This window comes from Oryza sativa, chromosome 11, assembly GCF_034140825.1.
Source record: "Oryza sativa Japonica Group chromosome 11, ASM3414082v1".
NCBI classification, from domain to species: domain Eukaryota; kingdom Viridiplantae; phylum Streptophyta; class Magnoliopsida; order Poales; family Poaceae; genus Oryza; species Oryza sativa.
The window spans coordinates 10,326,600-10,470,778 of record NC_089045.1 but is presented as its reverse complement, the minus strand read 5'-3'; the positions used below and the strand labels follow the sequence as shown (position 1 = coordinate 10,470,778).

Here is a 144,179-nt window from a genome sequence, read left to right as displayed (position 1 = left end):
CCTGACCCCAAGGGTGGTGATGGTACTTCTTCTTGGCGGCATTTTCTTTGTTTTTGGCCATCATCGCTTGCCCTTGTTGCCCCGTCTTGTAAGCAACGAACTCGTCCCAATGATCCCTTAGCTTTGGGAATACGTCGAAGTTCGGTGTTAGTCCCTTCAGGATGTATTTCTTGTAGAGATCTCCCTTGAAGCTCTGGAACTGTTCTGCCATTTTCTTCAGAGTCCACTATTTCACTATGTTATCCATACCCGCGGGTAGCGTGAACGTCTCGAGCATTGTGGTCCACAACATATCTTTCTCTGAGTTCGGGACAAAGCTGTCATCATACCCGCGTGCCCTTGTTCTGCGCCAGTAAACCATGCTGACAGGCATGTTGTCCCTCACAACCCAACCGCTGTGGTGTACAAAATTCTTGGCTGCTTCTGCTGGGGCACTAGGTCGGCCGTCTTCGTCCACCTCAGTTATGATGTGCCAACCCTCTATCTTCTTCGCGTCACCTCGTTGTCCGCGTGCCCTTTTCTGTCCAGCAGAGGGCTGACTTCCACTAGCCTCCTCCGCATCGTTCCCCTCCTTGTTCCCCTCCGCATCCCTCTCCACGTTCCCCTCCTCGTTCAAGTACTGGTTTGGATCATCGTTCCCCTCTTCTTCATTCCAGTACTGGCTGCTTCCCTCTGTGATTGTATCGTATAGTATCTGTTCCTCATCGCGATCAGCCATCTATGCATACAAAAAATATTTGTTAAGTATGTAGGATGTATTTGCTAACCGTAATATTAAAACTCTGCTAATATTAAAATTGTAATAGTCATATATGCTAAGTCTAATAATCTTATATTAAATGACTACTAATCTCATATTAAAATTGTAATAATCATATATATATATGCTAAGTCTAACAATCTTATAATAAATCTCTAACGATCTTATATTTAATCTCTAATAATCTTATATTAAAATTGTAATAATCATATATGCTAAGTCTAATAATCTTATATTAAATGACTACTAATCTCATATTAAAATTGTAATAATCATATATATATATGCTAAGTCTAACAATCTTATATTAAATCTCTAACGATCTTATATTTAATCTCTAATAATCTTATATTAAAATTGTAATAGTCATATATGCTAAGTGTAACAATCTCATATTAAATCGCTACTAATCTTATATTAAATCAATAATAATCTTATATTAAAAGTGTAATAATCATGTATGCTAAGTGTAACAATCTTATATTAAATATCTAACAATCACTTATTTACATCACTTGCCTGCGCGAATTTCTTCGATGGCTAGCTACCAATTCGGCTTGAGGGACGATGCCGACGTCTTCTCTGCAACATTACCAGGAAAATGTATTAGACTAAACGGACCAAGTTACATATATAATCATATATGTATTACTAGTAAATCGTATTAGTATAAATGCGTTTGTTCTCACAATTTTAGTACAAATGCATTCACGTTCGTAAGCGTTTCGTGCACGTTCGTTCACGTTTCGTAATCGTATCGTTCACGTTCGTTCCCGTTCGTTAACGTTTCGTTACGTTCGTCCGCGTTCGTTAACGTTTCGTGCACGTTCGTTCGCGTTCGTTAACGTTTCGTTCACGTTCGTTCGCGTTCGTTAACGTTTCGTTGCGTTCTTTCGCGTTCATTAACGTTTCGTTCGCGTTCGTTAATGTTTCGTTCACGCCCGTTCGCGTTCGTTAACGTTTCGTGCACGTTCGTTCGCGTTCGTTAACGTTTCGTTAGGTTCGTTCGTGTTCGTTAACGTTTCGTTACGTTCGTTCGCGTTCGTTAACGTTTTTTTCACGTTTGTTCAGCGTTCGTTCAAAGGTCGTCCACGTATTGTTCACGTTCTTCGCGTTCGGTCACGTTTCAATCACGTTCGGCAATGTTCGGGCGTCGGGGCAGTGGCGTGGCGGCGGCGTCGGGCCGCCATGGGCCGGCCCGGCGGCGTGCGGGCGCGGCGGCGGCGGCGGCGTGGGGGCCCGGCGGCGTGGGGGCGCGGCGGCGGCGGCGCGCGGCGGCCACAGTGTGGCGTCAGTGGCGTGCGGGCGCAGCGGCGGCGCGCGGCGGCCGCGGCGGGGCGTAGCGGCGGCGTGGCGAGCTCGAGGCGGTGGCGGCGGAGTGGCAGTGGCGACAGCGTGGCGTGGCGTCGCGGAGGCGTGGCGAGCTTGAGGGGGGGCGGCGGTCGTGGCAGTGGCGACGTCGTCGTCGGCGGCGGCGGCCGCGTCGATCGTCGGCCGTGGAGAGAGAGAGAGAGAGAGGCAGCGGCGGCTCTCACCCAAGAAGTGCGGCGGCAGCGTCTGCGGCAGAGGCGGCGAGGACCACCAAGCGACGGCGAGAGACGACGGTGGTGTCGGCACGTGGTTGCCCTAGGCACGGTAGCGGCGAAGGAGAAGCCGAGATCGAAAAACGGCTAAGTGTTGGTGGAAAAGACGAGGGCGCACCGGGAATATATATACCCCTGGATCTTTAGTCCCGGTTGTTCTGATCAACCGGGAGTAAAGATATCTTTACTCCCGGTTGTTCTCACCAACCGGGACTAAAGATCTTTTCCCGCTATTTCCAAATTCTTTTTAAACCCGGTTAGGGTTAGGAACCAAGAGTAAAGATAATAGCAGTTGTCTTGAATTTCATTCCATATGTGTTTCTAAATTAGTAAATAATGCATTGCAATTATTTAAAGTCGAACAATTAATGATAAAACCTTCGAAAAATTATTGTTATATGTAGTAGAATACGTGGATAATATATAATAAGCACATGAATGATTTAAAATTGTTAAAAATTCTAATTAACATATGTAAATAGCACATGCATGATTTAAAATTAATACAAAATCTAATATCATATATAACTAGCATATCATGATATTAAATTGTTAAAAATTGTAATTAACATATGTAAATACCACATGCATGATTTAAAACCTTTAGAAATTCTAATAATCATATATATGTAGCATATGGATTATTTCAATTTGATTAAAATTCTAATAATCATACATAATTAACAAAATATCTAATAATCATATATAACTAGCATATGGATGATTTCAATTTGATAAAAATTCTAATAATCATACATATTTAACATATGCCATACAACAATTGATTTGTATAGATATTTGGTACATCCAACATAGTTTACATCGTGTACGGAACAATTACGGCAATACATCGGCGGTGACGGTTGACCGGACGTACTTTCTCCTCACTATTGTTCCTTCCTTGTGATCGCTACGTGAGTAAGGGGTGTCTTCATTTGATAGGAGGATGCTAGGGTCAATCGTCACTGTGAAAGGGGGTTGCCCATCAAACTGATCGTAATCCTCGTCAGTCTTGTCCTCTACTCCGACGATTTTTCTTTTTCCTGGGAGAACCACGTGGTGCTTCTGCTCGTCAGGCCCTTTGCCCTTTTTTCCTTTGCTAGACATGTCCTTGACGTAAAAAACTTGGGTTACATCATTGACAAGGACAAAAGGTTCGTCCGAGTATCCAACCTTGTTAAGGTCAACTGTTGTCATCCCACTGTCATTAATCGTTACACCTCCACCAGTTAACCTAACCCATTGGCACTGGAACAGAGGGACCTTGAGAGGTCCATAGTCAAGTTCCCATATGTCCTCGATGGCACCGTAATACGTGCCAGTTGTACCATCATGTCCTATGGCATCGATACGAACAGCACTGTTTTGGTTTGTGCTCTTCATGTCTTGGGCCCTCGTGTAGAATGTGTACCTATTAATTTCATATCCCTGGAATGTCGCGATCGAGCCAGATGGTCCCCTCGCCAAGAAGGCTAGTTGTTGGTTAATCGTCTCGTTACCCATGAGATATTGTCGCAGCCACGTGGAGAAAGTATCAATGTGATGCCTTGTAATCCATGCATCGGACTTACCGATGTTTCTGGCGCGAACTAGAGCCAAGTGCTCCTCGATGTAGGAAGCCACCAATGAAGATTGTTGCAGAACCGTGAAATGGGCTTTACGGAATAAATTGTTGTCTACCGTCATTATTGCTTTCCTTCCTAGAGTCCCCTTTCCCCGTAGTCTCCCTTCATGGCGTGATTCAGGTACCCCGATTGGGCGAAGGGCTTCGATAAATTCTACGCAGAATTCAATGACTTCCTCTGTTCCATACCCCTTGGCGATGCTTGCCTCTGGACGAGCACGGTTACGAACATACTTCTTCAGAATGCCCATGTACCTCTCGAAAGGAAACATGTTGTGTAGGTACACAGGACCGAGAATACCGATCTCATTGACAAGGTGACAAAGTAGATGCGTCATTATATTGAAAAATGAATGTGGAAATATCAACTCAAAGCTGACAAGACATTGCACCACATCATTCTGCAGGGCTTCTAATCTATCAGGATCGATGACCTTTTGCAAAATTACGTTCATGAAAGCACATAGCTTTGTTATTGTTGCCCGGACATTGTCTGGGAGGATACCTCTTATTACAACTGGTAGCAGCTGTGTCATCAACACGTGACAGTCATGAGACTTTAGATTTGTGAACTTCTTCTCCTTCGTGCTTATTATTCGCTTTATATTCGTGGAGTATCCAGACGGTACCTTGATGCTCTCCAAGCATTTAAACATACTTTCCTTCTCTGCCTTGCTAAAAGTGTAGCTGGCTGGACTCAAGTAATGGCTTCCTTTCTCCTTTGGTTCCGGGTGAAGGTCACCGTGTTGTTCCATATGCTTCAGATCATTACATGCTTCCAGTGTATCTTTCGACTTTCCATATAAACCTAGGAAGCCAAGAAGGTTTACGCAAAGATTCTTAGTGAGTTGCATCACGTCGATTGCGTGGCGGACGTCCAAGAATTCCCAATAGGGTAACTCCCAAAATATAGAGTTCTTTTTCCACATCGCCGCGTGACCATCTTCGCTCTCTATAGGCTGGCTGCCAGGCCCCTTTCCAAACACTACTTTAAGATCTTTAACCATAGCAAACATTGTTTTCCCGCTGCGATGTTTAGGCTTCATACGGTGGTCCGCCTTATGTTCAAAGTGCTTGCCTTTCTTCCGTACCGGGTGGTTTGCTGCAAGGAATCGACGATGACCCATGTACACAACCTTCCTACAGTGCTTAAGATACGTACTTTCTGTTTCATCCATACAGTGAGTGCTAGCCTTGTACCCCTTGTTGGACTGCCCGGATAGGTTGCTAAGTGCAGGCCAATCGTTGATGGTTACGAACAGCAGCGCTCGTAGGTTAAACTCCTCCTGTTTGTCCTCATCCCACATGGGGACACCTTCCTTTTTCCACAACAGTTTAAGATCTTCGACCAGTGGTCTTAGGTACACATCGATGTCGTTACCAGGTTGCTTGGGGCCTTGAATTATAATCGGCATCATTATGTACTTCCTCTTCATGCATAGCCACGGGGGGAGGTTGTAGATACACATCGTAACGGGCCAAGTGCTATGGCCGCTGCTCATCTCTCCAAAAGGATTCATGCCATTCGTACTTAAACCAAACCGTATGTTTCGTGCGTCCTTTCCAAAGTCTTTAAATTTTCTGTCGATGTTTCGCCACTGCGAACCATCGGCGGGGTGTCTCAGCATCCCGTCCTGTTGACGCTCTTCAGCATGCCATTGCATCATTCTAGCGTTCCCCTTGTTCCTGAACAAACGCCTTAGCCGTGGTATTATAGGGAAATACCACATCACCTTAGCAGGAATTCTCTTCTTCGTTAGCTGCCCGTCAACTTCTCCTGGATCATCTCGTCTAAACTTTTATCGTAGCGCTTTGCAAACAGGGCATGCTTCTAGGTTCTCGTACTCCTCACCGCGATATAGGATACAATCATTCGGACATGCGTGAATCTTCTGAACTTCCAGTCCTAGAGGGCAGACTATCTTCTTAGCCTCGTACGTTGTCTCGGGCAACTTGTTTCCCTCCGGAAGAATGTTCTTGACGAGTTTCAATAAATCGCCAAATGCCTTGTCACTAACACCATTTTTTGCCTTCCATTACAAGAACTCCAGAGTGGTATCCAACTTTTTGTGCCCCTGCTCGCAACCTGGGTACAACGACGTTCTGTGGCCCTCTAACATCTTGTCCAATTTATGGGCCCCATTTTCACTTTCGCAATCCTCCTTGGCGTCCTGCAACATCTGACCAAGATCATCCGCAACGTTGTTACCATCAGCATCCCTTTCCTCCTCGCCCGTTTGATTTCCTTCAAATCCAGCGTACTGAGTAAAGTCCGGAATATTGTCGTCTTCCACTTCATCTTCTTCCATTTTAACACCTTGCTCTCCGTGGGATGTCCAACAATTATAGCTTGGCATGAACCCCGACTCAAACAAGTGGAAATGAATAGTTCTGGATGCAGAATACTCCTTCTGATTCTTACACTTATTGCATGGACAACAAATAAAACCCTTTTGCCTGTTAGCTTTGGCCACTCTCAAAAAATAATGCACGCCGTCAATAAACTCTTTGGACCACCGGTCAGCGTACATCCATTGCCGATCCATCTACATGACATGAAAAAAAATCATACACACATAATTATTCGTACAATAATGATAGTCATACAATAATTATAAAATAATTACAAACTCTTTCAACAGTCACACAATAATGACATCATTATTCATACAAATATTATGAAATATTACACCATATAAATTATATATTTACTATTTATAAAGTTTTAAACTAATATTAATATGTTGTACTTATTTTAATTTTTCATTATACTTTGTTTTCTATTATTCAAGATTAACTTTCACTATATTTTCCTTCTCAACTTTTTTATAAAACCTTCTTTAGCAAATAAACTAAATTTCTATCTATTCTTTCTTCTCCACACAAATTTTCTCTCTCATCAACTAACAACAAAATTTTGGAGACAAAAAAGTGTGCAAAACATAGCTCCAAATGTAATATGAAAAAAAAAACATTGGAGGATGAAGTTGCTAACCTTTTAGGCACCTCCGATTTGTATATAATCAACACAATAAATTCACTAGAAATTTTGGCATGACCTCCCCTTTTTTTGAAGAAATTTTGAAGCTTGCTCGGGCTGGAGGAGGAAGAAGACATATATATAGGGGTGGGACTTTAGTCCCGGTTGGTGTTATGAACCGGGGCTAAAGATCGCCGGGATCTTTAGTCCCGGTTGGTGTTACTAACCGGGACTAAAGTTACGATATTTAGTCCCGGTTGGAGTTATTAACCGGAACTAAAGATCCCGGGGGGCCTGACAGGCCCTGACAACATTTGAACCGGGACTAAAGATCATCTTTAGTCCCGGTTTTTGTTGCAACCGAGACTATTGTACGAAAGATGGTTTCTCCACCAGTGAACTGCTAAACAGTATTACATTTTGGCTAGTATTGTTGGGATGGTGCCACCTAGTGTGAGCTCGATTAAGGTGTACAATAGCATGGTTTGGAAACATTTATCTCTTCACGTAAAATTGAGCAAAGAATTAGTGCATGACTAATTTAGTTTGAGCTTTAAAAAATAAAAAATAGATTAATATATGTTTATAAAGTAACTTAATTTTAATTAAAAAGTTACTAAAGAAATGTGTGCGAAAAAAATCAGGGAGTAGAAGTTAGAAAAAAGAGATCCAAATGCAGCCTAAAAAAAATTAATGAATTGACTGTAACAATGGTGCCATTGATGTTGTTGGCTTATAAATTTAAAATAGGAAGAATGAGCATGTTGCCGAGTATCTTTCCGGTGAATGAATTATAACTAAGATTCCATGCGTTCAGGCTTTAGCAACTGAGAAACATACTACTAGCTAGCAGGGGTAGATTGGTCTTTTTTCACATTGGTCCATGTTGGCATGCACATGTGGCACTTCACAGTGTAAAAAGTGGCAAAAAATTACAAAACCTTCTCTCTACAATGGCAAATTCTTAAGTACAATCCTAAGAAGGGTATATGGCAAATTCTTAAGTACAATCCTAAGAAGGGTATCTGGTTAATTGACAAATGTAAAAGTGGCAAATAGTTAAATTCCCCCATTTTAACTGCCACCAAAGACCGAGGGCAACAACTAAAATGAAATGCAACGATTGGCCATATGGCAAATTAACTTGATCCCCTGCCTATAACTCAATGAAAGAATGGATCAACTTTCTGGCATAAACTAATAAGAATTTAATCGCCACATCTACCAAATTTGTCACGCTACATGTTCCCCTCTATATATATATATATATATATATATATATATATATATATATATATATATATATATATATATATATATATATATATATATATATATATATATATATATATATATATATATATATATATATATATATATATATATGTCCAATTCGTTCCGTCTGAAATATCTTTCACCATTTAATTTTCCTTCCTAGCTCGAACAAGAAATTCGCCCTCTAATAAGCAATCTCGCTAGTGAACTATGAATGATCGGCATCAGGCATTGATACATCATACTGAACTGAAACAGTTCTGTGTATCTGTTTGCTTTCCCAAGATTATCAAGGAGCTGCCGGAAGGCTGGAAGCTACCAGCAGTTGGAAAACCCAGCCAAAAGGAGATGGATCAACACTGTGATGGGACATAAATCAATAAGACTGTCAGTGATTTTCTTCATCACAACAAACTATCAGGAACTACCTGCAAACATATATTGCTTGTTGGAGAACTATTTTAGGGCTCATTTTCTTGAATTTTTTTTATTTATAATTTTTTTTATTAAAAGTTTTACAAAAATAATTTTTAAAAATCGCCCTCCCAGAGGGCGGCGAAAATGACGTGGCAGACGGCCGTTCGCTCTCGGGCGACGGCCGTCAACGAAATTTGCAGGCGGCCCCCTTGCCGCCCTCCGCGAGGGCGATTTTGTACTGTGCGGGGGGCCGCCTGCAAATGGGCGGCGAGGGGGGGCATGGAATTTTGCAGGCGGCCCCCTTGCCGCCCTCCGCTAGGGCGATTTTGTACTGTGCGGGGGGCCGCCTGCAAATGGGCGGCGAGGAGGCATGGAATTTTGCAGGCGGCCCCCTTGCCGCCCTGGGGGAGGGCGATTTTTGCCCCCCCCCCCCCCCCTATAAAGCCCAGTCCCTCCTCTGTGAAATTTCATTATATTCACTAAAAATCCAAAAAAAAACGAAAGAGAGAGAGGGGAGGGCAGCAAAAGGGGAGCGGCGAAGCCCTGCTGGTTCGCTCACTTCATCACAGGTATGCTCCCATACATCTTTTGCATTTGTACTAATATGTTATGTTTGAGTATATATGTTGCGTTTTAGTTTTAGTTCCATATATTTTAGCACATCTGTAGCACACAGCACATATGTGTAGATCCAGAGCATAGAATATAATAGTATGAATTGAGACATAGACAGTAGTGTTAATTGTAATATTGTAGAGAATGTAACTTAGGGCGTAGTACAGAAATGCGAGGTTAACGCAGTTATTGTTTTCATCAGGCACAATGTCAAGTAAGGTCACATTTCAGATAGTTCACGGTGAAGGAAATATTAGATTTGGTCCAGATGGTGTTGATCTGTCAGATTTTGTAATGACATCTAAGGGCATCGATAGGCCTGCGGAGAGAACATTTCAGTCAATTTATAGTTGGTTGTTGAGAGGATTTAGAATAGACCAAGAAGTCTACACAATGTCAGTATCTGTTGTAGTGAGTCGTGCAATAGAAGGTTATTTTTGGGAACTAATGCCGATGGACAGCACTGCTGCTTGGAGACGGTATGTGAAAATGGCTTTTGAACGGTCATGGCCCCTCGTTATATTTGTGTCGGTACAAGAGAAAGATACAAATGTTTCAATGCAAACCGAAGATGTGGAGGGTCCTAGCAATGAAGGGGATGTTGTTGGACCATCGATGGAAAATGAGGAAAATCAACCAAGGGAGGAGCAGGCCATGGGCATGGCGGATGAGGGGGAGAGAGTCGGTATAATTGTTGATGAAATGGAGAGGAAAGATTCGGATAATGAGCAAGCGGAGGACGACGCATCATCCGATGAGGAAGGTGATGTAATGGCCACTGATTGGGCAAATGAGGACTTCTCTGGACTTGTTATATCAGAGGGTGATCATGTACCCTGGGAGTATAAGGAGAACGAGATAATTGAGGGTGCAAGGTATGCTCATAAGGATGAGATGAAGGAGGCGGTGAAGCATTGGGCAGTTTCCTTGCAGAGAGAGTTTAGGGTGGTCAAGTCAACAAATTATGTGTATGAAGTGAGGTGCATGAAGGAAGATTGTCCGTGGCGTGTCCATGCATATAAGGGTAAATGGAATGATTATTGGAAAGTTAGCATTGTGACCGAGCACAAGTGCTACTTACAAGGGGTGGAGAAGTATCACCGAAACATCACTTCAGCTTTTGTGGCAAGTGAGATGTACAGCAGTGTTGTTGGTAACATTGGCTTTGAACCAAAATCAATTATTAGGCACATCGAGAACAAATTCAAGTACACCATAAGCTATGCAAAGGCCTGGAGAGCCAAACAAAAGATCATTGAGATGAGGTATGGCACATTTGAAGCTTCTTATGATAATTTGCCTCGTTTGTTAGCCACCATTGCCCAGAGGAATAATAATACTTACTATGACCTACATACATTTACATCGGTTGATGATCGAACAAAGAGTGTGCTGCAAAGAGCCTTTTTCTCATTGGGTGCTTGCATCAATGCTTTTGTGCATTGTCGACCTGTTCTATGCATAGATGGAACTTTTATGACAAGTGAATACCGAGGTCAGATATTGACAGCAATTGGGTGTGATGGGAACAACCAGGTTCTACCTATGGCTTTTGCATTTGTAGAGAGTGAGAACACTGAAAGCTGGTACTGGTTCCTAGAGAGAGTGCACATTGCAGTGGTGCGTATGAGGCCCAACGTTTGCCTTATACATGATCGTCATGCGGGTATGTTGCGGGCTATTGACTACTTGCAGAACGGTTGGGATGAGAAGGGACTTCCAGCTAAGTGGCCTGATGTTCGGAGTCGGTGGTGCATGCGTCACATGGGTGCAAATTTCTACAAGCAATTCAAGAACAAGCATCTTATGGAGCTCTTTAAGAGGCTCTGTGCACAGAACCAAGAGAAGAAATTTAATGAGTTGTGGGACAAGTTGGATGAGTTGACTACGAAGCAAACAGATGAGCAATCTCGCAGACCACAAGTTGAAGGTGACGAGCCTCCCATACCTCTTGGTGCATTACATGATGACCCACCAACAATGAGAAGGAGGTCAGGGTCGTCCATCAGAAATTTCACTCAGTGGATTGAGAATGAGCCTAAGGAGAAGTGGTCTCTATTGTTCGACACCGATGGATCTCGGTATGGCATAATGACAACCAATTTGGCAGAGGTGTACAACTGGGTAATGCGAGGTGTTCGGGTACTTCCATTGGTTGCTATTGTTGAATTCATCCTTCACGGCACGCAAGCCTACTTTAGGGATCGATACAAGAAAATTGGTCCGTCCATGGCCGATAACAACATAGTGTTTGGCAACGTAGTGACAAAGTACATGGAAGATAAAATCAAAAAGGCACGGAGACATAGAGTTGTTGCTCAAGGCACACAAGTGCATCGGTATGAAATAATGTTTGTTGATAGGAGCAGGCGTGGTATCTATCGCAAGCAAGCCGTGCAGGAATGTGTCTTGAAGGCGGATGGTGGATGTACCTGCAGTTGTATGAAGCCGAAGCTTCATCACCTTCCTTGCTCACACGTTCTTGCTGCTGCCGGTGATTGTGGCATATCTCCCAATGTGTACGTCTCAAATTATTTCAGGAAAGAAGCAATCTTTCATACATGGAGTGAGGAGATATATGGGTTCGGGATCTCAGGATCTTACACAACGCTGAGTGCCCAAGTTTTTTATATTCCAGATCCATCTAAGTTAAGGGTGAAAAAGGGTCGACGCCAAACTAGACGCATCAGAAATGATATGGATGAGTCAGAATGTCACATCCTGATTTTCGTTTCAGGATTTATAAATTATTTAATAAATTAATAATAGAATTTATATTAAATGTTCATTAATTTACAAGTGAAGTTAAATGTGGGAAATAAAATTTCCTAAATATAAAGCATGGATGGATTTAATTTTTATTAAATTCTCCATGGTTAATTATACTCTCTGGAATTTTCTCGGATTTTTCGGAGCTCAATTCCTAATTTTAATCATACAAAGAGCATTTCAGTAATTACCCACATATTAAATTAATCATTAAATGGTCTAATTATAATTTTGTTAAGTACTTTGAGTGTCCAAGTATTTTCAAGATTTTTCTTGGAATTATTTGAGCATAGGAAGTATTTTTAACAATTCAAAGATCATTTCAGTGATTAATTTAATTGGAAAAGTATTTAAAATTCACCTTTTCCTTTTCGGGCCGAATTAGGAAAAGTCCTCTCACTCTCGGCCCAGTCTCCTCTCAGCCTGCAGCCCTTTTCCTCTCTTTCCCGAAGTCTGCTTTTTGTCCCTCCTTTAATCAGTCTTTGGAAGTAGAAGCCCAGCAGAAAGTCTACTATCCCTCCCTGGCACTGTTCATCTTCCAGCTCTGGACAGAGCCGAGCCGCCCGTGCTGTGCCCTGTGCCGCCGCCTCTTCCTTCCAAATCTCGCCTCCCCGTTGCTCCTTTTTCCAATTTAGTTGAGGGGAAATATTCCTCTTATCCTCCTCTATCTTTACCCCCAAAAATCGGAGCAAATCGTTGAGTATCTTATCCGAATCAAACTCGTTTTCGAGTTTATCTCCAAAACCGAGTTTTTGATTTCCCGGATCGATTTCTTGCGGGAGGAGTCCGATCTCTTCAATCCAAGGCTATAAATAGGACCCCCTAGTCCTCCTCTTTCGTTTGCCCCCTCTCCCGTGGTCTCCCGTGCCTCGTAGCGCCGCCGCCACGTGCTCCACCCCGACGTCGTCGCCGGCCGAGCTCCATCCGCGTCGTGCCGTCGCCTCCGTCGTCGCCGCCGGTCGCTGTCACCGCCGTAAGGTGCGCGGGAGGGTGGAGAAGCCCGGCCGCTCTCTCCCCGCTGTCGCCGGTCACCGGAGCCCCGTCGCCGCCGTCGACCGAAGCCGTGCCGCCGCTAGACCTCGTCGCCGGCCGTCGTCGTTCGTCGTTTGGTTCGAGGGTGAGTACCGTTGGGTTCGTCTCGTCGTCCTCTACGTGTACATGTCCTCCAAAGTCGCAGCCGACCATCCAATCTCCGGCGAGGTCGCCATCTTGGTCCGGCCATTGATGAGGTCATCATGATGTCATCATCGTTTTTCTTTTTCCTGTTTTTCTAATAGATTAAATCTTCGGAAATTCATAACTAAATCATCGTAACTCGGTTTTGAGTGGTTCAAGTTGCTAAATTCATCTAAAATCATGATCTACATGTTTGTTTACTTTATATGTACTGTTTATTTGGTTTCTATTAGTCTTTTTCTTCGTTTTGCGTGTTAGCTTGTCGTTTCCGTCGTTGCGAAGGTTCGTGAGTGCGTCGGAAGTGATCAAGAAGGTTAATTGAAGATCGATTATTGCAAGGCAAGTCACACAGATCCTAAACACAATCCTTTGAGCATGTTGATCCTATATTTAAATTCTCTATTTATTTCAACTGTGCATTTATTTTCGAATGTCACCGGGTGGTGTGAACTTATTCCTTTGTTATGGCCAATTTGCATTGATTACTTTATTCCTTGATACCTTGGGTTATTATAACTTGACTAGTTGGGCTTTATATATTGGTTCAGCTAGATATTAGTTATGATTGCTTAGCCATGCTTAGAAACATTAGCACACTATTAGGATAACTTATGACTCACTATTATTTAAGGATGGCTTAATGATAGTTCACGATGGTCAATCGTGATTGGTTAATTAATTACTTGCCAACTAAAACTTGATAATGGTGGGTTGTGAGCACATGGTTTTGAGAGTCGTGCTCATGACAATTAAGGACCGGTTCGCGAGCTACTGTTGTGAAACATTTATCGTGCCAACCACAAGCCAGCGTGGGCAACGGCTTTATCTTTTGTGTAGCGTGATTCATTATAGTGCGCCAGACTGAGAAGTGGCGAGAAGTCCACGGGGGTCACTGGGGAGTCCATGCCTCTGGTTTTTGAGGGGGTGATTATGATCCAGGAAAGGTGCGCTGTAATGGATTATGTTGTGCAAGGGGTATTGTCACAACTCCTTTCCGAGGTACCGTGGTGGTATTGAGGCACATGGTGACATGATGTGGGGTTGTGTCTTGTGGGTACAGTGGTACACCTCTGGCCAGAGTAAAACTATTCGAATAGCCGTGCCCGCGGTTATGGGCGGGTTGAGCAATGTTTTTCGTGATTAGTCTCACACCTCTCACAATAATTATGGATGTTATACCTGGTAATAATTTGCTTAGCTCCTGGTTTGGAGTTAGATCTGTACAGCCGGGTATGGTTGTTCAGGATGGTTGGGCCTGTGCAGCATGGGTGTGCTGTTCAGTGTTGATTAAAATTTTTAATTAATTACTCTACTGTTTTACTACTCTTAACTATTTGCTAAATGCTGCTTTCGCAAATGAGCCTATATTATGCCATCCTTTGGTATCCTTGTGCACTTGCATATTTGCTGTGTGGCTTGTTGAGTATGTCATATGCTCATTCTTGCAATAATCATCAAACCTCAGTTGAAGATAAAGGATCCAGAAGGAGAAGACGTTTGGCTTATACCCCAGTTGAGCTGCCTGTGGGAGTGGAGCTGAAGCCGTCGCTAGACCGTTAATTCCGCTGCTGTTTTCTTTTCTTTTGTAAGTATGTAACGTCATTATTAAGATGGATTTGTATATTAAATTGTCAGTTTGTGTACCTCGGCTGATTCCTGGACGAGGATTTTATGCACAAATTAGTTCGGAAATTACTAGTGAATTTCCGGGCGTGACACAGAAGCAGGTGGGAGGACTTTACGCTGCAGCAAGTGTGATCTGCGCGGCCATACTTACAAGAAATGCCCGAAGAATGCAGAAGTTCCAAGCAGCGCAGATGCTAGTCCATCTGGACAGGCAAGTGATGGTAGGCGACCACCTGGTGAAGGAACAACAAGCAGGCGCGCAAGGCCAAGGCGTCGTCGCGCAGCAGGCGATTCCATGGTGTAACAATGCTTTCGATTTAGAAAATAAAATGATGTTGTGATGTAATGAGTGTTCGGACTAAATACTTCTATCGTGTAATTTCAATTCAATGTTGTTGTAATGAGTACCTCAGACTATTGTTGTATTAGTAGTATTGCGAACTATTCGGTGTTGTATCATAATGTTATCGTGATGAGTGTTCGGACTAAACACTTTTGTTTGTTTGTACTCTTGTTTAATATGTGTTAGTAATTCGCTTATGAACATTTATTACTTATGTTGAACTAATTATTTATATGTTTCTGATCAACCTATTTGATGCAGGTATGGCGTACGACACACCGGCGCTGTTGAACCGTGGGATTGACAGGAACCACCGCTCGTTCCTGTCAGCAGTCGAGGGTGCACAGCTCGGCACCTTCCGTCCACGCACGTCGCGCGAGTGGTTGCGTGTCGACCCCCATCACGTTCCTTGGTACGCGTATGTTCACATTTCAACTCAACTTTGCTTTGTGTTGTACTTATGTTTGAAGTTTGCTCTATACAGGTTGCGTGCGGCAGGCCTTCTACCACTTTGTAGGCTTGTTGAGGCGGCGGCGGACGACCGTGACCCAGCGAAGCGGTGGGATGCAGACCGGTCACTCCTTGCCGCTCTTGTAGACCGCTGGAGACCTGAGACGCACACGTTCCACCTTCCCTGTGGGGAGATGGCTCCGACACTGCAGGACGTGTCGTACCTGCTCGGGCTACCGCTGGCGGGAGCACCAGTTGGTCCCGTGGACGGTGTTTTTGGGTGGAAGGAGGATATCACTGCGCGCTTCGAGCAGGTGATGCGCCTTCCACACCTAGGACCGGCCAACACCCTTCCTCCGTACTCTACAGTCGGGCCTAGCAAGGCTTGGTTGCTCCAGTTCACTGTAAGTAAATAAGTTGTTATTATCATACATGCTTATTTGCGACCGGATGAGTTTTTTGTACTAACATTTCATTCTTAATTGTAGGCGGACCGTCTGCAACCTGACGCTGATGATTACTCGGTCCGACGCTCCCTTGAGGCGTACCTGTTGTGGTTGTTCGGGTGGGTGATGTTCACTAGAACCCACGGGCACGCTGTGGACTTCCGGCTGGTCCACTACGCACGGTCCATCGCGGATGCTCAGCCACAGGACGTGCCGCAGTGGAGCTGGGGTTCTGCCGTGCTAGCAGCCACGTACCGTGCCCTCTGTGAGGCGTGCACGAAGACTGACGCGGGAGCGATCATCGCTGGCTGCCCTATGTTGCTTCAGCTTTGGGCAGCCGAGAGGTTTGCCATAGGGCGACCAGTGGTGGACAGCGCACCCTACGGGGTTGGTCGCAGCGCGCAGTGGCCAGAGGACGGTCCCACGATGGGGACTTACTGGTGTCGATGTGGGTTAGTGCAACTTCGCTGCGTTATAAGTTTAACAGTCCTCTTCTTTTTTTTTTCTTCACATAACATGTCTAATTCCAATCATGTTTATTGCAGCGTCGTTACGCTCACGTCCAGGTGAGACGTGGTTACCCGGACTTCGTGTTCGAGTTTGACCGTCTCCAGCCGAGCGACGTCATCTGGGAGCCGTACACAGAAGAGGCCGTCGCTGCGAGAGCACCGCTAGGACTTTCGTCCTTGTGCACACGCGACCAGGCTTACTGGCTCACCATCCTGCCGATGGTGTTCGACATTTTCGTTGAGCCTCACTGCCCGCAGCGTGTGATGAGACAGTTCGGACTTAGGCAGGTGTTTCCGGGCAACGTGCAGCCGACCGTCCTCCCTGCCGACCACTCGTGAGTTCGGATTGTTCATTTCTAAATTTTTATGATAATTACATCATCGAGCCATATAATTTACCTCTCTTCACAGGTTGACTCGACGGGGACAGCTAGCAGGCGCACTTTGGGCTCCACGTGTACAGCAGTACGTTGACGACTGGGTGTTAGCTACAGAGGAGGTGATCAACGAGCTCTTCCCACACACGGAGGAGAACTACCGTGACTACCTTCGCTGGTACCTTCCTCGCACTCGTGCGCATGTGACCTTCACTCCAGACGCACCAGAGCCGCACGTTGCCGCTGTCACAGACGCGTATCCCACGCACCGTGACCGAGACTACTTCGTGGCGGTACGTCCAATTTGTATTACTTCCAACAATTATTTCATTTATCTTGCATAATATAGGACAACTACTGAATTTTTTATTTCCATCTTGCATAGGCTGATGCCGCACGGGATATCAGTGCCGATATCACCGCAGTCCAGGTGAGGTTGAACAGAGGTTTGCACTTGACTGACGTTAAGCAGAGGGTGACCTTCGCCCGGATGCAGGAGAAGATGCGTGCGGTCATGCGCGTCTTCTCCTGTCGCAGCGCCGTGGACGTCGTACCTCCAGCTGGTCCGGTACACCCACGGCCTCGCGCGCCTACCGTCGGAGCAGGACCTCATTTGCCTTCGAGCGCCCCTAGCTTCGGAGCAGTGCGACCTACAGCACCGGTTTCGCACGGTACAGTTCAGCCCAGATATTAGTTCATTTTTGTTTCAGCTTTTGCACGAATATGTCACCATGTTTTAACTGCACGTTTCCTCATCGCAGGACCTCGTCTGCCTTCGAGCGCGTTCGCAGGCACGACCGGCGCTTCCGCGAGCTCCGCAGGGGCGTTCGCCACCTCTTCGGGCGCGTTCGCCAGCTCTTCCTCTCACGGAGCGTCGATCCCTCGCCCACACGGTACTTTACTTTTTATTACTACTGTTAAATACTTGTACGAAACTGATGGTCCTTGTCCAGCAGGATATGCAGCCGGGATCTTCGGTACTGGGGCCTCTTCGTCTCACGCCGGTAGGACTGGTCCTACTAGCCAGTTCTACGACGACGACTTGCACGGTGCAGACCACCAGGACGTACTAGGCTCCTCTCAGCTTGGAGGAGCTCCAAAGGCGCACACTCAGGAGCAGCCAGAGGTCACACCTGTACAGGCAGGACGGGTTGGCCGTGCCATACCCCCGGACCGACTCACGTACTCCCAGGGGCACATTAGGGCGCAGGGTAGGAGGGACAGGGGTAAGAGGCCTCGTCAGTAGTGTTCTACCTCTTCAGTCCTTATGTGACCGTTTCTTTTGGCTTACAAACTTGTAAAGCAGTACTACTTTTGCTATTACTACTGCAGTACTACTTGTGTTTGTCTCGTCTACGTAGTTCTTTTCATTCATATGGTGCTTGAACAACTTATGCTCACAACAACACACTTTCGGCGCTTCACGGTAGTGCCATATCCAGTAGCGCGCACAGTCCACAACAGCACACATGAAAAGCGGCAGCTCGAGTTATCACTATCAACTTTCGGCGCTGCCTGTTGACATAATGTGAATCACGCCCACGCGTGATCGTCTTGTCACATCTAATGAATAATGTATCTCATTGAGTTCACATATATTGCAGTGAAAACGACGCTATATAATTAACAATCTGAAGGCAACCTCTTCATATCTTCTTTCCCACTAGCACACCACACACGAAAATGGAAGCCTATTTATTGGTAATACGTAATCTAGATTTGAGATTATGTATAACATTCTTCACTACAATTTTACATTTTGGCAGCAAACCAAATATGATCAAATGCAATTTTACCTTACTAAATATTTGGTAGTGCCAAAACTTGCTTATATTTTGGCACTAACAAAATATTTGTACGGTAACAATCCAAATATGCCCTAAAAAATAATAAAATTGTATTTTACCAGTCTTGGATATTTTAATCTTGTATAGTTTTCAACATAAAAATGATAACTATTGATATTTATACAAAAATATAGAGCACAGTATAAAATCGCCCTCCCCCAGGGCGGCAAGGGGGCCGCCTGCAAAATTCCATGCCCCCTCGCCGCCCATTTGCAGGCGGCCCCCCACACAGTACAAAATCGCCCTAGCGGAGGGCGGCAAGGGGCCCGCCTGCAAAATTCCATGCCCCCCCTCGCCGCCCATTTGCAGGCGGCCCCCTGCACAGTATAAAATCACCCTAGCGGAGGGCGGCAAGGGGGCCGCCTGCAAATTTCGTTGACGGTCGTCGCCCGAGAGCGAACGGCCGTCTGCCACGTCATTTTCGCCGCCCTCTGGGAGGTCCCAGAGGGCGGTAGGCGACTACTTCCGTCAATTTTCAAAATGGAAAATTATTTTTGTAAAACTTTTAATAAAAAAAATTATAAATAAAAAAAATTCCATTTTCTTGGGTAAGATTGAACTAGAAGAAGTAATCAGTGAACCAAACAACCTTTAAGACCATTTTAGTATTGTGTTAGCCTAGTATTAAACATATGTTTAGCGCTGATATTCAAAGACCTCAAGATATATGAAGCAACTAGTTGAATGTGGGTGCGTTGCAACAGAATGTGGTAAGAATCGTCAAAAACCAAAAAACATATGCATGTTTGGGTTTCTCTTGTGTTACAACTTACAAGGCTTCTTTTTGGATTTTTTGAAGTTTGGCCTAATTAGCCTAATTAGCCTTCTCATACACTAGTGTATGTGTAATTAGCCTAATTAAATCCTCATACGCTATGAGAAGTTTAATTAGGCTTCTCATAGTGTATGTTTGAAGGGTTAAATCCTCAAACCTTACTAGCTAAGCATTTCGGTACAGTTCAGTACATCGACGTGAATGAAAAGACTTCAAGGAAAATCACCACACTTTCTCAGTACACATTATATATTGCAAAAATCATTTTTACAGGCGGTAGATCCACACCCCTGTGAAAATATTTTCAGTGAAAAAAAAAAAGCCGCCGGCCTTCCCCTCCCCTCGATGGCTCTCCTCCTCCATCCGCCGCCAATGCCCGAGGGGAGTGCCGTCTCCGCCCCCCTCTTCTGTCCATATCTGGGAGGAGCAGCGAGCTAGCGACGCGGCCGACCGTAGTCGTCGTCGTCATCGCGCGGTAGGGCCGTTGTCGTCGCGCGGTAGTCATCATCATTGTGGCCGGCAGCGCAGGAGAGTAGAGCTGAGGGACATGAGAGAGTGCCACCGCTGACCCCTCCGCCCGTGCCGCCGCTGACGCCCCTCCCCTCCGCCAGATTTGGGAGCTGACGGGAGGGGAGGGGAAGCGATGCGGCCGGCTGTAGTCGTCGTCGTCGTCGCGTGGCCAGCGCCCTCCACCCGAGCAGCTGCCGACGATCCCCTCCGTCCGTGCCGTCGCTGCCGCCCATCCCCTCCACCGGATCTGAGAGGGGAGGGAGCCGGAAATGAGAGAGAGAAGGGTGAGGAAAATGAGTGGTTGTGGAGAGGATAAGGATGGGATAGGGCTTAGATTTTTTCTGTAGGCATTATTTTTGCTGGCGGACCACATAAGATTCCGCCTGCAAAAATCATATTTTTTAGATGGGCTTAGATTTTTGGGTAATTTGGAACCATGCCATTATAATTTTACAAAGTATGAGATATACCATCGGTATCTCAATGACATGTAGGACCCACATGAGTCAATGACATGTGGGCCAGGATGGCATATCTCAAATTTTGCAAAATTATAATGGCATGGTTTCAATTTTCCCTAGATTTTTTCTGTACGCATTATTTTTGCAGGCGGACCACATAAGATTCGCCTGCAAAAATCATATTTTTTAGACGGAGCACTTAAGAGGAGGTTTGCCACTGAAAATAAATGTATTTTCACAGGCGGATTTAACACGGATCTGTATAGTGGTCCGCCTGAAAAAAATGATGTTCGCAGGTGGACGGCGAGCTTCACCCCGGTTTATATTTTTGTAGGCGGTTATTTAGCTCCAAAAGTGATACCCGCCTGAGAAAAAAAATCATTACGTCTACGAAAATGTTTTTTTTAGTATTGTGTGCATGGATGCGTTGTTGTAATTTGGATAACCCAACCTTCTCTTTGGAAAACAGCAAATCTTCTATCTATCTATCTATCTATCTTCTATCTATCTATCTATTATCTATCTTCTATTATTATATACTAAAAGTTCATTAGACTTCCTACAAACGCTCTTAAGTTGCCACGTGAGATTCCTATAAACGTTCCTAAGCCGCCACGTGGCACTCTAATAAATTAGAAAAAAAATAATTTAAACTGATGGGCCAATTAGATTTATCTCATAAAAAAATATCCTTCCTCAATTACTACCGTACGTAAGTTCTCATCTCCTTCTCATTTCTTTCCTTTTTTATGTATGGTAGTTAAGATTTTTCTTTTATTACTTAATAATTAATTTCTTCACTTTTATCTCACGAGAATGGCTGTGGACTCTTGATTGCATGTCCCATGCCTAAATATATAAATGATTAATGATTAGATGCATGCTTTTATAAATAACAAATCTATTTTTAACTAACAATTTAGAAAAAGGATAATAGTTACATAGCAAAATAATCATAATTCTAAAAAGTTACTCCCTCTATTTCATATTATAAGTCCTTTTAACTTTTTTCTTAATTAAAATTATTTAGGTTTGACCAAATATATATAAAAAATTTAACAACATCTATCACACAAAATTGTTTTGTTAGATATAACATTCAATATATATCCATAATATGACTTTTTTTTGTAAAATTTTATTATATTTTTCTAGAGTGAATTGCACCTTGAGCCACCTTTGATTACCATTGTTACAATTTGGACTAGGCTAAAGCCAAACTTTTCACTTTGAATTTGGACTCCCTTATTCTTCCTCCAACTCTCTTCCCCCTCTCTCCCCTTCAATCTGTAAAGTCTTCCAAAGAATTAAAGGGTAGTTTGCATTTTCAATCATCGACTACCTAGTGCTTGTGGCTTAATTTCAAGGACAGCGGAGGGTGCACAACAAGTATTCCTACTGGTAGCAACTAGCATAAAAAGAAGCTGGCCGGCAATGACAGGCAGTTGCTGCTACTTTCTGAACTGACAATAAGAACTAAGTCAAGTAGCAGATAGCCACGCTCAAGCTCATGCTCGACCTCCGCTAGTGCTACATGTTATGCTGCACGCCTGCGCTAAATTTCCACGTGTCGCTCGAGCTTCAACAAGTTTTGCAGCGCTCAAGCTCCGACTTCATAGTGCCACGTGCATTTGAGCTCGAAATCAACTTCGGCGGGTGGCTACCCTGTGAAGAGTTTTGCTTCTTGCCCTTTCATGCACTACACCTGATCGAGAAAGAGACCTTGAGCTGTACAGAGAAAAGAGAGGAAGAAAGGGAGCTGGAGGAAGAAGAAGAGAGTCTAAATTGAAACCTTGTGTAAACATACCCGGTCCAAAGTAAAAAGTTTACTTTTTCACTGGTCCAAGTTACAACACAGGTAAGAAAAAATAGCCCAAGATGCAATTTACTCATTTTTCAACTTGGTCAAATGTAAAAAATTGACTAGAAAAAGTCAAAATGACTTATAATATGAAACGGAGGTAGTATATCCATTTTTGTTTAGTTTATTTGAACAGCTATTTCATAATTAGACAGCTAAATAATTTAAAATCAATATTACCAATATTTTACTATAAAAATAAAATATGTTATTTGAACTGCCACCTATTCTTTACATGATAACCCAAATAACATCCGATTTTTAATTTATTTACACTGTTGATTATATTGCTCATATTTTACTATGTAAAATTTAAAATACGTAATTTGAACATAGACCAAGAAGCAAAGAACACTGAAACATTAAAAAAGTGACAACATGTATTATGTATTATGTATTATGTTATCTTAATCATTCTACATAATAAAAATTAGAAAAATATAAAGTCACCATGTATGACCTTTTAGAGCCAAGTTAAACTACCAAGTATCACATTTTAAAAATTAGTAAAACTTATAAATTCAGAGAAAAAATAAAACATCTACCCAACGGTTTTTGCTTAGATCGATGAACTATTAATATTATTTTCAACTATCAAATCTACTTTTAGAAAAAAAAATCTATCAAATCAGTGACATGTCACATCTTGAAAAAAAAACTTGCAAATCTTAGGAAATTAACATATGATAATCTGCTTTTACTTAAATTACTTAGAAAAAATACAAAAAAAAAGCCGCTCCATATGCGCCCATCACTACACACCCACTCCTTCCCCTCTCTGGCTCAAGCTCTACGCTTTTCATTCCTCTCACGTTCCTATTTAACTAAAAGATAAATAATCTATAATTATAAGTTTCACGTCTGATTTCTAATCTGACTATTGCTCTGTTTATAATCAAACCAACGATATAAGATCCATATGCCTATATATAGTTTGCTATATAACAAATACGACATTTTAACATAATCAGCCTATTACTTACAGGTATCTCAAATGCAGCCTACGGTACATGCCCGCGTGAATGCGCGGGCTACCTTCCTAGTTAATAATTAACAGATCAAGCAAGAAATCCAGAAATAATGCAATAGCTTTCACATGCATGCATCTGTGTGAGATCCGGGGAAAATAGGTGATTAATCCGGAAAATACAAAGGAAATTTTTTTTATTATATACCGTTTTTTCCCAAATCGCCCCCTCCACCAATTCTACTACCTATACTACTAGTTCTATGGTATAATTGATTATGGTGCGTTACATCAGATGAAATGGATGGTCCAGAAGCTAAGGTATACCTTAGAAAAAAATATATCCGTGAAGGAAGCCACTAAATTGAACTGCAATAATTGCCCCTCGTAACTTCAATCGATCTCGGGATACATCGTTAGCAAATAAAAGAACCGGTCGAGTTTGAGGGAAAATAAGGTTTATTTGATTTATGCTCATATCTACTATTGCTCACTCGTTGTATATATCGTTCTAAGGTCTACAGGGTTCTCCCCTATATCAACGTCCAATCAATTCTGTGCCAGATTATCTCTTCCATTGTCCAACTTAGCTTGATAAAACAATTCGTCAAGATGTAAACAAAAGTGAACTATTTGAAGTAGGAATGATTAGCATCAGGTATTGATACAACTGGTCAACCTCAAACAGATGCCCATGTATGTTTATTTCCTCAACTGTATATCCCAATCAGAGACGAAGCTTCTATATAGTTGCCGGGGTCTAATGACCCGATAAAAGTTTCTAAACACCACAGCAATCACGAATTATCATCAGAAGAGAGTAATACATGGTGCAATGAGCTACCCTAGTGGTTTTCTCCTGTAGGACGCCCCTGATCCCAATCAGTGTGGGAAGCACCAGCAACGGGAGAACATGTGATCTAAGGGAAGACGAATCAACATTGTAATGGGAAACAGATCAATGCGTATCCATGTTTTGTTTTTGTGTCCTCGTTTTCTTAGTCGAATTCAGTAGGGAATAATGACAGATTTAGCTGTACACATTTGATCTGCTAAAGCATAGCAGGTAGGGGAACTATTTTGGGACATATTTGTGTTAGGGAAATAGATACACGACAAGACATGAGTTTTTACATGCAAAACCTTTTCGAGAAAATACAAGGGACACGTACCGGCAATGATCAATATTGAGATGTTAGTTGTAATGAAGGAAACGACAATAAGCTAACTATCAGATATTTCCCATGTAGTTTACAAGAAGATATATAAAGGAAAAATCTAGAAGTAGGAGTTCTAATATAGAAAGACCAGAAGTTCTAGGAAACTATAATCAAATACATTGCACGATGAAATTCGGATCATATATTTTATTCTTTGGAAGATCACATAAGTGATTACACGAGTGTTGTATCTACACAAGAGGTTACCTATTTTTCTGTCTTGTGTTCCAAATTAAAGCTTCTTTTCGGAGCTTTGGCCCATTAGTACAGATCCTTCCATCTGTGGCAGCCTCTAACATGTCTAAAAATAGCGGGCCGTCACAAGGAAGTCATCTCAATCGGGCCGAAAATGTGTCCGATTGAGATATGGTCGCACAGACATGTTAGATGGGCATAAAACTCAGGCCTGTCACAGATGACACCTATCACACCTATCAGTGACGGGTCGTAGTTTAGGCCCGATTGAGATAACATTCCATATCTCAAACGGATCTCAAGTTAGAGCCCGACACTGATGACCATCATCCGTGAAGGGCATCAACTTGAGGCCCGATTGAGATAACAATTAGGCCCATCACAGATGACTCATCAGTGACGGACTCGTACTAATGCCCGATTGAGATGACTTAATCTCTATCGGGCATTAACTAAAGCCCATCACCGATGAGTATTTTTTCTATCTTTATATGAAATGTTTATATTTGTAAATTGACCTGTAGCAAAATAATTAACTGAAGTATAACAATTCTTTTTATGAGTCAAAATAATTTTATGGGTAGCAAATGATTTCAAATGAAAAAATTGTCAACAACAAAATTGTATAACTTATCAAGATTTACAACTTTTAGTTTGGCCATTTTTCTATATAACTTTTTTTTGAATAGTTTGAATTTAAATTTAAAAATATGACAAATTCAAACAACATATTTTCAAATACTAAATGATTTCAAATGGAAAAATTTTCAACAACAAAGTTGTATAACTTATCAAGATTTACAACTTTTAGTTTTGTCATTTTTCTATATAACATTTTTTGAACAGATTGAATTTGAATTTGAAAATATGAAAACTTCAAACAACATTTTCAAATAATAAATGATTTCAACTAAAAAAGTCATCAACAACAAAGTTGTATATATCATCAAGATCTATAACTTTTATTTTGGTCATTTTTCTATATAACATTTTTTTTGAACAGTTTGAATTTGAATTTGAAAATATGACAACTTCAAACAATATTTTCAAATACTAAATGATTTCAACTGAAAAAGTCATCAACAAAAAAATTGTATAACTCATCAAGATCTACAACTTTTATTTTTTTCTTTTCTTCATCTGACAAAGTGTTAGTAACATTGTTCACAAAATTTACATATCAATGTTACTATCACTTTGTCAGATGAAGAAATGACCAAAATAAAAGTTTCAGATCGTGATGAGTTATTCAACTTTGTTGTTGATAACTTTTTCAGTTGAAATCATTTAGTATTTGAAAATGTTGTTTGAAGTTATCATATTTTCAAATTTAAATTCAAACTTTTCAAAAAAAGTTATATAGAAAAATGACCAAAATAAAAGTTATAGATCTTTATGAGTTATACAATTTTATTGTTGATGACTTTTTCAGTTGAAGTCGTTCACCAACAAAAAATTCTATTTGGATTTCTCAAACTTTGAATTTCAAATTTCAAATTGTTCAAATAGAGTGAGATGGAGAAATGAGCAAAATAAAAATTTTGCATCTCAATGTGTTCTATAACTTTGGTTTTGGTGACTTTTCTATTTGAAATCATTTATTAATCCCAATTTTTGTTCGAAGTTGTCAAATTTTGAAAATTCAAAATTTGAATTGTTCAAATTAACTTATTTGTACAAAGGACCGATACAATAGTTGTAGATCTCGATGATTTGTACAATTTTGTTGTTGATCTCGATGAGTTATAGAATTTTGTTGTTTGTGATTTTTGCATTAGATACACAAAAATCGGCTTAAAATTAAATTTAAAGTTCTCATAAATTGCAAATAAAAAATACCACATAAATTGAATATAAACATTTCATATGGAAAATGGAAAAATATTCATCGGTGACGGGCATTATTTAATTCCCGATAGAGATAGGTCATCTCAGTCGGGCATTAGTATAGAGCCCGTCACCGATTACTCATCTGTGACGGGCTTTATTTTTGACAGATCTCAATGAGTTCTACACCTTTGTTTTTGACAGATTTTTCATATGAGTTCATTTAGTATCATAAAATTCAATTCGAAATTCATTTTTGCCTAGAAGTCTGATTTGCCTCATCTTCATGATAATACTTGCTAAATATATATTTTATCCAATTAACTCGATTTTGCTGTTGAAATATGTAAATAGATGTGAAATATGTGATCAAAATGGATGTTATGCGAATGTGGTTGTGTTAAATCTATTGATGGTTGTGTATGTGAATGAATGTATATGAATAGAGGATGTTGGGGTGTGACATCCTGGCTAGGGCTTAATAGGATTAATACAAGTTACAACTTCTTTTCCGGAAGCCGATCTCTAAAGAACTTTGATGTTAAGCATGCTTGGGTTGGAGCAATTTTGGGATGGGTGATTGATCGGGTGCACTCAAGTGAGGACAAAAAAGACTAGCCCAGCCTGATAGAGGCGGGACGTCATGGCTAGCAAAGGCTTGAGACTAGCCAAAAAATAATTTTTTTATTATACTCATCTGTGGCGGTGTTGATGCGAAAATACGATGCCTAGAAGATCTACTTAACTTCAGTGCAGGTCCAAAAATCTTGCTTTTAGGTTCGTGAGCGTGCCAGTTGATTTGATCCTACAATCAACAAGAAACAAAGACAAGAAAATAGCGGTTAAATCCATAAATGATAGCCGATCAGCCAGCCGCCGATGACATATCATTTATCTTTAAGCCAATGTCATATTTGAATCGATCGGCAGTCATGCATAAGTAAGAAAGAACTAAACCTATTCGATCGGCTGTAGATATTAACGACATACAATCCTTATGTCGATATATACTTAAATCAAGTGATTGGGATAGATCGGTCGCCATGCCGAGACAGTATAAATCACTTAGATCGATATATATATTAACAATGAGATTATAAACGCTTACAGTATAGCCGATCAGATAGATCTAGCATGTATCGGCTAATACTCCGACACTACTCTATATTAAGATATTAAAGCAAGTAAAATATACCAAACAGAAGCCTAATATACTTTGTTGTAATAAGATCTTAACATAAAGGGCAGATCTAGCATATCAATTAAGCAAATGAAACATAAGGCTAAATCAGGTAAGATCGGCTAAAACCCCGATACCACCCTAATCGGCAACCAAAAGCAGGCTAGAGATTGAGATTCTAAGTACGACTTAATAGATCAAACTTAACTGATGCAGCATTAAGTATGAAAAGAAGGACAATATCTAGACAATCAAGCTGTTGGATGTTTCATAGAGTGGTGGACACCCTATATAATCTAAGTCAACGTTGGTATTTAACCTGATCGGCTGCCTTCTAGCGTCAGATGTTAGCCGATTGAAGGTTAAATAACAATATTGCCAGAGATTATATAGGATATATGATAACTCGACAACTTACGTAAACAAAATTAGAGTATCATAATGATGGAAGCACTAATCCCGAGAACGCAAGCCGCCATAACAAGTTTTACCTCTAGTTGAAGATTGAAACCGATGCAGCTCAACCCGAAAGCAATAACTCGTCGAAAGAAAACGAAAGTAAAAGGGTGGCGATGCGCCGAGATTGTATTTGAACGTGTGTTGTTGTATTACATTCGGCTCGGGATCTATTTATACCCGAGATTACAAAATATGTCCATATCGGACACGACTCTTATCTTTAACAAACTCTAAGATACCATAAGTCTTTGCGGCAGACTTTTGCCCAAACTTATCTCTAAGGAAATTACATGAAATATCCTAATTAATAGATACAATTGCCTTTTCAGGACTCAATCCATGCAAGGCAATCCTCATCAAGCACATTAACTCAACCCGACAATGTGTACCGAGTCATATTGTCGGAATCGGCTTAATCGGCCAACCTTGTCCGACTCGAACTCTTCGAATCCTGATCGCAGCCGATTCGGACTTTAGCCGATTCTCGCTCTGTTTCTAGAACGATCTCCATCTTGGATTCCACTTCGATTCTATCTTCATCTCCGATACTTGAATTACCAAATTTGGTTGTTAACAGACGGGCATTAACTTAGTGTCCGATTGAGATGAGGGTCATCTTTGACGGGTTATAGTTACTGCCTATCACAGATAAGGGTCATCTGTGACGGGCTATAGTTTAGGCCCGATTAAGATGTGTGTCATCCGTGACATGCTCTAGTTTAGGCCAGATTGAGGTTAGTAGTCATCTGTGATGGACGCTAGTTGTGACCCGATTAAGATTGGTCATCCGTGACGGGCTATAGTTTGACTGGTCATCAGGGTCAAAGCTATCAGTGATGGGCTTTAATTAAGGCCCGACTGAGATAGCTTCACCCGTGACGGCCGTTTGCCCCGATTGAGATAACTTTTCACATCTGTGACTTCTAAGCTGTGACGGATGCCGTACCCGATTGTAATGGGGGTTGCCGTCCGATTGAGATAGTGGTTACCGTTCTAGTGGCCGTTTGGTGCTCGAGAACCTATGAAATTAAGCCCATGCAAATAAAGGAAAATTTAGTTAAACTTTTCATAGTGTAACTGTGGACTGTTAATAAATCATCAAACCTTCCTACCCGTTTAGTACATGTTCAGTACCGCTACGTCAATCAATGACTTCAATGAAAACAGCTCGGCTGCAATAATATAGCTGTATTATAGCATCGCACTTTTTCGCTCTATATATTAGTATGTTTTGTTCACTCATCTTTCTAAATCATTCATTATTTTATCTATAGCTGTATTATAGCATCACCCATCAGATTAGTATTTTGAGCTGCTCTAACATGAAGACTTCAGAGTAACCCTGTTGAAGTCTTATTTCAGAAGATCTTCAAAGAAAGAAACGACCATATATTACATATTTAGTACAGATTCGACAATCATGACCCCAGACGACCTAAAGTATATTAAAGCAGCTCCTCGATCAAGCAGCACAACTCTATCTAAGTTTGGAAGGCATCAGGAATCGTTGATGGGCGAGAGAAATGGAAGCTGTTATGCCTGCATATACAGCCCTTATTGCGCACACAAGCAGACGCACGGCCATTAATGGGTACCCTACCACCGGTCAGCCTTTGATGGCTTGTGCCGACGAGAAGCCACGGCTAAGCGATGACCTAAATAATATAATATGATTACATAGTTATTGTCATATAGATAGCACAACAGCCTGATTAATATGTACCCTTCAGAGGTGTAGGAATTATGCTATAATAGGCTATGACAAGATACAAAACCCTAAATTACAAAAATCTGACAAAACAAATACAAAACAAATAGAAGATAGGCTATGATCTAAATAATATGATTTTATAGTTATTATCATGTAGAGAGCGCATTAGCCTGATTAATATATACCAAAATTATCAAAATCTGATAGAAACAAAACGAAAAGTACAAAACTAAAAAAAAGTATACAAAGAAAGTATTAGCTAAGAAAACTAATTAATGTTTAGTAGCTGACTAAACTACAAAAGTAACAAATCATGTTTAATACCTAACAAAACTAAAAAAATTTAGAAAACCAAAACTACGAAAATAAAAAAAAATCTACAAACTAAGTTATGTTTAGTAGATGAAAGAACTACACAAACTAATTAAGTTATGTTCACTAGAAATATTAATCTCTATACAAAATGAAGAAGCCAGAAGAGGACCTGGTCAGAGTGCAGGCTAAAAGCTGCGTCCACAAAACGAAAGCACAATACGTTCGAATTTCAGTGGAACAATAAGAAGACTGAGTGATATATCAAGGGGAAATTTTGCTACAGGACACTTTGATTTCGTGGTTTTAGCGGTAAGACACCGCTCGAACTCACTTTTGGGGAAAAACACTCCATAAACATAGTAATTTGCCAGTGGACACCACGCCGATTAAAATACTAATTTCTGGTTGAAGAGAAGAGACAAATCGCGTGAAAGTTATAAAATGCCCTTGGGCCCACATGTCATATCTTCCATCTCTCTTCAACCGGGAGCGCCGGCAGTCGTGCGGCGGCAACAGTGGCGGAGTGTAGCACTGGGTGCACCGGGAGTCGTGCAGCGGCGGCGATGCTGATGACGACCACGACAACGCGCGACGATGGCGGTTGCGGCAACTGCGGTGTGGCGGTGACTGCGCCTTCGCTGCGTGGGGCGGCAGTGGCGGAGGGTGAGGACGACGACGAGGAGGCGGCGGCGGAAGGTCTCAAGATCAAGATCCTGGCGCACGGTGGCGACGGCGGTGGCTTTGACGGCGGCAGTGGCATGGCGGTGGTGCTACGTGCAGGTGACAGCTGCGTCGGCATGGTGACGGCGAATGCGGCAGCGGCAATGACGACGGCACGAAGACAGACAGCGGTGGTGGCCGGCCGGACGAGATCGAGAGAGTTTGGAGAGGGAGGAGAGGTCGCGATGGGGATCCGCCGCGCATCCAGGAAGGCGCGGTGCTCGGGACGGGGTGCAGCTGCTGCTGCGGCTCCCGCTGCTGATGTACTCGATCTTGCCATAAGAGAGCAAGTGGTGGGCGAGCTACGGGCGGGAGGATGTGCCATCGGCAAGCGACCTGATGCGGATGTGGGTGCGGTTCAAGAAGGCGCCGCAGGGCGGCGGTGACCGGCATCGCTGGAAGAAGATAGAGAGAGAAGAGAAGAGAGATAGGAGAGCTGACATGTGGGCCCATGGGCGTTTTTGACATTTTACGTGATTTCTCTCTCCTCCTCAACCTGAAATTATTATTCTAATCGGCGTGGTGTCCATTGGCAAATTACCATGTTTATAGAGTATTTTCCCCTAAAAGTGAGTTCGGCCAGTATCCTACGGCTAAAAGCATGAAGTCGAAGTGTCCTGTAACAAAATTTGCCATATATCAGAGATGTTGCAGTCACCGATCTCTGAAAAAAGTGCGCACACACTGGCAGTGGCGGATGGAAAGGCATCAAACACCAACGACGATGATGTAGCAAAAATGGACGAGATTGTTCCACAACCTCAACCTCCACAAATAAGCCGCACGCTCCACCCTCTTGATAACGAAGCCAAGCCCAAGGGTTCCGCCATCCGCTGGAGAAGAGGGCATCACGACAACGGCGCCGATAAGAATAGATCCAAATCAATCCTCTCTTCTCTGCGTGTGTGAGAAAAATGGGGATTAAATTTTGAACAGCATGAGTACCGATGGAAACGAAGGCATATGCAGCGTGGACCGTGCAGTTATCACTCTTGGGCTCATGATTCAACCCGGTCGGCTATCCGGCCCGACAACCCTCCAACATGAATCTTGGAAAATATTCCAATTAACATAAATTCCGCAAATGAAACAAAAATATTACTACTACAAAAAACATGTTAGTTGCTGGATTTCCCAAGCAAGCAGCACCTTTGAGTCTCCTAAAAGGTGTTGCTTAGGAACTGACACCTTTATGGTTCCCGGGTTGGGAAAAAAAAAGGGCTCGATGCACCTAGCGCATCCATCCCTCTTCACCCCCAAAATCAATCCACAACGAACTATCGATCATAGTCATCATCACAACAACAAGAACAACATCATCACAACAACAACAACAACAACAACAATCAATTGGCCTCTGCCGGATCCACCCGCGGGATCCGCCGCCACAACCGGATCCGCCACAGGAGAAGCTTAGGGTGGAGGGGGAGGGGTAGAGGACTACCGGAACCGCTCGTCAGAAATGCCACCGCCGGCTGCCACATCCATCGGATCCGCCCGCAGGAGCATCGATGCCACCGCCGCCATCACAGGAGAATCTTGGGGGCGGAGGAAGGGGAGGGGGTGGAGGGCCGCTAGATCCGCCTGTTGGAAATGCCACCACTGTCGCCTATGCCTGATGCGCCCGTGGGAGCCTCGATGCCACTGCCGCCACCGAGGGAGAAGCTTGGGGGTAGGGGGGGGGCGGAGAGGGGGTAGAGGACCGCTGGACCCGCTTGTCAGAAACACCACTGCCATCGCCTCCATTGGATCTGCCCGCGGGAGCCACCGACACCACCGCTGCCACCAGTTCTGCCACGGAAGAAGGTTAGGGGCGGAGGGGGAGGGGGAGGGGGTATAGGACCATCGGATCCGGCCCGCAGGAGTCGCTGACGCCATCGCCTCTGCCAGATCTGCCGCCGTTGAGGGAGGCGAGAGGGGAAGGGGGCAGGGATGAGAGAGAAAGAAAGAGAGAGACAGTGGGGGAGAGCGAGTAAGAGAAAGTGAGAGAGAGAGAGAGGCGGTTATATGGGTGGGTTTAAGGATAAGGATTGGCATCGATTGACTTAGCTTGGTTTTTAGCTATCAGTTTTTTAAAATTCGGCATCTATAATATATTATGGGCTCCTTTGGATGCACGGGGAGAAAACCCCTGGGAAAAAACCCCATACAGGGATTTTCCCTGTACCATAGGGGAAGCACTTCCCGCTAGGGGAGATTTCCCTGCTATCATTAGGAAGCAGCTCACGGGACTGGGGGATGATTAGGGTTTTTAAGTTTTGAGCCTACTCTACCAAAGAATGGCTAGTTGGAGCACACACAACAAGATAAAAAAATGTCTAAATAAACATAACCGAGCACAAAAATAGAATAATTCAGTTAAAAATGCATGAAAAAAAAATCTGAAAAATCATATGAACTCCAAGTAGAGCAATAAATTCTAGGTAAAATAGAGAACATTATAGATACAAGCATCAGCTTAATTCATGAGATGATCAAATTGAGGTACCATCTACAGTATTTAGCCAAGTATTATATGAACATCCAAGAAATATCACTTTCAGCAAATACAAGATGTAATTCATACAATTATCATTTACAAATATTTTGGAAGTGTTTTCCTCCTGCATTCATGAGCATCAACTATCTCCATCGCTGCTCCAAATTGAGAACAAGGCTGAATATACGAGGGCAAGGCCTGTTGCCTACATCCAAGAATTAAAAACACAAAGTAAGGGTGCAACCTGTAGTGTTGGTAGAAAAAAAAGTATTCAAATACTTCTTGTATAGAAAATGCAGACTAGAGTATAGCTTTGTGTGGGACAATCCTTGTTTATGCCAATCCAGAGATTCAAATTGAATCATGGCAAGATGAAGAGTGCAAGAGGACAATTATCATTATGGACATGACAAGGAAAAGAAGTGCATCTCATATATATACCCCCTATGTGAGTCCTCATTGGGTAAACTTTTGCAACATTTTCAGCTGAACTGCAGTGCTGTTGAGCTGCTGTTTAGGTGCAAACTGATCAGACAGATTAAAGCCTCATGCTACTACAGTTTGAGATGCAAATTAATGTGCAATGCTTCAGACGGACCGTGGCCATCTCCAGCTAACTCTGTCTCTTAGTTTTATGCCCCCAAGCAAGCACACAAACATTGTCATTAGTGTAGATAGTTATGGTTAGCACTTAGCAGTACTAATTAGGAGTAGTAGTTGTTGTTTTAATTAATTAGTACTTAGGTCAGTTTGTTTTGCCAGTGAGTTCCTATCAAAAATCAGATTTTTACCATTTATTTAGTCTCACATGCATGCTAAATTAATCACTAATTATACAGTTCCCTGATAGAGACTACAATAATGGATCAGAATTAAGCTAAGCTAGTACCATCAAGAATAGAGAAGAATTAAACCAGATGAACTGAATACAAAGAGTTGCAACATTTACATCTGCTGAAATTGAATCAAGTATACATGTAGCAGAGCTATCAAATTAAATCGTAGGGCCATCAAACATACCTATGCAGCAATTTGGCTCCTCAGAAAAAAAATAGTAGTAGCATTAGCTGGTCTAATGGATGAGCGATATAGTGTTCAGCTTTGAAGGGTTGTTGTCAGTTTAATAATGAATTTCATGAAGATATCAGAACATATACTATTGCTAAACATAAAATGTTCCTAATAACTCCAGCAAAAAATGATTCTCTGTCCAGTAAAAAAAAGATTCTTTGTTAGATCTAAATATATTCATTTCACAGAATCATGGTAAAACTAGAGCTAGAGATGAGAAAAGGGAAACAAAACGGAGCAGAGAAAAAAAAACTAAATAGTAATCTTGAGTGAAGAAGTTAAGGTTTACATACCAGTGCAGGCTAAAGTACAATAACCCTTTGCAAATTGCGCATTAAATTTAAATTAAATTATGGCAAGAGAGGAAGTACAAGGAGGCATACTTGACGATTCTTGTACTTGATCTGTCGAAGCAGTGGACGCGCGTCTTCCCTTCTTAATCAACGTTGTTTAATTTACCTCGTAGCTTGTGTTAAAGCATATGAACCTGCACAATTGTAAATTGTCATCACACATGCGCGATAACCTACTGTCCATCTTGACTGTAAGCTCTAAGCACTGACGACTAATGCTATCCTGTTTTTGACATGTACTAATCATGGACAGATTCCCAAAATAAGAATAATATGTTGATTGTTAAAACATGCAATGATGAGACCTGGGCTCTACTGATGCAATGTTAAGACATTACTAATCAGTTTTTGCATGCAAATTTCACACTCCAGAAGAAAGCAAAGCATTGGTTTCTCCTGTGGTTCGTTAGATCAACTCTTTTCTGAGCCTGGACATGTCTACCAAAAAACAAGAACTTAACAAGTCTTTGCAAAGATCATTCACACAAGATTCACCGTGGTTTCTCTCATTAGTTCCACATTCACACAAGATGCAAAAATTAAATTTCCAATCAAACCAAACTGAACCATAAACAATCACAGCACAGATTTGGGATCAAGGACACGAACCAGTCGAACTGAGTCACGGTGCTAGCGATGCTTAGTGACGGCCACTGGAGAACCGCTCTTGGTTGCTGTCGAGGTTGACTTGGGGGATGGGGCACTGGCGCACTGCCACTGGAGAGAGTGCGTCGTGTTGCTTCAGGTGGGAGCAAGATTGACGGTGGCCGTTCTAGAGAAGCTGTTGGGGGAAGATGAGAAGAGAGGATTGAGCCACTGAGCCAAGATCTGAGGGGAAACCCTAGAGGAGAAGAAGAGCAAAAACCCTAGGAGGAGGAGGAGGAGAGGTGTGGAAAGAGAAGAAGGCTTACCCTGGTACGGTGGCAGCGCTGGTGGTGTCTCGCCGGAGGAGGAGGCGCGGCGGCGCCCAACATTGGTCGCGCGCGAGAGAAGAGACTCTGTGCGAGAGAGAAGTGGCGGCGGATCGCGCAAGGAAAATTTCCCGACCTCTGGAGGTCGGGGTTCTTTCCCTAGGGTTTCCCCGCGGATTGGGCGGGGAAATCCTTGCCTCGTGAGCTTCCATATGGACAGGAAAAAAGCCCGTGGAAATTTTCACCGTGGGCCTTTCTCCCAAGGGAATGGGCTGGGATCCCCCGGGATCCCGGGCTGCCAAAGGTGGCCTATAGGTATTTATATTTTAATTAATCGGTACCTATAATACATTATAGGTGTCTGTTTTTTAAGAAAACTAGCAGCCAGTTTTTTCTTTAAATTGGCACCTATAGTTCCTAAAAGGTGCCGGTTATATATTTTTCCATTTCACTGGAATAGGAAAAGGTCTATAGGTACCGGTTTTAATTATTCTGGTACCTCTAGTGCCGCATCCTTTGTGATTTTCTGTAGTAGTGTTCAGCAGGCTGTTCTATAGCAAATTCCAAAAAAAATATTATAATCTCATCTTAATTATTTCAAGGATAGATAGAACTGTTTTCACTTTGTATCACTGCCGATTTAATTTACTCCGACCTTAGCCAGAGAACTGTGTGAACTGGCAGTCATGCACCTTTTCATATAGGTTTTGTTTAAGTAGTAAGGGACTTATATTCGGATCAAAAAAATATGACATTCCACTTTATTGCCAGCAACAGGGTTTGCATTTTCGATTTCGGCCAATTTTTCGGTTGGACCGAAATTTCGTGAATTTCGGCACTTTGCGGACCGAAATTTTTTTGATATTTTAAATGGATTTGATACCTTTGACCAAATTTCGGTCGTTATGTTGATTTCCAGGTGGGGGCCGAAATGTCGAACCGAAATTGTAATCACTGCCAGCAACAGCGATGAATAAATTAAATTAAACTGCAGTAATATTCAAAACATTATTTTCCATAGCTACGCAGACGCATAAAGAGAACAAGAGATTAAATGCGCAGAATTATAAATAATCTCGTCGACGTACGTATATGTAGCACAGCCAGCTATAGGCTATATATGCTATCCGATCTTGGGGACCTGAGCGACGGTGGCGGAGTTGTTGACGAAGACGCGGACGCGCTTGGGGTCGACCTCGGTGGTGACGACGGATCCGACGCGCAGCACGACGACGTGAACGTCCGGCCGGTCGTTGAGGATGATGTGCTTCGCCGCCTCCGCCGGCAGCCCCACAACCTCCGGCCACGACGACTTGTCGCTGCTCATTCTCGCACAACGACGACCCTAGCTAGCTACCTGCCTGGAGATCGAGGGACACAATGCAATAATGCAATCAGTTGTTGTGCCCAATTAACCTGCTCTTAGGCTATAGCCGTGCTGGTCCGGATCATATATATATATATATCTATAGGATGACAACTAATTGACTGGTTTTGTAGAGAGAGAGACACACACTACTGAAGAAACGATCTTTTGGATCGGTGTGCCAAATTTTACAATTAATAGAGAGAGGCGTGGGGCAAGGCGGCCAACCGGCCATATATATGTGTACCATGACCAGGTCCGGGCCGTTACATCTGCAGGCACCGGCCGCCCTAACTTGGCCATCGATCATTACAAATAAATTTCATATATAGAAATGAAGGCGTTTGGCATTGCATGCTTGTATCTTTTTCTTTAGCGGTGACGACGTTGATACGTATGCCAAACGGATCACATGCACATCATGCATTCATTTAAGTTGGAATACTCTAGTTAGCCCAAATCCATTATATATTAAAAGTCCATTAAACTTCTTACAAACGTTCCTAAGCCGCTGTTGACGGTCGTTATCGATCAGTTTCGACCGTCAATATTACCAAAATAGAGGAGAACTAGTAATAATTGCATTGCATATATATGTTAGAATAATAATATTCCACTAGTATTAGGTATACTAACCTTTGCAGAGATTGACCGTAAAGTGGAGGAGAATCGACATCAACACAAACGATAAATCAATCAGGCGATGTCGAGAATCAGACTTATGTATGAATGGGCCAAGAACTCAGAATTGTCACGACAAACTGGGTCAAAATTCACAAGTCTACATAAAGGAGGAATAGAGGAGGCCGCCAGCCGAAAGGTGGGCTGGTTGGGCTGGCCCCTGGTTCGGCCGAACCAGGGGGTTCGGCCGAATCTCCCGTGGCACCGGTGGATGCAGGGTTTGGATGGACGGCTAGGATTGATCCCCAATGACGGTTCGAGGGTAATACCGACCATTCCAACCGTCATAACCGTCATTACCTGCCTATAAAAGGAGCTCATCTTCTCACTTCACACACACACCTCAAGCAAAGCTCTCTCATATTCTCTCAAGTTTAGTTTAGTAGAATAGAATTAGTGTAGAAATCAGGCGTTCGGAAGCCTTCAGAAGAGTTCGGGTACATCTCTAGTAGTTTTCCTTTTCTCTTTTGTAAGCTTTGTACTTTTATTAGAATATTCTTCTATATACATTTATGGTATTGAAATACTTTTCGAGTATATAAATGCCAACTTTACATTATGTTCATGTTATACTGAATATGTTGCTAGCTTATCTGGGAGATGCTTAGATGCGGGTATAATGTTTGCTTATGCAATTACTCTATGTCATGACGATGATATTGGAGTAGTATTTGGTAGTTTAGACGTGGTGTCTAGATTACGATATATCATTATCTGGAGTTATATGCTGCGGATGAGAGGTGGGCCGCCGATGGTGACAGCTCAGTATGGGTATTCCTCCGCGCGTGTATATAATCCTAAGTTAATTCCCTGGGGAGGGTATTCCTCCGTATTTAGCCCCGGTTGTATGGTCATGACGGGCTGTCGTAAGAAGCTCGGCAGTCAGGAGTGGCTTTTCGAAGTACCATGAGAGCATCGGATAGAAGGTATTAGCTAGTATATCAGATATCTAGAATGTATGTATATTATGTATACTAGAAGTATAGGAATAGATTTCCTTTTTTTATTCTTTCTACTTAGCTTAGATATTATATCATGAGAATGAGTAGCTACTGCTTGTGTGTCACTCTACCCCTGGATTATCTTAATCCCTGCTTAGGATATGATCATCACAAGTAACAAATAAATTATTAGTCAAGTTCTCTCTACATGATCTTCCCACGGGATAAAATAAATACGATACCCTTGGAATACTATCGGGTGAAATGCTACAATGGTATATCCGTGCGCTTGCGGATAAACTCTGTAACCATAATATACCAGGAGTATTTCTGCGTTATTGCTGGGAATTATATTTCTAGTAATGTCGTTAAGAAATATTAACAAGCATTTCTGGCGCCGTTACCGGGGAAGATTCATAATAGAGATTACCTGAACTAATACTTTATATTTACCTCTATATAATCAGTTTCCTTTCCAAGCTAACCTTGGTTGTTTTCACTTCTGTTCTAAAAAAAGGGTAGTGCATGACTGGTTTCAACTTGCCGAAAAACTTCAATGAAAATCCAGAAGCTTTCTTTCGGAGCGTCAGGCCGTGAGTCGTTGCTCCACAGAAAACTCTACCGACAGAGAAACCAGCCATACCAGCGCCACCAACTTTCAAGACCATGGCTGACAAGACCCTTCGCGAGTTCATTGATCCCTCTGCTGACAATGTGGCCATTGGGTCGCAGATCAACATGGGAGACGTGGATTTCGACTTGAAGTCCAGCCTTATCACGATGGCGCAGGCTAGCCCATTCTGTGGCAAGCCTAACGAGGATGCCAATGCTCATCTGCAGCAGTTCCTAGAGATCTGTAGCACATACACCATCAAGGGCATCAGTCCAGACGCCGTCAGGCTGAGGCTATTTCCGTTCTCCCTCCTCGGGAGAGCGAAGCAGTGGTTCTACGCCAATCGTGCTGCTGTCAACACCTGGGACAAATGCTCTACGGTATTCCTCTCGAAGTTCTTCCCGATGGGCAAAACAAATGCCCTTCGTGGATGGATTTCCAGTTTTCAGCAGACGAGGGACGAGTCTATTCCCGGAGCATGGGAACGTCTTCAGGAGTACGTGGCCGCCTGTCCTCATCATGGGATGGACGACTAGCTGATCCTGCAAAACTTTTACAATGGACTCATGCCCATGTCCCGCAATCACCTGGACGCGGCAACCGGAGGAGCTTTCTTCTCTAAAATGGTTCGAGGAGCGGTTGACTTAATAGAGAATATGGTCTCCAATATGGGTTGGAGCGAGGAACGACTCCAGACCCATCAGCGAGGCATGCACACCGTCAAGGAGATAGAACTACTTGCTACCAAGCTTGACCTCCTCAGGAAACACTTGGATGACGACAAGAAACGACCACAAGTAACCGTTAAGGCCTTGGACTCACACGTTACATACGAGGTATGCAGCAACATGGGTCATTCTGGGAATGACTGCCCAGAAACTCGTGAGGAGGCGATGTACATGGGCAACAACAACAACGGGCATCATCCACAAGGAGGTCAGGGGTGGAACCAGCCACGCCCAGATTATTATGGAGGTAACAACAATGGTAACTTCTCTAACCAACCCTTCTTGAAGGATCTCGTTTCTGCGCACACCAAAACTACTGATGCTTTAAGCAAAAAGCTAGCTGCTAATGACAAGATCCTAGAGAACATAAATGCTTAGTTAGATGGCTTTGCCTCCGCTTTCCAAAACCAGCTGAGATTCCATAAAATGATAGAAACCCAACTAGATCAGTTAGCTTCCTTAGTCCCTGCAAATGAAACTAGGAGGATTCTAGGGCAACCCGACTCCTCCGTAGAAAATGTCAAGGCGATCACGACGAGGGGAGGTAAGTCCACTCGTGATTCGCCATATCCTAACCCTGCAGGAACTAATGGGATAGCCAAAGAAGCGCCATCTAATGACTCAGCTGACAAAGAGGTTCAGCCAGAAAAGACCGTGCCGCAGATATACTGCGACACACGATTGCTGCCATTTCCTCAACGGAGTAGGAAACCGTTAGCGGATGAGCAGCTTGCTCGTTTTGTTGAAGTAATCCAGAAGATCCACATCAATGTGCCATTGTTGGATGCTATGCAAGTACCAACATATGCCCGTTATCTCAAGGATATACTCAACAACAAGAGACTGCTCCCAACAACGGAAGTGGTTAAACTGACGGAGCAATGCAACGACGTCATACTCCACAAGCTCCCGGAAAAGAAGAAGGATCCAAGGTGTCCTACAATCACCTGTTCGATCAGGGCACATCAGTTTGACCGGGCCTTGTGCGATCTTGGAGCCAGTGTTAGCGTCATGCCAAAGGACGTCTTTGACAAGCTCAACTTCACGGTGTTGGCATCCACACCGATGCGCCTACAACTGGCTAATTCGTCAGTCCGTTACCCGGCAGGGATAGCGGAGGAGGTGCCATTTAAGATACGGGACTTCTTCATCCCGTTTGACTTCGTGGTGTTGGATATGGATACAGGAAAAGAGACGCCACTCATTCTGGGGCGTTCGTTCCTTAGCACCACGGGAGCCAACATTGACGTGGGAACGGGAAGTATCCTTTTCCATATTAACGGGAAGGAAGAGAAGTTTGAGTTTCAATCAAGTACGGGCCAAACCCGTAGAATATACAAGTGGTCGAAGTGGAGCCACCCAAGATGGATAGCCTGGTGAAATTTATGCAGAACTTTCTGGAGAAGGAAACAACGATGCCCAGGAACGGTTATTGGAAGACACCGGTAAAACCAAGTACACTGGCCAAAAAGTCAGAGCAGTCGACTCACAAGAAGCCGTCTTCCGCATCTAAACCAAAGAAGGTATGGAAGGAAAAGCTAAAGATGCCCACTCCATCACCTCTAGAGTCGGCTGGAAAATTCGTGCACTAAACTAAAAGGAGGTACAGTCCTGCACGTCGGACTTAAAATGACGTGACCTTCGCCAACAGGTAAAATGGTATGTATCCGCATATTTGTTTTCACCAATTTGAATTTTTGCATCAACACATGTTTGAATTTCAAAATTACATTTAGGATTTTTGAATTTTGAGGAAATTCTTCAAATGAATTTTTCAGAGCAAACCAAAATAAAATTTTCAACGAAAATTCACAATGCCACGACCGCGCTGACCGTTGGAATCCAACGGCCAAAAGTGGGGCCGGTTGGGCATACCAGGGGTTTGGCTGAACCCACTGGTGGGTTCGGCCGAACCAGCCAGGCAACGACTATTTGCCATTTTTGGTAGGGTAACATCTAGTGGTCCCACATGTCATTTTTAACCGTTGTGGGTACCCTATAAAAACCAGTCGGCCAAGAGAGGGAAATCCACCCCATTTCAGCAAGCTTTGATAGTTTCCCTCAAATTCAAATACTAGTTGCATACATACAAGTGCTTTGCTGAAACTAATCGGCAGGTGAAACTCTTGTCATTTCTAAACCCTGCCGAGTTAATCCGTTCTTGCTCCATTGTGCAGAATGAGGAGGCGATTGTCTCGTCTGTTCAAGGGGTCCGGCTCTTCATCAAGTCATCATGACGAGTCTAGCACTCATTCATCAGCTGATGTCTCGATGGAAGACGCCGAAGCTCCGCGACGACTCCTGAACGATACCGACCTCGACCTCGTCGGTGATCGGGAAAGACAAGCCTACTACATGCTGAGTGACTAGGAATATGCTCACACGCGAGAATACTCTCCAGAGCTGCTGAAAAAGATAGGTATGGATGTTGAATTTCGTGCTATTTAGAAAGTTGTTTGATGGCAGAGATTTCCTGTGGTAGATAAACCTGGTTCTCGTTTGCTTACTTTGCAAATTCTGTGCACTTTGAAAGAAATAGAAGATGGAATTTATTTTCGCTTCTTCCATAAGGAGTATACACTTACATGGAAAGGCTTAAGTACACTTCTTGGTTTTCACGATTCCTGTAAAATCGATCTCTAGAAAGGAATTTCTGGGTTCGAGAAAAAATAGGTTTCGGGAAGATATTTCTGGTGCTCCAATTTGCAAGAAACCTAGGACGAATGACATTCATAATCCTACACTTTGGCTCATGCACAAATGGATTGCTATAACTTTGTTTCCTAGAGGTGATCTTAGACCCATTAGGGGGGATGAATTGATTATCATGTTTACCATGGTTTGAAAGATCAAAATTGCTCATGTGAAATGTATGATAAGACAATGATTAGAGAATATAAGATTTTCTTCTCCTGTTGACTGCACTTCTCTAATTACTCGGATAGCAAAAGGGCTCGGGGTTGTTAACAACCAAATTGCTTTTATGTCAGCCGCTCGTCCGTGTATTGATGAGACTTATCTAGTGCAAGGGCATATTCTGAAACATGGAGTAGATGGATCTTTGTTATACTTTTTCTCCAGTTGTACAAATGAAATCCCGTTGCCAAATGCGAGGAATCATTTGTACAACTGCCATGAACTAACCATTCCCCTGCAGACCATAGAAGAATCTCGTGTAGGTGGAGCAAACAGGGAGACGCGCAACATGACAAGGAACGAACAGGAAAGTTCACCATCCTCAACACCCGTGCAGATGTATGAGGCAGGTTGGGAACCAACTGGGGATGCACCCGGATGGACCCAAGCTCCATGTCACAACATCAGAGTCTCAAGATGGGCAAGTGCCAGTGAGGACCGATGGCATGCGTCTCATGACATACATTCGGGGGACAACCAACCTCCCAGATCAAGTGGTGTGCCTCCATCTCGAAGTGAATAGCGCTCGAGATCCTCTCGTTGGGACTTGGGTGAAATTACTAGGAGAATGGATACCCTTGATATGCAGACGGGGGAGATCCAGTACAACCTCATGGAACATGTAGCACAAACGCAAGAATGGCAACAATCTGCTGATGCTCAGTTCGCCAGCATCAACGACATGATGCAGCAACAGCATGATGACCTTCAAGCATAGTTCCGCTTCCAGGGGTTCAATCCTTATCAAGGACCCTGAGCGAAAGCCAAGCTTGGGGGGAGACATTTCTTCCCCCACTAAGGTAACTTGTATCACATTGCATATTTCCCTTTCCAAATTGCATATTTGCTTTCCAATTGCATCTTATAAACTGAAAACAACATAAAAATTTGCAAAATAGAAAATACCAAAAAGATAGGATAGGTTTGAGTCATGCTAGGTAAGACAAGCTAGTTCTCTTTGTTGAAATGATGAATAGTTGCTCTGTTTTATATCTCTTATATATGGGTTCATAGGTAAGTGCTCTCTCAAAGATTAAATATAAGTAGCCAACAATTATCTGGGAACCTGAGGTAAATGAGCTGCACTTGCTAATCTGAGTCTAAGTTATTGCAAGATACGAGATAGTAAATAAGAGTTACTATGATCCTAATCCTAGTTTGACTTAAATTTGAAAGTTCCTCATTTGATATAAATTCCTACCGGAGCCAAAAATGTACTATCATGGTTAAACCTTATACATTTTGGTTACTCGCCATTCCATTGAACTTTGTCAAACTCTTGTGACTTGTATAGATACTCCTCATGCACTATGATCAATATCATACACCCACATATATGCACATGCTAAACTCCTACCAAGTATTAACATTATATTAACATTGGACTTGGGAGCAGTATATTGATACACCCTGGCCAAGGCCATTCACACATAATGTGATTATTGCACATCAATGCAAGGTTAAGGCTATGCTCAACTCCAAATCTTACTGTATTCATTAGGAAAGGCTGCTGCATGGCTTGTATGATTGTAGGTTAAAGCATATATTTGTGTTTAAAGAGAGAGACTTGACTCAGATCGATTACCACCAGTACACCAAGGCAAAGTAATCGTGCAAGACACTTGCTATTATATGAACTTAAACTATCAATTGGACTAGTGCTACCATCTCAAGGACCGACTACGCCAAGTCATGTTGTTATTCCATCACTAAGAGATTGTGCCAAGCATAGATGGAGTACTCAACATCATTAAATCAAAAGAAGACAAAAGGTTAACTCGTTTCTTGCTGAATTGAACTTTACTAATGATGAAAATTTTATAATATCTAAATGGTGTACATTTGCATTTTTAAGTTTTATGTCAAAGGATCATTTCACTGCTACAACAACGAACGACTGCATCGAGGATGTGATGTATTGCACAGAAGATGAAGTGACACTTGCTCAAATTGAGATGGTTCACAACAACGAGCAGACCGGTTACGCGCAGATGCTCCAATTTCCATTGGATGTGTGATCCAGCCAGTCGTCTTCCTCCATGCATGATATATATGATTGGAAATATAATCAAGTCTACTTTTATCTCTAACAAACGGCTCGTCATTTCGAGTTCCCATAAGAGAATAATGTCTATTTTAGTGGATACTGCACAGAAGCTGAAAGGGCCCAGCGAACCTGCTCGGGAATGACTCATGGAGACCCTTGAGCTAGCTCACTTACTTTGAATTTCAGCAGTCATGTTTATCCCCATCTAGTAGGGTTGTTCGTAATATAAATATCCCCTATGTTTTATCATTTGAAAAACTTTTGACGATGAGAATATGCTTGTTTAGCTATGTGCTAACAAATTCAGAGAGATATCTACCCCTTTGCTGTTGTGATTTCCTTGTGGGATTACAAAAGTGGTGTTCGATGCCCCCTAATTGGTGTTTCTGGTCCCTTTGAGGATTTTTCCTTGATTGGTTCTAGGTTGTGTTGGTTGGTAACTTAGAGTGTGGTTGGGTGAACTCTCAATTTAGGTTGCCATAATAGAGACGGTGGTTTGCTTCGAGTATGATCGTCAGGAACCACGGTTATCTTGGCTGCTTGTAGCTAGTTTTCTTGGTCTATTTGAGGCTTTATCGGTTCTTGATCCTATGCCGTGAAGATCGGGACATCACTGTACACACACACATACACACACACACACACACACACACACACACACACACACACACACACATATATATATATATATATATATGTATGTATATATATATATATATATATATATGTATGTATGTATGTATGTATGTATGTATGTATGTATGTTGATCAGTCAATAAGGATTGCACTTCGTTGTGAAACATATAAACAACAGAGGGAGTTGCTTGTACAACCTGCAAAAAGCTAGCCCCTTCAGCGATTCAAGCATGCATGATGCACAAGTAACATCTTTGTGATTTTTGCCGCCTATTAATTACGGTCTAGGAGACATGGGGAATTTATTACGCTCTAGCTTTTGCCTTATTTTAGCAATGTGCTATTTCATCCTGGTAGCCAAGTTGATACCGTTCTATAGCGAATTGGTGCGGCTGACAAACGCCTGTGAGATAGGGCTCTTCTTGTGTGCTAGCATTGATGAAACGCCTGTGACAGATGCATCGATAGAATCCTCCACACCTATATGATTCTCTGTTGAGTAAATTGCGCCCGCGGTACACAAACTTGTAAGGTGGGTGCAATTTAGTGTAAAAACTTGAAAAACTCTCTTTTCGGTACACAAACTTGCGTAGTGCGTGCGAACCAAGGCCAAGACATGACTTCATCACCAATTTTATTGAGTTGGCTTGTGATTAGGATGCCACATTGGCGCATACACACGTTATGGGGGCATGAGTTGGCTACACATATTTGCAAATAACCCCTCATACATCTTCCAATTCCTCCGAATCTTCTTTTGTGTTGTAGCCCACGATGATGCCCATGCTAGAGATCAGTTTCACGATAGCCTACCGCCAATTGAGTTTGCAACAAAAGGAGATAAATCAGGAGATTGATATTTGGATCAAGGTGGAAGGCCGCGAATTGGATCCAGGCGGTAGGACTTTGCTGGGAGAAAACACGCCGGCCACGTTTAGGGCAGCGGTGGTAGGACGTTGCCGCCGGCGCTGAGGCAACATGGTGCCAGGGCTGCGAAGTGAAGGTGCACGATCTCCTGTATACAGTGAGTACTTTAGTTTATCATGGTCAAAAATGAGATTGTCTTTCTCAATTCCAATTTTTGTGGAGATTTCTTCCTCTTATTGTCGATTTATTAGGTATTGCAAACGAGAAGGACTATCAGTTGTTTTAATTTATGCCAGGAGCTAGTTCATGGTACACAAAAGCTGTAATTTTTGTTGACATTTATGGTATAGAAGTGATCATGGCAAATTTGTATTTTTGGAGAGCAATTTGATCATTAATGTACTGCTAGCTTCTGTTGTTAACTATGCTTTCTTCCTGGATATACCCTTAAACATCTGAACCTAAAGTAAACTGTTCTGAAGATGAATAATTATCTGTACACAATATATGTAGATTCCGAAGATGAAGAATTCAGCATTGAGATGCACCACGGAGGCTTTTTTATGGGAAATGGTGTAAACCGGGCTTATGTTGATGGTAGAGTAAGCTGGTTTGACCATTGTGAGTCAGATTCTTGGTCACTGTTGTGGGTTGATGATTTCATTGAAGAACTAGGATATGAGAAATCTGATAACACCAAAATTTACTGGTTGCTTCCTGGCAAACAATTAAATGATGGGTTGAGGAGGGTTAAGTGTGATGCAGACACTAATAGTATGGTCGCTCTTGTACCTAGGGTCCGATCATTTGTTTTGTATGCAGATCATCAAGATATAGTCGACGCTATTGACTTAGAAGATGTGGCAATTATTGGTTCAGATCCTTTGCGTACTGCTGTGAAACCAAGTAAAATAATTAGGGCTAAGAGTGATGGTGGGGAGTTGACTGTAGATAAACGTGCTACCGACGCTAAAATTGATGATAAAGAGGAGTCAAGAACTGAAGATCCAGATTTTGTTGATAGTGATTATGAGATTGATCATGGGGATGATGACTTGTTTGATAATTGTGTTGAAGGGCAAATTGAGTTAGCGCATAATAAAGTGGAGGGTTCAGACTATGGTTCATTTGAAGATGAAAGGTTGATGATGCCAGATATTTCTGAAGAAGAAGAAGAAGAAATCAAGTTCAGTTTTAAGAGTTTTAGGGCTGATGTAGACATGGAGACACCTGAGTTCAAGGTTAGCATGATGTTTGTAGATGCTGTAGAGCTTAGGAAAGCAATAGATCAATATACTATAAAGAACCGAGTTGCTATTAAGAAGACACGGAATACCAAAACAACAATTGAAGCTAAGTATGCTGAAGGTTGTCCATGGATGTTGTCTGCATCTATGGATAATAGAGTCAAATGCTTAGTGGTAAGGGAATATATAGAGAAGCACACCTGCACTAAACAGTGGGAGATCAAGGCCGTCACAGCTAAGTATCTTGCAAAAAGGTACATTGAGGAATTTAGAGATAATGATAAAATGACACTGATGAGCTTTGCTAAGAAAATTCAGAAGGAACTCCACTTAACACCATCTAGGCACAAGCTAGGTAGAGCTAGAAGGATGGCTATGAGGGCCATATATGGAGATGAAATATCTCAGTACAACCAATTATGCGATTATGGACAAGAATTGAGAACCTCTAACCCAGGGAGCTCATTCTACCTGAACCTACATTTTGGTTGCTTCCATACTTTGTATATGTCATTCGATGCTTGCAAGAGAGGGTTTATGTCTGGGTGTAGACCTATCATTTGTCTTGATGGATGCCATATTAAAACAAAATTTGGTGGCCATATCCTAACTGCTGTTGGTATGGACCCAAATGACTGCATTTTTCCCATTGCAATTGCAGTAGTTGAAGTTGAGAGCTTGAAAAGCTGGAGTTGGTTTCTTGACACTCTATAAAAAGACCTTGGCATTGAGAATACATCTGCATGGACAGTGATGACTGATAGGCAGAAGGTATGACTTCGTCTGATTTTTCATAATATACATAACTTACATTTTAGTTCCTAACTATAATTCTTCATAATTCGTTTCCAGGGGCTTGTTCCAGCTGTGAGAAGGGAGTTTTCTCATGCTGAACAAAGATTCTGTGTGAGGCATCTATATCAAAATTTTCAAGTGTTATATAAAGGGGAGACACTAAAGAACCAACTTTGGGCTATTGCAAGATCTAGCACTGTGCCCGAGTGGAATGCCAATATGGAAAAGATGAAGGCATTAAGTAGTGAAGCTTATAAGTACCTTGAAGAAATTCCTCCAAACCAATGGTGTCGAGCCTTTTTCAGTGACTTTCCGAAGTGTGATATCCTTCTTAACAATAACTCAGAAGTGTTTAACAAGTACATTCTTGATGCCAGGGAGATGCCTATTTTGTCTATGCTTGAGAGGATTAGAAATCAGATCATGAACAGGTTGTACACCAAGCAAAAAGAACTAGAAAGGAATTGGCCATGTGGCCTCTGCCCAAAAATAAAACGGAAGGTCGAGAAAAATACAGAGATGGCTAATACATGCTATGTTTTGCCTACTGGGATGGGAGCATTTCAGGTTAGCGACAAAGGATCTCAATACATTGTTGAACTTAATGTAAAGAGATGTGATTGCAGGAGGTGACAGCTCACTGGGATTCCTTGTAACCATGCCATTTCCTGTCTAAGACATGAAAGAATCAAGCCAGAGGATGTAGTGTCATTTTTCTATTCAACCAGGTGCTATGAACAAGCTTATAGCTACAACATAATGCCACTGAGAGATAGTATCCACTGGGAGAAGATGCAGGGTATAGAGGTGAAGCCACCAGTATATGAGAAGAAAGTGGGGAGGCCAAAGAAAACTAGGAGAAAACAGCCCCAGGAACTAGAGGGTGGGACTAAAATTTCAAAGCATGGAGTAGAGATGCATTGTAGCTACTGCAAAAATGGTGGTCACAACAAAACTAGTTGTAAACAAAGGAAGGCTGACTTAAAACTTCAGAAGCAACCTATGTAGCAAATGGCGACTTCATCAATTGTTGATTCAGAAGAGCTTGTCATCACTCGGGTAATATTTATACTTATTTTGCTTGTGTATTTGTTTATCTCCACTAACTATGAATTTTAAACTCATTGTATATTTGTTTCAGGAACCTGTCATCACTCAGGTACTATTGATGCTCATTTTGCTTGTGTATATGTTTAGCTGCACTAACAAGGAATTTTAAACAGAACATATATTTGTTTTAGGAAATGCACCTACTTAGCATACCCCAGCAAAATTCTAACTATCTGAGTTCATCTGTGGTGGAAGCTTTTATTAAGGAGGTGACAATCCTTCATTAAGTTCTCAAAGAAAAAACAATCCTTCATTAAGCTAGCATTTTGTCAGCTAATAGCAACCATCATAACATTAGTACATAATCTTTTACAGGCTGCTAGCAACCATCAAGAAAGGGTGAATCCAGGAGCAGTGCCAGAGACTGCTTTCATTGCTACTAATAGGAGAGAAGGGGTTCAACCACCACTAACCACATCAACCAAACAAGGCAGGGCCACATTGAGGAAGAGAAGTGCAGCACCCAAGAAGAAAAACTCTCCCAAGAAAAAGAAACAGTAGTTTATACTATGCATTCATAAAGTTGGTTCCATGTTATCAATTTTGAGTTACATTACTAGTGCACAATCAAATTCATGTCAAGTTATGCATTTAGTTTTCATTCAGGTTATTCACTGAATTTTATTCAGGATTTCAGTTTCTGTTCAAAATATGCACTCACGTGTTTCATTGTGTTCAGATTTTGTCACAATGTGTACAATTAAGCATTACATCCTTGTTGCTTCAGTGGATTTAATGTTCATGCTGTTAATCTGACGGCACAATGGCTTAATTCCTTGCTGCTTCAATGTCTGCACTGAAACATTGGAGCTAGGCTTCAAAGTTGCTATATGAATTGTCAGAGTCTGAGATAACCAATGTTGGCCTAAAGCAAGCCACTCAAATGCCTACCGCAGCATCAACTTCTAAGCTCTCCCACTAAACTTGACCTCCTCGCCATCTGTCACTATCGTCAGTCTCAACAATACTGTTGCAGCCACTGCCGTCAAACTTGACCTACCCGTTGTAGCCACCGTCGGACTCGACTCCCCCCACGGCGTAGCTATCGGGCTCGACCCCCATCACTACAACCTCCGCGGATTCGACCTCCCCAGCTCCCCGCCGCTATGAACACCTCTCAGATTCGTTTCACTGAAAAATTATACATGATCGAAATACCAAACAATAGAAGGGGTTTTCTGATAAAACACGGCCATTGCTTACGAGCAGGCGAACCTGTCCTTCTTACGTGAATGCTTAGTTGGCGGTCTACTCATCATCCAACTCAGCAAAATTAGATTTGCTATTCTGTTTAGTCATAGTCCGCACGCACCTATACAAGTTTGTGCACCAAAACGAGAGAGTTTTTCAAGTTTTTACACTAAATTGCACCCACCTAACAAGTTTGTGTACCGCGGACGCAATTTACTCTTCTCTGTTATAACTTCTCCCTTGTATATTCTCATATCATTCCTTCTTAATATCATTGTTATAATTCATTTCTTCTTTCGCGGGAAAGATAATATGCAAATAAACAATGCAGTTAAAAAAAAAGTTGATCAACACAATGCAGTAGGAATAAGTGGTATTAGGAAAAAAATGTATAACGGTATTGGCGTTAATGTGGCCTCGTGCCGTCTGTTCATTGTAATCGTGCTCACTGAAATATGACACTCTATGGATGCATGTTGCAGTGGAAAAAATGTTATCAGGCTAACAAACTCAAAAATAAATTAATCTTAGAAAAGAAACATTTGTATAGAGTATTGTACATATATAGATTTATATTGAAATGGCGAAATATCATATAAAACTTCTGTCGTAAGCCTTCTTTTAGAAAAGGAAGGGTGAGGAGAGGTTATTTTTAAGGTGGGGTTTGATGGTCTACATAGTAGTGGCCGAGTCTTTTAAGTATGCTCCTAATCACCTAACCACGCCAAAACAACCACTACATTGAGGGTTTCCTACAGAATACCTCCCGGGACAAGCAAGAGGTTGCTGTTCTTTCCTGCTGCAGGGAAGAGAGGGAGAGGGGAGAGAATAGAGGGAGGAGAGGTGTAGACGTGTAGTCATCTTCTTATGCTGCTATTGTGTTGTTCTTCTGCTTTGCTGCTGCAGTAGGATGACGTGGGGATCAATCTTGAGAACAGAAAGGAAGGAGGAGTAATCCCTGGCTTTAATTTGTTTCTTTGATTCAGAATGGTTGCACCAAAGAGGAGAATGCATAGTACTATTTAAAGACCTGGAGATATATGAAGAGAAACTATATGTGTGTCCGTGCATGGCAACACATTGTGATGATCATTGCATCAAACCGAAAAAATATATTCGAAAAATAAATCATATTAAAATATTTGAAATTCCGGATGCATGTTTGGATTTCGGTTGTGCTGAAAGCTAGGTATATTTGTGGATTTTATTTTGTAGTTTGGTGTATGATAAGATACCAAATAATTAGGCCCATGCATAGAAAGGGAATTTAATTAAACTTGTCATAGTGAAAGTTTGAACTTATGTTAAGAGACCGGTGTGCTCATTGTGCCAGCAAAACGACGAAAACCTTATGTTAAGAGTAACATGTTGGAGTGATCTTTCAGAAAACCTCCAATAAAGAAGTAAACAAGTCACACCATTTAGTACACATACTCCCTCCATTCTCATTTATTTGCCGTTGGTTAGTTCAAAATTAAAGTAACCAATGTAAATAAAAACATAGGTATAAATCAACTTTGACAATCCTAGACGACCTCAAGAATATTAATTCAGCTCCTAAAGGACCACACACTTCTCCCCTATATATAGGTACTTAATAAGTGTCCACACATGCCAATAGAAATACAGAATTGTACATTTCGTATATTATATCCTAACTTCTTGAAAGTTGGTAGAACACTAGTTTCACCGCTCCCACGCGTCCACACATATGCTACATCAGATAATGAAAAAAAGAACACTTCCCCTGTAAGCTAAGTAAACCTAGAATGAGAACGAGGGTAAGCTCTCAAAGAGAGGTGAATAATCATAAATAATTGTACGCATTGAAAGCAAAGAGACCATCGACCCATGTGCTTTCTGCTCAATAAGTTACTATGCTAGCTCCTCCCCCATAATATGACAATATAGTCCACATTGTTGGAACTAACATAGTTTACATCTTTTATAACATGCCAGCTAAATGTTGTGGTCTCTATCTGTCTAAGCTTGGAAGGCACCGGGAATCGTTCATACAAGAATACAAGTGGAAGCAGGACATGCCTGCTCACATCCGTTATTGGGTTTACACGTCGGCGCGCGGCTGCCACACGGCACTCTGCCTGTGGCTACGCTTCCACGGCTTGGGCCGTCGAGAAGCCGCTGCTGCAAGGTGAACTGATGAGAGAACTCTGGCGATCGAAGGCCAGCCGCCACCTCGGCGTCTTCAGGTCCAGCAGCAGCTATCTACTGACGAGGAACTCTAGCCATCGGCGCTGTTTGCTGATCAGTTCACCAGCACGCACGAGCTCCGTTATATACAACTTTAGTGAATCCGGCTGGAAGTAAGTGAATAGCGTGTGCCATTATTTCTGTTATGCTGGAATGGATATGCAGTGAACAGCGGCCTATAAATCCTAGTCCAACCTGTAAGATAAAAGGAGACATATATGTCAAGTATGAGATGTATACCTCTCCAATAATAGGAGAAAATCTCAATATGAATACATTTTGTAGCTTTGATCTGTCAATGAGTTCTTCAATTCCTAGTAAAGAGCAGCCATGTAGAAATGAATATGTTTATCCTAGTTTTATCTATCTATCTATCTATCTATCTATCTATCTATCATCTATCTATCTATCTATCTATCTATCTATCTATTATATACTAAAAGTTCATTAATCTTCCTACAAATGCACCTAAGTCGCTATGTGGCATCCTATAAACGCTTATAAGCCGTCACATGGCACTCTAAAAAATAACCGTTGATTTTCATTAAATTTGGTAGACCCATTATTTACAACCATTAGATTTACTTTTTTTTAAAAAAATCATCCCCTAAACCCGGCCCCACCGAGCATTAAGTACGTAAGTTCTAAGTTACCTACATACGCCCTCCCTTCCCTCTTTCTATTTCCATTAATTATTTCTCATATTTTCTTGCTTTATTTGTTATGAAAATTAAGTAACTACGATATCTAAATCATATAATTGTTTTTTTTATCCATCGATGCCTTTAGATTGTTTACGACCAAATTCATGATTAAAGACCAAAATTCACTATAATTAAAAGTTGAAAAGAAATATTTTAATTTTGGGCTATATTTTCTGACTTTTGCATGCATTTCAAACAATTGGAAGAAATATGAATAATAATAATAATAATAATAATGATAATATATTTTATCATCTTACATAACTTCACGATAATTAAATTAGATCTACAGTTCTAAAAAGTAAAATGAACCGCCTATGTTACTTCTATGGGGTTGGGACCTAATCTCCCTAGCACGCAAAATGAAGCAACTCATTAACCATGTTTTAAAAAATGAATTAATATGATTTTTAAAGCAACTTTGGCATAGATTTATTTTTAAAAAAAAACCATACCGTTTAACAGTTTGAAAAGCGCGCACCTGGAAAAAAAATTGTGCTAAAAAATTAGGCAACTATGATATCTAAATCGTATAAATAATGTTATTTTAATAACAAGACATCCATGCCTACGCACGTAGCACATTCTTCATACTATTTTACATTTAACGACCCACATTCACTATAATGCAACTATCAAAAAATATATATGTAACTTTTGGTTATATTTTTCGACCTTTCTGTCCAACTCAAAAAGTTATAAAATTATGGAAAAAAATAATGATATAGATTTTATCACCGTATATAGCTTAACAATGATTAAATTAGATATACAATGAAAAAACTGAATGAACCTAAATAATGTTCCAAAAAATACTCCTCTCATTCCGATATTAGAGTAAGTCAAAATAATATTATTATATTTGTAGTGTATATATTTTTAAAATATATTGTATACATATAAATATATTTATGAAAAGATAACTAAAAAAGATGCATCTTAATCAATCAATAAGGCATTTATTCTATTTTTATACAATAAAACAGTAGTAATTATAATGTATTAAACTTGTAAAATAAATATTCTTATTATATACATACGTACTCTTTCTCCTCCTCTCCTCTCTCATTCCATTCTTTATTATTCTAAATTTTAACTCATTAACAACTTAATAAAAAATAAATAACAATAAAAAATCTAAATGACTATATCTTTAAGTTATACTATCGGGTTTTTAAGTTCTTTTGAACTATTGTTTTATTTATAAATAAATAAATAATTCAGGATCCATATCAACCATATTTACAGTACGTCATTTGTAAACACCTATGCGTGTCAACCAAATAAGAAAAATAGAACAATAAAAAGTTGATAATAATTCTTATATCATCTTAAATCATCATACATTCTTTATAGAGCACTAACAATGTCATGTATTAAGTATTAAATTTAAAAATAAAATATTAGAAATTATAATAAAAAACATTTGACCATCAGTTTCGACATAAATATGTAGATCCATTATTTTGAACCATTAAAACTACTTTTAAAGAAAATTTTAAGCCGCTAGGTGTTACATTTTAATAGTTAGAAAAAAATATTTGAAATTTTAGGAACAAAACAATAGATCATCGGTTTTAAATCATTTATAGAAAGTAGGGAAGAACTGGCCCAAAAAACAAAAACTTCCCCCTCCACCTCACATGTGGACAAACACAACACTAGTTAGTCCCCTCACCCCTCAGCTCGCGCCTTCCCCTCTATCCCTCCTAGATATTTTTATAGCTCTCAAACTAAAAGGAGAAATAATCAATAATATTAAAACATACATAATTTTTATGCCACACTTCTAATTTCTAGTCTAAATTGCTCTATTCATAATTAAACCAACAATTTAAAGATCTATAAATCATATATTTTGAACTTAAAATAGGAGTGGTATAAAATAAAACAAGAAATATAAAAGGAACGTTGGTTCCTACTTTTCACTAAAATTAGAACAACTATTGCATCTTCCATGGCCATATCATTTTTTAAGTGCTTAGATATTATAGGCTTTCATGACATTATGAGTTACTCCACATATTATTGCATATATAAGCCACACAAAGTTAGTGATTTATAGTTGGTTGAGAAGTTATTTTTGTAATTATTAAACTAAAATGTTCGGAGTCATATTGACTAGGTATTTTTCTTTTTTCTTTAAAAAATTTATATGTAAATATGTAACAAATTGCGTCAATTGAACCAACTAGTAGGACTAGCTTGGTGGTACAAATAAAACATATTCATTAACAATAATGTTAATTAGGCTTTGCTAAAAAAAGAACGCCCCTAAACATTTTATTAAATAAGAAAAAACACCATATGTTTCCAAACAAACGAATAGACACACTGATGATGATAAGTTATGGATAAACAGTAAGTTTGAAATGACAAGTATCATCTGGTTGGTATACTATAATTTTAATTTTTTTCAAACATAATCTCTAATACATGCCCGTGCATCACGCGGGCTATCTTCCTAGTTATATACTAAAAGTCCATTAAACATATTACAAACGCTCTCAAGCTACCACGTGGACATCCTACAAACACTCTCAAGACACCACCTAGCACTCTAAATATCGACCCTTGAATTTCATTTAAATCGTGAATCTGTTATTTTAAGCCATTAGATATATAGATAACTTAAACAGGTGGGCCAACTAATTTATTTTATGAAAATAAACTATCCTCTCATCCATACTATTAATTGTACGTACCGATACGCATATAGATCTATATATACTATATCACGTACGTATGAACATTCTTCTCTCCTCTCCTTCCGTACTCTTGTATTCTCTTCTATTTTGTAACTAAAAGTTTAATGGAAAAAACAGTAAGTTAGGTAGCAAATTAATCATAATCATAACTATTGGACTGTCGTTTTATAATTAGATAGCTAAATAAATTAAGATTTATATTACACTTATTTAATTTAATTGAACTGTTATTTTATTTACAGTTAAATAAAAATCAAGATATGTATACATATATTACTCATATTTTATCAACTAATTACTTACCTCATAGGTTTGTTATCAGATCCAGCTTTACTATCCTGTAACTTTATTACCTTAACTTTATTGTTCAATTGCTACAGCGAGTGATCCTGCTATATACAGGCGGCATGCAAAGGCGCGCCCCGGTCTCTAGTTTTTTTAATAGAGGGCACTATAGTAATTTTTACTAAACATTACTCTTTGCTAAATAAGCAAAATCCAAGAATGACAACTATATTGGAGAAGAAGGTAACTCTACTCAGAATGAGAACGGGTGCCAGGTCTTATGAAGACATGACTGCTCATCAATACTCTTATATATGTATATATATGCATGCAAAGCAAAGAGACTATCAACGTGCATGATTTTGATTCTGTAAATAAGTTTGTCTTATGTATGCATGCAAAGCAAAGAGACTGCATGATTTTGACTCTGTAAATAAGTTTGTCTGCTAGCTCCTCCCCCAAAATATATACATATATATGCATACTCCGTATGGTAGGCCCTCACAAGTTAACATATGCCAACTGAACTTTGCAACTGTTACGTTTGAACTCTATCTATCTAAGCTTGGAAGGCATCAGGAATCGTTGATGGGCAGAGAGACATGGAAGCATGTTATGCCTGCATGCATCCCTTGTTATTGCCCACACAAGCAGACGCGTGGCCACCACTGGGCAGCCTACCTCCGGTCAATCATCGACGGGCTTGTGTAGACGAGAAGCCGCGACGAGCAGCCGCAATTCGGACCTATACCGGGATTCGTGGCCAAGTCGATAGAGATTCACTGCTCCACCAAACATGCCTGGCCGCACGAATGCCAGCCATCGGCGCTGCTTTTTTCGAGTCAAGCAAGTGCATATAATCCTGAGCTCGATGCCATCTTCGGTTAAGGCTGCTGAATAGTAGTGGCTAGCAAGCAGCAGCTGTCGACTGAGGAGACAACTCAGGTGATCACCACAGTATGCTGATCCTGTTCACCTGTGCGCAGGAGCTGCGGTCTTGCCGGTGGTTTTGATCCGAGAGATGAGAAAAGTGACCGCATATTTTCAAAAACTTTCAGATGCTTAATTGAAATCAAGGCAATCCCGTACCAAATTAATGTATCTGGCTGAAACTGAGTAAATCCTCGTGTGCCACCATTTCAGTTGTGCCGAAACTGAGTAATGTTCCCGTACCAAATTAATATAGCTTTAATATCCTAGTTAACAAACGATTGTTCCAGGCATCAATGTTCATGTTTTTCAGAGAAGTGATGATTGCAGAAATTAGAATCTATATAATATGGATTGCTCGGAGCACATCAGTCTTAATTACACTCGATGGGCACTGAAATGAACTCAATTTGCCTTAATTATTTGCATTCTTACAACAACAACCGCATTAGCATAGATGAGAGATCCGACAAATACTTCAAGTATTAACAGTACATTAACTTGGGACTTGGGAGCTGTATATATACCGATCCGTCAATCAGTAATGCACTATGGCGTGAAGATTAACACATGAACAACAGAGGGAGTAGCTTGTACAAAGGCCAGCCTGCAAAAGGCTAGCGGCCTCTTCAGCAATTCAATCATGCATGACGCACAAGTAATATTTCTGTTATTTATGCCGCCTATTAAATAGGGTCTAGGAGACATGGGGAATTTATTGCGCTCTAGCTTTTACCGCCTTGTTTAGTTCGCGAAAGAAAATTTTTGGATGTCACATCGGACATTTGACCGGATGTCGGAAGGGGTTTTCGGACACGATTGAAAAAACTAATTTCATAACTCGCCTGGAAACCGCGAGATGAATCTTTTGAGTCTAATTAATTCGTCATTAGTATATGTGAGTTACTGTAGCACTTATAGCTAATTATGGACTAATTAGGCTCAAAATATTCGTCTCACGATTTCTATGCAAACTGTACAGTTAGTTGTTTTAATCTATATTTAATGATTCTTACTTATGTTTAAAGATTCAATGGGATATTTTTGGAACTAAACCGGGCCTTATTGTATCAATGTGCTATTTTATCTTGGTTGCGAAGTTGATATCGTTCTATAGCGTGGCTGACAAACGCCTGTGACGTAGGGCTCTTCTTCTTGTGCTAGCTCCGATCAAACGCCGCCTGTGATAAAAGCATCGATCGAAAACTCCACACCTCTACTACTCTGTTAAAACTTCTCCCTTATATCTCATCTCATTCCTTCTTAAATATCATTGTTATAATTCCTTTCTTCATCCGCGGCGGAGATAATATGCCAATAAACAACGTGGTTAAAAAAAAGAGGGTTGATCAACACAATGCAGCAGGAATAAGTGGCATTAGGAAAAAATGTATAACAATATTGGCGTTAATGGTGCCCTGTGCTGTCGGTTCATTGCAATGGGGCTGGCTGGAATATCGCACTGTATGGCTGCATGTTGCAGTGGAAATAATATTATCAGTCTAACAAACTCACAAAGAAATTAATTAATCTCAGAAAAGAAACATTTGTATGGAATATTATACATATATAGATTTAGATTGAAATGGCGAAGTATTATATAAAACTTATGCCATACCCTTTCTTTTATAAAAGAAAGGTATGTAGTGGCCGAGTCTTTTTAGTATGCTCCTATTTCCTGCAGATTACCTCCTGGGACAAGCAAGAGGTTGCTGTTCTTTCCTACTCCAGGGAAGGAGGGCGCGGGGGGCGGGGGGGGGGGGGGGGTTGTAGATCTTATGCTGCTATTGTGTTGTTCTTGTGTTGTACTGCTGCAGTAGGAAGACGTGGGAAGCAATCTTGAGAACAAATGGAAGGATTAATCGTTGGCTTTAATTTGTTTCTTTGATTCATTGCGCCTATTTAAAGACCTGGAGATATATGAAGAGAAACTATACGTGTGTCCGTGCATGGCAACACATTGTAATGAACATTGCATGAAACCTAAAAATAATATTTGAAAAATAAATCATGTTAAAATATTTAAAATTTCGAATGCATGTTTGGATTTCGGTTGTGCTGAAAGCTAGGTATATTAGTGGATTTTTTTTCAGTTTGGTGTATGAGAAGACACCAAATAATTAGGCCCATGTGTAGAAAGGGAACTTAATTAAACTTGTCATAGTGAAAGTTTGAACTTATGTTAAGAGACTGGTGTTCATTGTGCCACTAAAGCCATGGAAACCTTACGTTAAGAGTAACATATTGAAGTGATCTTTCTGAAAATCTCCAAAGAAAGAAGTAAACAAGTCACACCAATTTAGTACACATACTCAGTCCATTCTCATTTATTTGCTATATTAGTTAGTTTAGAAATGAAGTAACCAACGTAAAAATTAAAAAGACAAATTTTGCTACAGGACACTGCTTATGTATGGTTTTAGCCCTAGGACACTGCCCAAACTCACTTTTGGGAAAACACTCCATAGACTTATGTGCAAAATTGAGCTGATAAAAAATCTATTATACTTTTTTTTAAAATTTCTTTCAACAAGAAGAAGGGAATATATGCATATATATTCATGTTCAGAAAAGTAACATGCATGGATGGCAATATATACATGTATATTCGTGGAGCGTTGTGTGCAATCATGTTGTTACTAGTGAATTACTAATGCTGATAAATAGTACAATATGCATATATTAAAGCAAGGGAACGATGATGCATGCTTGCTATACTCTATTAAATCGTGTGCTCCACCTCGTCACTATACAGGCTATACACGGTGCGTATGGGTGCGCCGGGAATCGTTGATGCACAGATATGACAGATTTGTCTGAGAAAATCGGCTTGTAAGCATCACCTCCGATGTATGGAAGCTCGCTGATATGGTTACGACAGCCATGCGTACCTCCACCCATCACACCAACAGACGGTCATTCCAAGCACGTACTGGTGCCGAGTAGTAGAACACATAGGGACGGGTTGGCAGAGATTCGCTACAATGGCTGCACGCATGCCACCCGTTGGCGTTGGTTCTTGCAAACTTTGAGCAAGGTAGCTGTGCTCTATTCTGCATATGCTCCCATCGGCCCGTAACAGTGAGAGTAATTTTATTCGATGTGATGTTAGTCGGATCAAACTCTAAAATTGTAATGTTGTAAATTTTATAAAATGACCTGGGACCCGGATGCAAGGGTGAAACCGCAATATCAGAGTTAATTTGTGTGGTGGTTTTTCTACACAGAGAAGATTAGAAGTTCTTTATGGATCCCAAAAAAAAAAGGAAAAACAAGTTCAAGTTATTGTAAACATTACCTTAATTACTGTTGCTTTATAGTTTCTCTTCCATTAAATTTTGTATTTTAATTTTTCCTTTAAATATTTCTCATTTCGAAGGAAAGATTATGAAGCACATATCTTGTAATAACTATACTGAATACTTTTTTTCTGGTCTATACAGCATGTTTGGAGCACCAGCTTGGTTTGGATTTTGCAATACAGCAAGTTTTTACGACAGTATCATAAGCCAGAGCAAACTCCACCAAAAATAAAGTAGTTGAGGTTGATAGACACTCAGGACGAACATCCCTTTATTTAATTATGTATTGGTCTTTGCCCATTGAAGTTCCGTATTTTTCAGGAACACTAGAGCTTGCTGGTGAATTTAGAGGTTGGAGGTGAAGTTATGTGAACATGACTTTAATTTAAACCATGATAATTAACTTCAAATTTCATGCATGGAGTGCGTTATCATCGTGATGTTTGGAATTTAAAGAGGATTGAGATTTGCTACTTTCATCAAACATAGTTGAAAAAATTCTTTTGTTTTGTAATCATTTTTATATAATATGTCAACACAAACTCTTTCAAAACTTGATTCTCAACCTTTTGTATTGGACTAGTCACCCTGGATGAAAAAAAGGAGAGTCGTTACAGTTGCCACAGCAGCTGCATCTATTACAGATCCGCTGTCAAAAAAAGAAAAGGCAAAAACCATGTAAGCCGATCCTGCTGTCTCTTTTTGATTCCCTACCTTCGTCGCTGCTCTCTCTACCACCCGTTGGCCTTCCTCTAAACCGGTGAACTCACCCGGTATCCCATTCCGATACCTACCCTAAAACCTTTCTGCTTGGGGATGCTGCCTTTTATGTCAGAGTTTGTCGAGGTCGCCGGAGATGGAAGAGAATGATACAGGAGTAGGGGGTGAAAACGATCGGAATTGGTAGTATCTCTTCGGAAACGATGCTCGATCGGCCGGTAATTGACCATATTTATTATTTAAACTACTCAGTATCGACATTAATATGATGCAGAAAGAAATTAGACAAAAAGAAATTTAAAAATAACAAAAACGGTACGGTCGGAAAATGTACCCCTTAAACGGAAACAACGCCCGGTTAATCGGGAATTTCTGTGACTGTTTTTACCCCTATACAGGAGCATAGACCACAATGCTGATCAGTGAGAAGAAAATTTTCAGACATTGCTTCCAATTTTTCATGCGAATGTAGTTTAGTAAATACATTTTCTTTAGTGACAAAGACCATTTCTAACCCAACATCTACTCCCTGAACAATCAAGGCAGTTCCTGACGTCAGCTGTAATAAAAGCATCGATCAAAACCTCCACATATCTACTATTCTCTATTATAACTTCTCCCTTATATATTCTCATCTCATTCCTTCTTAATATCGTTGTTATAATTCCTTTCTTCTTCCCCTGCAGAGAGAAAATATACCTATAAACAACGTGGTTCAAAAACAATGTCGATCAACACAATGCTGTAGTAATAAGAGGCATTAGGAAAAAATTGTATAACGGTATTGGTGTTAATGGTGCCTCGCTATGGGTACATTGCAATGGTGCTCACTGCTGGAATATCACACTGTATGGATGCCTGTTGCACAGGAAAAATTATTATCAAGCTAACAATCTCACCAAGAAATCTCAGGAAAGATACATTTGTATGTAATATTGTACATATATAGATTTATATTTCGATGGCGAAGTAAGTTTCTAAATCCTATTCCAACCTGTAAGATAAAAGGAGACATATATGTCAAGTATGAGATGTATACCTCTCCAATAATAGGAGAAAATCCCAATATGAATACATTTTGTAGCTTTGATCTGTCGATGAGTAATTCCTAATAAAAAGTAGCCATGTGGAAATGAACATGTTTATCCTAGTTTTTTTTAAATAATAAAACTAGCCAAAACTTGTCCGAGCTTTAATCTCCAACTCTCCTTGACATCGAGTGGGTATGTCACCAACTCAGTGTCGCCTTCTATATCACCAGTTGAGCTCACCTCGTCTACTAGTTCTTCTTTAAACTGTTAATTTGATGGCCAACTAATCAATGATGTGAACATAGGAATGAATAATCAACGATCATTTAAGTGAAAAATTAAACTTAAAGGTTGTAGGCTGTAGGTGGCACTAATTATTTTCTTTGTCCTCTTGATAAGAAAACTAGTGACAGATAGAGAAATCAGTTATCACTACGTTGTTGGGCAACAAATAGTGCGTGCACGATCGATGCATATATACATCCACCCCATTGATCAAGTACTGTAATTGTATTGATTGATTGTTTCAGTTATTAAAGTTGCTGCTTTTCCAAGATCACTTTTTGTAATATATTAAGTGGCATTAGGGGTGGAAACAAGCCGACTTGGCTCGACTTGTGAAAGCTTGGTGAAAAGAAAGCTCGGCTTGGCTTGGCTCACTACAAACAATGAGCTAAAAATGCAGCTTGGCTCGGCTCGTTAATGGGCTCGAGCTGGCTCGCGAGCCTGGTATCAAGTAAATCTCAAGTAGGTGTAAGAGAAATCGATCAACAATTTTCTACATAGAATGTGTAATAAAGTAATATTTTTCTTTAATATATCATCACAACACATAAATAGATAATATGATAATCAAAATTGTTTTTTCAATAAATAAATAGTTAGAAAACTTGCAAAATTTTTGTATATGACCCTAATATACTGAGCCAAACGAGCTCGCTAATGGCTCGTGAGCTAGCTCGGTCTTGGCTCGTTTCGGAAACGAGCTAGGAAGCTTCGGCTTGGCTTGTTTGGCTTTCGTGCCGAGCCGAGCTATGTGAGCCCGAACCAAGCTTGAGCCGAGCTCACGAGCCCAAACTTTTTGTCCACCCCTAAGTGGCATGATCTTTCAGAACATTGAGTTTCAATTACAGACGGTGAGCACTGCAATCAATTCAATTTGCCTTATCTGCATTCAATTGGTACATAGGAGCTGTATATATACCGATATATCGATCAGAATTGTGCTGTGACCTGGAAATTAACATAGGAACCACAGGAGTAGCTTGTACATGCCCACCGTGCAAAAGGCTAGCCTCTTGAGCAATTTTTTTTTGAGACAAAGGCAGCACCTCATCGATTAAATTGCATCAGCATTAAGTACCTCCCGAATATGATCCTGGATTACAGAACGAAAAATATTACATGTAGCAGATTCGGAACAACGAGCTACGGTATGAGCTGCAACATTGGTTAAATGATTGACATGAATAAAGGAGCATTCCAGGAACTCAGTCTCCAAATTCTTGATATCACGGACAACAACGCTGACACTTGAACGATCTCGTGCCTATTCTCTTGATAACTGAAAGGCAATCGGAGGCCATCAACACTTGCTGGAAACCTTCCGCCTTTGCATGTTCCAAGGCGAAACGGATCGCCAAAGCTTCAGTTAGTTCTGGAGAGAGCAATCCGGTTATCCTCTTGTTTGCAGCAAGCAGGCAGGAGGCACTCTGATCTCGAATTACAAAGGCCAAACCCGTCTGATTAGAAGCTGGAAGAGTGCAGCATCTGAGTTAAGTAGTACTACCATGCTTGCTGGCGGTGGTTTGCACTTTGTAACTGGAAGGGAGAGAGATCACACCAGAGGCATTCCTTTCCTTGGAGCAGTACTGCACATTCATATCTACATACGACACAATTTTGTGAATCACTTGACACGGGTGGGAAGTAACAGGGTTGTTCCTAGAAAAATTTCCCGCTTCCCATATGTGTCACGGAGTAACAGCCAGGACTGTCTTCTGAATGAGAGAGCTACGGGTTAGGAAATCAAACACCCATTGCCTCGTATTGCATAATTCTCGTATGCACAAGTTAATCTGAAACTTCTCCTTGATGGCTTTCCAAACAGTTGCAGCATAGGGGCAAACAAGGAAGACATGCTCAATTCTATCATCATGACCACAAAAGATGCATCCCTCCATAGCAGGAACATGGCGTCTCCTGAGTTGGAACCCTGTAGGAAGACAATCATGTACTGACCTCCATAGATGTATCAACATTTTACCCGGTGCATTGATTTTCCAACGTGCCTTCCTAAACAGCGAGTCCACATTCGCTGCAGTGTTATCCTCTCCCATTGGAGCTCTGGGCCACCACAAATAAATTTGATGTCACTAAGTTGTAAGCAGAGCGAACAATAAACAACCCCTCTTGTCATGTGGCCAAGAAACAAAATCCTCTCCCCCATGACGGCATATAGGAACCAGCAAAACTTCTGTTGCAATATCATCGTTGTAAGCTACCTTGACAATCTCCTCATCCCAAGCATTCCTTCCAGGATTCATGACACTGGTGGAGAAACCATCTTTACTCGGTTAGCCAAAATCCACAATAGTCCCGGTTGCAATAAAAACCAGGATTAAAGATTATCTTTAGTCCCGGTTTAAAAGTTTAGAGCTGCTTTTTAATCTTTAGTCCCAGTTGGTGTGATCTATTTCTAGTCCCGGTTGGTAACACCAACCGGGAAAAAAGATGCCCACTATCTTTAGTCCCGGTTGGTTTCACCAACCGGGACTAAAGATCTATTTTTAAGTCCCGGTTGGTAATACCAACCAAAACAAAAGATCGTGGCGGAGAGTACGAGGCACCTGCCATCTGCGAGATCAAGGAGGAGGAGACGGGCAGCCTTATCTCTTCACCTCTTCCTCCACTGACCTTATCTCTTCATCCCATCTCTTCCTGTTCCTCCTCCTCCTCTCCTCTAACTCCTCTCCTTCCCTCCCCCATCATCCCTTCCTCTTTCTCCTCTCTAACTTCTCCTCTAACTCCTCTCCTTCCCTCCCCATCATCCCATCGGGCGGCCGGCGGACTCGCGGCGGCGCGCCGGCGGGCGGAGGCCTCGCAGTGGTGGGCGGCGCTGCGGCGCGGCGGCGGGCGGCATTGCGGCGCGACGGCACGGCGGCGGGCGGAGGCCCCAGCGGCCTCGCGGCGGCGCGGCGGGGCGGAGGCCCGGGCAACGGCCTCGCGGCGGGCGGCACAGCGGCGGATTGCGGGGCCTCACGACGGGCGGCGCGCCGGCGGCCGGCGCGGCAGCGGCCGACATCCTGTGTTTTTTTCTTTTTTTTTTTAAGAATTTTGTGATTCGGATCTGTGTATTTGATTTGTGTGTGATGTCCGTTAATATGTGATGTATTTGTGATGAATTTTGTAGAAGTTGTGATGTAATTTTGTTTTAAGCTTTTGTGATCTATTTGAATATGGCCGATTTGGGGATTTGAGGATTCGGGGATAATTTATTTGGGATTTTGGGATGGGGATGGAGTGAAATCAATATATTAAAAACACAATGAAGAAAAGAAACTAATAATAGAGCAACCGGATCTAGCTAGGCTAGCTCTACCAACCGGGACTAAAAAGGCTCTATCTTTAGTCCCGATTGGTAACAACCAACCGAGACTAAAGATGTATTTTTACTCCCGATTTTTTCACCCGGGACAAAAGATAGTGATCTTTAGTCCCGGATTGGTAGTCCCGTTTGAAAACCGGGACTACAGGGGGGTTACGAACCAGGAGTAAATCCCCTTTCTCCACCAGTGTGAGCGAATTGACAGTAACATCATCAGGGATAGGGAAGCGGGTATTCACCATATATTCCTGCTTGCACACCAAGTATTCAATTGTCCATCGTGATCTTAATGGATGAACCATCACCAACAGCCCAGTGCACCCCCTTCTTTAACAACTCCTGCCCAAACAAAATATTACGCCAGGTGAAAGAGGCAGATCGAGGTTTAGGGGCAGACCAAATATCTGAGTTTGAGAAGTACCTAACTTTCAGAACCCTTAGCAAAGCGAATTTGGATCTGTGAGAAGATGCCAACCCTGTCTGGTCAGTATCGCTTGGTTAAAGATGACCAAGTCCCTGAAACCCATACCGCCAAGATATTTTGGCGTAGACAGCCACTCCCACGAGGGCCAATGCATCTTCTTCCTCCCGCCTCTTGAGCAATTCAAGCATGCTAGAGGCATCAGTCGAGACATTTTCATTTTCTAAAAAAGTTAGTCGAGACATTTTGGCAGGTGGTCAAAACATATTTACTACTACCTCCGTTTTTTTAATAGATGACGCCGTTGACTTTTTCTCACATGTTTGATTATTCGTCTTATTCAAAAAATTTACGTAATTATAATTTATTTTGTTACGAGTTGTTTTATCACTCATAGTACTTTAAGTGTGATTTATATCTTATACATTTGCATTAATTTTTTGAATAAAACGAATGGTCAAACATGTGAGAAAAAGTCAACGGCGTCATCTATTAAAAAACGGAGGGAGTAGTAATTTTGCTGATCTATGGCACCTTTAGTTAGGGTTTAGGAGACATGGCAATTTAGCGTTCACTTATTATACAAATCTAGCTTTCGTCTTACTGTAACGATGAGCTATTTCTTGCCTCTTGATTGCCAGGTTGATAGATTTCCATAGCGTGCCTGATAGGGGAGATGCTCACATCTGTGACGTAAGACACTGCTTCCTATGATGGAAAATTTTTTATCCATACGATAGCACATAGCTCGGTACCCAAAAAAATGTTCCTACTTTCAGTCAGTACCACAGGAATTTCTTTTACTTTGATTTGTAGTAACAACCCTACTGTTTATTGGAAATTTGGTCATAATTCGGCATATTTTAATCCAAAATAACAAGATAATCAGCATGATATTTACAATGGGATTTGATCCAGTGATAGTGGTGAATGTAATCAACTTGAGCATGCTTAACGTAGAATAAGCATCAACAATCACATAATAACGCAATGTTGACATTGCGATGAACATTAACCGTAAAACTTCTAATTGAAATAATGTAAGAAGGTTATACCCCAAGAATGGTCTTCCGCTGGAGTTTGAGGCAGTATTGCCTCCGTTGTTGTTGGCAGGAACATCCTTGTCCTTGTTTCCAGTGTTGCTGTTGTGTCCAGTGTTCGACATATTGGTGAAGACGAAGTAGACGTTGACGAACAGTGAGTAGTCGCGCCTTGCGCTCCCCAAAAACCTAATTGCCCGCCCGTCCGTGCAAACGTCACAGCAGTACGTCGTTTCGGAGGCCTACTCTCCCAACGTGTGTGCACACACTCGTCGGGATGGGATTACCGTAGCAGCAACAGCCTTGGAAATGGATGAAAGTGTGTCTCACTTCTTCTTAGGGAGATCAAATCCATTCTCATTTTATATGAGAAATGGAAGATGAAGAGTAAGAGTCATGGAATAGAAAGAGGAATAGAGTAACTAATTCTCATCAATTAGCCATGAACCATCCTCCACTACACAACCATCAACCAACCATCAATTAGGAGTAATTGATGTAGGTTACCAATAGAACAGAAAGAGGAATAGAGCAACTAATTATCATCAACTAGTGATGAACCATCCTCCACTATACAACCATCAACCATCCATCAATTAGGAGTAATTGATATAAGTTACCAATTCACTAATCAAATGGATTAATTCTCAAAACTCCTCGTCCCATTGATATCCCATTAGAGAATGAATACACATGAATTCCTAGCATAATGAGCCTTGGAATTTATTTAATTTAATTGATTTAAATGGATCAATTAACCAATTAAATCTAACAATCCCCACCAAATTTTAAGGCTCATGAGAATGCTCTCTATTCCATAGCAGCTTTTATATACCAGTGTTTCGGTCAAGACTGTTAATGTCACAGCCTGAATTTCTGTCTCAGGATTTATAAATTATTTAGTAAATTAATATTAGAATTTATATTAAATGTTCATTAATTTACAAGTGAAGTTAAATGTGGGAAGTAAAAACTCCTAAATATAAATCATGGTTGGATTTAATTTTTATTAAATTCTCCATGATTAATTATACTCTCTGGAATTTTCTCGGATTTTTCGGAGCTCAATTACTAATTTTAATAATACAAAGAACATTTCAGTAATTATTCACATATTAAATTAATCATTAAATGAGCTGGTTACAGTTTTGTTAAATACTTTGAGTGTCCAAGTATGTTCAAGAATTTTCTTGGAACTATTTGAGCATTGGAAATATTTTTAACAATTGAAAGATCATCTCATTGGTTAATTTATTTGGAAAAGTAATAAAATCTTCCTCCTCCGCTTGGGCCCTTTTCAGCCCATTCCCTTCTCTTCTCTCTCCCTTCCTCTCAGCCCGCATAGAAGTCTGTTTGTCCTCCCTCTCGCTACATTGTTGTCTTCAACATCTGGACAGAGCCCGAGCCGTCCCAAGCTGCAGCCGTGCCGATCCCCTTCCGAATCTGGCCTCCCCGTTGCTCCTTTTTCCAAATTAGTTGCGAGAACGGAATCCTCTCAATCTCCTCTACAATTTCCCCAAGAAATCCCCAAAAGTTTCTATGGAAATCCTTTCCAATTTCACGGTTCAATCTTTCCTTTTTCCGGCGAAGATCCCAAACTTTCCAGAGTTTTTCCCGTCGATGTGGACTCGATCCCGGGCTCCCATGGCTATATAAATGACCCCCTAGTCGTCCTCTACCTATCCTCTCAAGTCCCGTCTTCCGCCATCGCCGGAATCGCTCTCCCCGCGAGCTCCCTCTCTCTCCACCTCCGGCCGCCGCTCCAGCCGCCGTGGACAGTACCTTGCCGCCCTTCGAAGCTTGTCACTGGCCATCTTCCGTCGCCGTCTGTCGTCGCGTAAGTGTTGGTAAGGACCGTCGCCTTGCGCTCTTTTTCCCGGTGTCCTCCCTTTTATCGTCGCTCCGTAGTTCGCCGGTGATCGTCGTTCCTGTGTCCGTTATCCGATGATCTCGCTTGGCTGTCTTATCATTGCCACGTCTACCTAAACCCTAGATCAAATTCAATCTAATCCGTTGTTTGTCTAGCATCGTCGTCGTCTCCGTGTGTTGCCGCCGGGTCGCCGTCGTCATCTCTCCCTCTCCAATCGTTTGGTTCGGTGAGACTTCTATCTCTGTTCCCTTGGTTTAGGTTTTAATCTCTCGTTTGTGTCATCGAGTAGCCGCCGCTGTGCCGCCGCTAATTGCCTAGTCATTGCTGTGTTGCTGCTGTTGTGCCGTGTCGCAACTATGTGCCGCTTAAACCTAGCCGCCGCTTTAGCCCGTTGCTCGGTAGTTGAGTTGTCTAGCCGTAGGTGCAACCCTAGGTTCCTACCGGCCTATCGTTTGTCGTACCGGGGCTTTACCGTGAATCGTGTCTAGCCCACCGGTTTAGCCACAGCCGTTGTTGAGTCATTCACTCGTTCGTTCGAATGAGGTGTTCCTCGTGCTTCGTTCGTTCATCCGTGTTGAGTCGTCCTTTAGTTCAGAGCCGCCGGTTCCGTTCGCCGGTTTCGGTTGATCATTTGGGTGATCTCATGTCACGTAGAATTGACTCGTTGAGTCGGTATCTCGTGAGGTTCGCTTGCCAGATCAATCCAAGCCATTCGATCTTGGTCGACTCGGTCAAGATTAATCTCAGCCATCTAAAATCAATATAAATCTGTTCTCTCTTTTCAATGGCATATTAGTCCTTTTTATCATATGTCATCTACCAATATAATCTAATCTTTTCCGGAGATTGTTTTAATCTTTTATCTTGGTTATAAATCATTTGTAAATTGTTTAATTAATTTGGAATAGTCTTATCTTTAATAGGTTTAATTGGAATTAAATCTTGTACAATTCGTAACTAATTCATATGAAATCAGAATGAGGCCGTTCAAGTCTCTAAAGTCATTTAAAATTATGATCTACATGTTTGTTTACTTTAAATGTACTATTTATTTGGTTTTTATTAGTCTTTTTCCTCGTTTTGCGTGTTAGCTTGTCGTTTTCGTCGTTTTGAAGGATCGTGAGTGCGTCGGAAGTGTTCAAGAAGACTTATTGAAGACCAATTATTGCAAGGTAAGTCACACAGATCCCAAACACAATTCCTTTGAGCATGTTGATCCTATATTTAAATTCTCTATTTATTTCAATTGTGCATTTATTTTTGAATGTCATCAGGTGGTGTGAACTTATTCCTTTGTGTAACATCCTTAAATTTTAAACTAAAATTTGACTGCATCATGCTGGCTTTTGATTAAAGTTGTTTGGTTCAAAAATCTATTTGTTTTTTATTTAAAAATTGGTTCAAGTATTAGAGCCCTACCAATTTACTCTAATTATTCCCTTTATTCCAAACCTTAGTGAATTTGAGCAAATTCTCTCAAAATTCAAACCATAGATTATTTTCTTAACTTACCTTAATATTAGTGGAGATTTGCTATACTTCAAACCTTAGTGAAAGCTTTTCAAAACCATAGTTTAAATTCAAATCTTTCTAGGGAAAATATCCAAAATTCCTGAATTTTACTGTTCATTGCACCCAAGGTGCTCGACAGAATGCCTAGCCCAACTAGAGCAGCCCAACTCTATCCAATCTTGCACAAAGTTTAGATTTGATCCTAGGGGACCACACCCCACTCAAAAACCGTGGTTTAGTTGGCCTTCTCCTCCCCTTCACGCGTGCTCTCTGGCAGCCGACTTTGCTGCGCGCCGTGTCGCCGCGCGTCGGCCTCGGAGCCGCTTACGTGTGCCCGACCGCCTTGGCGCGCCGTCGCCCGTTGGACGATCTCAGCCCACCGCCGCCGCACCAATCTTGATGACGACAAAGCCGGGACGACGACTACCGCAAGGAATCGCTGCTCGACGCCGTGCGCTCCCGTCCAAGCCACCACCGAGTGCGATTTCGCTTCTACCCTGGGTGAATCGCGCCAATTCTCGCCGCACAGTTGGATTGGACATAGATGGTGGTATCCCCTCTCACAATTCAAACCATTCACCCCCGAGCCAGCCGTTTTCACCCTCGTCGCACCCGGATTGGCGCCAACAAGTCGCCAGCCGATTCCAACCGCGGTCAAGTCAATACTTGGCCGGTAAGTATTCAAACGTGGCCTCCCGCCACTCAATTTGATTTTATCCGCCCTCTCTCAGCCCCTGCCACCTTTGCCTCATCCAAATCCCGAGCTCATCCATGGCGATGACGGTGCCGGAGCTCATCCGCTCCTCCTAGCCCTATAAATAGGACCCCAATTCCTTCCCTGTCCATCATCGATCATCAACAACCATAGCCCCACAACCCAGAAGCTCTGCTTCACCAATCCATCTCATCAACCACCATCATCCGTCGGTCGAACACCTTGTGCGCGATCGACTCCACCCCTCTCCATCCATCCTCCGCCCTAAATATCCTTTAGAACACCTATATTCTACCATGTTCTAGCATAGTAAGCCCTAACCGAAGCTCTGCGTCGAGTTTTACCTCGTCGCACCAAGCCGAGCACAGCCGCCCCCGCGCTGCTCTGTTCTTCGCCGCCGCGAAGTTTTTCCGGCCGCAATCCGTCGTTTCAACCGATCTCGGTGAGTTCTTCCGTTTCAACCATCTACATACTACCTAGATTCCATTTTAGCAATCCCTTTGCACTATCATGCCACCCTCTGAGCTGCCGACGTGAGCACGGCCGCCGCCTATGGAGGCGCTCGTCGGCAACTATGCTCCGCGCCTTGCCAAAGGTTGGCTAGCTGCCGGAATCCCTCTAGACACCTCGTAGATGCTCTAGAACCCCTCCCGTAGCCATGTCTAACTCTTATCACCTTGATCGCCATCTCAGTCTAACCGTGTCACCGCCGCCCTAGCCATTAGGCCGTCCACACATCAAATTAATTCCACCGCCGCCGCTCCCCGTCGCCGGAGATCCCTAGCTCCCTCACCTCCTCGGTCGCAACCACTTTCTCCCTCTAGCGCCACTGCAATCCCAAACCCTAGCGTGGCTAGCCCGCTTTTGGGGATCGGCTGGAGGTAGAAGAAGAGAAGAGAGAGAGAGACTGACAGGTGGGACCTGTACATAGTGCCATTTCACATTTATTTGATTTTCAAACTTTAGAAGCCCATATCTTTTAAAATATAGATCCAATTTCAATGAAACTTGGACCAATATTCTTCTAAAATCATCCTCTATCTATTGGGCCCCTTTTTGCTATTTTTGTTTTTTATTTTATTTTCTATATTTTTTCTTATTTTTGGATTTTATTTAAACTCCTTTTGAATTTGAATTTTATATGTCTAACCCTAGGTCTTGAGGATTCCTCTGACACCCTAGATAATATCAATCAATCTCAAGACATCGAGCAAGGCAAGTTACCATATACCTGTTGATCATTTAAGCCTATATTTTACAAATTATTTATTTATAGCCTTCTATTCAATATTCTATTTTTCTATGCATAAATCATTCATAGAAACCCAGATAATTTAGTATTGCTTATTTTTGCTTACAATATGGTTAAAATACCTCATACTTAGATTGGGACAATATGTAAGATTTGGTTGATTTCCGGGTGGCTAGTATTGTCTCAATCGATATAAGTTTTACCAGGTACTTATGTCGAACGAACGGGTACGACCGCAGTTTCTAGAATGGGGACAGACCTAGTTATTAGGTTAATTGGCAATATGGCACCTCTGTATAGTGGTTCTTATTTTTAAGTCCTCGCGCAGGAGGCAACTATAGCCGCGAAGGGCAACTTTAACCATTACCATGTACAGGTAAAATGGTTTGTGATACTCGAGTATAAACTATATGGTATATTTCTAAACCCTGATCGAGATGACGTGGTGTCAAACGATCAGTTCCCCTTAAATACCTCGGGAACGCCAGAACTCCTCTTGCTGCTATTAACATTACGTTCAGAGCATATGAGGATATAAGTTCATGGAACAGGTGCCATAATTTGTAATGACTTAATACTGGGCCATGACTAAAGCCAATGATTATCAGCAAGTCGTGGACTGCGGGTAAAGCGTACATCTGCTGCAGTAGAATATCTTTGAAACTATTCGAATAGCTGTACTCATGGAGTTGAGTACCGGGAATCATATGGTACCCTGGTTAGAAATCTAAAGTTTATATGTTTTATAAATTCCTGCTATAACTTTTTTAGATTGTCTAATACTGCTTTTTGCAAAGAACCCTATTATATGTCAATGCATAACATATTCCCGTGATAACTTGCTAAGTATTGTAAATACTCACCCTTGCTCTTATAAACCCTTTTTCAGATCTGGGTCAAGAGGAGGACCCTTATGACTATTACTACGAAGACCCCAATAACATAGAAAATCCCTGAAGGTTATACCTCACTAGTCAGAATGTATAGAAACTTCCGCTGTGTATTAATTAGATAGGTGAGTACCTATTATTGTAAAATTCTTAGTATTGTAAGACTTTAACATATGCAATGAAGAACCAGTTATATTGTATGTATCAATATTTACTGATCCAGGGATTGATACATTAATCTTAGTTGGATCCAAGTTGTTAGTTTTGAGACCCGACACTTTGTTATGGCCAATTTGCATTGATTACTCTATTCCTTGATACCTTGGGTTATTATAATTTGACTAGTTGAGCTTTATATATTGGTTCAGCTAGATATATTAGATCTAATTGCTTAGCCATGCTTAGAAACATTAGCACATGATTGGGATAACTAATGTTTCACTATCACTTAATGATGGATATTTAATTGTAGCTCACGGTGGTTAATAGTGATTGGTTAATTAATTAATTTGCCAACTAAAACTTGATAATGGTGGGTTGTGAGCACATGGTTTTGATGGTCATGCTCATGACAATTAAGGACCGGTTCACGAGTTTCGGTTGTGAAACATTAACCGTGCCAACCACATGCCCGCATGGGCAACGGTTTTACCTTTTGTATAGCATGGTTCATTGCGGGGCACCAGACTGAGAAGTGGCGGAGATAAGCCCACGGGGGTCGCTGGGGAGTCCATGCCTTGTTTATAAGGGGGTGATTATGATCAAGGAATGGTGCGTTGTGGTGGATTGTGTTATGCGAGGGGTACTGTCACAGCTCCTTTCCGAGGTACCGTGGTGGTATTGCGGCGCATGGTGACATATTGTGGGGCTGTGTCTTGTGGGTACAGTGGTACACCTCTGGCCAGAGTAAACTATTCGAATAGCCGTGCCCGCGGTTATGGGCGGGTCTAACAATGTCTTTCGTGATTAGTCTCACACTTCTCACCATAATAAATGATGCTATAACTGGTAATAATTTGATTAGCTCCTGGTTTGGAATGGTACATTCTTGGTTTGGAGATAGATCTGTACAGCCGGGTATGGTTGTTTAGGATGGTTGGGCCTATGCAGCATGGGTATGCTGTTCAGTGTTGATTAATATTGATGATTAATTACTCTATTGTTTTACAAATTCTCAACTCTTTGCTAAATGCTGCTTTTGCAAATGAGTCCTATATTATGCCATTCTTTGGTATCCTTGTGCACTTGCATACTTGCTGTGTGGCTTGCGGAGTATGTCATATGCTCACCTTACAATAATCAATCAAACCTCAGTTGAAGAAAAGTCGCAAAGGAGAAGACGTTTGGCTTATACCCCAGTTGAGCTGCCTGTGGGAGTGGAGCCGGAGCTTCGCTAGATTTTATTTTTCGCTGCAGTTTTCTTCATGGTGAGGACTAAGTGCCTCTTAAGTAAGTATTTATCGTTTTAGTTAATTTGATGAATCTGTATATTAAATTGTGAGTTTGTGTACCTCGGCTGATTCCTGGACGATGATTTAATGCACAAATTAGTTTGGAAATTACTTGTGAATTTCCGGGCGTGATAGTTAAGTTGAACTTCCACCTAGAAAAGGAGCTGCACCTAACCACAACTGAACAATGGACTATGCCTTGAATTGTCAGTCTTGTGCAGTTAGGTTTCACTCAATTCCATAACTGATACTAGGCAACCGTTAGTATTCCCTCGGTTTGGAGCTTATAAGTCATACTCTAGGCCTTTCATGAGTATCTAGAGATTACCCATATCTCATAGACTGTGACTAGTAGTCGAACTCATATAGGTGTATTCCTTCTAAGATGTTCTGCAGGTTAACATCTCTGCTTAATGAAAGCCACTCAGAACACATTGAGGCATAAGCCATCCTACCATACAAAATAGAAGAGAAGTACATCATGAAAATGAGCCCATTTAAGGGTCTCTTCTCTCGGTTACACAGTAGTTTGTTTCACCATCCAAATTCACGGGATCTCCGATCACAATGGACAGGTTTCCACTATTGTGCATCTCTAAGTGGGTCTCAAGCCCATTTCCCTCGATGCACTGTCTATCACATTACGTGGTAGCCCCTTGGTAAACTGATCTGCCAGATTTTTAGCTGTCTGGACATAGTCCAGTGTTATCACTCCGGAGTTTTTCTGCTTTCTAACAGATTTCAGTCTTCTCTTTACATGCCTAGATGACTTCATGTTGTCCTTCGAACTGTTCACTTTAATAATCACAATTTGATTATCACAGTTCATCAGGATAGCTGGCACTGGTTTTTCAACCACCGGCAAATCCATCAGGAGTTCACAAAGCCACTTGGCCTCAACTGTCGTAGTATCTAGTGCTGTGAGTTCTGCTTCCATTGTTGACCTCGTTAAGATAGTCTGCTTGCAAGACTTCCAGGAAACAGCGCCAACTCCAAGTGTGAACACATATCCACTTGTGGCTTTTATCTCATCAGCATCAGATATCCAGTTTGAGCCACTATACCCTTCCAGTACTTTTGGGTACCCAGTATAGTGAATTCCATAGCTCATAGTGCCCTTTAGATAGCGCATTACTCTTTCCAGAGCTTGCCAGTGATCATCTCTCGGATTTGAAACAAACCGGCTCAGCTTGCTTACATCACATGAGATGTCAGGCCTCGTTGCACTAGCCAAGTACATCAATGAACCAATGATTTGGGAGTATCTCAATTGATGCCTTGCTATTCTTCGGTTTTTCCTTAATAGCACATTGGGGTCATAAGGAGTAGTAGCTGGCTTACAGTCACTATAGCCAAAGCGACTCAAAACCTTGTCCACATAGTGGGATTGCACAAGTGTAACATCAGCCACTCCCAAATCCTTCATTTCAAAGCTTTTGGACAGAAAGTCCTTGACCTCCTCAATCACATTTAGGCTGGTCCCAAAGATCAATATGTCATCGACATATAGACAGAAGATCACTCCCTCTCCCCCACCATAACGATAGTACACACATTTGTCAGCTTTGTTCACAATAAAGCCAGCAGATGTAACTGTTGTGTTAAACTTCTCATGCCATTTCTTAGGTGCTTGCTTAAGGCCATACAAGGATTTCAATAGTTTACACACCATTTCCTCCTGACCTTCTAGTACATACCCGTTTGGTTGATCCATATAGATCTCCTCCTCCAGCTCTCCATTTAGGAAAGCTGTCTTAACGTCCATCTGATGGACGAGAAGACCATGAGAGGCTGCCAGAGCAAGTAATACTCGAATCGTGGTCAAGCGGGCAACTGGTGAGTAGGTGTCGAAAAAATCCTCGCCTTCTTTTTGGGTATAACCCTTGGCCACAAGCCTTGCCTTGTACTTTTCAATTGTACCATTAGGATTAAGTTTTTTCCTGAAAACCCATTTGCATCCTAAAGGCTTGCACCCATATGGACGCTCAACGACTTCCCAAGTACCAGTAGACATAATTGAGTCCATCTCACTGCGTACCGCTTCCTTCCAGTAGTCAGTGTCAGGAGATGAATATGCCTCTTCTATGGTTTTTGGAGTGTCATCCACGAGGTATACAATGTAGTCATCTCCAAAGGATTTTGCAACCCTTTGTCTCTTACTCTTTCGAGTATCTATAATGTTATCCTTCTCAGGATTTTCCTAAGGCGTTTGATCATTGTGTTCTATCGGTGCAAAGTGCTCATGGGGTAAAACAAATTCTTGACTAGAAGTGCTAGGTGTATTTTTCATGGGAAATTCACTCTCAAAGAATGTGACATCTTTGGACTCAGTAATTGTACCAACTCGCATGTCGGGTACTCCAGAGTTTACTATTAAGAATCTATAACTCATGCTGTGGATAGCATAACCAAGGAACACACAATCAACAGTCTTTGGTCCAAGTTTACGCTTTTTGGCTATAGGTACATTTACCTTGGCCAAACAGCCCCATGTGCGTAGGTATGAGAGATTTAATTTCTTCCTTTCCTATTCCTCGAATTTTGATACTTCCTTATGCTTCATTGGAATTTTATTCAGGACATGACAAGCAGTCAAAATTGCCTCACCCCACCATTCCTTGGAAACTCCCGCAGTGTCTAACATGGCATTCACCATCTCAGTTAGAGTGCGGTTTTTTCTTTCAGCTACCCCATTTGATTGGGGTGAATAGGGAGGCGTCATCTCATGAATAATTCCAAACTCTTCGCAAAAAGATGTAAACTCATTGGAAAAATACTCTCCACCCCATCAGACCTCAACCGCTTGATTTTCCTTTCAAGTTGGTTTTCTACCTCAGCTTTATAGGTCTTAAAATAATGCAATGCTTTATCATTTGTTTTCAATAGATACACATAGCAAAATCTAGTGCAATCATCTATCAGTGTCATGAAATATTTCTTTCCCCCTTTAGTCAACACGCCGTTCATTTCGCACAGATCGGAATGAGCAAGTTCTAGAGGTGCCAAATTCCTCGCCTCAGATGCCTTGTGAGGCTTGCGAGGTTGTTTCGATTGAACACAAGTATGACACTTGGAACCTTTGACCAAAGTGAATTTTGGAATTAAACTCATGTTAGCCAAGCGCGTCATACAACCGAAATTCACATGACAAAGTTGCGAATGCCACACATTGGACTCATCATTCTCGCTAATATGGTTCACAACATTATTATTATTACACATGTCATCCAAAGAAAAGCGGAACAAGCCTCCGCTGTCATAACCTTTCCCAATAAAAGTTCCATATTTAGATACGACACATTTATTGGATTCAAACACAAGTCTAAAACCATCTCTACACAGTAGAGAGCCGTTATTGAAGGGACATGCTGCACATTCTTCAGCTGCACGGTCTTTCCCAAAGTAAACTTTAGATCAACCGTACCAACACTATGAACAGCCGCAAGCGACCCGTTTCCCATCAACATGGAGGAACCTCTCCCGACCTCATAAGAAGAAAACAGGGAAATATCAGCACACACATGAATATTAGCACCAGTATAAACCCACCAATCAGGTGAATGAAAAACAGAGAGAACTGTAGGTAAAAATTTACCGTACCACGATATTCGTCCGCCCTCGCTAATGACCATGTTGGCAGACTTCTGGTCCTTGCGCTCAGGACAATCCTTGGCTCAATGCCCAGGCTTACCACACACAAAGCAATCTCCCTTTGCCTTTCCCTTGCCTTTCTTCTTAAAATTGGTTGTAGCCTTGGGTTTGACATCAGACTTGACTTTCTTGTTGTTGTGAGAAGCGTGAGGGTTCTTCTTCTGCACCAAATTGGCAGTAGAACCTCCCTCGATATTTTTGCCCCAGTTGTCCTTTGCCCTCGCCTTCTCCTCAACACCCAAAGAGCTAACGAGATCGGTAACACTGAACTCTTGTCTCTTGTGTTTTAGAGAAGTGGCAAAGTCCGACCAAGAAGGTGGCAATTTGGCAATAATGCCACCCGCCACAAACTTGTCTGGCAACTCACAGTTGTTGTTCTCAAGTTCCTTTGCCAGCATCTGAATCTCATGAGCCTATTCCACTACAGAACGGTCATCGACCATCTTGTAGTCATAGAACTGCTCCATGACATACAGCTCGCTGCCGGTGTCGGAAACTTCGAACTTGGCCTCAAGCGCATCCCACATGTCCTTCCTTGAAGGCATGTGCATGTACACGTCCACTATATTGTCAGCGAGTACACTGATCAATGCTCTACGGAACAGACAATCCGAAGCCTCGAACTTAGCCTCCTCCTCAGGAGAGAGAGGTGGTTCACTTCGTTTGCCCCGTGAAACATAGAAGCATTGCATCGCTGTCAAACACAGTAGTGCATGTGCTTTCCATCTCTTATAATTAGAACCATCAAAAGCATGTGGTTTCAGTGTTGTAGCAAAGCCAACTACCGAAAATGACCAATTAGGTTTTTGGTTTATTGGAAATTTGGTCATAATTCGGCATATTTTAATCCAAAATAACAAGATAATTACCATGATATTTACAATGGGATTTGATCCAGTGATAGTGGTGAATGTAATCAACATGAGCATGCTTAACGTAGAAGAAGCATCAACAATCACATAATAACGCAATGTTGACACTGCGATGAACATTAGTAGTAAAACTTCTAATTGAAATAATGTAAGAAGGTTATACCCCAAGAATGGTCCTCCGCTGGAGTTTGAGGAAGTATTGCCTCTATTGTTGTTGACAGGAACCTCCTTCTACTTGTCTCCAGTGTTGCCGTTGTCTCCAGTGTTCGACATATTGGTGAAGACGAAGTAGACGTTGACGAATAGTGAGTAGTCGCGCATTGCGCTCCCCAAAAACCTAATCGCCCGCCTGTCCGTGCAAACGTCACAGCAGTGCGTGGTTTCGGAGGCCTACTCTCCCAACGCGTGAGCACACACTCGACGGGATGGGATTATCATAGCAGCAACAGCCTTGGAAATGGATGAAAGTGTGTCTCACTTCTTCTTACGGAGATCAAATCCATTCTCATTTTATATGAGGAATGGAAGATGAAGAGTAAGAGTCATGGAATAGAAAGAGGAATAGAGTAACTAATTCTCATCAATTAGCCATGAACCATCCTCCACTACACAACCATCAACCAACCATCAATTAGGAGTAATTGATGTAGGTTACCAATGGAATAGAAAGAGGAATAGAGCAACTAATTGTCATCAACTAGTGATGAACCATCCTCCACTATACAACTATCAACCATCCATCAATTAGGAGTAATTGATATAAGTTACCAATTCCCTAATCAAATGGATTAATTCTCAAAACTCCTCGTCTCATTGATATCCCACAAGAGAATGAATACACATGAATTCCTAGCATAATGAGCCTTGGAATTTATTTAATTTAATTGATTTAAATGGATCAATTAACCAATTAAATCTAACAATCCCCACCAAATTTTAAGGCTCTTGAGAATGCTCCCTATTCCATAGCAGCTTTTATATACCACTGTTTCGGTGAAGACTGTTAATGTCACAGCCTGAATTTCCTGTCTCAGGATTTATAAATTATTTAATAAATTAATATTAGAATTTATATTAAATGTTCATTAATTTACAAGTGAAGTTAAATGTGGGAAGTAAAAATTCCTAAATATAAAGCATGGTTGGATTTAATTTTTATTAAATTCTCCATGATTAATTGTACTCTCTGGAATTTTCTCGGATTTTTAATAATTTTAATAATACAAAGAACATTTCAGTAATTATTCACATATTAAATTAATCATTAAATGAGCTGGTTACAGTTTTGTTAAATACTTTGAGTGTCCAAGTATGTTCAAGAATTTTCTTGGAACTATTTGTGCATTGGAAGTATTTTTAACAATTGAAAGATCATCTCATTGGTTAATATATTTGGAAAAGTAATAAAATCTTCCTCCTCAGCTTGGGCCCTTTTCAACCCATTTCCTTCTCTTCTCTCTCCCTTCCTCTCAGCCCGCATAGAAGTCTGTTTTTCTTCCCTCTCGCTACAGTGTTGTCTTCAACATCTGGACAGCGCCCGAGCCGTCCCGAGCTGCAGCCGTGCCGATCCCCTTCCGAATCCGGCCTCCCCGTTGCTCCTTTTTCCAAATTAGTTGCGGGAACGGAATCCTCTCAATCTCCTCTACAATTTCCCCACGAAATCCCCAAAAGTTTCTATGGAAATCCTTTCCAATTTCGCGGTTCAATCTATCCTTTTTCCGACGAAGATCCTAAACTTTCCAGAGTTTTTCCCGTTGATGTGGGCTCGATCCTGGGCTCCCATGGCTATATAAAGGACCCCCTAGTCGTCCTCTACCTATCCTCTCAAGTCCCGTCTTCCTCCATCGCCGGAATCGCTCTCCCTGCGAGCTCCCTCTCTCTCCACCTCCGGCCGCCGCTCCAGCCGCCGTGGTCAGTACCTCGCCGCCCTTCGAAGCTTGTCACCGGCCATCTTCCGTCGCCGTCTGTCGTCTCGTAAGTGTTGGTAAGGACCGTCGCCTTGCGCTCTTTCTCCCGGTGTCCTCCCTTTTATCGTCGCTCCGTAGTTTGCCGGTGATCGTCGTTCCTGTGTTCGTTATCCGGAGATCTCGCTTGGCTGTCTTATCATTGCCACGTCTACCTAAACCCTAGATCAAATTCAATCTAATCCGTTGCTTGTCTAGCATTGTCATCGTTTCCGTGTGTTGCCGCCGGGTCGCCGTCGTCATCTCTCCCTCTCCAATCGCTTTGCTTCGGTGAGACTTCTATCTCTGTTCCCTCGGTTTAGGTTTTAATCTCTCGTTTGTGTCATCGAGTAGCCGCTGCTGTGCCGCCATTGCTAATTGCCTTGTCGCCGCTGTGCTGCTGCTGCCGTGCCGTGTCACAGTTGTGTGCCGCTTAAACCTAGCCGTCGCTTTAACCCGTTGCTCGGTAATTGAGTTGTCTAGCCGTAGGTGCAACCCTAGGTTCCTACCGGCCTATCGTTTGTCGTACCGGGGCTTTACCGTGAATCGTGTCTAGCCCACCGGTTTAGCCGCAGCCATTGTTGAGTCATTCACTCGTTCGTTCGAATGAGGTGTTCCCCGTGCTTCGTTCGTTCATCCGTGCAAACGTCGCAGCAGTGCGTGGTTTCAGAGACCAAGTCTCCCAACGTGTGTGCACGCACTCTTCGGGATGGGATTACCGTAGCAGCAACAGCCTTGGAAATGGATGAAAGTGTGTCTGACTTCTTCTTAGGGAGATCAAATCCATTCTCATTTTATATGTGGAATGGAAGATGAAGAGTAAGAGTCATGGAATAGAAAGAGGAAAAGAGTAACTAATTCTCATCAATTAGCCATGAACCATCCTCCACTACACAACCATCAACCAACCATCAATTATGAGTAATTGATGTAGGTTACCAATGGAATAGGAAAAGGAATAGAGCAACTAATTGTCATTAACTAGTCATGAACCATCCTCCACTACACAAGCATCAACCATCCATCAATTAGGCGTAATTGATATAAGTTATCAATTCCCTAATCAAATGGATTAATTCTGAAAACTCCTCATCCCATTGATATCCCATAAGAGAATGAATGCACATGAATTCCTAACATAATGAGGCTTGGAATTTATTTGATTTAATTGATTTAAATGGATCAATTACCCAATTAAATATAACACTGTTGACCAAAGCCGATGTTGCTCTTATTCTTTAGAATTACGCAAGCACAATATTTGAGATAACCTACCTAGTCGTCGTCGACTTGGTGGCATGGAGCACCAACACGTAGTGAACGGTGGGGTAATCTTCCTCCTCGAATACGTACTTGGTAACATTAGAGAAAGCACTAGTTCCCTATTGTCGGCCTTTGATGGCACCAAATTGGGTCTGTGTAGACTGATCTCTGATGTCGATGTCTGGCGATGTGTATTAGTGTCTATTCTGACTGAGCTTGTTGATTTGTCTAGGCTTGTCTTGGTATGTATGTCCCTCTCTCCTTCTAGGGGGCCTTGCATTTATACCCATAGATGTCTCATTGTGCAAATAGAACTAGGGAGATAAGTATGGATACGATCGGGATGGTCCTTATAGTTTTCATGTAGAACTCTACTTGTCTTTCCTTATCCCGAACTTCTTCTATATACAAGGTATGGTTTCGTATAAGACTTGGTATTATGGTGGTCCTGCCGAGCTTAGTCAACTACTATTGGGTATGTGTTATCTATAACCCTGACATATCTTTTGCCTTTTTTTTTGACGATGAATTGTAAGCAAGGATTTCCTCTCGTACGTCAATTGTATACTGGGAGAGAGATATTATTTTTTTATAGATCTAATAATTTAATGGTCTAAAATAATAGGTTCATCAGTTTAAATGAAAATCAATGGTACAGTACGATGTTTTCTATTTTCCTTAGAATTTCTATTAATTTCTCTAATTTATTATAGCGCTACGTGGCGGTGTAGGAGTGTTTGTAGAATGCCACATGGCGAGTTGAGAGTGTTTATAGGAAGATTAGTAGACTTTTAGTATATAGTAGATGGATAGATTTGAAAAAAAAAGTTACACGAGAGGATATCCTCTCAAAAGAATCTTCTCATCGAAGAAGAAACCACATTATTATTCTATCACACTCGATGACTAGGACAGGACAGGTCACCTTGGGCAGCCACTTGGTGGCCAGTACTGTAGTTGGGTCATGGCATACATGCCCCTTACCGTTAGGGTATCAACTTGTGTACGGCGAAACCACATTATTATTCCATCACATCGGTTGACTAGGCCGGGGCAGGTCACTTGGGCAGCCACTTGGTGAGCAGTAATGTAGTTGGGTGATGGCATACATGCCCCTTACTACGGTAACATGCTCCTTACTATGGTATCAACATGTGAATTGATTAACCAAATTATTATTCCATCACACCGGTTGACTCGGCCGGGACAGGTCACCTTGGCAGCCACTTGGTGGGCAGTACTGTAGTTGGGTGATGGCATACATGCCCCTTATAATCAAGGTATCAACTTGTGAATTGACTAGTACCAAAGCCTTATAATATAAAGAGAAAATCCGAAAAACACTTTTGATAAGCGTCCTATTTCAAGAAGTGTCTTTAACAAGTGCAAGTTTCATAAAAAGCTACCGTATAAGTGATTTTGTTCAAGATATCTGTTGGCGAACGGCTTCGTCAGACTCTCGAGGCGCGCTCCACGCGCACGACGCGCACCCCGCGCACGACGCCGCGCTCCTCGCTCCGCTCGCACCGCTGCACGTCCCTTAGATCAGGGGATTAGTTAGGCCCAGGCAACTCCCAAGCCTTGTTGTACATGTATAAATATAAGCTCCATTGATCAATGAAAGTTACGGTTGATCCAAATCTCCTTCTACATGGTATCAGTGACCCTCTGATCTTAGTCTTCCGCTACCTCTCCCTTGCTAGCCATGTCGCACAGCTCCGGCGCTTCCGACGCCTCGTCCACCTCTGACGAAGAGCCTGTGCCGGCGCCTTCCACCTCTGTTCTTCAAACCGTCAACATCCGTTGTTCCATAAATATTATTGTCATCATTCTAAAATATACGTCCGTGTCACAAAAGACGATAATTTTAGCTAATCAAAATATATTAAGCAGGACATTAAAAAGCTACCGTATCTTTAACTAATTAACACGGAGATGAAACAAAGAGAGAGAACAAGGAGGGAGTAAGGTTTGATGCCTAAAACGAGAAGAACAAAATAAAGTACAATTATAGATGTCTAGTACATTTTACTGTACATTTTTTTTTATAAATTATTAGGCTAAAATTATAGATGGAGGAAGTAGTTAACTTTAGACTTTTTAAAAGGAAGGGGATAAAATAAAATAGGAAAGATAAATAGATAAATTAAATTAGAGATGATTGTAATTTGTCAAGACAAGGGTGCAGTGTGTAGGCGGAGAATATATTTTGAAGATAAAGATAAACATAGCAATATTTTAGAAAGAGACATCCAATTTCCCATCAACAACATGGAGGTGAGTTGTTGTCATGTCCGTTTTCAATTCTAGAAAAATTCAATTAATGAAAGGAACATGGGGGTGAACTGTTGTCATGTCCCTTTTCACTTCTAAACAAATCCAATTAATAAAAGGAGCCAATGCCCTCTATATTTAAAGTTGGATCCGGTTTTTTCAATATATGAGATCATCTCCAGAGAATAGTCTCAAGTTACAGCCCACCCACAATAATCTTCTATCTATTATCTATTATCTACTAAAAGTCCATTAAACCTCCAACAAACGCTCTCAAACTGCCACGCGGCACTCCTACAAATACACCTAAATCGCCACATGGCACTGTTTAATCTCACCATTGATTTTCACTTAAATTGGTGGACCCGATATCTTAGACCATTAGATTATATCATTATTTTTTAAAAAATAATACTTTCCTCCTGTGTGCGCCGGAAAAAGAAGAAAAAAATTTGTGGAGCGATATTCTATACTCTTGGAGGAGTGTACAAATTTGCAGTTCATCAGACTAAGAAACGAGTCTTCAAAAGCAAATTAATGGAAAACTGAGCTCAAACTGTAACAATAATGTAAGCAACACACACGAGCTATCCAGCTCCAGCCTGAATCACATAAACCATACTCCCTCCGTCAAAAAAAAAAAAAACTAGGAGGGGATGTGACGGGGTTGTAATGGGCGATCCCCCCATCCTCTATAGGCAATACCTCCTTCCTCTTCTCCCCTTCTTCTCTTCTTACTACAATACACCACACAATTTTTTTTAAAAAAAAAGTTAGAAAAATTTATGTATAGAAATACTATATATAAAAAATTTGAATTTAAATTCAAATTTGAATCGGCTATGTAAACGTTTGGCTTATAAACTTTGGGTCTATAAACTTTAGGTCTATAAACTTTTGATGTATAGAAATACTATATATAGAAAATATTTGAATTCAAATTCAAATTTGAATCAGATATAATTCAAATTCAAATTTGAATCGGGTATGTAAACTTTTGACTTATAAATTGTAGGTCTATAAACTTTAGGTGTATAAACTTTAGATGCATAAAAATACTATATATAGAAAATATTTGAATTCAAATTTAAATTTGAATCAGATATAATTCAAATTCAAATTTGAAACGGGTATGTAAACTTTTAACTTATAAACTTTGGGTCTATAAACTTTAGGTGTATAAACTTTAGATGTATAGAAATACTATATATAGAAAATATTTAAATTTAAATTCAAATTTGAATCGGTTATATAAACTTTTGACTTATGAACTTTGGGTCTCTAAACTTTAGATGTGTAAACTTGAGGTGTTTAAACTTTAGATGCATAAATTTACTAAAATAGGAAAGTAATGCGGTGCCAAAAAAGGAAACCAGGTGGAGGGAGGGAGGGGGGAGGGGATCTGATCGCTACCAGATGGGTCGGGTGATCGATCGCCCATTAGACGTTTGGGATGTGACCTCTCCTAGAACAATGTATATGGTTTATCTATCTACTATATACTAAAGTTATATTAAATTTCCTACAAACTCTCTCAAGCCACCACGTGATACTCCTATAAACGCTCCTAAGTCATCACGTGGTGCTCTAATGTATTAAAAAAATTCTTATAAATTTAAAGAATAAAGAAAAATATCTAAAGTTTTTATTAAATCTAATGGCCCTGATATTTTTAACCATTAGATCAAATATTGAAATCACATCAACGGCCCCAAACTCTGCCCTGTACTTTAGTATGTACTCCGTCCCCTCCTCCATCCGTGCTCTTCCCTTTTCCTTCAATTCTTTTTTTATGTTATGTTAGTTAGAAAACATAATTATAATAAAAAATTAAATAATTATAACATCTAAACTATAAAATGATTTTTCGTCTGTCTATGCGGTTCGATTATTTATAAATAAATTTATAAATTTACAAGATAAAAACCTATATTTAACTATATTTTAATTTGCAAAAAAAGAAATATGTTTCTATTGGGTTATATTTTCTAACTTTTGCAACACATTCAAGCAATTATAAAAAAGTATGAAAATAATAATGGTATAGTAGTAGATTTTACCATAGTGTATCACTTCATAATAATCAAATTAGATCTATGATGATAAAAAATAAAATAAACCCAACTATAAGTGATGTTCTAAAAAAATTACTCCCTCCATTATGAAATTATCATAAGTCAAAATTACTATTATATTTATCATAAAAACTACTTTATATATGTATCATATATTTTATATTTACATTAATATATTTTAGGAAAATACGTTGCTTTTAATCTACGCTTAATTTGTTTGACATGTCTTTTGCACAAATAATTGCCTATAGGGATGTATTAAATATTAAAAATTAAATGTTATGCAGATACGGCAAATTTCCTACCAGCGGATTTTGGTAGATTTGTCAGCCGTTGGCATTGCTTTAACAAAAGGAAATTGTTTTAGGTACCAATCACTCGATCAATCTGTTGAAGAACTATGATATAATATCACGACTTCAGGATAAGTTCAAATATTCATCTTTTCAATGGCAGTGTCAGATATACGAGATACTATTCACCCAGTCTACAATTCTTAACTTTTTTTTTAACAATGACAACTATGATATATCACGACTTCAGGATAACTTCCAATCTTCATATTTTTTAATAAAGTGCCCATATCAGAGGTACTATTCGCTCTGGCTCTATGATGTTTCAGACAACGTTATAGTCTTCAAAATATATCTTTAACTATAATTTTTAGTCTAATATATAAAAATAAGTAGATATTTAACTTTATTATAGTCTCTGTTAAAACTTTATAAGCAATAACGGCAAAGAAAATTTGTGTAGAAATAATACACTTTTAAAGCATGATATTTCACATTTATAAATTCATCAAATATAGCATACGATACATGCCCGCGCAAATGCATGGGCTACCTTTCTTGTTACTTATAAAAAGCTCATGCAAGTATGCAATACCATCAACTCCCTCAATTCCATTTTAAATGCAATTATAAGTTTTACTGCCTAACAGCTGACCGTCCGTCTTATCTAAAAAATATGAAAAAATAAAAAAATAAATCACGCATAAAATAATATTAATGTTTTATCATCTAATAATATTAATCATAAAAAAAAATTAAATAAGATGGAGAATACAACTTCACTTAAAATCAGACGGAGGTGGTACCTTTCTACTGCCCAACTTGAGACTATTCTCATGTTGCTTCAGACGGAGGATCTTTGCGATGCACGTGCTTGATCCGCGTATGGCAGGCTACATTGAGAACCAATCTGACGATCTGCGCAGACGATGGCCATGACCGTTCTCTCCGGCATCCCGTTCTCACGTCACGCAAAGGTGATGCTGGGAGTCCTTTTTCCTTCTGCATCAGAGGACCAGCCGCAACTGCTGGCACAAACCCATCACGTCTGGGCAAGCACATCCATTCTCTTAGGCAGCGACACGATTTGATTAGGTTTGATCTTCTTCTGTCTAATTTTGTTTTTTACATGCATGTTTGCTTCTGAAGCAACATCCAGCATGGCTCAAATTCATTTAGGTATGAATTTCGATCAGGTGTTGAAATATTTACCCACACTTCGACAAGTCCGGTCGTACCTAAGAAATCCATGTTTGATCATTGCTTCATTAATTAAGAAGGTACCCGTCGATTTGCTCCAACTAATTCCGTTTGCCGTTAAGAAGATCCCTTCTGTTTTACATAGGTATTTATCGATTTGTATAGTCTAACTAATCCATAGGTACTCTAACTAACTTATATGTCTATCGATATTCCTATATACTACCTCCGTCCCATATTACTTGTCTTTTTGAGTTTTTGTTTATCAATATTTGATCATTCGTCTTATTAAAAAAAAATTAAAATTATTATTTATTTTGTTTATCATTTGATTTATTATCAAAAGTACTTTACATATGACTTATCTTTTTTTATATTTGCACTAATTTTTCAAATAAAACGAATAGTCAAACGTTGCAAATAAAAAGTCAAAACGTCACCTATTATAGGACGGAGGGAGTACATATGTTTAGTTTTAGGATGTGTTTCTAGCATAGTTTTCTAAATTATTTGTGCTTTAACAAAAATATAGCTGCATTTATTTGTTTAAAGATTTCAAATTGAGTTCTCAAATATGTATGTGATGCATTGTAAACTTTGCAGTATAGGGGGAATGGCATTAGAAAACGTAATTGAACTATTAATTTGTATTTTTTTTTATTTTTTTTAGATGATCATACTTGAAAAGGAAAAGTAAAAACGAATCATTCACAGAATTTCAAGAACGAACAAATGCATACAACAAGACAAATACTATCCCGAGAAAATGGCTCAAATTTCCTCATATCACTAATTAATTTGACACAAGATCCATTCAAATTTAGTTAAACAATTTTTATTGATATTCACTATTTTAGTAAGTACATTATTCTGTGCTGACCAATACGTGATTCCATAGAAAAATATAATTAGCAATATAATTTGTGAATCTTTTAAGTTCGTAAAAAAGTTTAAGGAATAATGCAATTAAAATGTTAATATCTGCAATAGCCACTATGGAATATTTTAATGTTTATATTAAGTAAAACATACCGTTGGAAATATCTTGTATTTTTTAGTTTTAGATTTGCAATATATAATGATTAATAAATTTGGAAATAATATGAAATACTAAATATGAAATCTTATCCGTCTTAGACATTTCAATATTTATTTTATTATTAGTTTAATTGAAAATTTAAGACAACCCACGAAATATGATTAACTTGGATTCTTCTTTTCATGTAAGCCACTATAATTAGTAAAAAGCCATATGCAACATATAACTAAATTAATTGATGTTTATGACACGTATCAATAAATAGCTGTGCAACGCACAGATTGACGGCTAGTGAATTATAATGAACTAGCAAGGTAGCCCGCGTATTCGTGCGGGCATGCGTCGTACATTAAGTATGCGACATTTATAAGAGCGAAATATTAATCGGAGATTAACTGCCATGATTTCTCCATAAATTGTTTTCACTGGTATTAATTGCTTATATAATTTTCTAACCTATTAGTTTTATGTTATATCATATTCAAATAATATATATAAGCAATTATTTATAATATTCTTCATCTTTTGAAAAGAATATAATCTTATTTTCTTTAGAAAATATGTCAACGAAAGTAAAAGTAATGTGTTTTTCTTTTCTTTAATTGCATATATTATCATGGTTTATTAGAGGATGAATTGGGTGAGACATGAGGCTTCACTAAATGTATGGGTTTATATAACCTAATATGATTGATGTAGTTTGAGAGGTGATCCATCCATGAACATTTTCATTTAGAATGGGCCAGAGGCTCACACAACCTAACATGAATACGATAATGACGAAATATAGTTGTGCAGTAATATTTTTGAAACGTGATGTCCCATGAATACACGCTTGTTTATTATATAACATAGATAACGGTTAGAAATAATAATGGTTCCACCAGTTTAAAAGGCATAGTAGTATTCCAAAAATGTAGCTTAAAAATTATGGTTGTTTTAATATCCAATATTATTGTGAAGTGAGTGTAGCTTAACTGGTTATGTTCCTTATGATGGAACATACCCACCCGGATTCAAGTCTTAGACTTGACACGGGAGCTCACATTTACGGCTAATTATTCCATCAATGCTGACATATCCGTTGGCAACGAGACGCTCGTAGTGATTTCGTCGATCACAAGATATGTCGGCCCAGTCTTTAGGAGATATTTATAGGGGTAGGATGTGTGTGTGCATGTTTATAGAGGTGAGTGTGCGCGTGTTGTGAGCGCCTGCAATTGTATTATAGATTATTTCTCTCTGTGTGTTTTCATAAGGGTGAGTGTGCGTGCATTCAGAGCGCATGCGTTGTATAGTCTTTCTTAAAAAAACGAATATTACTGATTGTTTCTCTTTTAGTTTAATAGCTAAAAAATAGGGAGGGGACGGACGATGTTTTGTGCATGTGAGGGTGGGGAGGAGGTGGAGGAGATTTTATTCTTCTAATTTTTCTATATTATTTAAGTCAAATCCGATGATGCGGTGTTTTATTTTTTCTAATAATTCCAAAGATTCTTTCCCTTTTTATAGGAGGTGACACATGGCGACCTAAGATTTTCTTAAAAATAGATCCAATAGTTAAAAATAATAGATACAATAATTCAATTGGATTTTTTTTAGAATATTAGGATATGATACACAATGTGTTGTGAGCGTTCTGGAGGACGTTTATTGATTTTTGTTATGTACAATCATTTAGTACAACGTGTTACATATTTTCAATTAATTTTTCGTTGTTATTTAATTGGCATGCAAACGATAGTGTGTACCTTCAAATGATGTATTTTTAATTTTGTATAGTAAAATATAGCTAATGAGATCTTGATTTATTTATTTATTTATAAAATAAAACAATAGCTATAACTTTTTATATTATGTTAAACAAAATAGAAGATGGGATAATTGAGCTGGAGAGGAGAGGATGGGAGAGTCAGAGAGGGAGGAGGGTCAGAGGTATATGTAAGGAAAGATGATACGAGGAGATTATTGTTTTTCAAGATAGATCGAATGGATCCTATAAATACAATTTATCTTACGGCTATTAGAAATACTTTGGGTATCGTATTTTCTAATTAAACTACTTAATTTTTTCTAATCTAAGTGCATGTTATTAATCAGAAGGTTTAAAAATCTATTTGATTTTTTCTTAAAAATATATGGATGAGTGAACAATATATAGTCAGTAGAATATATATGTCCCAAAGTAATGAATTTCTATAATAATATTAGCTATATGATTTTAATAATATATGTCCCAAACTTGGATCTTCAACCTTAAAATATATTATAGTAAATAATCTAATGGAGTGTACCAATAAAAAATTAGCTATATGATTTAGATAATACAGTTGTTTAAATTTTGTTATCATAAAATATTTTTTCCGTCTATCTAAAAGAAGAAAATAGGAGAGAAAGGAAAAAGGTTTGGAGGTATGCATGCACGTACGTACTGGACGGGCGGGGATGAGATATGCGGGCCTTTTTTTTTGTCCTTTTCTTTTTGGCTAAATAAATACAATGACAAAAAATAATTGGTAAAAAATATATTTTCCACCTTTCTAAAAGAGGAAAATAGGAGAGAAAGGAAATAGGTGGTATTCCTTTTTTACTTGGACAAATAATTTAATAGTAGAAAACAATGGGTCCATCGTATATTACAGAAAATCGATGGCCAAATGTTTTATTTATTCTCAAATTTTTTGTGATTTTTCTAATTTATTAAAATGTCATGTGGCGACGTAGGAGCATTTGTAGGAGTGATACGTGGTGTCCTGAGTACGTTTGTAGGATGTTTAATGGACTATCAATATATAATAGATGATATTAACAGGAAGCGGGCTAAGGTATAAAATAACATATCCATAAATTTAAATATAGTGCTACGTGAGATTATACAGTGCCACGTGATGGCCTAAGAGCGCTTATCGAAGCACCACATGGCTATATTTGTAGAGTAATAAATTTTATTGTTTATAGTATAGAAGATGATATTTTAAAAAACCGTCTATTTTTTTTCCGATGGTTATAACATCGTACATATATTTTCCATTAGGGCTTTATAGCATGTTCCTTTGTATTTTTCCATCAAGTGAGCAGTTTATCAATGTTTGTTTTTTCTCTATAGGTTTTTTTATCGTACACACGTACGTTCTTTGTTTGTTTTTTAATTTACAGTACCTAAAGTTTCATATACGTATGTAAGTACTTTCATACGTACACGTATGTAAGTATTTCCATAGTACGTAATTATTTTCATGTATACAGTATTTTCGATAAATTGCTCGCGGATATAGAAAGCATAAACTTTTTAAATAGATCTAATCCGACGGTATAAAATAATGGGTCCACCGATTTAAATGGAAATCGATGGTGGGATTATAGAATGCCACATGGTGGCCTAGGAACGCTTGTAAAAGCGCCATGTGGCGGCTTCGAAGCGTTTATAGGATGCTTAATGGACTTTTAGTATATAATAGATCCCTGATACTTTGCCGTCGTTTGCTCTACAACTTATAAGCTGCTATCAAAATTTAAATTTCAACATAATTATGGAGTTGATTTTAAGATTTTCTTCATTGTACCTTATTTTTCAACTTTAGCTTTTTCAATCGCTAAGGGTACGTATATAAATTTTTTTACTCGTAAATTAGATTATTGTTGTTGATAAGTTGTACAGCTTTATAATCAGCATTAGGCTACGAAGGACAACATCATGGGTTGAGAAGAAACATAGCAACATTTTCAATACTTTTTTTACAAAAATAAATACATTATCAAAATAAACTTGAAATTAGATCTACTAACACTAATTTGGCAAAGTGCGTGTAACGCAACTGGTTAGATTCCTTATGGTGAAACATGTCTACCCGACTGCATATCCTGGATTTGGTATGGATACTATTATTTATAGCTAATTATTCTTTTAATGATAAGCGACGTATCCCTCGATATTGAGGCATCTATGATGATGTTGTGAGTCTTAAGATATGATGGCCTAGTCTTAGAAGATGCTCATAGCTGAAAAATAATAATTTGGTGTTATAGATGATGCTACTTTTTCCATCAGTATAGTCAAACTTAAGAAAGTTTGAGTTAAAATAAAAGCCAAAATGTGTTATGATATGAGAGAGAGATAGAGGGGATAATATGTTTGTTTTTTTTCGGATAATACTTTTGAGCCAATCCTAAGCTAAAATATACTAGTACCCATGTGAAGTAGCATTAGCTTGTAAGAGCAGGTACAATAGCAGACTATAAGTCAGCTATAAACATATTTTAAGAAGATAAAAGAGAAGAGATAAGAGCAGTGGCTAGAGATTTCTAGCCAGGTGCAGCACAGACTTCAAGATGCAATGTATATATGACAGGTGATATCAGATATTAGTAGTGCAGTAAGTAACTATTATATGAATTGGCTATTAAATTGACTATAAATGATTTGGGGTTAGTAGTCACCGGTGGAGAAACCATTTATACTCCCGGTTGGTAACCCCCTTTAGTCCCGGTTTTCCAACCAGGCCTAAAGATGAAACCGGGACTAGCAATCCATCTTTAGTCCCCGTTGAAATAACCAGGACTAAAGATCCAGACTAAAGATGGAACCGGGACTAGCACTCCGGGACTTTAGTCCCAGTTGAAATAACCGGGACTAAAGATCTAGTTGGTAACACCAACCAGGACTAAAGATGAGAGGGTAGCGGCAGTCCCGTTAGGTCTCCTTTTTCTTTTTTTTTTCATTGTTTTTTTAGGCGGAGTTTAATCCCTGTATTTTCTCACAAATCGAGTGAGATGCATACTCCCAAATCAAACAAACATCCCAAAACATTCACATCACAAATCTTAAGTTACTTGTACACACAAATCAAATACATCACAAATCTTAAAAAAATACACACAAACCAAATACATCACATATTATACATCTCAGATCCATACAACAAATCACAAAATTATACATCTCAGTGAATCACAAATTGTAAAAAAAAAAGAAAAAAGAATAGATACCGGTAGCGCCGCCTACCGCCGCTCGCTACTCGGCCCGTGTGCGGCCGCCTGCTGCGTGCGGCCCCGCCAGGCGCAGCCTTGGCGAGCATGGCCCCGTCAGCCGCCTGACGCGTGCGGGAAGGGAGGAGGGGGAGGAGGCGGCCCTAGCTGGGCATCGGATGGGAAGGGAGGAGGGGGAGGAGAGGGCCGGGATGGGAGGAGGAAGGGGAGGAGGGGGAGGAGAGGGAGATGGATCTGAGCAGAGGAGAGGCCGGTTGTTAAGGAGATTGAGGCCGGTTGTAGGGGTGATGATAGGGAATAGGGATAATATACTACGCGTGGGAGTAAAGATCTAGGAGATCTTTAGTCCCGATTGGTACCAACCGGAACTAAAGTGGTGATCTTTAGTCCCGGTTTGTGACATCAACCGGGACTAAAGATTCCCGCCCCTCTGACAAGGGACTGACAGGATATAAACCGGGACTAAAGATCACTTTATTCCCGGGACTAAAGATCGTAGAATGGCTGTGGATTTTAAACCGGGACTTAGTCCCGGTTCTTTTTTAACCATAACTATTGTGGTTTTGGGGCGACCGAGCAAAGATCAGTTTTCCAGTAGTGAGTTGACTATACTATTAAACTTGCTCTAAGCAGGGCCAGCTCCACGACCATAGACGGCGATCCCTCTATCGCTCATTTCCTAGGTGCGGGCAGCAGAGTCAGCTGGTGGCCGCCAATCAAACGACGATGACGGGCATGGCCATGGGCACTGCAGAAGCAGTAGTAATTCCGGTCGAAGAGGAGTTGAAGAGAGCAGCCGAAAAGGTTGAGGCTAACTTCACCGAGAACAAGACCAAGATCCACAGGTTCCCAGCAAACCTGCGCGGCGTTACCAAAGAAGGCCGATATTTGGTACCGAGCGCAGTAGCCATCGGCCCTTACCACCACGATTTACCGCACCTGCAGGAGGCGGAGGAGGTGAAGCGAGCGGCTGCCTACTACTTCTGGAGGGACTGGGGGGACTCGGCTCAGGGGGCTGATCCGCCGCAGTCGGCTGAGGCGGCCTACGAGAAAATCCTCTCCGTTGCAGGCAACGTGCGAAGCTGCTATGTTGGTGACACGGCGGCAGGTATGAGCTGTGAGGCCGACTTTGCAGCTATGATGTTCCGGGATGGCTGTTTCTTGCTGCAGTTTATGATTTTCATCCGTAGCAGTCCAGGTGGGCTAGTTGCTCCGTCATTGCAAGGTTGGTTCAACTCCAAACTAGCCAGCATCCTGCGGGACATCTTTCTGATGGAGAACCAGATCCCATGGCTGGTGCTTCAGACCCTCATGTCCTTCAAGCCAGCGCTGGACGTGGAGGATTTTATCGCTCGAGCAGGTTTGGGATTCGAGGCCCGGTTAGACCTAGTTAAAAGGCCTCTCGTCCTCAACGGCAGCTACACACCAGCGCATCTCCTCGGTCTCCTCCGTTACTACCAATGTGGGAGCATCCCTATCGGAAGGACGGACCTCCACCTCCCTGAAGGCGTCACGTCACTGCCACAGTCTAGCAGTGCCATCGAGCTTGCAGAGATCGGCATCCAGCTTGTGGCCAACGACACGTCACAGCTCAAGGACATGGGCATCTACGAAGGAGCCCCTCGCCTGTTCGGGGGAATTTTCCTAGCGCCACTGGTCATCGATGACCTCAAGGCGTGCTGGCTTGTCAACATGGTGGCTCTTGAGGCCTCCATCACCACTGGCTTGGGTGATGAAGATATCGTCAGCTCCTACGTTCTTCTGCTCGCGATGCTCATGAACCGTGAGGAGGACGTACACGAGCTGCGAGCCAAGGGACTCGTACGCGGCGGGTTCTCTGATCTTGAGACGCTCGAGTTCTTCAAGAACCTCGTCAAGCAGCTCTTCGTCGGACTTGACTACTTCCGCATCTTAGCGGAGCTTGAGGCCTACAGGCGTAAGAGGCGGCTGTTGATCCCAGTACACAAGTTCGTCTACAACAACTTCAAAGCCATCGTCACGGTGTTCTCTGTTATCGGTGTGCTCGTCGGTATCTTCAAAGCACTTATCTCTATCAAGCAACACCAGCAGTAGCTAAGATATATCGATCGCAAGTGGCTGACTTTCATCCCTAAAGCGGACTTTCATCCATATGCATACAATTTGTCTCCAACATATTCAGGTTTTATTTCTTGCTATGTTAGTACTGTTGCAGAACTACGTACTCCCTCCGTATAAAAATACAAGGCATATATAGTAGTTTGCAATCTGTTAGACCAGTAAAACTTGTTCTTTACTAAAATACCATAATTAATATATAATAAATTGTGTTTCGAGTATAACAAATTGATATATATGTGGATACAATGCATTACAATAACTTGAAAAAATGAGCATACGAACGAAACAACATGACTGCCATGTGCGTTTTGGTCCAAAATAAGTGCCACCTAGGATTTATATTGTTTTCTTGTTCCTAAAAATTACTACCATACACTGCTGCAAAAGAGAACTTTAAAAATTACTACCATACACTGCTGCAAAAGAGAACTTTAGTCCCGATTTGCAACGCTTTTAGTCCCGGGTTACTAACCGGGACCCAGAATCCGGGACCAAAAGATACCCATCTTTAGTCCCGGTTGGTAACACTAACAGGGACTAGAGTTATTTTTTTTCTTACTTTTCGCTGCTGGTTTTTAAGTTGCTCCGGAAAGGTCCACTCATCATCATACAAAACTATACGCTGCAATGAAGCATTTTAATTTGCAAACTGAACAACAATATTCAGTCAAACTTCACACCGACAGCAATACATTTGCTCTCTCTCTAATCCAAATTCCAAATTATAAATTCAAAGATCTACAAATTCCAAATTCGAATGGACCTTATCCAAATTCAAAGATCTCCAAATTCCAAATTCCAAATTCACATTGACCTCATCGTCGGCAAGGTGCTCGATAACTGCTTCCCCTTGGACCTGCTCCTCCCGCTCCCGCTCCCCTCCCCGTGCTGCCCCAACCTCCGTGATGTGGCCTTCACAGACGACTGCTTCTGCACGCTCCGGCCTCTTCCCCTGGCGCCGCCGGCTTCGAGCTTGGCGCGCGACACGGCGCCGTCGGCAGACGACCGCTTCCACGCGCTCCGGCCCCCACCGTTGAGGGGCAGAGAGAATAGCCGCCCGCCACCGTCGCGCGCTTCCATCGCCAGTAGAAGGAGAGGAGAGAGGAGGAGGCGTAGAGAGGCGGAGAGAGGGAGAGAGGAAGTGGCGAGAGGGAGAGAGGAGGCGGCGGATAATGCCGGGGATTGAGGGAGAGAGAGATAGAGATAAAGGAAGACGCGCTCTCGATCGCGGTTCGGCTCTTTTTTCAGTCTTGATCATGACTTTCTCTCAAATCACTAACGTGGTTTGATCTGTGGATCCTCACCGAGGCATATTTTGTTGAATCGTCCATATTCTAAAAGGCTATATATGTGGAGCTCGGTAGGGATCAATCAGGGTATATGTATATGTGTATGTGGATGGAAAAAGAAAAATATAACAACTCATTTCGGTATACATCCTCCTTCATATTTCTCTCTTTAGAAAATTGGGAAAGTACATGGCTATCTTTATTTGTATGAGCAAGATTGTGTTTTCTCTTTTTTTTTATCAATGCTCCATATTTGTATGAGCAAGACTTTATTTTTCCTTCTTTTGCATAGCCATGCCTCTCTCTTTTTTTTCCTTGAAAGAATTTTGGAGCAAGAGGCATAAATAAGATGGAGTATTTATTTTATGGATAACGGATATAATAAATGATGGATGAGGGATGCTAGTTTCCAATGTAGAAGTTTAGCATAAGTGTGTGCATGTGGAGTGTGTGTGTGATCTTGATCATGAAAATATGAAAAACATCTCACGCGGGTCATAATACTTTGACAAAGCTCAATGTAATGACAAGCAGCCTAGATATATATAAAGTTTTTCAATGAAAATCATATATCGCCTTGGTAGGAAATAATGTAGTCATTGAAGTATTGCTCGAAAAATTTTAATTTTCACAAAGATAAAATCTCAAGTATCATGATAGTTGGACCAGAATTTCTTTTGTCATAACCATATCACAATTATAAATTATATAGATGAGCAAGGTTCCTTATGATAGAAGTGTGTTCACAAGTGACCAGTGTTAGCAAAGAATAAAAGGTATACATGATCAATCATAGGAAAATTTTATTTCTTGAGAGTTGTTGTTTTCAATTTTCATTTGGAGTCAAACTAAATTGTATTCCATTTTTCTACCAAAGTTTAACTCACAAACAAGGGAGGATAAGGAAGGAGACGCGCAGACCTGACCACACGACGATGTGGTGGCAGAGCCGGGCCAGGCAGGGATGAAGCGAACACTTGGTTCAGCCGTCCCATCAAGGACTCGGTTCTGGCTACTAAATTTTGTGTGCGGTCGTGGACCTGTGTTCATCATATTGACATGTTAAGTTGATGCCATTGCGCGTCGAGACTTCCGAAAAGACTCCCCCACACTTGTTTTGTACTTGGTCTTTATTCAACAAAAACATAGAAAGCAAAATGGCTTCCACCGGGGTGAAACACAGGCACGCCTTTATTTTATTAAGTAACTCTACGCACAAGAAGTGCCTAAATTTACTTTTATTTCATTTTATTTTGCCTTTTTATCTCATGGCAACAATGGAGGTTATGGGTAACTTAGAAGGGTAGAGATAGAGGATGCATAAAGTGTTTGGGGTTCTTACCTGATAGGTCTTATCAAGCTTTGAACCAAATGCAAGGGTTAATGCAACAAAGTTTTGCATTTGTTCTGCTTGGTTCCCTGAGCATCTATTTTCCTATAAGACCAAGAAGCGTGGTATTGGTGTTGGAGTTATTGTACACTGCTCCTTAGTTGTCACTTTATTCCCGTTCACCTTGAGAGGTGATAGGTTTCTCCTTAGCAATTGATTTGTTCCCGACCCTGACCTACCTCTAGTGTGACTTGAACTTGAGCACTGACCCGTCAATTTGAAAAATTTTCTATAGGGGTTAGTCCACGAAGGACATACATCCGAAGTCCATAAAAGTACCCGCTCTACGGTGCATTGACACCACGTCAAAATTGATTAAGGCGGACTATTTAACCTAAGCATCATGGTTAACTTGAAAAGCCTATGAATGCCTGTAGCACACTCAAACCAGAGCATACGAAAATAGACAAAGGAAGCATAACCATGTATGATCAAGAGATATTCACATGGTTGTACTATTGAGTAAAGGTTTGGCGAACCTTGTTTTATCTTTGTATACTTGAGTGTACTTACCTGCCAGCATGATGGATATATTGGAATCTCTCGGGCAGTGACATGGTCACATATGATTATGGATCTCTCCTCCATCTTGATGCGGATTGTAGCGGAGGAAGGCACATGACCATGCCAACTTAGGCGAGCAGTTTGGTTATCCACGCACCTCAGGTGCAAGAACCTTGTGCCTTGAAGGCACGAACCGTTGGCACAATACTGTAGAGATATAGCATGCTTATCTTTTTAGGCAATGTGCAAGTGCCAACTGGAGTGGAGCAGCAAACACCAGAAAAGAAGAGGGCATCTCCTCCTGCAGTATTGGTGCTACGGGAGCAAGAAGTTGTGCACGGGTAGGAGTAGATGAAGGCTAAACCAAAGCGGCACATGAGCTCAAGAGAGGGGTTGGGTGAAGCCAGGTAGCATGATCACTACTAGTCAGGTGTATAGCCATATTTTAAAGGCACTCACATAATGCGGTCTTTGATCTAAATGTAGCTCGTCAGGTCTCTTGCTCTTTTCTTCTTCTCTCATCCTTTTTATTCTTTTCTTCCATCTCTCTTTTTTTTCTTTTTATTTTAGCATGGTAAGACTAACACCAACTTGAAACCAAGATGGCCTTGGTTGATGGAACTCGTCATGCCAAGCTCGTTGGCCTTCCCCCTGTTGGTATTTATGAACATCACAGATACCGCAAGCGCACGGATAATACCGATGTAGCACTTCAACTGGGAGTATTCCAAGGTATCGATTTCCTTAGGGAACGTGTGTGTTCAGCTCCTCTTCAAGTTCATCCAAGGACACGAACCAAAAGTAGGCAAAGGGTAGAGAGGATTTCGTAGTGAGAAACAGTGTCTATGAAAAGCTCAGTTTAATCCTAACGTGATACTTCAGGCATTGGCCAGCCCGCTGCTCCCAGATGTCGCTCTACTGTGTACCTGGACATGGAGGACTTTAATGTATTTGAGGGCTGTCACCACCTCTACACCCACCTCAAACCTACTGTGGGATATGAAGCTACCACCAGAAATTAATTACCCAGACACCGCGTCTACACAATTAATAACTACTTTAGCAAACAATGATCCCGCACGCTACTTAGGAACTAACCAAGAATTAAATCTCACCGAGCAAATCTTAATTACTTAGAATGATATTTCTATTAATACGGAGTAATGAACAAAGTATAAGAAATAGAAGAGGATTACTGACAACTCTGGAATTCCTCCGACTTCTTCTACTCTACTCTCTACCTAATTCTAGTATTAAATAAAGTACAATAGAGCCTCTTATAATTCAGCTCAAGCTTGGAGTGTGTGTGACAAGTGAAGTGATGAACTCCTTTTATAGACAGGTATGACGGTTACTGCTATGCGAATTGTCGAAAATGCCCCGCAACCGCCATCCGGAGAGCATCTGGAGCATCCATGCCAAACCCTAGCTCGAATGGCAGAAACTGGGGTTCGGTCGAACCCTGGCTTGGTCCAAAAGGCGTAGAACATGGCCTGTGTCTCTCCCTCAGCCTGCCTTATCCATTTCTCAGGTAGTTGGATCCATTTTTTGATGTTTCGATAAAGTTTAAGGCCCACTCTTGTATGGATAGAATTCTTCCTTCACTTTAGACTGGATTTCATCCCAACTTTAACGGTTGATTAACTGGATCCAAATATACACCAACACTCATGAAATACGTTAGAATTAAACCCTACCAATATGTTGGATGTATTATTAATTATGTTTTATGTAGGTATTGGCGGCATAGAATTGGCATTTAACAGCAGCCAACACCCCCACACTTAGACTTTTGTGTCGCAAGACATCAAAAATCAAGTGCATGATGTCGAAGTCTTCTATAGAGTGTGTTCTAATACCAAGGAACATCAAAGTGTACAGTTGATGTAGCTACCGTGTTCTTAGGCATCGCATGGCCCTCTATCTTAATCTCAACCTGAAATAGTTAGGAACCAAGAATACCCAAAGGTGCGTACTATCCTAAGAACTGGGTCTTGCTTCTATTCGAAAGGAAACTTACCACGGTAATCCGGGCTATCTCCCGGCAGCGCTTTGTTTATGGTCACAAGCTTGACCACGGAGACATCATGCTGCAAGATTAGTGCCACGAATAAAAACGAGATTTTGTAGTATTTAGGATAAACATAAGCATTCACAACCACTGTTGGCGGCCGTTAAATGCCAATTCTATGCTGCGAATACATTCATAACACATCATAACTGACACATCCAACATAGTGGTAGGGTTTAATTCTAACATATTCCATAAGTGTTGGTGTATATTTGGATGCAGGTAATAAACCATCAAAGTTGGGATGAAAACCAGACTTCAGTGAAGGAATACTTTTATCTATCCAAGAGTGGGCCTTGAACTTCATCGAATTATCAGAGAATAGGCCCATCGCTAAGGCTGGAGGCTGCCTGGCCTAGCCTAGGTTCGGCCGAACCTTGTTGCTCGCAGTTGGATCCAGGGCTTTTGGAGGACGGTGGAGATTTATCCCCAATGACGGTTGGAGTGTATTACCGACCTTTTTAACCGTCATTACCTACTTATATAAAGGCTTCACTTCCTTCACTTCAACATACACTCCAAGCTTGAGCTGAATTATAAGAGACTCTATTGTACTTTATTGTACACTAGAATTAGGGAGAGAGTAGAGTAAAGGATGTCGGAAGAATTCCGGAGTTGTCGGTAATCCTCTTCTTTTTTCTTTTACTATGTTAATTACTCTATTTTAATTGAAATATCATTTGGAGTAATTAAGATTTATTTTGTGAGAGTTACCTCTTAGTTCGTTCCTAATCAACATACGGGATCACTGATCACTATAATACAGTAAAATATAGTGGTTGCTTTAGTATTTAGCTAACACTAAAGTAGTTATTAAGCTGCATAGACATGGTGTCTGGGTAGTTAATTTCCGGTGTTTGCTTCGTATAACCACAGTAGGTTTGAGGTGGGTGTAGAGCTGGTGATAGCCCTCAAAACACTAAAGTCCTCCCTGTCCGGGTATGTTGTAGAGCCATATCTAGTAGCAGCGGGCTAGCTAGCACCTAAAGTATTGCATTAGGATTAAATTGAGCTTTTTGTAGACACTGTCTCTTACTAGTAAATCCTCTATACCCTTAGCCTATCTTAGCTTCGTGTCCTTCGATGAACTCGGTGAAGAGCTGACACACACGTTTCTTGTGGAAATCGATACCTTGGAATACTCCCGGGTGAAGTGCTACATCGGTATCTTCCATGCGCTTGTGGATTCTATCTGTAACGTTGAGAAATATCAACAACCACCCATCTAAACATGTTAGAAATGAGGACTGTAAGGTGGATGTGGTCCTCGCACAGATAAGCGGTACTAATCAAACAGGACTCTGAGGATTCCTTATGCGAGCGTGAATCTTTGGGAATTTTGAAAGAAATTTTCATACTCATTTGTGGAATGTTTTGTTTCATCCTCAAGAGTCGATGTCTCAAGCTTGTCCGTGACCTGAAGGTTCTCCTTTCCAAGAGATGTATTGTGCAAGATTCGGGTTGTTTCTTGATGATTAATAAGAACAACATTCCGATGGCCAGAGTGACAAGGCTTAGGCTCGATCGAGGGCGATGAAGGCCGTTTGGTTTCAGGAAGATGGAAAAAAGGTTTAGATGAAACGAACAGAGATACCTAACATCACCTTCTCGAATGACTCACGCTCGAGAATGTCCGACAGGGATCGTTCCTAACCTATGGCTATTAAGCCAAGGCGGAATAAATAGCTGGTGGATGGAATTGGTTCCTAAGACGGAGGCGGCTTATAGAATTCGCCCGTGGGAGCAGACAATCTAAAGATAGGTTGTTGCTCCAAGGTAAAGAAGTTGTTTATAGGAAAACTTCTCTAGGGGTAGCAGGGGTAGAGGTAGAAAAAAGAAAACTAAAAAGATACGAGGATGAACAAGGTTCGGAGATAAACAACAACCGTTCCCCGGCAACGGCGCCAGAAATGCTTGTTGGTATTTCTTAATGTTACAGATAGAATCCGCAGGCTCACGAATATACCGATGTAGTACTTCACCCGGGAGTATTCCAAGGTATCGATTTCCATGAGGAACGTGTGTGCTGAGCTATTCTCCAGGTTCATCCAAGGACACAAAGCAATGATAGGCAAATGATAGAGAGGATTTCCTAGTGAGAAACTGTGTCTACAGAAAGCTTGTTTAATCCTATAGCACTACTTCAGGCACTGACTTGCTCATTGCTACCAGAACGCGCTCTACTTCGTACTTGAACAGGGAGGATTGCGGTGCTCTTGAGGGCTATCACTACCTCTGCACCAACCTCTAACGAACTTTGGGATACGCAGCAACTACAGGTACTCAAATACTATAGACACCACATCTACAATGTCAAGTACTACTGTAATGTTAGCTAGACACTAAAGTAACACTATTACTAGTGACGGTAATCCAATATGCTAATAGGAACTAGCTAAGATATAATTCTCACAAAGTAAATCTTGATTACTCAAAAGAATATTTCTATTAAATTAGAGTAATTAACAAGGTACATAAAGTAAGAGAAGATTACTGACAACTCCGGAATTCCTCTGAGTTCTTCTACCTTACTCGCTCCCTAATCTAGTTTATAATAAAGCGCAATAGTGCCTCTTGTAATTCAGCTCATGCTTAGTGTGTTGTGAATGAGGAAGAGGAGCGGTATTTAAAGGCCTAGAGATGCCTTAGGAATATGGAGATCCTAAGCATCCATGGATGTTTAATTCTCCTCTGTCTTTATATATCTTTTGTCTCAACTTTGATGATTTGTTACCTGCATCCAAATATACACCAACGCTAGTGGACATCATTAGAGTTAAACCCTATCACTATGTTGGATGTTTTATCTTTTTAGATTTATGTAGATATTGACAGCGTAAATTTGGCGTTCATAGTCGCCAACACCTCTGTTCTATAGAAATAAGCAAAACCGGGTGAGGAGGCTGTTGTCGAAACGACAACCGCATACGTCGAAAGACGTGGTCACTCAACAGTGGTTGGAAAAGAAGTAAAGTGTATTAATTTGAGAATTTTTACTTGGGATCCCCCTATTACATGGCCCTATGCGGCTATTTATAGCCCCCATTACAGGTCTTACTACTAGGGCTTTGGTTATACAGGGGAATTTACATGGTTGCCCTTGTGAAAGGGACATTTACATGGGTACATAGCGTAATTGCGGTCCATGGGCCCTTAGCAGGCCGACGGGTTATTGTCGACCCAATTGACCCCTAGGCTTGATGGGCCAGGATAGCTTCTTCGGCCCTCCCGGGGCCGAACCTGCTACGGCGAAGTCGTCCCCCTTCGGCATATGCCCTTTGCCTTGCGCCCTTCGCCCAGGAGGCCTCTAGTTTGGCTGCGATTCCCTGCCTCTTGCCGTCCTTGCTCCATAGTCTTCGCCATGGGAGGGGGGGGTTTCACCTTGACTAGCCATGACGTCTCAGGATTGAATCCCCATCAGTCGCATGCTTTCGGCAGGTTTGGTCGAAGGGCCTCATGCCATATCGCCAACAAGCCCCTCAGGGGCAATGGTGAGATAGGAGCTTCAGCCGAGACCGTGCAAACTATGTGGTATGGTATGTGGCGCCCCCTTTCGACCGGTGCTCCTGCCGAAACCAATATCATTCCTGCAAGTAAAGTTTGTTTGTTTCTATGCTTAGAAAAAATTTCTTTGAGAGAAATCTCGTCTTCGCATTCGTTGCAAAACGTCGAAGGGGGGTTATTTAGTCTCTTTTATTACTATGAATAGTAATGGGCCCTATGGGCTTTTCCTTCTCCGTAATCGGGCTTTTTACTGTTCAGCACCGTTCCGATGGGAATTTACCGTTTCGTCTGCCCTTTGACACGTGTCAGAGCTCGATTGGTGTCACGCCCGGAATTTCTATCCAAAATTCCAAACGCTTACATGTGTGTAAACCCTCGTCCAGGAATCAGCCGAGGCACACAATAATAAATCGATAATAGAGTACCATTATTACTCTAATTAATAAGCGAATATAATGTCATTACAGAGGTAGATAGTTCCTCTCAAACAATAAAGATCTAAGCAGCGGAAAAATAAGATAAACGGCGCAGACGGCTCCACTCCACAGGCAGCTTGACCAAGGCTACACCTAATCCTCCACACCATCAGCCTCATTGTAGAACTCTTCCTCTGATGAATGATTGCAAGGTGAGTATATGACATACTCAGCAAGTCACGCAGCAAATATGCAAGTGCACAGAATAACAAAGGATGGCATAGTAGGGTTGCATTTGCAAAAGCAGCATTTAACAAACATTTGAGAATTTAATAAAACAGTTAAGTATTAAACAATATTAATCCAACGCTATACAACATACCCTGTTGTATAGGCCCAACCATTCTGAACAACCATCCCGGCTGCACAGTTCTATCTCCAAACCAGGAATGTACCATTCCAAACCAGGAGCTAATCAAATTATTACCAATTATAGCATCATTTACTATGGTGAGAAGGGTGAGACTAATCACGAAAGACTTTGTTAGACCCGCCCTTAACCGCGGGCACGGCTATTCGAATAGTTTTACTCTGATCAGAGGTGTACCACTGTACCCACAAGACACAACCCCACATCATGTCACCATGTGCCTCAATACCACCACGGTACCTCGGAAAGGAGTTGTGACAATACCCCTTGCATAACACAATCCATTACAGCGCACCTTTCCTGGATCATAATCACCCCCTTATAAACAAGGCATGGACTCCCCAGCGACCCCCGTGGGCTTATCTCTGCCACTTCTCAGTCTGGTGCTCCGCAATGAACCATGCTATACAAAAGATAAAGCCGTTGCCCACGCTGGCTTGTGGTTGGCACGGTTAATATTTCACAACCGAAACTCGTGAACTGGTCCTTAATTGTCATGAGCACGACCATCAAAACCATGTGCTCACAACCCACCATTATCAGGTTTTAGTTGGCACATTAATTAATTAATCAATCACGATTGACCATCGTGAACTATCATTAAGCCATCATTAGATAATAGTGAGTCATAAGTTATCCCAATAGTGTGCTAATGTTTCTAAGCAGGGCTAAGCAATTATACCTAATATCTAGTTGAACCAGTATACACAGCCCAACTAGTCAAGTTATAATAACCCAAGGTATCAAGGAACAAAGTAATCAAGATCAAAAAGGGCTATAACAAACAATAGGTTAATTCCACCCAATGACATTCGAAAATAAATGCAATAGTTGAATAGAAACCATAGCTTTAAATGGGATCAACATGTTCAAAGGGTTGTTTGGGATCTGTGTGACTTGCCTTGCTGGTCTTGGAACTCTTCAAACTCTTCTCCGGCGAAAACGGACTCTCCGGAAACGACGGAATCTAAGCAGAAAAGAGCAAAATCACCAAAACAGCACATAAACAAGCATGAAAAGTACATGTGGATATTTTTAATATGTAGATCTCAATTTTAGAAAAATTTAGAGACTTGAACGAACTAAATCCGAGCTAAGATGAATTAGTTATGAATTTTTAAAGATTAAACTGGATTAAAACACTTAAATTGATTTTAATTGAATTATGATGCAATAATGAATTATTTTTGAAAAGGAAAAAAGGATTTATTGCGTCAGCGGGCTAGGGTTTCGGTGGACCGGGCGCACGGGCGACGGTTCACGCGAACGGACGGCCGAGATCGATTTGATCCAAAACGGACGGCCGAGATCGATCGGTCCACGACCGGCTCACAGCGAACGGCCCCGATGACGTCGGCGATGACGTCACCACCGGCGGCGGCGGCTCGGCGGCTCGGACGGCTCGGACGGCGCACGTCGCCGGCGAACGGCGGCGCTTCGGCACGAACGGAGGACACCAACGGGTAAAGCGACGCGGCGAACTCACCGGTGACCAAAACGACGGCGGAAGACCAACGGACGGCGACGACGACGAGGAAGAAACGGCGGCGGTCTTCAGGTCGACGGTGACGGCGGTGCTCCGGTGATCTTCGGCGACGGCGAAGGAGCGGACGAGGACGGCGGCGACTTGGCGATCACGACGGTGATCTTCCCGAGCGACGACGATGACTGGAACGGCGGCAGCGCACGGCACACGGCGCTAGGGCGTTTTCGACGACGAGAGGCGAAGGCGAGGGTGGCGGCGGGTAGAGGAGAAACCGGGGAAGCTTTTAAAGGGGCTAAGAGGCGGCGGCGAAGGCCCACGGCGACCGGCGACGAGAAGGAAACTTCGGGGTTCGGAGGAAAGAGACCGATCCGAATCGAACTCGATTCCACGAACTTCCAAAACAAATTAGCCGATGTTTCCAAAAGAGAAAAGGTAGAGGAGATCCCGAGGATCATTTCCCCTCTATCAATTCGGCCGGAAATGGAAAGGAGCGGCCGGATTTGGAAGGAAACGGCGGCGGCGGCGCGCTAGGGTTTCGGGCGGAGGAAGACGACGGGCCTGACAGGTGGGCCCCACCTGTCAGCGACAGCGCGCTCGCGCGGGCGGCTGCGGCTGCGGACTGGGCCGGCTGGGCCGAGGAGAGAGAGAAGAGAGGTTTTGGGCCGACTTTCGGCCCAAAGCCAAAAGAAGACTTTTTAAAACCTTTTTCAATTTAAATTATTTCTTAAATGCAATTCCATTTATTAAAAAATACTTCCTTAGCTCAAATAAATCCCAGAAAAATCTAGGAATTATAGAATTAAGCAAAGTATTTAATGAAATTTTATTTGGCCCCATTTTATATTGGAATTTATTAATTAAAAATTAGATCTTCTCTTCAAGGCTTTTAAAATAAAATCTAAAAATTCCATTTAAACAACAATTTATATATTTTGAATTTTTAAGGTATGACAATTGGTTGGCAGGCGAACGGTCTCGCTACGGGGTTATATATACCCCCAAACCGGCCTGCCATTTTTCACTCTCCCCGTGCTCTCCCCGTTTTACCACTTGACACGCTCCGTGCTCTCTTCGCTCTCCTATTTTTTATCTTTTTCGCCATCGTCGTGCTCCTAGCCTTTCGGCTTTTTACCTCTCTTTCCTGTTCTACGAGCCCAATGGCTCCCCGCAAGCCTACCAAGGCCGGGTCAACTGGTGAAGATCCTAGGAGCCTTGGCGAAGGATGGTCGTGCTTCCTTGGCAAGTCACTTGTCAAAGAGGCCGACTTTGGCGAACTGGTATTATCCAGTTCTCTCACAGAGGGCCAAGGATCGTGCGGGGGCGAGGCCGTTGTTCCCTTGCCTAGGGATGGGCGAACGGTTGTCTTCGCCGCATACTTCGCTACTGGGCTTCGCCTCCCATGCGACAACTTCTTGCCTTCGGTGCTTTCGATGTATGAGGTTAGGCTTCCCCAGCTTAGCCCGTTGGCGTTCCCGAAGCTGGCGCTTTTCGCTTGGATGTGTCGGACCTGTGGGTTCGCCCCTACCGCCGAGCTATTCGCCGCTCTGTTTACTGCATGTGCCTCAACCAAAGACGTGCAGACGCCGGCGGGTCCGAGGAAAACAATTTTCAGCTGCGTGAACTTCATGCTGCGGCCGGAGCGTTCAGATGCTTGGCCAGTGCTTGCTTCGATGGCGAAATGGGACAGGAACTGGATGCAGAAATGGTTCTATATCAGCAACCCCTACTCTGCCAAAGATGCTCAGGCGAACAGGCTGCTTTTTGAGCGTTTTGCTGTCTCCATCAACGCGAAGCCAAACGTGGAGATCAACGGGACTGTCGAGTCCCGGCTCATTCTCCTTCGCAAGGTTGCCCGGCGGCTAAGCACCCGGGATCTCTGCAAGGAGTTTTGTCTCCTTCGGATTTCCCCTCTCGCCCGTGTGTGGGACGTTTCCGTGAACGAGGGCGAAGAAGTTCTTGGGCTTCCCCGCCTTGTTCTCCCCGCCGGGGCCGAAAGTAAGGTTTTTTTTTTATTTAGGCCGCGTACTTCCTTCATGGAAGCGCTTTTTAGGCTAAACGGTTGTGTTCTTCTCTTTTCACAGTGCGGACTTTGGAAGACGCTGAGATTGAGGCGTTGAAGATGATCGGAGCTCTAACCACGGCCGAGTTCGCCCGCTTGCTCCAGCGCCAAGCCGACGGCCGAATGAACCATGTCTATACCGGCGAATTGCCAAGCCGATCGAACCCCTCTCGGGCCGGTGATGACGAGGCTGGCACTTCGAAAAAGCGCAAGCGTGCGGTCGCGAAAGGCGGCCAAGTCCGAACTCGCCGTAGCGCAAGGCCGCCGTCGAAAGTGATGGGGAGGAGGAAGAAGAGAAGAATGCGGAGGCCGGTTCTGAGGAGGATGGCTCTCATGGTTATACCCCCAGCCCTACCCCTGCGAAATCTGGGGCAAGATCTCATGTTTCACTTACGCGACCGCAAGATATCGTCGTGGCGAACACCCTCTTGGTGATCTCCAGCACAGCCGCGAAAACCGGTGATGACTGTTAAAAGGAAAAAGAAGAAAGGGAAGGTTGTGCAGGTCGGCCATGGCTTTTCCGACAGCGAAGGATCCGACGGGACTACTACATCGCCGGTGTTGCGGCGCGCAACTTCCCGTGGCAGGCGCATGTCTCTGCCACCCGCTAGCGATGCCGAAGCGGCGACGGGCAGGAGTGCCTCAGCCCCGGACGCTGGGGCCAACGTTGCTGAAGACGAATGGGTTGATGCGGTCCCCTCACCTATTCGTCAACAGGAGTGGAAGGCCCCGGCAGTTGAAGCGAGCGTTTCGGACGTGACTGTCACGACCGGAATTAACCCAACGGGCGTTCCTTACGTGCGTGTATTATTCCTTGTCCCAGGAGGCAAGGTACACCAAAAGTTGATACATTTCAGAGTTTATCAAGCGGAAGCGTAAATAGTTAATTTATTACATGGGCAGCGAAGGCCCAGCACACACAAAGACAAACGAGAAACAACGGAAGACTAGGGCGACGACCACAGGCGCTTGACGGCAGGCAAGAGCTAGACACCAAAGCCTTCATCTTCTAAGGGCTCCTCTTCTGGGTTTGGGAAAAATTGAGCAAGACTGAGTACAACCACCGTACTCAACAAGACACACCCACAAGTGCAGGATAAATGCAAGGGAGTACAAGGGGGTTAAGATATAAAGGGTTAGGTTTTGCAGTAAACAGCATTAAAAGACACTTAGTTGCTCAAAGCTATTTTGTAAACACGATTCCAGAGCTATACAATATTATTAAACAAGGCCGTGAACCCACATGAACCTGCCTTAACCCAAGGCCTACGATGATTCAGACCGAACTGGCAACCCGACCCTAGGTCCTAGCTCGTCCCAAGCCAACCCAGGCCAACCATTCCACATTTTAGTTGTTAAGCAGGGTTTAAGAATTAAAACACTAACTTGGGTACATTGCTCGGCTTGCCCATAACCGAGGGCGTGGCTATTCGAATAGATAATACTCTGATCAGAGGTGTACAACTTTACCCACAAGACACATCTTCCTCACGTGTAACCACAGGCCACATACCACCACGGTATACGGACGGAAGACGTGACATAATTTCCAACCCATCCTAGCCATAGACAAGAGTACCGACCCAACCCCACCTACGGCCGGGACCCCCGGGACAGGTAGGCAAGACTGAGCCCCTAGCAGCAGGACACCGGCCCTGTGCCATGACATCTCGACTACCGGGCCGCAGCTCGTGTAGCCTTCATTTGTCCTAGAGATGTCCATCGACCCCTGACTTCGTCCATCTCCATCCGTGTACTTTTGTTTATAACCAGACTGAGCCACAAACTAAGCCTTACCCACTAGACATGTGGAAGTACGGTAGTGCTTTGCAACAGAGGCCCGAAGACCGGTCCTTATATGGCTGAGGTGCTACTATCAAAACCATGCACTCCGAGCCCAGCCTAAAACCATTTTGAGGGTTTTGAATAGAGGGGGAGGTGTGAATCCAATTCCACAATAATCAAACCATTCCATAGTGTCCAGGTGATATGAATATCCCAAAGTCTAGAGTTGTAAAACCACCTAATGTTGCCTAATTAACCAGCGAAGCATCTACCTAAAATCATACTAGTGGTACCATGAGTAGAGTGTCCACTAGTTGGGGTTTTGTTTATTCTAGGGTGAACAAGGAAATAATAACAATAACAATAATAAGGTCATAACAAAGGTAAATAGGCATGGCTAGATAAAACAGTGATAACGCGGGAATTTAAGTAAAGCGATAATGCAATAATTTAAATCAAAATAATTTTATAAACTGGGATTCAATATGTTCAAGGATGATGTGACTTGCCTTACTCGCTTTCCCAAACGTCGGCTTCAACTTCCACGAAGAGCGGATCTTCCGAAGCTGCAGCGTCTACACAACCAACGGAAAAGAAAAGGCTTTTATTCTAATAAACTCCATATAACAAGCTGAAACAAAGCACAAAAATGGGTTCTTGACTTCTTAAGGAAAAATTAGAGACTTGAACGGTCCAATTCCGAGTTCAAATGGCCAAGTTATGGCCATTTGAAGTTTATATGCTCTTTAAATGAATATTTGCGAATTTCTTCATTTAAATTTTAATTAAAAAAAGGTTTATTGCGTCAGCCGAGGAGAGGGGCGCGCGGACCGGGTCCACGGGAGTGGGGCCCACGCGGCAGCCTCACGGTCCACGATGGACCGGGCGCACCCGGGCTCACACCGGCCGGCGCCGTGGGTCCCACGCGTCAGCCGCACCCAAGGGCGCGGGCGGCTGACAGCCGCGCCCCACGCGGCAGCCGCACGGTGCGCCCGAAGGCGGCCACGCCGGCACAGCCGGCGGGAGGCGGCGCGCCCGCGCCCCTATGGTCGCCGGCGGTGGCCATAGGCACGGCGGAGCGGCGGCCGAGAGAGGGGAAGGGAAGGGGGAAAAGAAGCGGCGGTCCACGGCTCACCCTTGGTCGACGGCGACGACGGAAAGGTAGCCGGAGCGGAGGAAGGCGGCGGCGCGGCTCGGGTCGACGGGGACGGCGGCTTTCCGGCGGTCGGCGAGCGAAACGGAGGGGTGGACGAGGTCGCCGAGGATGTGGCGAAGCCGAAGGAGGCGACGCCGGGGTGGGAGATGGTCCGGGGTGACGACGACGGCAGACCGGAGCTCGACGGCGACGGCGGAGAGAGAGAGCGACGGCGCGAGCTCGAATCCGTCGAGGAGGAAGGGCGGCGAGAGGCGGAAACGGACGGAGGAGGCGCGGGGAGCGTTTATATAGGGTTGGAAGGGGGAGAGGGCGGCCGGCGGGGGAGGAATAGGCGCGGGAGGTCCGGCCGCCATCAATGGCGCCGGCGAGATTTGCGGGGGCAAATCCGCCCGTTTGAACACGAAAGAGAGAGGGAAAAGTGGGGGGAAAGGGAGAGGGAATCACGGGGAATAATTCCCCCCTATTGATTGCACGCGGGGACGGCGGGAGGCGGCGGGATTCGCGGCGACGGCGACGCTAGGGCGCGGGCGAGGCGGCGGGAGCGGCGGGAGGAAGGGGATGACGGGTGGGCCCCACCCGTCAGCGGCGCGCGCGCGGGGGAAGGCCGGATGGGCTGCGGGGAAAGGAGAGGGAGGGGGAGGGAGATGGGCCGAGCCGGCCCAAGAGGGAGAGGGAGGGAAAGGGGACTTTTTAGAGCTTTTCTTTTTATAAAACCATTTTAACTTTGTTTATTTCTTAATAATTATTATTTGTGCTCTGAAAATTCTACTAAAATTTATTTACGCATTTTAGGCTTTTAGGAAATATACAAAAATCCTCCAAGCCTTATTTGACTTTTAACTTTGCACATTTTAATTGTTGGAGGCTTTCACACGGATTTTAATTATGCTAGGCATAATTTAGAGGATGTATTTTAGAGTCGTTTTGGGACGTGACAGTGACGCTTACCGCCCCACATTTCGTCCCCGCTGAACGAGTGGACGGGGTGTGCCAGGTCATAGCACCGACCGAAGGCCTTGGGCTCTTCACCGAACTGAACGAGTTCGGCGAAAGCTGCGCGGCTGTGGAGAGCCTATTTGTGCGGGTATGACTTTTATTTTTGTGTGCTGAATTTTCCTCTTTCGCTAGTTCTCTAACGTAATGTATGTCTTTTTTTACCAGGGCCTTGCCGTGCACCTAAGTGCCAAGAAGTCCGCCTTAGAGCGACTAGATGGGTACCGCCTTTATCTTTGTAAATCCGAAGAAGATATTCGCCACAAGGAAGACGAAAGACGCGTGGTGGCGGAGACTTTGAAGAAGGCGAATGCTGAAAACAGGTCTCTCCGCTCTGACCTTGAAGCAGCACGCAAGCGGGACACCGAATGAGACCAACAACTTGCTTCGGCCGAGGAGAAGATTAAATCCCTCGAAGCCCGTCTTGCGTCACCGATGCTACTGCCGCGACCCTGGTACCAGCCTCAGAGTCTGCCAAGGAGGCCTATTACACTCTCCGGCTGGCCCTTAACGACCTTGGGGCGCGGGCGGAAAGTGCTCCGGGCGAAGGCGGGACTGCACTCGATTTCTCCGAATGGACGCAGGACGCGGCCGGCTTGGTTGTCGAAGTGGCAGGCGCCTACGAGGACTGTTGCGCTCGTGTTTCGGCGGGGTTCGTTCTCAGCCTTTTGCACACGCACAGCTACGACCACATCGGGAATTTTCCCGATTTCGTGAAGGAAGAATGGCCTAGCAACACATAGTGCTCTGGAGCTGCATTAAGGGCCTTTCGGAAGGGGTTTTGGGAGGATGGCGGCCGGGATTGTGCAAAGATTCGACTCCGCGAGAACCTTGAAAGGATCGCGAGGAATGAGGAGGCTGCTGCCGCCAACTTCGAAAAGGATCCCGGGCCGTCGGAACGGTCCACTGGGCACAAGGGCGAAGGTGACGGAGGCCAAGACCACCCTGAGGTGTGAGGCCCTTCGCCCTCGTGTCTTTTTATTATTTTTATTTTTTCCTTAATCCTTTCTGACCTTCTAGTAGCCTATGTTTTTGTATATAGACTTTTTGTCTGTTCGACTTTAAGCCGCATTCGCCTTGTATTTAATATAGTCTCTGTTCTACTGGCAAAGTATAACCCTTTCGCTTATTTAATTGTTCTGTTTGAAATCGGGGCTGATCTTCGTCCCCTCCTCTTTCTTGTATTTCTCCTTTTTTGGCACTTTGCTAGCAGGCGTGCGGCCGAAAGGTTTGCGTTCGACCTCCCGCTGAAAATTGGCGAAACAGCAACGAGAAGTTCATGGCGTTGAAGGGTTTGCCGAAGGTGCGATGTCCATTTCGGCATGTTTATCATGAAATGGTGATAAACGACCGCAGCTATAAGGTGTTTAAGGTCGCCGGCTGGATGTGGGCGCACCCCGGGCGAACCTTAGAAGACTAGGACCTTGTTCATACAAGACGACTAGAGGATATGGTTCGCTTTTGGCGAAACCATCAGAAGACTGATCGGCATGAGTTAATCTCCCAGCGTCGTTACAGTCTAGTCCGTATTTCGCCTCCTTCTCCTCTTAGGGTCGTGTATGATATTAGTAGTGATGACGAACCTAGTTCGCCTGACCTTTCCTTAGAGAGAGATATTGATCCCGGGGGTGAAAATGTAATTTATCTGTAAGCTGGGCTGTAGTGCCATTGCTCTTTTCTTTTCACTTGTACCATGTTTGTCGGGTTTGTATTCTTTGATACATTTTTATTTAAAATCAATAAAGGTGTGTTTTATTTCCTTTTCGCTATTTTTGCATTGTCACCTCACGTGCTTTCATTGGGTCGAAACGTGTCGGCCCCTTTGCGTATATTAGCGAAATAGGTTTTGACTTTTCAGCTTTCGGCTTCCGTTTTCGATCAGTTTTGTTCTACGTTGTAGGAAGCACTCGTGCTTTCCTTTTGATCGAGTGTAACGGTGTTCGGCTAGTTGTTCCCCGAAATAAGCTGTTGCGGTTTCAACGTTCGGTGAGCGATGCTTCCGCCGATTCGTTTCGCCCCCTGGCCTTTTTCGCTGATCAGGCGTTTGCCTTGGGTTTTTTTCCACAAATTATCAGTCACATAGACAAACAAAAAGAAGGCGGAGGACACAGAGATTTTATACTGGTTCGGGCTTCCGTGGTGGATAATAGCCCTACATCCAGTTTTTTGTCTTTTTTCATTTTCCTCTTTTTTTCTTCTTTTTTTCTTGCCGAAAGGCTTACATAGTGCCGAAGGGTTTACATAGTGATATATACATTTTTACAAGTTGGCGATTTGGGTGCCACTCGTTCTAGACATAAAACGCTTGAGAGAGGCAGCGTTCTAGGAATGGTCGAACTCTTCGCCTTCTGTCACACCCTAAAAATCCTAAATATATAAATTGTTGTTTAATTGGAATTTTTAGAAATGATTTTAAAAGCCTAGAAGAGAAGATCTAATTTTAATTAATAAATTCCAATATAAAATAGGGCCAGATAAAATTTCATTAAATACTTTGAGTGTCCAAGTATGTTCAAGATTTTTCTTGGAATTATTTGAGCAATAGAATTATTTTTAACAATTCAAAGATCATTTCAGTGATTAATTTAATTGGAAAAGTAATTAAAATTCACCTTTTCCTTTTCGGGCCGAATTAGGAAAAGTCCTCTCATTCTCGGCCCAATCTCCTCTTAGCCTACAGCCCTTTCCCTCTCTTTCCCAAAGTCTGCTTTTTGTCCCTCCTTTAATCAGTCCTTGGAAGTAGAAGCCCAGCAGAAAGTCTAATTTGCATCCCCATGTACTGTTCATCTTCAAGCTTGGACAGAAGCCCGAGCTGCCGTCCTGTACCTGTGCAGCCGCCGCTTCCTCCACCAAATCCGGCCTTTTCTCTTGTGTTTTTCTAAAATTAGTTGAGGGGAAATATTCCTCTTATCCTCCTCTATCTTTACCCCCAAAAATCGGAGTTAATCGTTGAGTATCTTATCCGGATCGAACTCGTTTTCGAGTTTATCTCCAAAACCGAGTTTTTGATTTCCCGGATCGATTTCTTGCGGGAGGAGTCCTATCTCTTCAATCCAAGGCTATAAATAGGACCCCCTAGTCCTCCTCTTTCGTTTGCCCCCTATCCCGTGGTCTCCCGTGCCTCGTAGCGCCGCCGCCACGTGCTCCACCCCGCCGTCGTCGCCGGCCGAGCTCCATCCGCGTCGTGCCGCCGCCTCTGCCGTCGCCGCCGGTCGCCGTCACCGCCGTAAGGTGCGCGGGAGGGTAGAGAAGCCCGGCCGCCTGACCCCCGAAGCCGCCGATCGCCGGAGCCCCGTCGCCACCGTCGACCGAAGCCGCGCCGCCGCTAGACCTCGTCGCCGGCCGTCGTCGTTCGTCGTTTGGTTCGAGGGTGAGTACCGTTGGGTTCGTCTCGTCGTCCTCTACGTGTACATGTCCTCTAAAGTCGCAGCCGACCATCCAATCTCCGGCGAGGTCGCCATCTTGGTCCGGCCATTGATTAGGTCATCATGACGTCATCATCGTTTTTCTTTTTCCTGTTTTTCTAATAGATTAAATCTTCAAAAATTCATAACTAATTCATCTTAGCTCGGATTTAGTTGGTTCAAGTCTCTAAATTTTTCTAAAATTGAGATCTACATGTTAAAAATATCTACATGTACTGTTCATGCTTGTTTATGTGCTGTTTTGGTATTTTTGCTCTTTTCTGTTTAGATTCCGACGTTTCCGGAGAGTCCGTTTTCGCAGGAGAAGAATTTGAAGAGTTCCAAGGCCAGCAAGGCAAGTCACACAGATCCCAAACAACCCTTTGAGCATGTTGAACCTGTTTAAAGCTATTGTTTTATTTCAACTTATGCATTATTTTCGAATGTCATCGGGTGGTGAGCCTTTCCCAATTAATTAATGGCCGAAGATGACTTTATTTTCCTGTGGGTTATAATTTGATTAGCTAGAACCTTATATATTGGTTTGGTTCAGCTAAATGCTATATATATAATTGCTTAGCCATGCTTAGAAACATTAGCTCACTAATGGGATGAATCATACTATATTATTATTTATGGTTATATTTAATGGTAGCTCACGATGGTTAATCGTGTTATGATAATTAATTGATAATTAAAACTTGTCAATGGTGGGTTGTGAGCACATGGTTTTGAAGGTCGTGCTCATGGCAATTAAGGACCGGTTCACGAGTTTCGGTTGTGAAACATTAATCGTGCCAACCACAAGCCAGCGTGGGCAACGGCTTTATCTTTTGTATAGCATGGTTCATTGCGGAGCACCAGACTGAGAAGTGGCGGAGATAAGCCCACGGGGGGGTCGCTGGGGAGTCCATGCCTTGTTTATAAGGGGGTGATTATGATCCAGAAATGGTGCGCTGTGGTGGATTGTGTTAGGCAAGGGGTATTGTCACAGCTCCTTTCCGAGGTACCGTGGTGGTATTGAGGCACATGGTGACATGATGTGGGGCTGTGTCTTGTGGGTACAGTGGTACGCCTCTGATCAGAGTAAAACTATTCGAATAGCCGTGCCCGCGGTTATGGGCGGGTCTAACAATGTCTTTCGTGATTAGTCTCACACTTCTCACCATAGTAAATGATGCTTTAATTGGTAATAATTTGTTTAGCTCCTGGTTTGGAATGGAATATTCCTGGTTTGGAGATAGATCTGTACAGCCGGGTATGGTTGTCCAGAATGGTTGGGCCTATGCAACAGGGTATGTTGTATAGCGTTGGATTAATATTGTTTAATTATCACTTAACTGTTTTATAATTCTCAAATATTTGCTAAAGGCTGCTTTTGCAAATGAGCCCTATACTATGCCATTCTTTGGTATCCTTGTGCACTTGCATATTTGCTGCGTGACTTGCTGAGTATGTCATATACTCACCTTGCAATCATTCATCAGAGGAAGAGTTCTACAATGATGCTGATGGTGTGGAGGATTAGGTGTAGCGCTGGTCAAGTTGCCTGTGGAGTGGAGTCGTCTGCGCCGTTTATTTTATTTTCCGCTGCTTAGATCTTTATTGATTGAGAGGAACTATCCACCTCTGTAATGACATTTTATTCGCTTATTAATTAGAGTAATAATGGTACTCTATTATCAATTTGTTATTGTGTGCCTCGGCTGATTCCTGGACGAGGGTTTACACACATGTAAGCGTTTGGAATTTTGGATAGAAATTCCGGGCGTGACACCTTCCACTGTCGCTAGTCGAAAGGACCCCGTCCTGGACTTGTGTTTGATGAGGTACGGTCCTACCCAATTCGATTCAAGCTTGCCAACGGCTATCGGGTTCACCTTCTTCCTTAGGACAAGATGACCAGGCAACAGCTCCGTCGGTCGAACTTTTTTGTTGTAAGTTGCCGAAGTGACTGTGGCATACTTGCGCATGTGCTCGAGTGCTTCGACTCTTACCCCCTCCAAGAGTTCGAGCGATAACTCGCGCCCCTCTTCGCCCCCAGAGAATGTCACCCTTGGTGAGTTAGCCCATAACTTTGTCGGGGTCATTGCCTCATCGCCATAAAGAAGAATGAATGGGCTGAACATGGTTGGTCTTGTGGGGGTCGTCCAAAGGGCCCATAGAACAGATAGCATTTCCTCTGGCCATTTGCCCTTCACTGCCCCCTCAAGCCTTTTCTTTAGTGCTTCTAGGATCTTACCATTTGTGCGTTCGGCCACCCTATTTGACTGCGGGTGCGCGACCGACGCAAACCTGATTTCCAGGTTAAGCCCTTCGCACATTTCTCTGAACTTGTCAGAGTCGAACTGCTTGCCGTTGTCAGTGATGAACTCTTTTGGCACTCCGAAACGGCAAACAATGTTTTTCCATACAAACTTCTATACTGCTGCCGAAGTGATCGCTCCGAGGGGTTCGGCCTCAATCCATCGAGAGAAGTATTCGACGGCCACAATTGCGAACTTGTACCCGTTTCGTGCCACCAGGAACGGCCCAATGATGTCCAGTCCCCATCTAGCGAAGGTCCAGATTGATGCGATGGGCTGCAACTCATACTGGGTGCGGTTTGGCTTCGGCCATGACGCTAGCAACTTTCGCACTTCTTGACTTGCTCAACACAGACTTTCAACACAGTGGGCCAGTAAACTCCTTGTCTAAACACTTTGGAGGCAACTGTTCTTGCGGCTTGGTGCACGCCACATAGCCCCTGGTGTATCTCCCTCGCCATTTCCTCCCCTTCGGCGAAAGGGATGCAGCGAAGCAAGGGTTGAAGTACCCCGGAGCGATAGAGCTGGCCCGAGACCATCTTATACTTCGTGGCTCTGAGTTGCAAGCGCTTTGCTTCTGCTTCGTCTTCCAGAAGCCAACCAGTTTCAAGATGTTTCACAAACGGGGTTCGCCAGTCGTATGGGTCTTTGCCTAATTTCACCTGGTCAATTGTCATGACCTCCAAGCTGTCCATGGGCACACTTGGTGCATATAGGACTTCAAAAAAGATGCCAGGCGAATGTGGGCCACCACAAGCAGCAGATTTCACCAAGGCATCTGCCTCCTCGTTCTGGCTTCTAAGTAAATGTTCGACCGTTATGCCGGTGAAGCACTTTTCCATAGACCGAACGGCCTCCAAAAACCACTTCATTCCTTCTTCTTTTGCCTCAAAGGACTTGTCAACATGGCCCGCCACCAGCTTAGAGTCGGTTCGGATTAGCTAGAGCCGAATCCACAATGCTTTCACCTTTCTTAGGCCTAGAAGAATGGCTTCATATTCTGCTGCGTTGTTGGTTGTGTCGAACTGCAGCCTTGCGGCATACTGAATCAGCACACCAATTGGCGAAGTGAGTACTGCCGCAATGCTCGCCCCCTTGTGCGAAGACGAACCATCGGAATGCATCACCCAGGGCTGTTCGACAGGTTCGGGCTCGGGGGCGAGTGCCGGTGTCCATTCGGCCACAAAGTCAGCTAGCACTTGGGACTTGACAGCAGTGCGGGCAACAAAATGCAAGTTGAAAGGGGATAGCTCTGCTGCCCACTTGCTAAGCCGGCCAGTAACTTCTTTGCCCCAGAGTATTTTGCCCAAAGGGTACTGCGATGGCACTATGACTTTGTGTGCCTGGAAGTAATGCTTAAGCTTGCGCGAAGCCATCACCAGGGCTTAAGCGAGCTTTTCCATTTCAATGTACCTTGTCTTCGCTCCTTGCAATGCTTCGGAGACGAAATAGATTGATTTTTGGCCTGAATCTCTTTCTTGGACGAGGGCAGCACTAACTGGCACCGGCGAAGCTGCCAGGTATAGTAGCAGTTCGTTTCCTGGTGCTGGGCTGATCAAAGTTGGCGGGTTTTGCAGGTATTGCTTTAGCTCGTCGAACGCTGCTTGGCATTCGGGTGTCCAATTGAATTTTCCCGCGCCCCGGAGGGTCTTGAAGAAGGGCAAACCTCTTTCGGCTGCCTTTGAGAGGAATCGACTGAGTGCCACAATTCGGCCTGCGAGCTTTTGTACTTCACGTACGCTCGACGGAGGCTTCATTTGCTGAATGGCATCGATTTTCTCGGGATTCGCCTCGATGCCTCTTTTAGAAAGAAGGAAGCCCAACAACTTGCCTGCGCGAACGCTGAAAACGCACTTCTCAGGATTCAGTTTCATACCCGCTGCGTGCAAGTTGTCAAAGGTCTCCTGCAAGTCGGACGCGTGGTTGAAAGCCTTACGGCTTTTTACGATGATATCGTCGACATAAGCCTCCACGTTTTGCCCCAACTGCTTGTAAAGGACCTTGCACACCAGCCTGGTGAAGGTTGCTCCGGCATTCCTCAGGCCGAAAGGCATCCTGAGGTGACAAAAGGTGCCAAATAGTGTGATGAAGGCTGTCTTGGGGATGTCGGCCGGGTTCATGTGGATCTGATGATAGCCGGAATATGCATCCAGGAAGCTCATGAGTTCGCAGCCAGCTGTTGAATCCACGAGCTGGTCGATCCGTGGCAAGGGAAAATCGTCCTTCGGACATGCTTTGTTTAGGTCTGTGAAATCGACACACATGCGCCATTTGCCGTTTGACTTCCGCACCAGCACTAGATTTGCCAGCCACTCAGGATGGTCGATCTCTTGAATAACCCCAGCCTTGAGCAATTTTTGGACTTCGGCTTTTGCTGCCTCTTGGCGATCGGCGGACATCTTGCGTAGCTTCTATTTCCTTGGCTTGGCATCCGGCTTGACTGCCAGGTGATGCATGATGAGATCTGTCGAAACACCTCCCACTTCATCAAGGCCCTAGGCGAAGATATCAATGTTCTTCTTGAGTACCTCTAGGATGATCTCAGCTTCTTCTTTGCCCATGTCGCCCTCCAGCGATACGAGCTTTGTGGGGTCGGCATCATCAATCTGTATCTTGATTATCCTACCGTGAGGGGTGGGCTTTGCCGCGTGCTTCGCCCGGTCATGCGGTTCGGCCTCAACATTGTGCACTGCTCTGTTGATTATGGCCAGATCGCCTTTTGAGGCAACCGAAGGCTGAAGCCCCTTGACCACGATCACTCCTGCTGGGCCCGGCATCTTGAGTTTGAGATAATTGTGATGGGAAATGGTTTCAAACTTGTTCAAGGTTGCCCAGCCGAATATGGCATTGTAGTTGTATGGGATGTCGACAACGTCGAACAATACTTGCTCTTCGCGTCTATTTTCGCCCGTTCCGAAGGCTACCAGCAAATGTGCTTGGCGTAGAACTTGAACTGCTTCTCCACCGAAACCACGGAGCGAGGCCGGTGCTGGGGTAAGGGCTAGGGTGGGCAATCCCATCTTGGCATATGCTTCGGCGAAGATAACATCGGCCGAACTCCCTCTGTCAACCAGGATTCGTCGGATCTCGAAGCCAGCTATCTCGGCTGAGATCACTAAAGGATCTTGATGCGGGAACATTACTCCTTCGGCGTCTTTTGGCCCAAAAGAAATTAGCTAGTTTAGATACTGCGGGGCCCCTGCACCCGCCGAAGTGATGTTGTGGACCGTTCGGATCTGCATCTTATTCTGCCGTTTGGACAACTGGCTTGGCGGGTCGGCCCTTGTAATCACTTGGATTACTCTTCGCTACGCATCTTGGCGCTGTTCGGCTAGGGGTGCTTGTTCTTGAACTACTTCACGACTTGCTTCGACAGTTGCTCCCTGCTGCGGCCTTGGATCTTGCGCGTTGCCACGTTGCCTAATGTTTCGGCATTGCTCCGTGGTGTGCGAAGAGCGTCCGTGGAAGGGGCAGTAGAGGTCTTTTCAGACCTTCTTGCGGACCGGCTGCTGATGATTGCTTGCTTGTTGGGCGTCGAACTCCTTGCGGAGGGCTTGCACTTCTTCGACAGCCATCACAGCCTTGCCCGCACGGTCAATTCTGAACTTCCTCCAGGTCATGGGGGCTTGGCCTAGCCTTGGTGATTGTCCTTGGATCACCGGCTGAGGTTGGCGAACAGCGAGAGAAGGTGGTTCGGCAACCTGGGATTGTGCTTGGGCTTGGGCAGCAGTGATGAAAGCCTTATCATACTCAGCTTGTATTGCTTGCCGTCGCTTGGAATCCTCTTCGCCCCTTGCGTACCCATCAATGATGCGAAGTAGGTGCTCAAGCGTCTGTGGCTCATTGTTGGCGATTTTCCTTGTGAGTTCGCCCTCGAGTAAACCGGCCGCAGCGGCGTTTATGACAGACGCCTCGGTTATGTCTTGGACTTAGCACCGGGCTTGCGAGAAGTGACGCATGTACTCCCTTATCGACTCCCCCGGCCTCTGGCGAATGCCGAGTAGATGTTGTTGCGTCTTCGGCTCCTCATAGGTGCCTCGAAAGTTAAGGACAAAGACATCGCGCAATTGCTCCCATGAGTAAATGCTATTAGCTGGCAAATTGAAATATCAAGAACGGGCGATGCAGTCTAGAGCGAGATGTATTACCTTTGCCTTGGTATTTTCATCGCCATGAGCCGCTTCGATCGCAGACTCATAAATGGAGAGGAATTCCTTTGGGTCAGTTTCACCTGAGTAGCGTGGGAAGGGTGGGAACTTGAACTGGGGTGGGATCGGACGGGTCTTGATTCCCCGACTCAGCAGTAGCCCCTTTTCGCCCCCTGCCCTATTCACAGCACCTTGCTGCGGGTACAGCGTGGTGAAGGGCGAAATCACGGCTTGCGCGTGAGGTTGGGCCATGGCATTCGGCTGCCCGGCTTCGATTGGTGATGCTTGCTGAGCCGCCATGGATGGGTCGAAAGTTGGCTGTGGCCATGTCATGGCGACCTGGTTTGGTGCTTGGTTTGCTCTGAAGCCTGGCGTTGGTGCTTTGTCACGTCCAGAAATTTAACCCAAATTTCCAGACTATTTTGCGTATTAAATCCCTGTCCAGGACCAGCCAGGGTACACAAAACGACAAGTAATATACAGTTCCAAACGTAAATAAAGCGTAAAATACTTACGGAAGAGGCACTTAGTCCTCACACCGAAACAAAAGCAGCAGCAGCGGAAAAAGGCGATCCTAGCGGGGCTTCAGCTCCACTCCACAGGCAAAACTCAACTGGGGTCTGAGCCTTGGTCCTCTAACTCCATCTTCAGCTCAGAAGCACTACACTTCTGAAAAGGGGGAATAATAGCAAGACTGAGTACAACCACCGTACTCAGCAAGCCACACCAACGATGCAGACATGCAAGGGGATACAAGGAGGGGTTTGTGGCTATTTGCATAAAGGCGGTTGTAAAACATTTTATTGAGCAAAACAGTAAAACTGTTGAGTAATTAAAGTAACATTTAATCTCCACTGATCAACGCTACACCACGTTGAACAGGCCCAACCAACCCACCTGAACTACAGTGTATTGGGTCGATTTATTAAGATGGGACTAATCACGGTGAATCTGGTTGACCGCCCATAACCGCGGGCACGGCTATTCGAATAGTTTTACTCTGATCAGAGGTGTACAACTGTACCCACAAGACACAGCCCCACGACACGTTTCCGTGCGCCGACATGCCACCACGACATACCGGAAAGAGGCCGTGACAGGACCCTTCGCATAACCCCCTCTAACCAAGCACACCACACCTCAGGTTTCACCCCCACTCCTCGCAAGGCAGCGGGCAGTCCCCTCTCATGCCTAGGTGAATCCGGAAGCCGCATAGGCCTTCGCAGGGCCCATCCAAACTCCATCACGCCCACCCTTGCCTGATTGCGTCGGCTAGAGGAAAGCTACGTTACAAGCCCAGTCGTTGCCCACGCTGGCTTGTGGTAAGTACGATAAGTTCTTCCAGGGCATCCCGCGAACCGGTCCTTAACTGCCATGGGTGCGACCAACAAAACCATGCACCCACAGCCCACCATTCAGTCGCGTTTTAGTTGGATAATTACGACCATGAAGCATGGCCAGATGTCTCGAGCACGCAGCTCAACAAGATACTAGAAAAGGTCTAATACTGTAATTATCCCATCAACTGAGCTAGTGGTAATTAAGCATGGCTAAGCATATAGTTCTAGCTAGGTCACATAAGTAACATGAGCTAGTCGATTCATTACCCAAGGTTGACAAAGAACAGATATCAAGTAAACATGGCACAAGCGAGCAGATAGGTAATACCCGGATCCCATGTAATTAGCAAAACATGCATATTTCTTTGTAAACGGTAAAACATTTATAAATTGGGATCAACATGCTCAAGGGGAATGTGTGACTTGCCTTGCTTCTTCACTTGGATCTTCTGAACTCTTATCCTTGCGAACGCGATCTTCCGAAACGACGGGAACTACACGCTGGCACGCAAAACGACGAAAAACTCTAATAAAAACCAAGGAAACAGTATATAAAAAGTAAACAAACCTGTAGAGCTCAATTTTAGATGAATTTTGCAAGTTGAATGGCTCAATTCGGAGTTCGAATGAATTAGATATGAATTTTAGAAGTTTTGAGCCATTTAAATGAACTTCTAGAATTAAACTCGATTTATTGCGCAATTATTATTTATTTTTACAAAGGAAATGGACCTCGCTGACGTCAGCAAGGGGTGAGGCGCGGACCACGTCCACAAAGGGGGCGGGCCCCACACGTCAGCGGCACGGCCCACCGTGGACCGAGTCCACGGTGGCGATCGGCCACGCGGCCGCGCACCCGACGGTCCAGATCGGCCAAGGCCGATCGGACTGCTGGGGATGGCCGGGCGGCGCGGCCTGGCCAGCGCGCACACAAGGCTGGCGGCGGCGGCGGCCGGGACCAAAGTGACGGCGGCACACGGGCCGGGAGGCCACCGGCGGCGGCGGCACGGCGCGCGCAAGCACGGGAGGCGGCCGGCCAAGGGGAGAAAGAGGGAAGGGGAGAGGAGTGCTCACCGAGGGCAGCGACAGCGAGACGACCACGGAGAGGCGACCGGCGGCGGAAAGGATGGCGGCGGTCGGCACGGGAGGCGACGAGAACGGCGTTCCGACGACGCCCGACCACGGCAGAGCCGCGGCCGAGGGGCGGTGGGATGCAGCGAATGCGGTGGAGGCGGTGGCACGGCGTGAGGTAGATGGGGACGGCGGCAAGAGGTGGTGAATATGTCGGCGACCTCGGGTGCACGGTGAAATGGTGGTTTCGGTAGGGAAAGGGGAAAACGGAGCGGTGGCCGAGCTAGCCCGCGCGGCGGAGAAGCTGGCGATGTTGGCGGCGCGAAGCGGCGACGGCTATGGTGGCGGTGGTGTGCGGCTGGAGTTGGCGATGGTGGAGGAAAGAGATGGTGCGCGTGGCGGCGGTGCTTCGGAGGCGGGGAGGGGAAATGGAGCGGATGCCGGGGTGCGGTAGGACGATGCAAAGCTATAGGTGGCCGCGGCGCAGTGCGGGGGCGACGGAAGCGGTGACGGCGCGCGGCTGGATGGTCGCCGGCGTGCGGCGGCGCACGAGAGTGGCGTAGGGAGCTCGAGAGAGCGCGCGGGAGGGGGCGGCGAGTTGGGGAAATGGATGAGGGGAGGCCGGGGTACACTTTTATACGCCCCGGAGGGGGATATCGTGGCCGAGTGGGGCGGCAACGGCCGGCGAAGTGGCGAGGCATCGTGGGATCATGGGGGCCAAACTGGCGCCGGTTTTTGGGGAAAAACGGGGGAGGAGGTGGAGGAGAGGGGTGGCTTCCGGTCCCACACGAGAGAGGGCTCGAGGAGGCCGGGAATGGCGGCGACGTGGGCGGTTTTCGGCGGCCATGGCGGCAACGGCAGTTGCCGGCCTGAGGTTGGGGATGACAGGTGGGCCCATGGGTCCCATCTGTCGGCCAAAGAGGAGAGGGAGGCCGGCTGGGGAGGCAAAGTAGACTTCGGGGAGGAGAGGGCCGAGCGGCGAGCTGGGCCGAGGGAGAGAGAGAGCCCGAGAGGGGGAGGGGGAAGGGGAGAGGGGCGAGCGGGCCAAGGAGGGGGAAAAGATCTTGGGCCGAAAGCGGCCCAAAGACAAAGAGGGGGAATTTTGTTTGTTTTCTTTTTATTTTAATTGATTAAATGAACTTTGTGCTATTAAAACTATTTCTCGAGCTCCGAAAATTCACGGAAAATTCCGGAGAGTACATTAGGGCACAAAGAATATTACAAAATATTCCCGGCCCAAGATTTTTTTAAAGGAAATTTTAATTTCCTCTATAATTTCACTTGATTAAATTGATTTAACTTTTAATATAATTTCTAGAAAATGTATTATTAATTGATTTTTATTCCCGAACGAAAATCGGGGCGTTACATGCTTGCGGCTGAACGGTTGGTGCCTGAGCAGCATTGATGAAGTCGAACTGCGGTCCTTGACTCCACGGTGAAGCCCCCAGACCTGGCTGATTCGACGGCAACCAACTAGGCGCACCCTGACTTGTATTCCCCTTCGGGTGGGCCGAAGGGGCTGTTCCTGAAATGTTGTGGGGTTGGCTGAGCTGCTGAAGGAAAGCTTGGAGCTGCGCCTGCAAAGCCGAAGCCCCTTCTGCCATTGTTTGTGGCACTTGGCCAGGCGGTTGAGAGTGTACTTGGGCAGCGACCGGTTGAGCTTGCAGTTGCACGTGAGGGGCCGGATGTGCTGCTGCGGTCGATGGCTACCCGGCGATGTACATTGGTGCTTTGCGCGACTTGTGGCGGAAGGGGCTGGGTCGATACTTGTGGATAGACTTGGGGTGGGACATAGCCTGCCAATACTGGAGGATTGGGGCCAAAGTGACCTTGGACCGCCTTGCCGTCTCTTATGCCTACTGCTGTTCTTGCATTTGGCGAAGCATGTCTTGGAGTCATGTCATGTTCTGTCGCATGGCTTCCATGTCGGCTTCGGTTTGTGTTTCGGGGTCAGGGTTGACTTGGGCTTGCACAGCGGAGAGCGCAGTTGGGGCCGCTGCCGACTGCGACGGAGCGGCTTGGGGCACCAGCAGCTGGCTTGTCGAAAGGATCTCTGCCTTGGTCTGGAGTGCCCTTGCCACCGCAGCCGCCTTCGCCATGTCAGCCGCGTTCGGCACCTGTGTGGAGGGGCCAGGAGCCGATGGCGGTAGTGATGGCGCAGGTGCGGAAGCAGATGGCGCTCCTCCATCTTCGGCGATGGGCGCCGAAGGCTCTGCTCCCTCTTCGGCGGCCATAACCGCCCTGGCTTCGCTTTCCTTTCGCCTTGTAACCTTCTCCTTCACGACCTTTGGTGGCATTCGCTCTGAGTGGTTTCGCTTGGAGGTCCCCACGGTCGGCGCCAGCTGTTGTCGAAACGACAACCGCATACGTCGAAAGACGTGGTCACTCAACAGTGGTTGGAAAAGAAGTAAAGTGTATTAATTTGAGAATTTTTACTTGGGATCCCCCTATTACATGGCCCTATGGGGCTATTTATAGCCCCCATTACAGGTCTTACTACTAGGGCTTTGGTTATACAGGGGAATTTACATGGTTGCCTTTATGAAAGGGACATTTACATGGGTACATAGCATAATTGTGGTCCATGGGCCCTTAGCTACGGCGAAGTCGTCCCCCTTCGGCATATGCCCTTCGCTTTGCGCTCTTCGCCCAGGAGGCCTCTAGCTTGGCTGGGATTCCCTGCCTCTCGCCGTCCTTGCTCCATAGTCTTCGCCATGGGGGAGTTCGCCTTGACTAGCCATGACGTCTCGGGCTTGAATCCCCATCGGTCACATACTTTCGGCAGGTTTGGTCGAAGGGCCTCATGCCATATCGCCAACAGAGGCGATGACCCATGGTGAGCCCTTGGGCGTATGCCCTCACGTGTGGCAATAGCACCACGTCTGCTTGTGGGTTGCCTCACCGGTCTTCTGCAAACACCTCTTCCTGCTCCGCTTCCTCTCCTCAACCCCTCCTCCCTGCGCCGCTGTTCTCCTCCCTACCGCCGCCAGTTGCAGTGGGTGCTTCTGCTTCAGCATGCATCTCCTCCTCCTACACCTGATCATCGACCTCTATTCAGTGCCACACGATGGTGGCCTCGGGCTTGGCGCTGGCAGGGCCAGTGTACTAGGCTGACGCTGAGGCGGAGGTCCAGCTGATCACCCCGCTACTCGACCGCACGTGGCACAAGGGCCAGGCGGGTGAGTATGGCAAGAGCACTTCTTGCTCTCTCTCTCTCTATCTCTATATCTCTCTCTCTCTCACGCGTGGGGATGAGCAGGATGAGTGTCCGAGATGGATTTTGAGCAATTGTTGTTGATGCACGCTCTGTGTTTGTGGGAATGCTCCACAAAGAACTAATTGATATGGTATATATAGATCAAACTCGAACAGGGATTTTTCGGATTGTTGGGGCTAGAGAGGCCGTGGGGGTCTTCTTGAGAGTGGGTTGCTAAGGCGAATGGGAGCACTGAACAGAGCTAGTAGTTAGCTAGTTAATGAATCATGTTCACTACTACAGAAATACCCATTAGTGCTGGTTCTTAAGGCCTAATAGATGCCGGTTTTGGGCCCGACACCTTTTGGTCGGCACCTACGATCAAATTCATTGGTGCCGATTCCAGAACTGGCACCTATAATTTTATAGGTGCTGGTTGTACCCCAAGAACCAAGACCTATATGGTACTATAGGTGTCGGTTCCTGCAAATAACCGGCAGCTATAATAATAAAAGCCAAAAAAAATATATTGTGTAATACAAAATATATCCTGAAACACAGAAATGACAAAAATGACACAATATTATATTCGCATCGTCCACATCCACATCCTCCACACAAATCACAGAATATTATATTCACATCTTGCACATCCACATCCTCCACATTTCCAAGAAGACTCATTTTAAAATCCCACAACAATTCATACCACCCACAGCCCAAAATCTCCAAACATATATACACAAGTGAATTTCATCTCCACAATGTGTAAACATACACGAATACAATTTCATCACTAAATTGCATAAGAGATAGTGCTGGGACTCACCGTGCCAGTCAACTCCAGCCTGAGATGTGCCCGTCAAACCACACGAAGGTGGTGACCAGATGTATTACACATCTTAGGAGACTTAACATCCCAGGTGGTGACCAAAAAGTCTTCTCACCACCCTTACCCGCTGCGCTTGTATTGCCATGCCCCTTACCAAATATGCATTCAATATCTTTTACCTCATAAAAAATGGCTATGTCGTCATGGTGTGTTGGAGTTGTACCCTCCTCCATTATGCTATCGAAATCTCTTGTATTGCTATAGTAGTGGTGGCCGGCTGGAAGAAACCTCCAATGGCGCATGTACACGGTCTTTTTGGAGTACCTCAGCCACATGCTCATTGTTTCCAGCATACACTACAGACATGCACAACCACCTTTCACTGTTTGCCCGGATGTGTTGCTAGCCGAGGGTAATCTTGGATGGTAACGAACAACATTGCCCTTAAGGTGAAGTACTCTCTTTTGTATGCATCCCACATCTGCACACCCCGGTCCCATAGTAACTTAAGATCATCCACTAATGGCCTGAACTAGACATCGATAATGTTGCTAGGTTGCCTAGGCCCTTGCATCATTATATACTTGCGCTTCATGCACAACCATGAAGAAAGGTTGTAGATAACAAGTGTCACTAGCCACATGCTATATGTCGATTGCTCATGTCACCAAATGGATTCATCGGATCTATGCTCAGCCCAAACCTTGTATTCCTAATCTCCCGCGCAAAATGCTTTTTGTACTTTCTATCTATCTTTCTCCATTGAGATCCGTCGACAGGGTGTCTTATCATCCCATCCTTCTTACGTTCTTCATGGTGCCAACGCATCATCTTTGCATGCTTTTTGTTTGCATACATGCGTTCAATCCGAGGGATTATAGGAAAACACCATGCGACCTTAACGGGCACTTTTCTCTTCTTCAGGTCGAGGCCACCACTGTCGTCATCAGCATCATCATCGTTATCTCCACCCTTATACCATGGTGTTTTGCAAACTGGACACGTATCAGAAATCTGCATAGTCACCTTGATATAGGATACAATCATTTCGACATGCGTGAATTTTGTGCACTTCCAGTCCGAGTGGGCAAACAACCTTCTTTGCTTTGTATGTTGTTTCTAGCAGTACATGACCCGCTGGAAGGAGGTCTCCGATCAGCTATAGAAGCTCTGTGAAGCTCTTGTCACTCCATCCGTTGATTGATTTCATTTGCAGCAACGAGAGGACAACGTGAACTTGGTGTGCTCCTCGTTGCATCCTAGATAAAGCGGAGTTTTGGTGTCCTCCACCATGGACTTGAACTTCTCATATTGCCTTTCATCACTATAGGTTGTCTCTCCATCACGCAACATCTGATCCAAACCATCTGATTCGTTACTGTCATGTCCATCTTCGTCGGCAGGCAACTCCGCATTCTCTCCATCCATTCCATCACCATGATTATCCACATTGTCATTCTTTATCTTCGCCATGATTGTCCTGACATACGTAATTACGCATAAAACCCCTTGTTAGGAGATGCTTGTGAACTTGATTTGCAGGAAACTATCTCTGGTTCATGCAATCAGCGCAAGGACACAACAAGTGTTCCGTCATGCGCAACGATCTAGAACTTGTTGCCCCGATCACGAAGTTGATTACTCTCCTAGCATACTTCAACGTACCGCGCTTCGCAACATGAATCCCTCTTTCATTCATTGGCCCTACCAAAATTCTTAAATTGACCGCTATCTCAATTAAATCTGTAGATCAATCAAAAATCATTAGAACTAATCTTTTATATCTCAAATGCTCGATGATTTAATACCCTAAACATTACTCAAATTGAAAATTAACATTCTCTGTATCTATTCAATTAACATTTGCTATATCAATTGAAATTCAAATAATAATAATAATAATATGTAAGATACTCAAGGATAAGGTTGAGTTCATGAGTGAGGGTTGGGAACCCTCACTCCTAACAAACAAAACGGAGCGGCGGTTGTTACATGATTTAATAACTATTAGCTAAAATAAACTTGAAAAATAGATTAATATGATTTTTTTTAAAACAACTTCACTATAGAACTTTTTTTGCAAAATGCGCACCGTTTAGTACTTTGGAAAGCGTGCACGCGAAAAACGAGAGATGAGTTGGGAAAGGTGGGGGAAGAACACAGCTTAAGTCATCATGCTTTCTCAAATCAACATCTCAAAACAAATTAGGATTCAAAATATCAATCCAATTCAACAAGAAAAGTTGCAAAAAATAGCTAGCACTACCATCTACATTATAAATCTCTTATTGGTTTTGTGGAAAAAAATACATCGAGAATCACACAATAAAGAAAAATTACATAGAGAATCAAGATAAACTAACCTTTAAGCATGCAAACACATAGATCTCTTGATGTTTTGTAATTTTTTGGGCAAAACCTCCATCCCCTTTTTGGATGAGCAAGAAGAAGACCTCAAATCGTGAGCTATTGTGGTGGGGGTTATATATAGGATGCAAGGGTAATTGGTGCTGGTTCGGGTTAAAAACTGACACCTACAGACTTTGCTGACGTTGGCGGAGGACAATAGGTGCCGGTTCGAGTCACAAACCGGCACCTATTCATAGGTGTCGCTTTGGGTAGAAAACCGGCACCTTTTATATATGTGCCAAATTTTTTTGCACAGCCGCCACCTATAACATTTTTGGACCGGGAGGATTTTTAGTTCCGATTTTTAGGAAAAACCGGCACCAATTAATCATTATAGGTGTCGGTTTTTTGCTATATTGGTGGGAAATGCCTTATAGGTGTTGGTTTTTAGCTAACCGGCACCTTTGTGGCCGGCACCTGTGTAGGTTTTTGTAGTAGTGGTTGCTCATCTGTAACACATAGAAATTGGTGGAAGCTCAGGGTTAGAAATGCTGTTTGACAGGATAGTATTTGCGTAATGGTGTTTTGATCAGCGGTGAGTTAGGTGCTACATTTAGGCCGGCACACTTTTCCCAATCTCTCTCCCTCCGCACACACATTTTCAAACTGCAAAACTGTGTTTTTTATGCAAAAACTTTGTATATGAAAGTTGCTTAAAAAATCAAATTAATCCATTTTTGCAATAAAATTTAGCTAATATTTAATTAATCACGCGCTAATGAATCGTTCCGTTTATGCGTTGTGTTCCAGTTAGGAACGAGGAATGGCGAACATAGCCTTACACTATTCGTTGTTTTTCTGTTTGATCTTTAAGTTTCTGTATCTTACAAAAAAAGAAGAGTTTACGATGGTGTGGAAGGACTTAGCTGCCCAAACATGATAGCTTTGATCTGTATTGTTCCAAGAGTTGCTACCGATTGCAACTAATTCAGGGGCCATTTAGCTTATATGTATATCTGTGCTCCAACTCTTCACCATATATGGTCAATCAGAGCATCTGAGATTGGCAATAACCTATTTTCAAAATTTTGTTTTTGGGTTTTCTAAATTTAATACATAGAAAGTGAAAATACTTATCTCTCTAGAAGAGAGCCTAAAATGAATTTCTCAAAAACTAAAAAGTGGGCCCTGTATCACATTACCAACGGAATCCCGTTATCCTCCTCACGCCCAAGGCCCAACCCCTGAGGTCGATCTCCCCCATGCGCTCCATTCCCCTTCCCTCGATCTGTCCCTGATGCTTATCTCATCACCACCCCCACCCCCACCCACCACACCGTCACCACCCGCATCTCCCTCTCATCCCTTGGCCGCAGCAATCAACAATCAGTAGTAAACAATTAGCACTATCAGCTCAGCAATCAGGACGAATAATCAACATCAGCAATTCAAGTAGCAGCCATAAGCACCGGTTCAGCTGCATCAGAAAACAACAGCAGCACCAGCAACAGCAACAGACCATGATCAATTATCAACTCCAGCAGCAGAAATCAACATCAACAGCAGCAGCCTTCAATTATTATGGTTAGGTTGAGCTCCTCCTGCTTGTGCATGGGGGTCAGGTGGGCATGCACCTGAGCTCCTCTCTTGCTTACTGCCAACATGCGCTTCCTGAGCCACACGAGCCGAGATGCCCACTCGCCAGTGATCTCCTGCCATATTTGAGGAAGATGTTGCCGACGGTGGAGCAGCTTGAGGCGGCGGCTGACGAGGTCACGAGAAACTATGTGGAGGGAAATATGTTTGCTACCGCGCAAGAACGAGTCACGAGCAGCAGGAAAGCAGCGGATTGGGAGCGCTCTATTTGTTTAGATGAATGAATGAATTCAGAAATTGCATCTATTACACATAGTCGAGAAACTATGTGTAACACTAGGTCAGCATGCATCTATTTGTTTAGATGAATGAATGAATTCAGAAATTACAACTCATCTTCCGTGCAGAAAGCTCATTTCGGTCATTATCAAAAAAAAAAAAGAAAAAGAAGAAAGCTCATTTCCGTACAATTGTCATATTAACCTCTCTAAACTCTGTGGGATAGTTGAGAAATTACCGCGCCACGTCATCCTGATTTTGCAAAAAAATGTTATGTGGATCTACTTGAAAGACCAGAGACAACAAACCACTAAACTGAAATGCAATAATTGGCCCCCATGCAAATTCATTTGATCCTCGGCCATATGCTAGTGAGTAAGTGAGACATCATGGGCCAATTAGAGAACGGATCAACTTCTTGGTGTAAATTAATAAGAACTTTATCATCACATCTACCATCTTTCACTCATAAATTGTGATAACTGTAAGGCTACATGCGTCTCATCTTTATATATGCAAGTCGTCCATCTGAAATATCTTTACCCATTTAGTTTTCCCTCTTAGCTTGAACAAACAATTGACCTCAAGGTAATCTACAGTGAACTAGGAATGATAGGCATCAGGTATTGGTACATCTATCTCCAGTCAAACAGTTGCCCATTTCTGTTTGCTTTCTCAAGTAGTAGATCCTAAATTCGTTGGAGCCTTGGAGGACGGATGCCCACACTGAGATTTCAGTCCTGGTCCAGATGGTATACTAAAAGGAAACCGATCAACATTATAATGGGTAAAAGATCATTTTTCTCCTCATCAGTTCGAATTTGCAGATTTAGCTGAACTCGTTGGATGTTGGACAGGGCATGGTGCCAGCAGGTAGGAGAACTATTTTGGGGGCTCGTTTTATTGTGGAAGATTAAACGAAAAATACTTTACGGCCTGTTTGGTTGGAGGGAGTTTTTAAGGAGGGATTGGGAGTTTAGAGAGATGAGGCTATTAACTGCTTTGTTTGGTTGGGATACATGAGAATTTTGGTGGAATGGGGATGGGGAATTGAGGAAGAAACTCCCTCTTTTTAGTACCTGGGTAGTAGGTGGTAATTAGGAGGGAATTCCTCCTTTAATTTGCCTAAACAATTCTCAGCCATCCGTTTTCGTTAATGACTTAATCTTCAACTAAACTCCCTATCAATTTCCACCACCTCTACCAAACAAGATACTGGGATTAAAAATCAAATTCTCACCTTAATCTCACCGTCAATTCCCTCGTGTAAACTCTCAACCCCTTCCCTCGAGTTGCCAAACAAGCCGTACATACGGTTACGGCTTCGGGTGCGGTAATCAGTAGGTAAAGAAATAGGGCTAGGTATTTGTTTTTTTGTCACTACCACACAATCGATTTTTCCAGATGAGACCCCCTCTATGTTACAGGTGGACCATAACTACTCCCACATGTGAAAATCCCTTCCGCGAGGGCGGTTCAAGAATCGCATGCGATAATAAACATATTTCTTAGGCCCGCGTGCAATTTTTTCACCCAACTCTATTTTTCCCATCTCTCTCCGTCTCCATCATACCCTTTCCTCTCTTTTGTCTGAGTCTCTTTCTCCTCCCATTTCCTCTCATTCCTCATACCACCTCTCCTCACCCTCACACATGACAGGAGAGGCCCCCTGCGGGTGACGATGACAGGGGAGACTACCGGCCTCGAGCAAATCCGCCAATGCCAGCCTCCCTCTCCCTCATAGATCCGGTTGCGATGTTAGGAGAGGTGCGGATCCGTCGTCGCCAGCCTCACCCTCCTCATGGATTCAGTAGCAGCAGCACGGGGACGCGCCGATATAGTGACAACAACAATGACGACGATGGGATGCGCAGTCCTCCCTCGCAGATCTGGTGATGACAACAATGATAGCAAGCCATCGGGCGGCGGATCTGGTGAGCCCGGCCCTAGGAGGGATGGATCCGCCTACGTCGGCCTCTGGTGCAGCCGGGTCTCGACGACGATGGTGGCGGCGGCTAGGACGGATTTGGGTTAGGGTTTCGACTTTTTGTTTTATTTTTTTCACTAAAATTTTGTTTGCAAGTGATCGGCATAGGTGACTGTATGCGAAAATCCTATTTTTGCTTGCTGTTGCGCTGCCAGCATAGAAAGATGTTGATTTTCGCATATACCTAGGTGCATGCGGGCCACCCAGCCGACAACAAAAACCTGTTTTAGCCATTTGCAAAAATTATTTTTTACTAGCGTGTTGGGCTAGAATTAGCTGCCCGTTTAAGTGTACAGTGATGATGATGTGTAGATAACTTTATCGTGACGTTTTAAATTATTATATTTATTGAACTCGAAGTATATGAAGCAACTAGTTAAGTGTTTGTTGGTATCAACATTTGTTGAGCATTGTAACACACTCAAAAATTAATTTTAGAAAAAAAAACATGTTAAAAGTTTTATATTTAAATGAACGTTTGGCTTTCTATCATGTGTTGTAAGGCTTCCTTTCATTTTTTTTGTTTGGTGTATGAGAAAATATTGAATTAAGCCTAAAGGAGCCAAAAGCCGCTACAGAAAAATGCAGTAATAATGATGATTTCGCCAGTGTTTGGGGTGGGGAATTCCTCACCAAAGGCGGAACACCAACAGATGATCTCCTGGAAAGGAAAAATGTTGTCTTGCTCCATCTCTAGCAGGTCCTTCTCCGCATTAGACATGTCGGGGATTTCTCTCTCCTCTGTCAGTTGGAAAGGAAAGGGGAAGCTCCGATCTAGGTTTTTTGGGTGAAGATTGACGTGGGAGCTAAAGGAGTATGGAATGAGGTGCTGCGCCGCGCGATTTGTGTGAGGTTTCGGAGGTGGAGGCAAACCCTATGATTTTGGTTTCAGCAACTGAATGCAGGCGGTGAACAAGAGTGCGGAAGGGGAAATTTTCGGAGAGAAGATGAAGCGGTGGAGAAAACGGAGATTTATACACGTGTCAAGGTTTCGGCTGTTGTACTGGACCAAGGCTTGGTGCGTTTGCATCACATTCAATGAACAGGTGCGGTAGAGCTGCATCCTTATTGGGCCTTGGTGGTTATTGCTTCGGCGATACATGTGCAGTATGAGCTTGATACCTTAAAGAATTCCTTATTCCCTGCAAAGTGGTTTTCTATCAAGGTCAATGCAATGTGATTTTTGAGGGACCAAAATCCTTTTTCTATAAAGTTCGGTGCTGATTGATGATATTTCTTTTATATAAGCGATAGTTGCCGACTGCTACGCGTATTTTATGCACGGTTGGCCTAGCGCTACATGATTTTTTTCTGTTAATTAAGTCGTAGTTGACTTTGAACTATGCACGGTTGGCCTAGTGTTATGCGTGTCAAATTATTAATAGGAGAATGGTATATCACTCGAGCAATAGCACTCAGTGATTGGCACCACATATGCTTTAATGCAATATGAAACCACTCGAATGGTTATCTCTTTAGGATTTTTTACTATATGTTTAGTTGAGTTTCAACTAATCATATAGTCGGAGCTATACCTATTAGGTGCATCTATTTAGAGCTAGTATGGGTAACTATGCTTTAAAAGAATCTAGGGAGATACTTTAAAATTAAGGGCCTGTTTAGTTCGCGAAATAAAAACTTTTGGGTGTCACATCGGATGTTTGACCGGATATCGAAAGGGGTTTTCCGACACGAATGATAAAACTAATTTCATAACTCGCCTGGAAACCGCGAGACGAATCTTTTGAGTCTAATTAATCCGACATTAGCACATGTAAGTTACTATAGCACCTATAGCTAATCATGGACTAATTAATCTCAAAAGATTCATCTCGTGATTTCCTCCCTAACTTGCAATTAGTTTTTCTTTTAATCTATATTTAATAATCTATGCATGTATCCAAAGATTTAATATGATGTTTTTGGAAAAAAACTTTTAGGAACTAAACGGTCGTAATAACCTACGTTGGACAGGGGCTTGGAAGGCATCAGGAGCATTCGATATGCCAAGTCTTTATTATGCGCGGAAGGGCGAGACTCAACGCTGTCATGGGGCAGCGAGCTCAGAGTGCTCATGAGAGCAAGTTTAATACTATAGCCAATTATTAGCTCTAAATTATCTATAGCTAATATAATAGCCAATTCATACAATAGTTTCTTACTATACTATTAATATCTGGTCCTACCTGTCACTGGTGGAGAAGTGCTTTTTAGTCCCGGTTCGTAACCCCCCTATAGTCCCGGTTTTCAAACCGGGACTACCAATCCGGGACTAAAGATCGCTATCTTTAGTCCCGGGTGAAAAAACCGGGACTAAAGATCGATCTTTAGTCCCGGTTGATGACAGCGGCAGTCTATCAGCTAGTCCTTTTTTCTTTTTTATTTTCTCCCGAATCGAGTGGTATGCATATCATCAAATCAAACCCCAAATCCACATCACAACTCCACAGCACGATTCACAGATTCACCACAAATTCATTCACAATATCCATTCACATATTCATTCACAACATCACAAATATATTCACAATATTGATTCAAAGGTTCATTGACAACATCGAGTCACATACTCATTCACAACATCACAGATTCATTCACAATATCGATTCATAGATTCATTCACAGATCAAAACATCCAAACCACAAATTAAAAAAAATCAAAAAAAAAAATCGACTCACTGGCCGGCCTCCCATCCCGCCGTCGGCCGGCCACCCATCTCGCCGCTTCCCCTCCGGCCGGATCTGGGGGAGGGGAGGGCGAGGCCGCCGGCGACCGGCCTCCATCCCGCCGGCCCGCGCCGGGCCGCCGCCGGCCGTCCTCCATCCCGCCGCTTCCCCTTTGGCCGGATCTGGAGGAGGGGAGGACGAGGCTGCCGGCGACCGGCCTCCATCCCGCCGGCCCACGCCGGGCCGCCGCCGCCCGTCCTCCATCCCGCTGGCCCGCGCCCGGCCGCAATCCCGCCGCTGCCAGCCGGCCGCCGCCAGCCCCAGCCCGCACCTGGCTACCGCCAGCCTGCGCCCGGCCGCCTCCATCCCGCCACCGCCGGCCGGCCGCTGCCAGCCCGCGCCCATCCCCCATCCCGCCGCCGTCGGTTGCCTCTGCAAGAGGAAGAGGGGGAGGGGAGGAGGAGAGGGGGTGAGAGAAGAGGAAGGGGAGAGGATGAAGATAAGGAAGGAGAAGAAAAAGAGATAAGGATGGGCTACGCATGCGCTTGTGCGTGGGCTGGTGCGTACGCTTTATTCCCGGTTGATATTATCAACCGGGAGTAAAGATCATATTTAGTCCCGGTTGGTGTTACCAACCGGGACTAAAGATCCCAGGGATCTTTAGTCCCGGTTGATAATATCAACCGGGACTAAAGATCCTATCTTTAGTCCCGGTTGGTGTTATCAACCGGGACTAAAGATATCGGGGGGCCTGACAAGGCCTGACAGATTTAGAACCGGGACTAAAGATCATTTTTAGTCCCGGTTGGTAACACCAACCGAGACTAAAGATCAAATATGCCCGCTGTAGCCACCAACCGGGACTAAAGATCATCTTTAGTCCCGGTTTTTAGTGGAACCGAGACTATTGTGGATTTCGGGCGACCGACCAAAGATGGTTTCTCCACCAGTGTGTCATAAACACATTACGTCTTGGAGTCCGTGCTGTAGCTGGCTACAAATTTGCAGCCCGCTGCTTTTCTCTATCTCCTTTTATCTCTTTAAAATATGTTTATAGCTGGCTTATAGCCTGCTATTGTACCTGCTCTGAGGGATTAACTTATATGTACACGGATCATGCTAATATCTTATAAGAGCAGGTACAATAGTAGACTATAAGTCAACTATAAACATATTCTAAAGAGATAAAGAAAGAGAGAGAAAAGCAGCGGGCTATGAATCTGTAGCCAGCTGCAGCGTGGACTCCAAGACGTAATGTGTATATGACAGGTGGGACTAAATATTAATATTATAGTAAACAACTATTATATGAATTGGCTATTACATTGGCTACAGATGATTTGAAGCTAGTATTTGGCTATACTATTAAACTTGCTCTAAATCAGGTTGCAGTTGAGTACTGAAGGTTTTTTTTTTAATAGACCTGTGTGCTGAAATGGACCGATCGAAAATCAGCTATAAATCTTCTTAATTTCGGCCCATAAGAAAAAGGAAATGCATTGTGCTTGAGGTTTTTTCCTTTCATGTTCTGAAAAGTAACATATGGATGGCAATATTCATGAAGCGCAGTGTGCAGTTATATATGTTTACTTTAACATAAATTTATGCCAATAAATACTCCCTTCCGTTACATAATTCTTAATGTTTTCTATATTATAATAATATACTCCCTCTATCTATTTTTGATAGTCATATTTCCAATTCTGAAAAATAAAACAACCTATCATCTTAATGATTTTCTCGGATTTAATGCGTGACTCTCTATTCTTCCACACATGATTGATTACATGGGCATTGAGAAATATAAATATTAATAAATCGCTTGCTTATGAGAAATGGCTAGTAGCATATTTAAATGGATGATAAATTGATAAGTAGAATTACTTATCATTGGTCTGTGTGCCAAGATGAAATATGACTATCAAAAATAGATTGAGGGAGTAGAATAAAACAATAGATTTTTACTATTTCATTACTTTATAAGATAAATATTATATTATTTATATAGAGATGTACTATACTACACCAATTGGGTGCGTTATAACGAAAACGCCCACGTCATAGGTAACCCCCACCCCTACCGCACCCCAGCCTTAAGCTACAGTCAGATATATAAGTTTGATCTCAACCTTATTAAAACATCGAGAATTATAAAACCGAAGGAAGCGTCGTACCGTGCATGTAATAAAGCAAGGAGACAACAATACGTGCTGGCTGTTCTACAAAACCGTGTGCTCCGTCTCATCATTGTACATAGCTACATGCTTAGTGCGCATAGTTAGGTTATACGTCCTCCATCTATCTGGGGTTGGAAGGCAGCAGGAATGGTCGATGCATTAAGCAAACATATGTTCCTGTGCAAATCCGTTGTTGAGCATGAGGGCCGAGGCATGAAAGCTCAATGGCACGAACACGACCGCCATGGATGCCTCCACCCTTTGCACCACAGACAGCCACCACAAGCACATACCGGCACCCAGTAGTCTGACGCACCCATGGCAGCTGCATTTGCCCAGGAGAGTTCACATGCAGTTGTGTACCGAGCCTCAAATTCCAAGGTACGGCCCTGTACCCGATGTGCCACCCTGCAGCACGCGAGCATGCCAGCAGTCGGCTCCGCTTCTTCCAAAAGAGAGTGCACGGCTTGTTATCATTTCGTTGAGGTTGTTGACTTTTGAACATTGCTGATAGAATGCAGATATATATGTTGCATGCTCCCGTCGATTCGGAGCACTAAGTACATTTATTCGTTGCGATGTTAGACATATCAAACTATTAGAGGTATACCACGAGAACCTTCGGCCGGGCCTACCGAAACGAAGGACATAAGCAAAGGCATGAGCCGGAGGCAAGCAGCGACGGTCGAAGGGAGAACATAAGCGAAAGCCGTGGTATCGAGCTGACAAGCTTCGCCAAAGATGGACTCTGCCGGAGGGTCGTACGGTTGAAGTCCGCGAGGCGAAAGCCCACGAAGGGCATGGGTTTCGCCAAGTATCGAACCTTGCCAGGAGAAGGCCCAGCGGGCCGACACGCCTTCCAGAGGCTTCGCCAAGGACTGGGCCGAGTCACTTGGCCCATTAGGAGCCCATACGAGCAAAAGACATTGTATGCCCATAAAGATATTCCTATCATAAGGGCAACCATGTAAATTCCCCTGTAAAGCCTAAGCCCTAAAAGGAGAGTCTGTAATAGGGCTATAAGTAGTCCCCTAGGGCCATGTAACAAGGGGATCTGAAAAATTTCTACTCCCTCCGTCCCAAAATAAGTGCAGTTTTGCACTATTTATGTTCAACGTTTGACCGTCCGTCTTATTTGAAAATTTTTTATGATTATTATTTTTATTGCTATTAGATGATAAAACATAAATAGTACTTTATGTGTGACTAAATGTTTTTAATTTTTTCACAAATTTTTCAAATAAGACGGACGGTCAAACGTTGAACGTGAATAGTGCAAAACTGCACTTATTTTGGGACGGAGGTAGTACTAAGCAAATTGTCTTTACTTCCAACCACTGTTAAAAGAACCACGTCCTTCGACGTGACACAGTTGTCTATTCGACAATACAAACTAACAACACTATTGCAAATTTTATGAAAAAGCCCTTGAGACCCAGAGACAAGGCTGAATCCGCAGCATCATAGTTTGGTTGTGTGGTGGTTTTTTCACTGAAAGACTAGATGTTCTTTATGGATCCATAAATAAAAGAACGGTAAAATTTGCTATAGGATACTTAAAAACGTGTAATTAACCGTGGGACACCGTAAAGATGTGAATTAGTTATAAGACACCATAAAAGAGCAGTAATTAGCTACTAGACACTGGAGGCATTATTTTATTATTTTTCCGGCATTGTGGCCGTGTGCGTGCCGCTGCTGCTGCTATGCATGCTTGTCTCTGCGGTCGGCGTCGTCAGGGCCTTTGCTGCCCAGGCTATCAACGCCTTGCCAATGTTCGCGTACAAGCCCTCTAGCGCGGTGGAGAAGGATGGCGTTGGCGGCGCCGCATTGTACACGGTGTACCATGTCGGGAGGAAGAGGACAAGAAAATAGAGGAGAGGCTGACATCCTTGACCTACATAATCAATCCTCCAAATCCTGGCCAATAGTTTACTGACATGTGGTCTGTGGACCCAATGAGTTTAAAAGCTCTTCTTGGCCCACAAATTTCTTTCTCTCTCCATGTTATTCGGAAATAATAAAATAATATATCCGGTGTCTATTAGCTAATTACCACTCTTTTGCGGCATCCTATAGCCAATTCATGTAGGTGTCCCACAGCTAATAGCATGTTTTTTTAGCGTCTTATTGCAATTTTTGCCATGGAGAAGTTATGAGAAATTAGTGGTTATAGGTGAAGTTATGCTTACAAGTCTTTAACACTTGGGTTTAAACCATGGTACCTTCAAATGTTGTGCATCAGGAAGTTATGAGAAGTTAGTGGTTGTAGGTGAAGTCATCAGGAAGTTTGGAATTTAATGAGGTTTGAGATTTGTTACTTTTTCAAACAAAGTTAAAAACAATTGTTTTGTAATCATTTTTAAATATTATTTCATAATGAACTATTTCAAAACTCAATTCTCAGCCTGTTGTATATAGGACAATAGTCACCCGAGAAGAAAAA

The 144,179-nt window shown here is 42.9% G+C and overlaps 4 protein-coding genes, 4 long non-coding RNA genes, 1 other non-coding gene and 1 pseudogene across 10 annotated transcripts; 6 read left to right on the top strand and 4 right to left on the bottom strand.

Annotated features, from left to right (window-relative positions):
• Positions 1-12,546: 12,546 nt before the first annotated feature.
• Positions 12,547-15,561, top strand: LOC136353855 (uncharacterized). Its single transcript, XR_010737323.1, has 3 exons — positions 12,547-13,140; positions 13,458-13,538; positions 14,665-15,561. It is a non-coding gene; the product is annotated as an uncharacterized lncRNA (long non-coding RNA).
• Positions 15,562-15,575: 14 nt separating this feature from the next.
• On the top strand, positions 15,576-18,284 carry LOC136353854 (uncharacterized). Its single transcript, XM_066305146.1, has 7 exons — positions 15,576-16,022; positions 16,107-16,516; positions 16,610-16,908; positions 16,985-17,243; positions 17,336-17,621; positions 17,712-17,843; positions 17,907-18,284. The coding sequence occupies exons 2-7, from the start codon at positions 16,511-16,513 to the stop codon at positions 18,194-18,196; spliced, it is 1,272 nt and encodes a 423-aa protein (XP_066161243.1). The 5' UTR covers positions 15,576-16,022; positions 16,107-16,510; the 3' UTR covers positions 18,197-18,284.
• Positions 18,285-31,456: 13,172 nt separating this feature from the next.
• Positions 31,457-32,932, bottom strand: LOC9267756 (uncharacterized). Its single transcript, XR_001541148.3, has 2 exons — positions 32,443-32,932; positions 31,457-31,895 (listed from the first exon to the last, which is right to left on the bottom strand). It is a non-coding gene; the product is annotated as an uncharacterized lncRNA (long non-coding RNA).
• Positions 32,933-36,935: 4,003 nt separating this feature from the next.
• Positions 36,936-37,139, bottom strand: LOC136353847 (subtilisin-chymotrypsin inhibitor-2A-like). The gene has a single exon (XM_066305134.1). It carries the CDS (start codon positions 37,137-37,139, stop codon positions 36,936-36,938), a length of 204 nt encoding a protein of 67 aa, XP_066161231.1.
• A 2,693-nt stretch (positions 37,140-39,832) lies between these two features.
• LOC112937221 (small nucleolar RNA R71) lies at positions 39,833-39,939 on the bottom strand. The gene has a single exon (XR_003239736.1). It is a non-coding gene; the product is annotated as a small nucleolar RNA R71 (small nucleolar RNA).
• Positions 39,940-48,968: 9,029 nt separating this feature from the next.
• Positions 48,969-49,657, top strand: LOC136354150 (uncharacterized; annotated as a pseudogene).
• A 19,624-nt stretch (positions 49,658-69,281) lies between these two features.
• LOC136354090 (uncharacterized) lies at positions 69,282-74,411 on the top strand. Of its 2 annotated transcripts, none has more exons than XR_010737833.1 (3): positions 69,282-69,756; positions 70,871-70,951; positions 74,148-74,411. It is a non-coding gene; the product is annotated as an uncharacterized lncRNA (long non-coding RNA). The 2 variants fall into 2 exon arrangements; XR_010737834.1 differs by lacking the exon at positions 74,148-74,411 and adding an exon at positions 73,162-73,218.
• Positions 74,412-95,845: 21,434 nt separating this feature from the next.
• On the top strand, positions 95,846-97,443 carry LOC4350276 (UPF0481 protein At3g47200). The gene is made up of 2 exons (XM_015760434.3): positions 95,846-96,303; positions 96,394-97,443. The coding sequence occupies exons 1-2, from the start codon at positions 95,922-95,924 to the stop codon at positions 97,266-97,268; spliced, it is 1,257 nt and encodes a 418-aa protein (XP_015615920.1). The 5' UTR covers positions 95,846-95,921; the 3' UTR covers positions 97,269-97,443.
• A 19,777-nt stretch (positions 97,444-117,220) lies between these two features.
• Positions 117,221-118,285, top strand: LOC136353893 (uncharacterized). The gene is made up of 2 exons (XR_010737404.1): positions 117,221-117,748; positions 118,072-118,285. It is a non-coding gene; the product is annotated as an uncharacterized lncRNA (long non-coding RNA).
• A 2,120-nt stretch (positions 118,286-120,405) lies between these two features.
• On the bottom strand, positions 120,406-120,930 carry LOC136354149 (uncharacterized). Its single transcript, XM_066305832.1, has one exon. The coding sequence runs from the start codon at positions 120,928-120,930 to the stop codon at positions 120,406-120,408; it is 525 nt and encodes a 174-aa protein (XP_066161929.1).
• Between the last annotated feature and the right edge of the window lie 23,249 nt (positions 120,931-144,179).

Coding starts and splice junctions, on each gene's coding strand:
- LOC136353854 (XM_066305146.1), top strand. Junction 17,244..17,335: donor ACCGAGACTACTTCGTGGCG/GTACGTCCAATT, acceptor CATCTTGCATAG/GCTGATGCCGCACGGGATAT. Junction 17,844..17,906: donor GTCGATCCCTCGCCCACACG/GTACTTTACTTT, acceptor CTTGTCCAGCAG/GATATGCAGCCGGGATCTTC.
- LOC136354149 (XM_066305832.1), bottom strand. CDS start 120,930: ATGGAAAAGTGCTTCACCGGCATAACGGTCGAACATTTACTTAGAAGC.
- LOC136353847 (XM_066305134.1), bottom strand. CDS start 37,139: ATGAGCAGCGACAAGTCGTCGTGGCCGGAGGTTGTGGGGCTGCCGGCG.
- LOC4350276 (XM_015760434.3), top strand. CDS start 95,922: ATGACGGGCATGGCCATGGGCACTGCAGAAGCAGTAGTAATTCCGGTC. Junction 96,304..96,393: donor TGTTGGTGACACGGCGGCAG/GTATGAGCTGTG, acceptor GTAGCAGTCCAG/GTGGGCTAGTTGCTCCGTCA.